We start from the raw sequence: 123,739 nt of genomic DNA, 5'->3' as shown, positions 1-123,739 counted from the left end.
GTTACATAACGCGTCATTGCCATCGACGTAATCAAAGACAGAGCAGAAACTCTGACGTCAGAGGAGCGATAGAAGAAGGATCAGACGTAGGACTGTTGTATCATCGTACCACATGTCCAGGATTGTGTCAGAGCAAACACGAGTACTTCAGGATTAATGAACGGACATTGAACTCCGATACTCTAGCAAGCGAACCCAGTGTCTAACGCGATGCACTATTTCGCTCAGTCACATTTATTATTACTCTTAAGTACGGAAGAAGCCAGAGTACAGCTCAAGGTCCCGTCGACGACTAAGTCTTAGGGCTTAACACAGACTATGGACACATCAGAATGGGGAATGAAAAAGTCAGTGTACTTTTCAAAGGAAGGGAAGAAGGAATGAATAAAAGAACAGTGGATTCATTTGATTTGATTTTCTTAACGTCGGGAGACAGAAACAACAATGGTCTTAGTCCACTGTTTCCAGCACCGAAACCGAGTGTTTGGTGCTGCTTCGCTCGCTATGATTCTAGTAAAGCCAACCGATCCCATTAAAGAGTAGTAGGAGACTCTTTACTAGGTCCTTATTAGACACGATTTCTTCAGTACTTAATGACCCACATATTCTCTGTCTTTTGCCCTCCAACGCTTCGCATTAGATTAGGTTTGCGGTTTCATCCTCTTCGCCAAATAGTCTGCACTCAGGGGCTGCTTCGTCTATACTCATTGTGTGTAGGTGCTTCTCAAAATTCCCAGTTCCAGTCATAAGATCTACCATGAGTTTAGTTTGTCTATTGTTCAAGTCCAGGGTTACAGAACTTCTATTGAAACAGGTCGTTTTTGGTTCAAATGGTTCAAATGGCTCTGAGCACTATGGGACTTAACTTCTGAGGCCATCAGTCCCCTAGAACTTAGAACTACTTAAACCTAACTAACCTAAGGACATCACACACCACATCCATGGCCGAGGCAGGATTCGAACCTGCGACCGTAGCAGTCGCGCGGTTCCAGACTGTAGCGCCTAGAACCGCTCGGCCACCCCGGCCGGCTTCGTTTTAGGATCATAGTCCAATATCCTACGTGCTACTTCAACATCCAACCACGTAATTTTGATTTTATCATCAACAGTGATCGTTAGGACAGCTTGCAGTCCAATAAATGGAGTCATCGCGCCTGCACTGGTCAATTAGCTTGTTTATTGCCTCTAATTTCTGAGTAACGATATTTTATTTCCTTACAAGGCTGACAGAGATTACAGAGCTGCTAAGCAGTATGAATAAATATAGATGCTACGATCGTTATAGCACGTACGCAAATTCTCCTCAGCACACGCTCTGATAGCGGATATCTCCGCCTGGAATACTGTGGCCAGTCCCTCTAGAGATACTTCTTTCTGTCTAGTCTAGACTGTATCTCGCACACTCCAATCCCAGAGTCTTCATCTGCCTTCGACCTGGAGGTAAAACAGAATATGTCTACTGAATGGCATGGTTCCCTCTTCCACTGCTCCATACCTCCAGTTGTTACCTTGAAAGGTAACTGAAAGCTATTCGTAAGCCGGCATTTCCCCAACCATTTCTATATTTACCACATTCACTTTATTGGTCTTGGAGTCAGGATATCCTAAACGTTTCCAATTATTTCCAGTGTTTAAGCTGGATGCCCCTGTCGCTGCGTCCATTGTAGCCCAAAGATGTAGTGGGGGCATGTCCAGCATCGTCTCCATCCCAGCATTGGGTGTGCTATTAATTCCGCCTGTTACAGCGTAGCACGCCCGTCTCTGCACCTTCCCAATTCCTTAGCAGCCACCTTCTGTTCTACTTTATTCCAGTATAAGTTGACATAGGTGTTGTTATAGTGGTGTATATCTAGTACATCTGTGGTTTAGACCACAGGCACTTCTGGTGTTCAAAGAGTACCTTTTGCCTTGCACCATATTATCCTTACGTGAGGGGTCCATGATAGTTTCGTATCCAGGGTGCCGGATGTGCTTCGTCGTAAATGGCGCTACAACAATTTTCTCCGGACTGGCCCTCAGATCTCGTCTTCTGCACCAGTTTGCACAATATTCAGTCCACACTGTGCCCCCCCCCCCCACCAGAAAAAAATGAAAATTTAAAAAAAAAAAACAATTGAAGGAGGGAGAAAACTTTCGACAATGTTGATGGGACTAAACACTTCGAAGTTCTGTCGAAACCAGAAAGTAGACCAGTTGCTGGTCTGCCTGACACAAGATGTATCAGCTGTTAAAAACTTTCCACAAAAAAACATTGCTTCGCTTTCATTGTAGCATCAATTTGAGAATTATAAATACGCCATAACTTCCTAATAGTTAGAAAATATGAAGACAGATAAAAAGGAATCACTGTTGGAGTGACAATAATGGCTTTCGCTGCACTGCTGTGAGTCGATACAAGGTAGGCACAAATTTTGATAGGTAGACTGTTCTCGCATTTGCCAGCGTCCCCTATATGACGGGCATGGTGCAAGGGGTTGGGATTGGGGGGGGGGGGGGGGGGAGCTGGACAACAATGCTGCGGATTTCAGTTCTCCCTTGCGCTAATAGGTGATCGTAATGATAGTTAAGCACTGGTACATTTTAAAACAACTACTGTTTTAATTATTGAAGATGTAAGACACTGTTTAAAGCAGCACAACGTAGCTCAGCAGGCTGTAACGTTAGTCGCAGTGGTGTATGTTTAGGCAGTTTATAACTATCGCCATATCAACGTGAACAGCATTCACAGCGCACATGCACACACACACACTTCTGTTTGTGACAAGTGGTAACAATAGCCTACAAGTAAATTAAAATATTGCCAATGCCCCAGTTCCGATCAAGGTTACTGGTAGGTTAAAGGCGAGTGCCGGCATTGGAAGTCTCTCCAAAACATTCCCTCTGTCCCCTCCCAGTCCGCTGCGTGATTTGGCGCAAAAGAAACCGACTTTTCAATGGACTGCAAGCCAAACAACTCTGCTCCTTCGAGTAGAGAATGGTAAGTGAAAAAGAAATAGCTCCATTCAATAAAAAGAACATGGTTCAAGTTATACAACAGCTCGTCCAAATCCTTTGAGAGGGGAATGAAGGATTAAACGATATTTTCGAAACTATGCTCGGATTCTGCCAACGTGCTCAGCCATTTACGTGATGAAGATGTGAACATCTGTAAAACGCAGTAATCTAATCATGATTCGTGATTTCTTTTGTAGCAGGCTGAAAATTTCTTGTTTGACCTCTCACTTTTCTTGCTTACGAAGATGACGTATCCTGCCAGGTACTTCGATATAATGAGTGCCACATCTTGATTGGGTTTAATTGACAAAAATGGCTCTGAGCACTATGGGACTTAACTTCTGAGGTCATCAGTCCCCTAGAACTTAGAACTACTTAAACCTAACTAACCTAAGGACATCACACACATCCATGCCCGAGGCAGGATTCGAACCTGCGACCGTAGCGGTCGCGCGGTTCCAGACTAGAACCGCACGGCCACTCAGGCCGGCTTAATTGACAAGAAATTCAGGTTTCGAGCTTCTGTTGGTATCTCCCAAAGCGTACAATTTTGTGAGAAGCGTCCTTTGTTCTGCTGTTAAAGACTCCAAACAGGGACAAGATAATATAATTAGAACTGGAAGAAATACGTTCAAAACTTTCGAAGAGGCATGTGTTCACACCTTCGATAAAATAACATTGACAGTCGAATAAGTTGAGTCTGCTGATGTGATGTCACAGTTGATGGTGGCCCGCAGCTTATCTGTGGCGGGACATCTGCCTTTATCTAACGAATTCGATGTCACATTGACTAATGAGCTCTTAGAAACGTTAGTAAAAAAATTTAAAAATCCTGAAGGAGCTGAACAATGCATTGTATCTGTTACTTACGACATGGTAGCCAAAAATTTCTAAATATGGAATCAGCTCGGGCTATCCACAAATGAAACGTTCTTCTCAACTATGCTGATTGTGACACTAGAGTATGGATATTCTTTAATATTTCACTTGTAGAAATTCTCAAGAAACAGTTTAAGAGGCGAAGAATTCGGTTTCCAGATGTCATGAGGTAATAAACAGTAGAGCACAGGTATCTTAATGTCTACGAAGTAAATGTTTCTGATAAAATACAATTATTTGACGTTTTCTGATAAAATAAATTTACTTGATGCTATCCTTCAAAACACACACACGCGCGCGCGCGCGCGCGCGCGCGAGCGTTATTTGCCTGACTGAATTGCCATAATGTCACCTGAAGTCCTTTAGTGATTTGTTACTAAGGGTACAAGCAATGATTATGTTGCATATAAACAATTAGCACAATTATTGGCCGTAACGATTCCAATTTACAAAAACGACATTTTGGTGGCTAGCAGTATCTCTGAAATTACCATATCTTACTACTACAGGGAATCTGTTCCTAATGTAGGTGAATAAGACAGCCAATTAGTCGCAAAAAATGATGATATTCAGTTAACCTAACCATAGTTTCAAAGGATTTAAACCGTCTTCTTCAGAAGGACAAGAAACCTGCATACAGAATGACAAAAAAAATTACAATCAATACAGCATGGACCAATAGTACGTATCACAGAAACTACTACCTACAACAAGTGTAGACATATCACAAACAATAAGATATATGCCAGCACAGGAATAGTAAGTAGTACCTACAAACTTCACATTAGCAAACAGTCACTCTGTAAAGCGATCTAACATCTCCTCATGAAATGTGTTGGCAACGACATGTACACCCATTTGTAAAAATTAAGGCCCCTAAAATCAAGGGCTTGTCACATCAGTGAAATCAATCGCATAAAATGCTAAATCATGTTAACAGGTACATGCCGACTGAGGGACAATCGAGAGCGTGGGCATCAGGGAAACAAATCCTGAGGCGCATGCGCCGATAAACATGTACGCTTGGTGGCATAAACACCCCATAAGCGTAAGCACATTTAAATTGCTAACAAAAACGAGTACAGAATAAATTGTTGAAAAAGACAAACACAAAATAAAATGTACTAGCATACATTAAGACTCTTATACGAAAATAATTATGTCTGTGTATAAGTAGGTTATTACGAGCATAATGACAGTAAACATGGTAATATGACCCCCAGTACACCACCATACCAAAAACAATAATGCCGGTGTACAAACACTCTATTAAATATAATGGCAGTAAAGAGCAAAAATTCATAGGTTAATGCGTAGTGACAAACGTAACAAAAGTGGATGACATAAATACCTTAGCACAACGTAAACATAAACTAAACTCTATGGGCAAAAATTGTATAATAGAAGTTTGAGAAAATGAACCAACTTTTTTTTGCGAACAGTATGGATTTGAAGCCATGTCCCTATTGATTACTGCCCTTCTTGCTACTGCATTCCATATATCGATGCCTGTTCACATACAGATCAGTTGATCGTCGTCTCGTCCCATGCAGACTAAATTTATAGTACGAATTCTTGTGAATTTGATCAATCATTCACATTCATCCTTTTTTATGATAATGTTATGCTAATGCACAGGGGAAAGAAAACTGTAAGTGTTTAGCTTACATCGTTGACGCCATAAACTGGCTTACGTTTCATAAATGGAGGATCCTGAAATGCAGCTACAGAACAAGTATTATTTGCACCAATAATGAAATTGTAGGCACCTGTGATGTTCTCTCGTGATCACTAACATCTGAGTGCCCAAAACATCTTAGAATCTATACTGTCAAATATTAGTTTTAATGGCTATTGTGTAGGCAGTACAGAGAGCAGTATAAGTTAAGCAATAAAGATCAACTTAAATTTATCGATGTTATATGGAAATGTTCGAGGTTTCCAACTGTGCTGTGAAGGTATGAAATAATTGCTACTGCTTCGGTCACTTTTTACTAATATTTGATTAATAAGCACGACTCGTTTCGGCAGCATGACGTCATAAAGCGCATTACTGTTGCATATGCATTACATTAAACTGAATTGCGATTTGTTGGGTGTGCCAGTGAGGTTATGTATTGAAATATAAAGTGGGAGTAGTGATGTGATTGTTACTGAGTTCTGTGTGCTGGACAACTAAAATTCCAGAAAAAAATGGTTCTATTTCAGTATATAACTTCACCGACGCATCCAGATAAATGAACCTTATCACAGTTCAGATTAACGTTAACGCATATGAACCTGTATGCAGCTAGTGAGGACATCAGTCTGGCGAAATGCGTCGTGCTAATTATATATCAGTAAGAAGCGACTGAGGCAGTAGAAATTTTTGCCTAAATAAAGTTCAAGAAGAGCTACTCTTAGTAAACCCTTTCTGGCACTATTGGAAGAGGTAATTGTGCTGCAAATTGTCTATTAATGTGGACTAGATCTTCACGTGGCATTCGCATATAACTTAGAGATACGTATGCCCTTTCCCAGTATGTTAAGCTCACGTTGGCCGCGCGGAGTGGCCACGCAGTTGGAGGCACCACGTCACGGATTGCGTGGCCCCTCCCGCCGGAGGTTCGAGTCCTCCCTCGGGCATGGGTGTGTGTGTTGTTCTTAGCATAAGTTAGTTTAAGTTCGTTTAAGTAGTGTGTAAGTCTAGAGACCGATGACCTCAGCGGTTTTGTCCCTTAGGAATTCACATACATTTGAACATTTAAGCTGAAGTTCACGCACAGTACGATGAAATAATGTCTTTCATTCACAGTATTTTCTAAAAACAAAATTGTGCACATACGCCGAGTTGATGGTACTAACGCTTTTTCTTAACGATAGAATACATAACACAAAAAATGTTTGTGACGTTTGTACTATGAGGAGTGCCAGAGACAAAAGATTAAATTGACAATAAACGCTAATTCCTCACGAATTCGATATAAATAAATTTTTTTGAAGCACACTTACGGTTCATCACACAAATCCATCACATATTAACTAACAGAAGTTTAATAACCTCTTTCCTCCTCGTTCTGTAACATTTGATGTGATAACAGTCATTAGCCTCGAAACGACTTAGCCACAATCTGCCAGATACAAACAGTATCTCAGAAATTTTGTGATAACCTGAAGCTTAGTTACAGGTATATATAGAGCTGCCCCTCACTACACGAAATAAATGAGTCCACTATGGAGCTGCAGAAAGCTGTGAGGATTATCTTAGTGGTAAGCGATCAATCTGCATCTGCATATATACTCCGCAAGTGACCGTTCTTAAAATAACGATTCTCTAAATTTTATCAGTAGTTTTTCACAAAAAGTACTTCGTCTTCCGTCCAGGGATTCCCATGTGACTTCACGAAGCACCTCCGTAACATTTGCGTGCTGGTCGAAACTACCTGTAAATCTAGTAGCTCGCTCCTGAATTGCTTCGCTGTCTTCCTTTAATCCGAACTGGCGGGGTTCCCAAATACTCGACAGGTACTCAAGAATGGTTCGCACAAGTGTTCTATACACGGCCTCCTTTATAGATGGAACTTTAATGCAGTTTGCTAAAATGTATACACTAACCCACAGATGCGTATTACAGACGTCATACAGTATGGTTACAATTAAAGTGCAGCTACTCACGGGTCCGGTGAAGATAGCAATTAACAAATGGCAGCAAAACTATGTAGGTATGTCTGTGCGTTAATGCGGAGCAGATTTACGCTGGAGAAACTTTAGCTCCAGTTTTGGACACCAGGCTCAAATCTGGCGCTGTGCATTGTATATAAAGCCCTGAATAAACAAATAAGCGACAAACTTTTATCCTTGGGTTGCCGACAATTGAACGCTGCCATTGGTCAGCTCAAGGTCATGCGGTACAAGGCAGCCATGTTGGACCCCCATAATACATGAGAGTAAGTGGGAAAATTGATCTAATTAGTGGTTGTCTTAGTATAGAAGGGTATGTGAAACATACGAACTCATTTTATATTAAGAGCATTAAAAAATGTGTCACCTATCCTGCGGTAAAGAATGCCACAGTGTTGTGCAGTAAACTGCTGTTCAAGGACAGAGGGTAGCAGCAGGTTTTTCCGAATACCAAAAGGCGAAATATTGCTGCATGGAATTGAAAGGAAAGATGTGAGTCTACTATACCGCTTGCAAAAAATAAAAATTTCTGTCGTTGTGGATTACTTAACAGTGAAGTTGTATACTCCATTACATAGCACTAGTGATAGATTAATTACTGTCTTCTTAAGGTTATTTTATTCGCAGTGCAATTATGTAAGAGCTCCAATTTCCATATCACATCATATTACATTTTAATATCTATTTTCATTTATTAGCTTCAATTCACATCTGAGCAATTTCAAATGGATCACAAGAATGGTGTTAAGAATCAGAGAAACTATTTAATAATTTCTCAACATAATTCTTCCCAAACGAGTCGCTGAAGACAAATTCCTACTTCCAGTTCTCTCTATTGAGCCCCTTATAAAGTTGCAAGATTTCGGCAGAGAGAAAAAGCTGGACAACGCTTGGAACCTACAAGAAAGTGTAATAAGGCCAGGGCATTGCAATAAAATAAAAGTTGGTCTTGCTTAATCACTTTAAAATCATAGCGTTTCAGCAGCAGTTAAGCATGTCGTATAACAACAGATACTTCAAGGCGTAGACATAATTTTCCGGTGGTTTAAATTAATGACCTGGAGGAAGAGAAGACCACCAGTGTATAATGAAACTTCCTGGCAGATTAAAACTGTGTGCCGGACCGAGACTCGAACTCGGGACCTTTGCCTTTCACGGGCAAGTGTTCTACCAACTGAGCTACCCAAGCACGACTCACGCCCCGTCCTCACACCTTTACTTCTGCCAGTAGAGCACTTGCCCGCGAAAGGCAAAGGTCCCGAGTTCGAGTCTCGGTCCGGCACACAGCTTTAATCTGCCAGGAAGTTTCATATCGGCGCACTCTGCGCTGCAGAGTGAAAATCTCATTCTGGACCAGTGTATAATGTTGTTGAAGGCAAAAACGATGAGGCTCTGCAGTTCAAAAAATGGTTCAAATGGCTCTAAGCACTAAGGGACTTAACATCGGAGGTCATCAGTTCCCTAGAACTTATAACTACTTAAACCTAACTAACCTAAAGACATCACACACATTCATGCTCGAGGCAGTATTCGAACCTTCAACCGCAGCAGCAGCGCGGTTCCGGACTGAAGCGTCTAGAACCACTCGCCCACAGCGGCCAGCCTCTGCAGTTTCCCATGAGTGTTATTCCTTTGTTTGAAAATTTGAAAACGAGGTACCTGGTAAACAATAGTAATATCAACAGTGGCAGAAAATGGTATAACGGGAGCTATGAATAGGAAGGTAGGACAGAGTGCGTGTTACTGTGAACAGTTCAGTGATAGAGTTATTCTCGTCAGAGTCGACAGGAAACCAACACCGACAACAACGGTTCAGGCATACATAACGACGTCGAAAGCAGAAGATGGAGAGACAGAGAAAGTATATGAGAATATTGAACGGGTATTCAGTACGTAAAGGGAGATGAAAATCTAATAGTTAAGGGGGATTGCAATGCGTTTGTAGTGGAGGGATCAGGAGAAAGGGTTACAGGACAATATAGGCTTCATAGTAGGAGCGAGAGAGGAGAAAGACTAAATAGCAGTTAGGAATAGCGAATACTCTGTTCAAGAATAATAGGATGAGGAGGAGGTATACCTGGAAACCGCCGGGAGATACGGTAAGATTTCAGTTAGATTACATCATCGTCAGGCAGAGGTTCCGAAATCATTTACTGGATTGTAAGGTGTACCCAGGAGCAGATACAGATTCAGATCACAATATAGTACTGATGAACAGCAGGCTGAAGTTTAGGAGATTAGTCAGGAAGAATCAACGTGGAAAGAAGTAATATGGAAGTTATGAGGAATAATAAGATACGCTTGATGTTGTCTAAAGCTGTAGATACAGCAATAAGGAATAGCTCAGCAAGCAGTAAAGTCGAAAAAGAATGGACATCTCTAAATAGTGCAATCACAGAAGTTGGAAAGAAAAGAATAAGCGCAAAGAAGGTAACTGACAAGAAATCATGGGTAACAGAAGAAATACTTCAGTTGATAGATGAAAGAAGTGCAAAAACGTTCAAGGTAACTCGGGAATACAGGTCTTTGAGGAACAAAATACATAGGAAATACAGGGAAGCTAAGGGAAAATGGTTCCATGAAAAATGTGACATTTGAAAAGAGTTGACTGTTGGAAGGACAGATTCAGCATATAACAAAGTCGAAACAACCTACCCTGAAATCAAAAGCGAGGGTGGTAAAATCAAGAGTGCAACGGGAATTACAATTTTAAACGCAGAGGAGAGAGCGGATAGGTGGAAAGACTACACTGCATGCCGCTACGAGGGGGCGGGGGGGGGGGGAAGGGGGGAGGGAGCATAATTGATTGACTTGATAGAAGAAGAAACAGGAGTCTACAGGAAGAGTTAAGGGAACCAGTATTAGAATCAAAATTTGAAAGGGGTTTGGAAGACTTAATATGAAATAAGGCAGGAGGGATGGTTAACAGTCCATCGGAATTTCTAAAATCGTTTGGGAAAGCGGCAAAAAAACTACTGTACACGTTGATGTATCGAATGTACGAGGTTGGCGACATGCCATCAGACTTTCGGAAAAACATCATCCACACAATTCCCAAGAAAGCAAGAGCCGATAAATTCGAGAATTTATGACACAGTCATTTTAACAGCTCATGCATCCAAGTTTCCAAGTTGCTGGCAAGAATAATATACAGAAGAAGGGAAAAGAAAATTGATGATCTGTTAGAAGACTGTCAATTTGGATTTAGGAAAGGTAAAGGCACGAGAGGGGCAAATCTGACGTTGCAGTTGATAATGGAAGGGAGACTGAAGAAAAATCGAGACACGTTCATTGGATTTGTCGGCCGGGACCTGGACCTGGAAAAAGCAATGGACAATGTAGAATGGTGCAAGATGTTAGAAATTCTGAAAAAAATTGGGGTAGGCTATAGCGAAATACGGATTATATATATATATATATATATATATATATATATATATATATATATATATATATATATATATATATATATATACCAAGCGGGAACAATAAGACTGGAAAATCAAGAACGAAGTGCTGGGATTAAAAAGTGTGTTAGACAGGGATGTAGCCTATCGCTCCTACTGTCCATTCTACACATTGAAGAAGGAATGAGGGAAATAAATAGAAAGGTTCAAATGTGGGACTAAAATTCCGGGTGAAAGGATATCAACGATAACTTGCGCTGATGACATTGCTATCTTGAGTGAAAGTGAAGAAGAACTACAGGAGCTGCTGAATGGAATTAACAGTCTAATCAGTACAGAGTGTGGATTGAGAGTAAATCGAAGAAAGACCAAGATAATGAGAAGTAGCACAAATGAGAGTAACGGAAACTATACAATTGGGGATCACGAAGTAGACGAATAAGGAGGTTCTCCACAGAATCGACGAGGAAAGGAACATATGGAAAACACTGACAAGAAAACGGGACAGAATGAGAAGACATCTTAAGTCATTAGGAGATAATTTTCATGGTACTAGAGGTTCTGTAGAGGGTAAAACCTGTAAACGAAGATTGGAACACATTCAGCAAATAATAGAGGACGTAGGGTGCAATTACTAGTCTGAGAGGAAAAATGTGGCACAAGAGAGGAATTCGTTTCGGGCCGCATCAAACCGGTCAAAAGACTGATGACTGAAAAATAAAGATTACATTTGCAGATCAATAGCACAAGCGTTTCTGTGATACTAGGTATCGATCCACGGTGAAACACCCATTTTAGTACATGGTGTAGCATTTGGGAAGGCGGGGGGGGGGGGGGGGGCAAAGAAGCATGCTTGCGTCTGGCATCCAGTCGATCGCACAGATTGGGAATACTGTCCGGGAGTACGTTATGCCACGCTCACTCAGTGTGCTCACGTAGTTCTGTAGAAGTTGTTACCTGACGAGTCGCACGAGTCAATATTCGTCGCATCATATCCCTCAAATGCTCGATTGGAGACAAGTCCGAAGATCGTGCTGGCCAGGGAAGCTTCTGCACGTCTTGCAGATCACGTTGAGTTTCACAGGCAGTATGTGGGCGAACATCATTCTGTCGGAACAACACATCACCTTCCTGCTGCAGGAACGGCAAAAGAACGGGTCTAACGACATTCAGCACGTAGGGAGCGCTGGTTGACGTCCCCTCCAGAAACATCATAGGTGTGGGAGAGTTGTAGCTTATCGTACCCCAGACCATAAGGCCTGGTGTGGGGGCAGTGTGTCTCGCAGGAACGCGCTCCACGACACAGCGCACACCAAGTCGATGTTGTGCGCGCAAACGACCATCACTTGCGTGCAGGCGGAATCTACTTTCATCGATGAAGACCACGGCGCGCCATTCCATCTTCCAAGTGATTGATGGCATCAGTCGAGCCGTGCATGTACATGCTGTGGCGTGAGTGAAAGATGGGCCAGAGGTATGTCTGCCCTTAGTTCCACTGCTAATATCCAGTTTGACACGTCTGGGCTCCCAAGCCCTCATATCTTAGCTGTGATACTTGCACGGTCTGCCCTTACAGTAAGACGATCCTGGCCAGCGCCTGTACTGCCTGGACGTCCAGAAACTCTTCTGAGAGTGCGAGAATGTTCACGCGACAACTGAAACCAGCATTGTTGCACAACTCACGCAGCGCGTCCAACTTGTGTGGCAGTTCTCCGGAAGTTCCATCTCGCCAGTCGGAAAACCAATATTTTACCGCTTTCCATTTATCCCAATGGCTGCAGGAAGCATGAGCGCGTCTCCATGGCATCGTTGCCTGCTTGCTTGAGACGTTTGCACCCTACTGAGTCTTCTGGTTGTGAGCATCCTCTATTAACGGGCAGACATAGAAGGCGCTCTGCGCTGTTTGTTGGCGGACAACATTGAAACCATTATCAACACATGTACTATCCCTCCAGGTGTCATATGCCGTCTTCGGATCAAAATCCACGTCGTCCTTCCAGGTGTACTACTTTTTTTTTTGCGCAAGTGTATTTATCTATATACCTACCTGCTCCCGATAACTCTAAAATAACAAACAAGTTGCATAGTTCATGTGGAACAGGCGTCCACTCGCCTCCTGGAATCCAGAGTTTTTATCCATGTATTGAGTCGTTTACTATCAATTCTCTGGGGATCTGCCGCCTGTGAAATATAGTTCTTGTGGCGTAACACTTCTCAAAACTGACTAACATAATTTTAGAGTCTTGCTTTCATAAACCTGGGGTCATCGAGGCAACGAAATGACTCCATAGTACGAGAAGTTGCTTTCCTAATTCGCTATGCCTCAGATCGTCTGCAAAACCTCATAAGAACAGAGATGGCGAAATACATCCGGTGATAGGATCAGTGATCACCGCCCACCCATACCATGGTAGCACACAGCTGAAAAATTAGTTTAAGATTCATCACAACTAAGCAACTCCGACTGAAGAGAAACTTTTGGTCATTTTGTGTATAGTTTCTGTGGAATTCTGTTCACCAGAGCATAGCATGCGCACTTACCAGTGTAAACTGTTGCTCAGAACTCTTAATAAGCCGTTTGTTGCTCAGAATTCCTAATAATCCATTTGTTTATGAAATTATATGGACAATATTTGAACTGTTAAATTTTCTCTCCTTTGTGCCAAATGGTATACTGCATTTTTTTGTCTGTCCTTCTAGCTGTCGAGCGCTTTATCTTCCACCGCCGCCGTCTCAAGACCACAGAGGTCTGTCTTCACTCAACGGGCGTACTGTTCAGCGCCTGGGCAAATTTTCTGCAGCGCAGACTGCTCACAGGTGGGATTTCCTTCTGCTACTGTAGGACCTAACTCTTCACAGAGTTGTTTTCTCATTTTTTCTGATCTTACTAGCGTCCCATATGCTCACATTGATGTCAAGCACTGAGATCAAAAACGTTCCATTGTACACGGAATATGCACTATGATACTAAATGCCCATTCACTGTGCTCGACATTTGCGTCAGAATGGAGACAGCTGCAGCAAAACATCAAGGACTAACACGACTGTACATCGAATTTCAGAGCGGGTAGAAATACTGTATGTTAGCTGAACAGCTGACACCATTTATGGTAGATACAGATATCTGGGCTCGAAAAATGTGATTTTCAAAATTTGTCCCAAAGCATTCTCTGTTCCTTCAGCTTTATACACGTGAAGACTTCAACACAGATTCTTTACTGGCTGCAGCGCTATAGAGGAGTATATATGTTGGTGCGGGTGCGACCTTTTTGAACATTCCATGCCTATTTCATTCATTAGTTCGAAACAGTTTTCTATCGGTTTTACAAGGGATGTTCAAAAAGAAACGAGCCGGAGGCATAATTACAGAAACCAGTACCTGTATGTTAGAAGCAATGATCTTGGCTGTTGAGACACTTGTCCTACTGTGACAAGGCGATGAATGGCTGTCTCATAAAATTCCCAGGGCTGCAGTGTTAACCAGTTCCGCACATACAGCTGGACGTCGTCGCCCGAGGTGAATCGTTTGCCCCTCAGAGTCTTTTTAAGGGGACCAAAAATGGCGTTATCACAGGGAGAGAGGTTCAGACTGTATGGAGCGTGGCCGAGAACTTCCCATTTGAATTTTTGCAGGAGTGCCGCGACTGTGTTGGCCATATGAGACTTTTCAATGTCGTGGAGCATAATGACCCCACAGGTGAGACTGCCAGGTCGTTTTGATTTGATCGCTTGGCGAAGGGTAGTCAAAGTTTGCGAATAATGCTGGGCATTCACTGTTGTCCCATGTTGCAGGAAGTGAATCAGAATGGGTTATCTTGGTCAAAGAAGAACGTCATAATAACCTTTCCAGCACTCGTGTGGAAGGACTTAGCTTCTTTTTGGTGGTGATGACTCTGGATGCTTCCACTAGAATACTTTGTCGTTTTGATTCTGGTTCGAAGTGATGACACCTTGACTCATCTCCAATCACCATTCATGCCAGGAATGCATTCCCTTCCCGAGCATAGCGCTGCAGATGAGCAAGACAGTGGGCCATTCAACATGCTTCCTGGTGTGGTTGAAGACTGTGGGACACCCATTGGGCACACACTTTGCGCATGTGCAGTTGTTCCTTCACGATGGTGTGAACCGCGATGATCAATCCGACCACGGCGGCTATGGCTTTCACTGTCACTCGGCGGTCCTGGGTAATGAGTGCATCCACCATCTGGACGATTTCATCGGTAATGCTCCATACCGTGCTTCATCGGCTTACGACACCTGTCCTTCCCTGAAGCACTTGTGCCAAGCCTTGCCCATTGCAAGGGACATGTAGTGTTCGCCGTACGCTTTTGACATTCTTCAATGAATGTCTGTTCCTCCTACTCCATCCACTGTCAGAAAACGAACAACACTTCTTTGCTCTTCTGTTGACGCTTCCGTATCACTGTTTGCAATGCGACTGGCAGCGTTGGACGATTGATACACGCTGCTGCTAGCTCTGTATAGTCACGTGACGTGCATGCGTGCCCTCTAGCGACGGGCTGTGAAGTTCCACGCTCTGGTCGGAACCACACCTCGTTACACACGCCACGATATTACCCTCCTGTCATCGGTTTTCGCATTCCAGACTCCGGCTCGCTTCTTTTTGAACACCCATTATACTTCGACATGTATTTCTCATACTTATACATCGCATAACGGCACTGCAAATTTCTCTTACATGTTAGGCATGGCCCAGTCCTTCAATTATTCGCTTTAGAACTGTTAAAATTGTTTTGTGTTATTGAGTAGAATACTTTCTGTGGCGATTTCTGAGGCTTTTCTTTTTATTAATTAGAAATGAAAAAGCTCAAAGTATCTTCTAAACCAAAAACGCGTGGTTTCATGGAAGCAGACATAGTATTTTGTGGCGGAATGCTAACAATCGCAACCACACACAAAGTTCCTCGATGAAAAAAATGAAAACCAATTTCAGTCCTATAAAATCTGCAGCAAACAATAAAACTGCGATTTATAGTACAGACTTAATTTTTAAGGAAATAAAAAGATGTATGCGTTGATTCACTCAAAATGCTGATGAAGTTATTACATTACAAAATTTGGAACGTATATCCAAAGACTGGCTCTTCGGAAGAGGAATCGACATCTACGTCTACACTCCTCAAGCCACTTTGTTGTGTGTGGGAGAGTGTACTTTGTGTACCAGTGAGAATTCCACCTTGTCCTTTTCCAGTCGCGAATGGTTCGCTGGAAGAATGACTGCCAGTAAGCCTCCATAAGGGAGGTCTGTTCGCGAAGGAAAGAAGCAATATATTTGTTAACTCTTCTAATAATATACGCTCTCGGGTTATCATCATTAAAACGTTGCCTGATGCAGAACGCCTCTTCTGCTACTGGAGTTGGTTGATCATATCCGTTACATTTTCCTACATACTAAAGGAACGTGTAACGAAACGCGCTGTTCTTCCTTGGACCTTGCCTACTTCTTCTATCAATCGTGTCTGGTACAGATCCTATACCGACGAGCACAACTATCGGGCAAGCGAGTGTTTCGTAAGCTAGTTCCCATGTAGACGAACTACATTTCATGAGGTTTATCCCAGTGAATCTGAGTCTGACGTATTCCTTTCCTCCAAGTAGTTTTATATGGTCTTTCCATTTTAATTCACTCCTTAATCACACCCCTAGATGTTTTATGGACGTAACTGCTTCCAGTGATTGTTCCGAAATCGTATAATCAGCCAATAATGGGACTTCCTACCTACACGCAATGCGTCGTATTTGTTTATGCTGCTCCCTGCAACTACAGAGCCTCTGCAGGTCTTCCCGTATTTCGCTACGATTTTCTAACTTTAAGATTTTCTGTATACGAAAGCTTCATACGCGCAAAGCACATGGAACTTCGGGTGATGGAGGAGGGAGGAGGACGAGATTAGTGTTTAACGTCCAGTCGACAACCAGAGACGGAGCGCAAGCTCGGAGTAGCAAAGGATGGCGAAGGAAATCGGCCGTGCCCTTTCTAAGGAACCGTCCTGACGTTTGCCTGAAGCGATTTAAGGAAATCACGGCAAACCTAAATCTTCATGGCCGGACGCGGGTTTGAACCGTCGTCCTCCCCAACGACTTCCCATGTTAGCTACTATGCTTTTATATATACACTACTGGCCAGTAAAATTGCTACACCAAGGAGAAATGCAGATGATAAACGGGTATTCATTGGACAAATATTGTTGTTGTTGTGGTCTTCAGTCCTGAGACTGGTTTGATGCAGCTCTCCATGCTACTCTATCCTGTGCAAGCTTTGTCATCTCCCAGTACCTACTGCAACCTACATCCTTCTGAATCTGCTTAATGTATTCATCTATTGGTCTCCCTCTACGATTTTTACCCTCCACGCTGCCCTCCAATACTAAATTGGTGATCCCTTGATGCCTCAGAACATGTCCTACCAACCGATCCCTTCTTCTAGTCAAGTTGTGCCACAAACTTCTCTTCTCCCCAATCCTATTCAATACCTCCTCATTAGTTACGTGATCTACCCACCTTATCTTCAGCATTCTTCTGTAGCACCACATTTCGAAAGCTTCTATTCTCTTCTTGTCCAAACTAGTTATCGTCCATGTTTCACTTCCATACATGGCTACATTCCATACAAATACTTTAAGAAACGACTTCCTGACACTTAAATCTATCATCGATGTTAACAAATTTCTCTTCTTGAGAAACGCTTTCCTTGCCATTGCCAGTCTACATTTTATATCCTCTCTACTTCGACCATCATAAGTTATTTTACTCCCTAAATAGCAAAACTCATTTACTACTTTAAGTGTCTCATTTCCTAATCTAATTCCCTCAGCATCACCCGACTTAATTTGACTACATTCCATTATCCTCGTTTTGCTTTTGTTGATGTTCATCTTATATCCTCCTTTCAAGACACTGTCCATTCCGTTCAACTGCTCTTCCAAGTCCTTTGCTGTCTCTGACAGAATTACAATGTCATCGGCGAACCTAAAAGTTTTTACTTCTTGTCCATGAATTTTAATACCTACTCCGAATTTTTCTTTTGTTTCCTTTACTGCTTGCTCAATATACAGATTGAATAACATTGGGGAGAGGCTGCAACCCTGTCTCACTCCTTTCCCAACCACTGCTTCCCTTTCATGCCCCTCGACTCTTATAACTGCCATCTGGTTTCTGTACAAATTGTAAATAGCCTTTCGCTCCCTGTATTTTACCCCTACCACCTTCAGAATTTGAAAGAGAGTATTCCAGTTAACATTGTCAAAAGCTTTCTCTGAGTCTACAAATGCTAGAAACGTAGGATTGCCTTTTCTTAATCTTTCTTCTAAGATACGTCGTAAGGTTAGTATTGCCTCACGTGTTCCAACATTTCTACGGAATCCAAACTGATCTTCCCCGAGGTCGGCTGCTACCAGTTTTTCCATTCGTCTGTAAAGAATTCGCGTTAGTATTTTGCAGCTGTGACTTATTAAACTGATAGTTCGGTAATTTTCACATCTGTCAACACCTGCTTTCTTTGGGATTGGAATTATTATATTCTTCTTGAAGTCTGTGGGTATTTCGCCTGTCTCATACATCGTGCTCACCAGATGGTAGAGTTTTGTCATGACTGGCTCTCCCGAGGCCATCAGTAGTTCTAATGGAATGTTGTCTACTCCCGGGGCCTTGTTTCGACTCAGGTCTTTCAGTGCTCTGTCAAACTCTTCACGCAGTATCTTATCTCCCATTTCGTCTTCATCTACATCCTCTTCCATTTCCATAATATTGTCCTCAAGTACATCGCCCCTGTATAGACCCTCTACATACTCCTTCCACCTTTCTGCTTTCCCTTCTTTGCTTAGAACTGGGTTGCCATCTGAGCTCTTGATATTCATACAAGTGGTTCTCATCTCTCCAAAGGTCTCTTTAATTTTCCTGTAGGCATTATCTATCTTACCCCTAGTGAGACAAGCCTCTACATCCTTACATTTGTCCTCTAGCCATCCCTGCTTAGCCATTTTGCACTTCCTGTCAATCTCATTTTTGAGACGTTTGTATTCCTTTTTGCCTGCTACATTTACTGCATTTTTATATTTTCTCCTTTCATCAATTAAATTCAATATTTCTTCTGTTACCCAAGGATTTCTATTACCCCTCGTCTTTTTACCTACTTGATCGTCTGCTGCCTTCACTACTTCATCCCTCAGAGCTGCCCATTCTTCTTCTACTGTATTTCTTTCCCCCATTCCTGTCAATTGTTCCCTTATGCTCTCCCTGAAACTGTCTACAACCTCTGGTTCTTTCAGTTTATCCAGGTCCCATCTCCTTAAATTCCCACCTTTTTGCAATTTCTTCAGTTTCAATCTGCAGTTCATAACCAATAGATTGTGGTCAGAGTCCACATCTGCCCCTGGAAATGTCTTACAATTTAAAACCTGGTTCCTAAATCTCTGTCTTACCATTATATAATCTATCTGATACCTTTTAGTATCTCCAGGATTCTTCCAGGTATACAACCTTCTTTTATGATTCTTGAACCAAGTGTTAGCTATGATTAAGTTATGCTCTGTGCAAAATTCTACAAGGCGGCTTCCTCTTTCATTTCTTCCCCCCAATCCATATTCACCTACTATGTTTCCTTCTCTCCCTTTTCCTACTGACGAATTCCAGTCACCCATGACTATTAAATTTTCGTCTCCCTTCACTACCTGAATAATTTCTTTTATCTCGTCATGCATTTCATCTATTTCTTCATCATCTGCAGAGCTAGTTGGCATATAAACTTGTACTACTGTAGTAGGCATGGGCTTTGTGTCTGTCTTGGCCACAATAATGCGTTCACTATGCTGTTTGTAGTAGCTAACCCGCACTCCTATTTTTTTATTCATTATTAAACCTACTCCTGCATTACCCCTATTTGATTTTGTATTTATAACCCTGTATTCACCTGACCAAAAGTCTTGTTCCTCCTGCCACCGAACGTCACTAATTCCCACTATATCTAACTTTAACCTATCCATTTCCCTTTTTAAATTTTCTAACCTACCTGCCCGATTAAGGGATCTGACATTCCACGCTCCGATCCGTAGAACGCCAGTTTTTTTCTCCTGATAACGACGTCCTCTTGAGTAGGCCCCGCCCGGAGATCCGAATGGGGCATTATTTTACCTCCGGAATATTTTACCCAAGAGGACGCCATCATCATTTAATCATATAGTAAAGCTGCATGTCCTCGGGAAAAATTACAGCTGTAGTTTCCCCTTGCTTTCAGCCGTTCGCAGTACCAGCACAGCAAGGCCGTTTTGGTTAATGTTACAAGGCCAGATCAGTCAATCATCCAGACTGTTGCCCATGCAACTACTGAAAAGGCTGCTGCCCCTCTTCAGGAACCACATGTTTGTCTGGCCTCTCAACAGATACCCCTCCGTTGTGGTTGCACCTACGGTACGGCCATCTGTATCGCTGAGGCACGCAAGCCTCCCCACCAACGGCAAGGTCCATGGTTCATGGAGGGGTGGACAAATTATATTCTACTAAAACTGACAGGAGATTACATTTTCATGCAATTTGGATGCATAGATCCTGAGAAATCAGTACCCAGAACAACCACCTCTGTCCGTAATAACGGCCTTGATACGCCTGGGCATTGAGTCAAACAGAGCTTGGATGGCGTGTACAGGTACAATTGCCCATGCAGCTTCAACACGATACCACAGTTCATCAAGAGTAGTAACTGGCGTTTGGTGACGAGCCAGATGCTCGGCTACCTTGACCAGACGTTTTCAATTGGTGAGAGATGTGGAGAATGTGCTGGCCAGGGCAGCAGTCGAACATTTACTGTATCCAGAAAGGCCCGTACAGGACCTGCAACATGCGGTCGAGCATTATCCCGCTGAAATGTAGGGTTTCGCAGGGATCGAATGAGGGGTAGAGCCACAGGTCGTAACATCTGAAATCTAACGTCCACTCTTCAAAGTTCCGTCAATGCGAACAAGAGGTGACCGAGACGTGTACCCAATGGCACCAAATACCATCACGCCGGGTGATACGCCAGTATGGAGATGACGAATACACGATTCCAATGTGCGTTCACCGCGATGTCGCCAAACACGGATGCGGCCATCATGATGCTGTAAACAGAACCTGGATTCATCCGAAAAAATGACGTTTTGCCATTCGTGCACCCAGGTTCGTCGTTGAGTACATCATTGCAGGCGCTTCTGTCTGTGATGCAGCGTCAAGGGTAACCGCAGCCATGGCTCCTAGCAGATAGTCGGTGCTGCTGAAAAAGTCGTCGAACTGTTCGTGCAGATGGTTGTTGCCTTGCAAACGTCCCCATCTGTTGACTCAGGGATCGAGACGTGGCTGCACGATACGTTACAGCCATGAGGATAAGATGCCTGTAATCTCAACTGCCAGTGATACGATGCCGTTGGGATCCAGCACGGCGTTCCGTATTACCCTCCCGAACCAACCGATTCCATGTTCTGCTAGCCGGCCGCGGTGGTCTAGCGGTTCTAGGCGCGCAGTCCGGAGCCACGCGACTGCTACGGTCGCAGGTTCGAATTCTGCCTCGGGCATGGATGTGTGTGATGTCCTTAGGTTAGTTAGGTTTAAGTAGTTCTACGTTCTAGGGGACTGATGACCACAGATGTTAAGTCCCATAGTGCTCAGAGCCATTTTTGAACCATATTCTGCTAACAGTCATTGGATCTCGACTAACGCTAGCAGCAATGTCGCAATACGATAAACCGCAATCGCGATAGGGTACAATACGAACTTTGTGAAAGTCGGAAACGTGATGGTACGCATTTCTCCTCCTTACACGAGGCAATCACAACAACGTTTCACCAGGCAACGCCGGTCAGCTGCTGTTTGTGTATGAGAAATCGGTTGGAAACTTTCCTCATGTCAGCACGTTGCAGGTGTCGCCACCGGCGACAACCTTGTGTGAATGCTCTGAAAAGCTAATCATTTGCATATCACAACATATTCTTCCTGTAGGTTAAATTTCGCGTCTGTAGCACGTCATCGTGGTGTAGCAATTTTAATGGCCAGTAGTGTATAAACTTCGGGAGGTTGAAAAAAATCAGCCAACTAGTAGCAAATAAAGGTTTATTGGAACTCTTGACCTACATCTCGACAATTTTAAAATTGTCTACTGAAGAAGGTGTAACGGATTTGTTACATCAAATACTGATTAAGTACAATGAATAAAGCAAAATAGCATCTGATGTGACACAGTCCATTATATTTTCCGAAGAAGACAATTTTAGGACTGCCGAAACGTTAATCAAGGGTTCTAATAAACCTTTAGTCGTAACTACTTAGCTAATTTTTTTCAAACTATCCAAGTTTACTGTTAAACAGTTGCTGAATTTGCAGCCATGTTTAAGATTTACATACACTGAAAAAGTAATGGACCTATAACATTGCATCGAGGTAACCCAGAAGTTACTTTTACGTCTGAAGACTTCGCTTAATGAAGACATGATGTATTGAGTTTGTTACAGACTGTTCAATCCAGTCCCACGGTATGATATTCCGTACACTGTACTTGGTTCATGGATGCGGAAGTGCATCGAATGCATTACATAATTCATGGAACACGGTATCTACCTGGGCGGCTGTATCTACTGTTTTCTGGGTCTCGTGGACAAACAGAGCGAGTTTCGTTTGACACGATCGTTGTTTACGGAACCCTACAGAGGAGATTTTCAATCTCCAGAGATGTGATAATATGCGAGCGTAAAACACGTTCCATAATTCTACAACTAACCAACGTCAGAGATATGGGCCTATAGCTCTATACGTATGTTCCACGACACTTCTTGAAAATTGGAAACCACCACTTTTTACCAATCACCAGGAACACTTTGTTCCTTCAGAGACCTACGATACTCTGCTGCTCGAAAAGGGGCAAGTTCTTCCGCATACTGTATGTAGAATCGTACCGGTGCCCGCCAGGTCCAGTGGCCTTCCCTCTGTCGAGCGATTTCGGTTTCTCTTCTATCCTATAGTCAATTATTTCGATGCCTGTGATGCACTGACCACGTTTAAATTTGCAGTAAAGCTCTCTCAGATTTCGTAGCAGCTTTCTGACATGGTTGTCGAACTACGGCGGTCTTATTCCTCACAACTTTGGTCGGCATATACATGTGTTAAGCGTATTGCACAATCTTGAACATTGTCTATTGATACCCAACGTTGTTAGTGCTGGAGCTCAGACTCTCATGGTGATTGCTTAGGTCTGTTCCTTGTTCCACGCTGAGTGGAGAAGTTCGGGTCTGTGTCACCAGCAAATCTACGATGTTACACTGTTCTCTGACTAACTGCTCAAGGTACTTTTCGGATAATGTATTAAAAAAAATTTGCACTGTTCTCTGTTCCTACCACCAGCGCTACTCACTCGAATCTTCCAGTCTTCAGCTGGTAAGTTTAAATCTCCATCTTATACTACAATACGGTCAGGAAATTTAGGTGAAATATTCTCTAGGTTTCCCCTCAAACATTCCGTCACTACTGCTCCTCAGCCAAGGAGACTAAAAGCTTCGGATGACCATGTTTCATCCATTTTAACACTTGTTCTAGTGCAAGTCATTTCGCATTAGGAATTTTACTAAACTGACAAGATATTATCTTATTTTTATGACTGTAAACAAGCCGTTTCACAAGCGTTCATCTGTCTCTGCAATATGTATTGCAACAAGAATTTAGAATGTCATTCTTAGTGACGTCTGGTTTCAGCCAGCTTTCTGTCCCTAGTACTTTGTGGACATCGTTACCGTTACAAGCGAGACTATTTCTTCGACCTTCCCACAGATGGTCTCGCAGTTAAACACTTTATTGAATGTTTCTTTCTCCGAACTGCTATGATAAATTATAGCCTGTCTGTAGTCAGAATACATCTTTATAGTGCCTATGCAGGGATTTCTCTATCCTAAAAATCTACTTCAGCACACTACACGTTCTCCGCCACCCTAGTAGTCGCTTCCTGCGTGTACTGCACCTCTGGCCTATTAAAGGGGGCGGGGGTCCTACAGATCTCCAACCTATAGCGAAGGTCGTGAAATCCGCGTCCAAGATCGTCGCACAATCGTCTGATTCTCTGTTTTTAAGCTTTCCACTCTGCTTCAAACCTGTGGACCACGACTGTTTCTGGGAGCGATGCTGCAAAACGACAGCTCTGATTCCACCTACCCTACGGGCGAGGCTAGCTCTCATCAAATCAACCAACCGCCTGTAGGAACCAAGAATGGTCTCTGAACTGAGGCGGCACGCATAATTCGCTCCGTGAGCCACGATTTGCAATTGGATGAGCTCAGTGCGCCCAATCACTCCCGGCAGAACCTCCTCGACACCTCTGACGAAAACTCCCCTGGGAAGTAAACCTGCCCTCTACTTCGCAGAGGGGATCCATCAGTCATCTAACATTGAAACTCCGAATGACAACCATTGGTCTGGACCTCTCTGAAAGATCAGCCACAGAGGCAACCTGCATGGCTTACTGGCTCAGATGTATTTTCAGCAGTAAACAATACCTCAGACCTTTTTTCTAAGATCTCAGCCATGTGGCCGGTATTCACTTTTGCTTTCTTCCCAGAACTTCGCGAGCCCCCCCCACTGTACGCCAATCACCATTAGAAAAGTCACAAAGTATTCTGTATTCTGGGTATACGCTGCTGTTAGGGTATGTTGTTAAGAAACTGGTAAAATTGATTAAGAAGGTGGTAAAATTGTTGTTTTATTTGTACACTACCGGTTTCGTGGCCTAAAGACGCATCATCAGATGCAACCTACTAGGTAAAGACCAAAATACAGTGCCTCAACTTTGGGATAGTAAAAATTAGTGAAATTAATATCCAAAATTCGCTCACAATATTAAAAGGCCATGTATACCCATCGCTCCTAGTCCACATACGGCGATGTGCCAAACGTCATGAGTTAGCGATATGCACATATACAGATGGCGGTATTATCGCGACACAAAGTACAAAAAGGCAGTGCGTTGGTGGAGCTGTCATTTTTACTCAGGTGATTCATGTGAATAGGTTTCCGACGTGATTATGGCCGCACGATGCGAATTAACAGAACGTGGAATGGTTATTAGAGGTAGAAGCATGGGACATTCCATTCCGGAAACCGTTAGGGAATTCAATAATCCGAGATCCACTGTGTCAGGAATTACCTTTCCTCACGGACAAAGCAGTGGCCGCCATACTTCACTTAACGGCGGAGTGCAACAGTGTTTGAGTAGAACTGTCAGTGCTAACAGACAAGCAGTTCTGCGTGAAGTAACCGTATAAATCTATGCGGAACATACGATGAACGCATCCCTTAGGATTTGACGTTAATGGGCTATGGCAACGTGCTAATATCACGACATCGTCTACAGTGTCTCTCCTGGGCTCGGGACCATATCAGATAGACTCTAGATGGCTGGAAAACTGTGGTCTGATTAGATCAGTCCCGATTTCAGATGGTAAGAGCTGATGGTAGGTATCGGGTGTGGCGCAACATGGACACCAGCTGTCAACAAGGCACTGTGCAAGATAGTGGTGGCTACTTAATGGTGTGGGCTGTCTGTACATGGAATGGACTGGAAAAGGTTACGTTCGGCTGCTTGTAGATCATTTCCAGCTATTCGTGGACTTCATGTTCCCAAACAACGACGGAATTTTTACGAATGACAATGCGCCATGTCACCCGACCACAACTGTTCGCGATTGGTTTGAAAGTATTTGGACAAATTCGAGCGAATGATTTGTCCACCCATATCACTCGACACGAATCCCACCAAGTATTTATGGGACAGAAACGAGGGGTCAGTTAGTGCAGAAAATCCGGCAAGGCTTTCGCAATTATGGACAGCTATAGAGGGAGGCAGCATGGCTCAATATTTCTGCAGGGGACGTCCAACGACTTGTTGAGTCCATGCCATGCAGAAGTGCTGCAGTAAACCCAGCTAAAGGAGGTCCGACACGCTATTAGGAGGTATCCCATATGGCGTAAAAGAGCTATGGCAGCAGATGACCGACGCTAGTGCCTCTGCCAACAGCACATCATCGCCTGCAGTGCCTATCCTGGGCTCGTGGCCACATCTGATAGACATTAGACGACTGAAAAACCGTGGTATGGCCAGACAAGTCCAGATTTCAGCTGGTAAGAGTTGGTGGTAGGACTCGAGTGTGGCACAGACCCCACGAAGCCATAGATTTAAACTGTCAACAAAGCACTGTGCCAGCTGAACCGGTTTGCAGCCATTCACGGGCTTCGTGTTCCCAAACAACGATGGAATTTTTATGGATGACTCTCCCCCCTGCCAGCCGACTACAATCGTTCGCTATTTGTTTGAAGACTATTATGGACAAATTCGTGCGAATGACTTGGCCACGCACATCACTCACCACGAATCCCATCGAACATTTATGGGACAGAATAGAAAGGTCAGATAGTGCAAGAAAGCATGCAGCCGTAGCAGTTTCACGATTATGGACTCCTGCAGGGGCACGGGACTTGCACCGACTTGTGCGTCGATGCCACTTGTGGCGTTTAAAAAAATATTTATATTTTGATTACATTATTATTCTCTTGTGAAGATTCAGAAATCTGTTGTGAGTTTTACACCGCTTCTTGGCTGGAAGAGCAAAGACTTTTCAAAAACTTAAGTACTGTATGTGATAGTTTATATGTCACCTGAAATCGTTTGCAGAAGGCGTAGCGTTCTCAAGATTAAGAACAGAGTTCGCATTGCCACTTAATTTATTTGTGTCGCGATCATGTTCGATCACGACCGGATATGAGACGTAGCAACTACGAACAGAGAAACCTAAGGGACCAGACAGAGCTGGAAATTTTCTTTGCTATACTACACCACAAGTTAAAACAAATTGGATTTAAATCACAAACAAGGTACATAGCAATGCGTCTTCTACCTTAACTACGACGTTTGCCGACATGCAGTCGGTTCCGGGTAGCTGTATGAAAACTATAAAAACACCGTTATTTCTGTTGCCATTAATAGGAGGTGGATAGCATGGAAATACTTTAAGTAATAAGCAGTCACTATAGCATTTGAGAGCACAATAACCAATTTAATTACCTTAATCAGTGTTGCTAACAATAGGCTCCATACAATTTCAATTTTTTATCTTGCTGGCTGTTTCTTTAAATAAAGTCCTTTAACATCTTCGATATTTCATCTTAGATGCACACAAATTCTTACATAGTACTTTTTTTTGTTTTTTAATCTCATTTTGTTCGCTTTTTGTTCGTTGCATCTGCTCGGGGCGGACGTCGCAAGACACCCGTTTCAGTTCGTCGTTGATCCATTAACTCAGTTTTTTTTATTACAGACGGTAGCTAACCCTCTGACCGAACACGCTGAGCTACCGTGCCGGCCATTTCTCCGTTGCATCTGTTCTGGGCGGACGTCGTAAGACATCCGTTTAAGTTCGTTGTTAATCGACTAACTCAGGTTTGTATTACAGGGGGCAGTTAAATCCTCTGACCGAACACGCTGAGCTACCCTGTCGGCGGCACTGAACAATAGTAATATTTTATAATAACTAATTAGTGATTGCGGACCGCGTCACCTTCGCGTCCGCCGTCTTTAAAAAATATACGAGGACTGTGGTAACAGGAGAGGATTACAATTCTTCAGCTGTCAAAAAAATAAGAAACTGAAAATATCGCTATCGGTACAATTTATGAAAATTTCGTATTCTGCGCCGTGGTGCGTAAGATATTCTTTGAAATATCAGGTGGTCGCTGCTCAGCGACGATCTCAGAAATTTTTACACAAATTGTGTGGCTCATATGAGCCTGCATGGTTACATTATCGAATGTAAGTTTATTTAAGTTATTGAAACAGATACTAATATTACACACTTCGAGTTGCTGCACTACGCCTCGCAAAAGAAAATTCGACACGGCGTTACCAGGTAACCCGTGACTTTTGTCACTTCAATATATTTTTTATGAAATCAAATCGGGATATGCCCTAACTCAACTATGCGTTAACAGCATCTGTTCCCTTAAAGAATAAAGATTGTCTTCAGAGCTCCATTAAAAATAATTTACTGTATATTGTTTTCTTTAACAGGTGATGGTGTGTCTTGGCAACCAAGAAATCGGATACAACAATGCAACGATCATGCAGTGTGACGTGGCGAACGGTATGTTATGCAGCGCAGACCGAGCAACGTGCCTACCGGCGAGTGAGTCAACATGTTGCGTATGTCAGGAGCCAACCTTCACATGTCACTCCGTCGCACCTTTCCCTGACCCGTATGACTGCCAGAAATATCATCTCTGTACTGCGATCGGACAGCAGCCTATAACTGGATCGTGCCGTCGTACTGATGCAGCCTACAACCCTCTCACGGCAGATTGCACGTAAGTTGCCAGTATCTGTTACTACGGTATGTGGTTCCTTCCCAGACTCTTGGATTATAAATTTATCTAGCAATTCAGAACGAGATTTTCACTGTGCAGCGGAGTGAAAATCTCATTCTGGAAACATCCCTCAGGCTGTGGCTAAGTCATCTCTCCGCAATACCCTTTCTTTCAGGAGTGCTAGTCCTGCAAGGTTCGCAGGAGAGCTTCTGTTAAGTTTGGAAGGTAGGAGACGAGGTACTGGCGGAAGTAAAGCTGTGAGGACGGACGTGAGTCGTGCTTGGGTAGCTCAGTTGGTAGATCACTTGCCCGCGAAAGGCAAAGTTGCCGAGTTCGAGTTTCGGTCCGGCACACAGTTTTAATCTGCCAGGAACATTATTATCTAGCAATGTTTAACATTCATTTCTTCTTCTTCGTTGCATCTTCAAATGATTCAAATGGCTCTGATCACTATGGGACTTGACATCTGAGGTCATCAGTCTCATAGAACTTAGAACTACTTAAACCTAACTAACCTAAGGACATCACACACATCCATGCCCGAGGCAGGATTCGAACCTGTGACCGTAGTGGTCGCGCGGTTCCAGAATTATGTGCCTAGAACTGCTCCGCCACACCGTTCTGTATCATACACCCATTGCAGTATTGCCAGACGATCATGGAAATGACACTGCCTTAAGTGAATAATATTTAGATACGTTTAACAATAACAATAACATAGAGGTGACAAAAGTCATGGCATACCTCCTAGCACCGCGTTGTGCAGCAACTTAATGTAGCATGGACTCAGTAACTCGTTGGAAGTCCCATGCAGAAATATTCGTCTATGCTGTGTCTATAGCCGTCCATTATTCCGAAAGTGTGGCCGGTGCAGGATTTTGTACACAAACTGACCTCTCGATTATATCCCTTAAATGTTCGATAGGATTCATGAAGGGCGACCTGGGCGACCAAACTATTTGCTCGAACTGTTCAGAATGTTTTTAAAACCAATCGCCATCACTTGCAGCCCGGTGACATGGCGCATTGTCATCTATAAAAATTCCATCGTTGTTTTGGAACATGAAGTCCAGGTTGTCCAAGTAGCCAAAAATGCCCAGTGAAGAGGACTCAGTCCATTCCATGTAAACACAGGCCACACACCATTATGAAGCCGCTACCAGCTTGCACAATGCCTTGTGGGCAACCTGGATCATGGCTTCGTGGGGACTGCGTCACACTCGGTCCATACCATCTGCACTTAGCAACTGACATTGGGTCTCATCAGACCAGACACGGTCTTCCAGTCGTCTAGAGTCCAACAGAAATGGTCTTGAGCCCAAGAGAGGCGCTGTAGCCGATGTCGTGCTCTTTGCACAGCCACTTGCGTCAGTCGTCTGCTGCCATAGCTCATTAACGTCACTCAGTGTCTTAACGGATACGTTTGTCGTACGTCTCACATTGCCTTCTGCGGTTACTTCATGCAGTGTTGCTTGTCTGTTAGGAACGAGAACAACGTAAACACCTCTTCTCTCGGTCATTATGTGAAGGCTGTCGGCCACTACTATATTCGTGGTGAGAGGTAATGCCTGAAATTTTGTGTTCTCGGAACACTGTTGACACTGCGGATCTCGGAATATTGAATTCCCTAACGATTTCCGGAGTGGAATGTCCCATGCGTCTAGCTCCAACTACCATTCCGAGTTCATAGTTTGTTAATTCGCGTCGTGCGGCCATAATAACGTCGGAAACCTTTTCACATGGATCACCTGAATACAAATGACAGTTTCACCAGTGCATTGTCCTTTTATACCTTGTGTATGTGATTATGTGATACTACCGCCATCTGCGTATGTGCATATGGCTATCCAATGATTTGTCACCTTAGTGTAATTCGCCTATATACAAAAATTCCAAAGTACTAATAAGAGAGAAGAGGGTGTCTTACCATTCTAACAACCGCCGGGAGTGATTCGAGAGGACCATGGGAAACGCGAGTAAGGAGAGCTGGACCAGGTAACAATCATGGGTAATACTGAAGCTACCGATGACAACCGTCAGTTCTGATCCAACCACCAATCTGGAGGACATAAATATCTCATCGGAATGTAACATTCGTAAAATAGGTGTCTTAACGTAAGTCATACTTGTTTTCATTATCAAATTCGTTGGCATCAGCAACTCCCAACTAAAATCACTTTTCAACCTAACCTAGGCCTTGGTGTACGCTACAGATGTCTACCACCACAACCTGAATTCCAAAAATAATACAGAATCAAAACAGAGAGTGCCTGTGTTCTGTTCCAGCTGTGTCTCATGCCAAATCATCATTACACTATGGGTCAGTCATGAATTCCAATTACAAGAAACGCGTTTTCTTGATTCAAATGATTTTGGTAAATTAGTCACAAAAATTACTTTTAAACTGATATCGATTTCTTCAAAGGGCGGGTGATTACAAAGAGGTAAGATTACCTCGGGCCTGACAATGTGCAGATTGGAACTGATTATTTTAGGGGCCTGACAATGTGCAGATTGGAACTGATTATTTTAGTTACTTAGAACGTCTGCTAGAACTAAAACTTGCAGACTGTGTCTAAATGCTGAAGGCTTCTGTGTTTGTACTTACTGGCAGACTTTTCTCTGTGACCGCCCTCTGCCACCTACTCGTGGTTGTGGTGGTATAAAATCATTGACCTTATGCTGTTAGTAGGGGAATTTGGTCACGGTGCGTGACAGTGGGTGAGTGTGGCAAGCAAAAAAGGTAAATTATGAAGCAATATAGACTCTTAGAAGCAACTATATACTCTGTGACTTACGAACTTTACCGCACATGTGAAAATGTGTTTACTGTTTCATTCTTCCGACGTAATACGATGGTTGAACGGTTTCGTCATTCAGACTTTAATAAGGATGTGTAAGATCAAATAGATCAGTTTTCAATCTCTCAGCACGGTTTCTTCAATCACACTTTATCGATGATCAACAGAGACACAAAGAAAGAAATCCAGATAGAATCAGAGATAAAAATGCTCTTAACTAACAACTGGATAATCTAACGGTACACTACAGTGATTTCGGATACACATTTCGCTTATTCTCCGTAAGTATAAGCCTTCTCATAATTTAGTGCGTTTTCGTCAATCACTTCGCTAATGCCAAATGAAATAAAGCAGTTTCCATTCCTATCCAGTTCCATTTAAATACTGTTATGTTAAGTCAGTATTACCATAGTCTAACATAAGTCGCGACACTGCGTCTCGTTTTTGTTACCCCCAGTGATAGCAGCGACCCAAGCGGCCAGCAAGCGACATTTCTGAATACAATATGTGGGGTCGAATATTAACGTTTACAGTGATTTGTAACATAGTTTTTACAAGAGGAAGGGTACACAGTGGCGTAAAAATCGACAGCGATTAAAAAATTACACCACATTTATGATTATTAAGTTTCCTAAGGCACCTGGGAGACAGGAAACAATGAATTACAGGAGAGTTTACGATTCTCTTGTAATGTACAGACGTTTACTGAATCACGTCTTTTTCTTTTATTAAGAAAAAAATTGCTAGTAAACACCAGAAGACCTGACAAACCTATGTGGAAAGCAATAACTACGTTATTTAACGTATTAAATAAGTCACCACAACTGTAGCTCAAGGGAAAACCACAAAGACGTGATGATAAATCGTCAAAAGCAATAATACTGTATCCAAACACAGGAGAGAGAAGTTCCACAATCGTTGCTAAATCTGATGCACAAACGCAAAGAATGTTCAACACATTCGCTTTTGAAGAAAATTAATTACATTTACAAAAATAATCGTGTATTAGAAAGTTGAGTGAAGTGTAAGAAAGGGCGAATCACGGGACACTACAATTTTTTTTAAAATGTCAAGGAACGTGCCTATGATAATAGCAACAAAAATGTATGTTTCTCATGCATGCATATTGTTTATATTCTCTTGCTTTCGCTCAAATAATCTATAATTATAGACATATTCAAAAGTATTTCTTCATGGATGAGTTGTTTTTGGAAATTTATGGTAAGCACTATGGGGCCAAACTGCTTAGGTCATCGGTCCCTAGGTTTACGCACTACTTAATCTAACCAAACTATCCCGAGAGAGGACTCGAACTTCCGATGGGGCAAGCCGCTACTTTCGCTTTGCTGCAGGCTGATCTGCGGCAGCTGGGTTGTGTAGGGTTTACTCAGGAGCATTTCCTACTTCCCTCTGGGGGGTGGGGTTGTGTGTAACATCTTTATTTGCTTGTGTGTCTTGGGGGTGGGCGGGCACGAATTATCTCCTGTCTTTGGTGCAGATGCCGTCTTATTTCGGATTATTTACATTACCGTTCCAGCATGGCAACGGGTCGCGCATAGCGTTCTCTTGGCTGATGCGGCGCTCCAAGGCTTCGTATCACGGGACTGGCGGAAGTTCCAGTCCTGGTGTAGAATCTTCGTGCTATCTGTTGATGTCGTTGTGGCACTTCCAGTTCATCTGCAGCTTCATGGATGTACCGGAGCGGGAACTGCGGGGGAACGTGGAAAACACGACGAAGTACCTTATTTTGTAGCGACTGAAGGCGCTGAAGATGTGTCTTTGCCGTGTTGCCCCATACCTCGCAGGCATAGTCAAAAATGGGGCGGATGTACATTCTGAATATCAGTAGACCGTTTGCTATCGAGAGGTCCGAACCTTCGTTTATGAAGGGGTAAAGTGCCCCTATCCTTTGAGACACTTTGGCGCGGATGTCGTCGACGTGGAGCTTCCATGTGAGCTGTTTGTCCATAGTCACTCCGAGGTATTTAACGGAGTCCTTCCACTGCAGTTCGGTTCCATAGAGCCGAAGGTTCCGAAGATGACGAAGCCGGCGAGGACCAGGTCGCCTCTTGGTGAAGATGATAGTTTGCGTTTTCTGCGGATTAAACCGGATATGCCACTTCGCCGTCCAGTCTTCTAGGGCATAGCAGGCACTCTGCAGGCGTGGGACAAGTACTTCGAGCCATTTTTCCCTGGTGTAAAGCATTGTGTCATCAGCGTAAATGGCGTTTTCTACGCGTGGTGGTGATGGGAGGTCCGAGGTGAAGACGGAGTAAAGGACCGGCCCAAGCACCGAACCCCGTGGAACTCCTGCACGGATAGGTCGTGCCGTGGAAGGCGCATCACCGACTCTGACTGCGAAGGTGCGTTGTCTGAGGTAGGCAGCAACGAGTTTGACTTATGCCCTGGAGACTCCTAATGCGTGGAGCTTCCAAACGAGGCCCTGGTGCCACACGCTATCAAATGCCTTCGTCACGTCGAGAAGAACAGCACCACAGAACTCTCCGTAGTTGAAGGCCGTTGTGATGTATTCTGTCGCCCGAAGAATTTGCTGTGTTGTGGAGTGTCCCGATCGGAAGCCAAATTGCTCCGGAAGCAGGATTCGCAGGGGTCCAGGACGGTGTGGAGCCGCTTCAGCAGGAGCCTTTCAAAGAGTTTGCTTATGTGTGACAGCAAGCTGATTGGTCTATAGCTGGTGGGTAGTTGCCAGTTCTTCCCAGGTTTCGAGACAGCCACCACGATGGAGTGCTTCCATGCCTCTGGGTACGTTGCCGTGGTAAAAATCCAATTGAAGATAGCCGCCAATCGTACTATGGCGGTCCACGGGAGTTGCCGTAACGTCCTTCCCATGATGTCATCACAGCCGGGTGCTTTGTTGGTAGGCAATGCCCGGATGCCGCCTTCAACTTCAGCAGGTGTTACGGGAGGGATGGGGTCGTCATCTGCGCCATCTTCTTCGCGGAGGACGTCTGCAACTTCGTCTTCGATTTCTGCAACCCGCTGGGGGTCTAATCCGTCATCCAGCGGTCGGAAATTCGCTTCAAAAACGTTCGCCAGCATGTTTGCTTTATCTTCCGATCTATATGCTGTGCGGTTGCCCATCGTCAAAGGCGGGACCTGATCGAGTTGAAGTTCATAGGGTCGGGCGTAAACGATCGGAGCTTCGCAGCCCACTATTGATTGCTATGTTCGATAATGGCCGCCCTTATGTCTCTCCGTAGTTGGTTGATGCGCCGTTTAAGTTCCGCAGCGCGCGTGAGACGGCACTCACGACAAAGTCTATTTCTGGTTTTTATGGAGTCCAAGATGTGCTGAGGCAGGCCCGGTGTTGGTAGATGAGGTGGCTTCGAAGGCGGTGTGGCCAGGTTCAGTGCGTCTGTGATGGATTAGGTTAGCTGTTCGACAGAGGTCTCGTTGATTTCGGCATTGTCGTGTATGACGTCGATGGAGAATGCGACACAGTCACGAAATCGATCCCAGTTGGTGTTCTTCAGGTTGAGGCGTCCTTTAGCAAGTTCCGGAGCAACCTGTAGCTGGAATAAGACCGGCAAGTGGTTGGAATTCATCCCGTGTATCACTTCCGCCGTCATATATTGTGGAATGCCCTTTGTAATTGCCACATCTATGATGTCCGGTGTGCCATTAGACGGGTAGCAAATAGGCTCTTCGGGGCCACAGACGTGTACCTGAGCTTCTTCTACGGCCTGCAGGAGAAGGCGCCCGTTCATGTTCGTATTCAGCGAGTTCCAGGCAGCGTGCTTGCTGTTCAGGTCACCTGCTATAAGGAACTTTCCTGGAATCCTTAACAGTGTTCTGGCGTCTTCAAGGTCGAGTAGGCGACGGGAGCTGCGGTACACCGCAACAAACGTCACTGGGCCAGTCCTGGTTTCCACGACGATTGCCGTTGCTTCTATGGTCCCCGTGGTGGGCGCCTGTACTTCATAATGTCGGATGGAGCGACGTATATATATTGCAGTGCCACCTCCATGAAAGTCTGTCTGTGCGGTAGCAACAGTAGTTGGCTATGTTGCTTCTGATCCCTGGCTTTAAGAACGTTTCGTTTACGAGACAGACGGCGATATTATGATCGATAAGAAATTGCTGGAGTTCGGCCACATCATGAGTAAAGTTGTCGGCATTATACTCGAGGATGCGAAGGTCTTCCAGATGAAGGTCTCTAGGCATGATGTACGATGACTTCTCTGATTGCCTGGATGGCTCTGCTAATCGACCCGTCAACAGTGGCGACGATGGTAGCTGGAAGTTGGGCCAGAGTCCTGGTGACCTCTGCCAGTGACGACGCGATGGTCGTCAATAACGTAAATAAGTCCTTCAGTTCAGTTTGCGAAGGTTGTGGTGCTGGAGGAGTCGACTGGCTTGAGGGCGGCGGTGCTGCTGGTCTGGGTGGGGCAGTCGACGTGGTCGAAGGCGGCTGAGTCTGCTGCATGGCTTCTGTAGCAGTCTGCCGTGAGCGAAGTCGAGCGGCTCTCCTCTTCATCAGCGTGGGCCACGCCTGTGCTTCAGCAGTCGTCGAGGGTGGTGGTGGTGGCAGTTGTTGCCAGCGCCGTTGGTTCCGTGTAGGCTTCGGCGGAGCCGGGGGAAGGCCTCGCTGGCGTCGGCTTTCTTCTTTGTGCGGGGCACAGGAACGGAAGTTAGCAGGATGGCTAACGCCGCAGAGGCCACAGGTGGCAGGTTGGTCACGGCCCCTGGTGCACTTTCGGCTGTCGTGGTTCCCGCCGCACTTGACGCATAGCCAAGGCATGGTGTAGAGGCGGGCAACCTGGCGGAAACCCTGGCACCGGAAACATTGAACCGGCCCCCTCGACTTCCGAAGCTTCTCAACTTTAATGTCCAAATCGTACAATCTGGTCAGCTCAAATATTCTTCTGTGAGCCGGCGTCTCGGGGAGTATGACGACTCTGTCGTCCGTCTTCTCATTAGTGCCCGGCATGCGGTGGTGGTCAACTACCGATGCTGCAAACCCGGCGTCTTCGAGGGCGAGTTTCAATTCATTTGGCAGCGACGGCGGGGTGCGTCGGATTAGCGTCTTCAAGGTCGGAGGTCGCACAGCTTGAAACGTGTACATCGGGACGCCCCTCCTCCCGAGCTCGTCGTGAACTTTCACGTAGTCGCCAGTGGAGTTGAGTTGCAATTTCAGTGTGTCGCCGTTTCCAGCTTGGCGCACGGTGAACGGCTGCGTACACGTTGCATGCAGCCAATTTCGGAAGTCAGTGTAAGATTCCTTATACATCAGTACTATCGGTGGGATTCGTGGAGTCGTAGCTGGCGGTGGTGCACGACCTTCTTCAGTCTGGCCCGGCGATGGTGGTGCGCCGTCCTGTTGCTGCTGTGATGCGTTAACAGCACGCTGTTGCGCGTCCCTCTGACTCTGTTGCTCTTCGAGTGAACGGCCAGCTGCTTCCAGTGACGCCCCCTCCCCCTGCAGGGGCTGGTAGTGGTTGCTCACGTCCACTTCTCTCGCGACAACTGTAAGGGTTTTCGCGCGGGCCTGCTTTTTCGGCGGTGGCTGCTTGAATCCCTCTTCTGTTGCGTCGCGGCGCGATGCGTGACGTATAGAAGATCTGTCTCGTCTGCTTCGTCGGTACAGCGGGGACTGTCTCCTGTCTTCTCGGGGCAAGCTGCGCGAACCGTGCAAGACGCCCCAGACCGCACGGCCACCCCTTGCGGCCGAATGAGTTGTTTGTGTCATTGAAACAGCGTGATTCGGCTGTTTTTATATATATTTCACGATAATTCATGTCTCTTGGAAACTTACTAACGCATGTAACGCAAAACTGTAACAACTATTCCGTTAATTAAGTAGACAAAAAATTTAAAGCAAACATTATTCTTACGACGCATGTGACCATCTGTTTTCTCACCGCTTGGAGCGCTAGTGTCGCTCCAGCTGTCGAACGTTAACAAGTTCACACCACCCCCGAGTGTCGTGACTGTTTATTAGACTGTTATATTACTAAACTATCATTGGCCCATGGTGTTACCAGTGGTTAAATATGTCTGTGTAACGTAATGTCAACGGCAGTCTGGATGGAACAGGATAAGCGAGTAACACTCATTTCACACAACCTCCTGCAAACATGACGTCATTTTGACGTCACGCGCAATATCGACGACCGCAAGACATGCTATCGACTTTCGTTATCGTTCGCTGTGGTACTCTCTCGGAGGATAACAACTCACATAGTCATATCGTTAGGAGCAGATATATAACAATAGGAAGGTTTGCAGGTCATGCGAGATGCTTGTTACCCGCAAAATATTTGTGACTGGGAAGAACATGAACGTTATTGCTCCCCGTTTCGCTCGCAGCAATTTAAGCTGCCCTCTTAGGTTCCCTCCTAACCACACACTCGGAAATTGCGACATATTCGGAAATAAACAGCGAAATATTTATTTCATCTTTCGTTCTCTAAACAGACAGAAATGTTAAATAACATCGAATATTGCAGAACACATATTCACAAGAAAGTCCCAGACTGTGTTAACAATACTAAGATGAAGAAAAATATATATTGGCATATAGCAAGATGAGAACCTACAACCTTCGACTCCATGAACAACGACATTATCAATTATGATTGTTTTTAACAAAACTGTAGGTTTATTTCCGATTACACAATAATAAAATAAAAATAACAAAAATGATTAGCTTATAATCAGATGACATAAATAAGATGAATTGGCTCAAATGGTTCAAATGGCTCTGAGCACTATGGGACTTAATATCTGTGGCCATCAGTCCCCTAGAACTTAGAACTACTTAAACCTAACTAACCTAAGGACATCACACACATCCATGCCCGAGGCAGGATTGGAACATGCGACCGTAGCAGTCGCGCGGTTCCGGACTGTAGCGCCTAGAACCGCTTTGCCACCGCGGCCGGCTAAATAAGATGACACCGGATTACAGTCATCAACTACAGCATCCTTAGAATGAGGAATGATATTCAGTCTTCAACAATAGCACATGGAAACAAATTTAACAACGTGCTCCATTCGAAAGGCATCTCCACTGTCATCCTCAGGCCGGCCTCTATGGCCGTGCGGTTCTAGACGCTTCAGTCTGGAACCGCGTGACCGCTACGGTCGCAGGTTCGAATCCAGCCTCGGGCGTGGATGTGTGTGATGTCCTTAAGTTAGTTAGGTTTAAGTAGTTCTAGGGGACTGATGACCACAGATGTTAAGTCCCATAGTGCTCAGAGCCATTTGAACCATTTGTCATCCTCAGCTGATGACAGATCTGCATCCACATCTTCTTCTTCTTCGTCTTTTTCTTCTTCTTCTTCTTCTTCTTCTTATTCTTCTACAGCCTGAGGTTCCTCTTCATCAATGGCCAGAACCAACTTCATCACTCAGTAAATCCTCGATGTATGCATTTTAGTCACCTCCAGAGTAAATTATGGGGACAGAAGAGCAATCTCGAAAGGCAGCATCGTAAAATCCTTCACTGCATTGTCATTCTTGTCAGTTTCAGTCTTCTAACAGCATTCTTAGGGAGTTCAAGACCTTCCTTGGTAAACATCAGGTGTGACTTGTGGGGGAGCTTAGGGTCGGGAATGCGCCTCAGAATTAGTGGGGCCTTTCCGAGGCACTGCTTCGCTTCGTGGCCCATGGCCCAATCCATCCCCCTCCATGAGTCACGTGGCCCTAGCCTACACCCATTCTGTTAAAGACAAGTCGGAGCATGTTACCATATTTCTCACTGTGGTCCAGACACTTAAGTTTTTTTTTTTATCAAATTCAATTTCCATGTACATTTTGTATTCAAGGTGTTCATCACTTCCAGTATTGATAACAATGTAGCTTAATAATAATTTGCCCATTAACGCAGGTCACTGCGTTACTTTTCGCCTGAGAGCAGAGCCTGTTCATCTGATGTTTGTCTTGAGTCTCGGTTATCAGATTATCTTTTTTTAAGGCTTAGCTCATTTACGTGTTGTTAATTTAATGATACGGGTGGCGCGTTTGCGATACTTTTTCAGTACCCTGTTGCCTTGAAACGGCATACAGTTAAACATGCCAAAATAAGTATGGCACCTGCCGCATCGATTATCGATACTGCGGTGGGCCTTGTGATACTGCGTGTGGCGTAAAATGACCTCACGATTGCAGGAAGTGTTGTGAGACGAGTGTTAGTTTGTACAAGCAAATATATTCACTAATACAGTTAAGTTCAGCAGTCACAGAATATTTTATAAGAGAAATATGTGTCCACGTCGCGCATTGTATAGAGATATCTGCAAATCAAAATCACCTACTTCCACCTGCCACAGTACGGATGAAACACATTGAGGACTATCACCATTATACTGCATCGTGGCTGGAACAGTAATAACGTTATCACATATACGGTCAAGTTTGTAAGTCATATATCACTTATCTTACTGAAGATTATTTATTGCTCCATATTTCGCAGATTTTTGCCCTCCGCACGCACCTACTGCCACGCACCGCGACCAAGCCACCTTATTAACAGGATAACTGCATTCATAACATCCTTAATGAGGTATAAGTCTGTCTGCATCCCGTATCCATAATGGTGCTCATGCCTTCTCCCACGCCATATATTCTGACCTTGACAACGCACTGTTTCTCAGCTAGTAATGTACATTTTTAAAGGAGATTATACCCTGCACTACTTATTCCTCCGAAACCCATAATCAATGAGTCGATTACGACGGTACTGGGCACTACACATTGAAATTTGAATAGTTTGGCTAGAGCCCCCACGTGCTATGGTACGAAAATATATATGTTTGAATATATATATTTGTTATACTCAACACTCAGCTCAATCGAGTGGCCCAGAGATGTGACTGGTCTCAATGTTTGGCTACGTTTTTTGTCATAGGGTGCCAGCTCACACCTGCCATAAACTCAATTTTTAAACTGAAATAAAATATAACAAAACATTGCAGGCAGGTATTGCGGAGAAATTTAAAATATTGAGTCACTCACGTTGATTTATAATTTGAACAAGCAGTTTATTTTTCTTAAATATATTCACTAAACACATAAAATACAATATGAGGGGCTTTTACGTAAGGGTGGCCGTTAATAACTGATGCTACAACACTTCACTATAAAATTCGTAAGTCGCGATCATGACACTCGACAGTCTGTTCACAGTTCACAAAATACACTTTTGCGTGCTGTCCTAATCCACTATATTTCTCATCTTGATCGTTTTTGAACGTCGCTACATACATACTTATCCCTGAACGTGGCTAACAACCCACTACTACCCCCAGATGCGTAGCACGTCCGGCTCTTACAAGGGGAGGTAGCCAATCGGGACACGCCGATTTCACCCAAATTGCGTGTGTATAAGGAGGTGGGTCTCCATATCACGTGCCTTAAATATTTCGCCTGAGTGACCCTTAGGGAAGGAGAAAATGTTCTCGAAAGTTTTTCCAATAGCACTATACACCTTATTTAGTGCTCTGTTAGTCGTTAACGGCGTAGCGTAATGGTAAAGCACACTGCTTACGATACAATCCCAGATGCTTCCAGATTTTTTTCTGTTTTTCCCATTTTTATTTTACTTCGTTTCTTCCGATTGTTCAACTATTTACCGTAGAAATTAAACACATTCAAGCGGTATATTTATATAATTAGCGAAAGTGTTAATGAAAATAAAGTTTCCAAGGATTCTTGTGATTACATGCGCTACTTTTTATTTATTTTCACAGTAGAAGGTTTGCAATTTTTATGGTGACACTTATCATAGAAAGATCTGAAACATATACCGGGTGATCAAAAAGTCAGTATAAATTTGAAAACTGAATAAATCACTGAATAATGTAGATAGAGAGGTATAAATTGACACACATGCTTGGAATGGCATGAGGTTTTATTAAACAAAAAATATACAAACGTTCAAAAAATGTCCGACAGATGGCGCTTCATCTGATCAGAATAGTAATAATTAGCATAACAAAGTAAGACAAAGCAAAGATGATGTTCTTTACAGGAAACGCTCAATATGTCCACCATCATTCCTCAACAATAGCTGTTGTCGAGTAATAATGTTGTGCACAGCACTGTAAAGCTTGTCCGGAGTTATGGTGAGGCATTGGCGTCGGATGTTGTCTTTCAGCGTCCCTAGAGATGTCGGTCGATTACGATACACTTGCGACTTCAGGTAACCCCAAAGCCAATAATCGCACGGACTGAGGTCTGGGGACCTGGGAGGCCAAGCATGACGAAAGTGGCGGCTGAGCACACGATCATCACCAAACGACACGCACAAGAGATCTTTCACGCGGCTAGCAATACTTTTTTTTGTTCTAATAAAACCCCATGTCATTCCAAGCATGTGTGTCAATTTTTACCTCTCTATCTACATTATTCCGTGGTCTATTAAGTTTTCAAATTTATACTGACTTTTTGATCACCCGGTTTGTTTTTCCCACCATGCACATTTTATGAAGGCATTGTTTGAGCAGTTACATTTTGCCGAAACATGCGTCATTGGAAAGGACACTTCATCAAGTCTTGAAACGACAGTTTGTCCACTATCAGTTTGGATGCAAACCAAGCGTACTGGGTCATAGGGGTGAACACAGGAGCAATGAATTGATGCTGCACGAACGAATCTATTTTAATTGCATCTTCTCTGGATGATATTTCTCGCTGTTGTCGAAGCAATTCAGGGGCACTTTAGAGTCTTTTAATTAGAATTTTGACTTGGCGATAGAAATATACGTCACACGGTTGAACCAGAGGTGTACATTTTGGTGGAATGACCTTCATGGTACACATTGCCTCGCCTAGCTCATTCGTAAATGTCTCATCATACAGTGTTGAATCTGTCTGGCCGCTCCAAGAATCCACCAACAGAAGAAATTTATTGTCTGCGACGTATTGCTTCAACGTTGTTTCCAAGAATGTTGCATAAAGCACTTTTGCTGGTTTCCCTGACATGGAACAATTAACGACAACATTTTCGTAATCGTCTTCTAATTTTTTGACAGTGGCGGCAACCCGAAGACCGAATTCATTCGCAGTCTCTTGCAAACATAAAAACGCAAGTTGTAAAAGTTTCCCTGAAGCGGTTAAACTGTACTGTGCTACGTAAGAGTGGGTGGTCTTAGATATATTGAGTTTCTTCACCATACAACTTTAAACATAACTGTGTGCAGCAACCGTGAAAATATTTTTTGTAGTAAAGACAGCCCACTGGTTGCAATGCATTTTATAGTCGAATTGACCATGGTTTCGACTCCTAAACTAAGGGAGTCTCCATCAGAATTTATATTACCTAAATAAGGGGGTTACAAAGTTAGTCATTAAGAAGAAAAATACAGGACAGCAATAATTAATATTCGTATATAAAAATGTACTTACATACGTAAAACGTTGAGCATTGCAGCTCTCGTCATTCAATTTTAACACCAAAAAGGCCACGTCACATAATAAAACATCCAGCGTAAAAGTTTTACTGTCATTTCTAGTTAAAAATGAAAGATTGCCGCTAAGGGCTGCTTGTGTACACTGAAACAGGTGGCATCAGACTGGGTGGCGCGTGCGCTGGCTGTACTACGATGTGGACATGAGGTGTCACGCCACCTAGTGATGAAAATTGGTAACATCTGCTTTACGTGATAGAAAGGTTACAGCAGATTGTATAGCAGATGTGTCTACAACTTTTAAACATTTTATAGTATGAAGACATATTATAATCTAAAAGCAGTCAGAAATTATGAAAAAAATTTTTAGTGATTTGTTACAGTAAAATACAGTAAGTGATTAAACTGCAATAAGAGTATGGGGAGGAAAACAACATTTCAGAAAAACACGAGGAAAAATCGAAATAGATGAGAAATATCTTTTAAGGATCCTTCAGTAAAGGTTTGAAGCCAATGAAACAAATCTTGTTACGTAACTGTAACTTTTCATTAAGAATAAGGTTATCATTGAGAGAGAAGTGTTTGAATATTTCCATTTCCTCAAGAACATCAAATCTACGACCTTTTTCCTGTGTGTGCAGAATATTAATTTCATTAACTTCCTTAGGTTTGTTGTCTGTGATCAGCAAATGATCAGCGAAAGAAGAATTATGAATGTTAGTGCCTTTTTTCCCCAATAGATGCTCTTTATATCTGACTGAAAAAGCTCGCCCTGTTTGTCCTATATAATATTTCTTTTCTTCAAGCAGAAGACTAACAACAAAGTTACTACTCTCGGTTCCTAGAATACCGAACAGCAAGAAAACAAATATTTTTCCATTCCGTTTTTAGGGCCCATCTCTTACAAAATCCAGTGCCCCCTTAAAAACAGACAAACAGGGCGAGCATAGTATGGTTATAAAAGTCGCACAAAATCAGCGGAAGAAATCTCTAGTGAATTACGTAGAGCTAGTAGCAGTTTATCTAGTACAATGACTATGCGTAGGGACTTAAAAAGAATGTGGTACATTGGTCGAGAACTCTTCATAAACTACTAATTTCTGTAATCAATGCTACGCGATGCTCGAGGCGTTATAAAGAGCGACACCACAGTGGATGACTGGAAGTGGGTGATTTGGGGTGATGGATGAAGATATACTCTGTAAAAATCCGATGGAAGGTTTTCGGTTTGACGATTAGCTGGGAAAGTTACCTGCCATCGCGTGTGGTGCCAACAGTGACGTGTGGTGTTACAGTGGTCTCCTTATTGTGCTTAAGAAACTGTTAAATACGGAAGGATATGAACACATTTTAGAACATTGCGTACTGTATACAGCAGACGAACAGTTCGGAAACAATAATTGTTTTTATCAGCATGACAATATAGCTTGTCATAAAGCAGCATCTGTGAGAAATAGTTTGTGGACAAAAAATTCGTGAAATGGTCTGTGCCCGCCCAGAGTCCCTATATGAATCCAATAGAAAGCCTCTGGGATGAATTAGAGAGTCGTCTTCGCTCCAGACCCCAGTGTCCTACATCACTGCCTTATCTGATTGCGGCTCAAAAGAAAGAATTGTGTGCCATTCCTATAGAGACAGAGACACCTCAATGAAAGTATCCCCAGCAGAATTCAAGCCTTTATAAGGGTCAAGAGCGCACGTACCTCCTATTAATGTGCACTACCAAGTGTCCGGATACTTTCGATCACATAGTGTATGAGGGTTCGGATGAGCTAACATAACATATTCATTAGAGACAGCGAATCAGCAGAATGGAAGGGAAAACAAGTAAAAACTATAGGAAAATGTAGCCCATTCTTCTTTTTGAGCCGATGTGATATAGAAAGCTGGAATCCGGAGCGAAGCTGACGTTCTGCCTCGTCCCAAAGGTGCTCTGGTGGATTCAAGTGGGGACTCTGGGCAGGCTAGATCATTTCAGGAATTTTTTTTTTTTTTACTGTAGTTCAGTCTTGATCACACAATTTATGTTTCAATGACATAGGTACCCGGTTTCGGTTAGTTTTACATAACCATCATCAGACCCATGGCTCCCTTAGGATGGTAGGCGGAGCTCCCCTCAGCTGCTACGAAGTCATCAGTTGACTTCGTAGCAGCTGAGGGGAGCTCCGCCTACCATCCTAAGGGAGCCATGGGTCTGATGACGGTTATGTAAAAATAACCGAAACCGGTTACCTATGTCATTGAAACATAAATGGTGTGATCAAGACTGAACTATAGTCAAAATATAATAATCTATTGATCACTGTATTCCAAAAATGTTTACCAAAATTGTACATTTCAGGAATGTTATAGTCCTGAAATTATTGCCTGACAGATGCTGCTTTTCAGCAGGCTCCACTGTCGTGTTGACACAATGATTGTGTCCGAACTGTTCTTCTACTGCACGCAGTACACAGTGATGTAAAATAATGAACATTTCCTCGCATTTAGCGTTTTCTTAAGCGCGGTAAGAGGACGAAACACTAACCAGGAAAAACTCCCTCAGACTGTGATACAATCTCCTCACTACTTCACGGTTGGCAGTACATATGATGCCAGGTAATGTTCTCTTTGTATTCGCCGAACCCAAACACTTCCATCCAATTGCTACAGGGTATAGAGTGATTCATCACTCAAAATCGCTCGTTTCCAGCCACCCACTGTCCACTGTCTTTACACTACCTCAAGCGTCGCTTAGAACTGACTACATAAATATGTGGCATATGAAGAGCCTTTCACCATGATCTTCATCTTTTACTTGTTCTCGGTCTGCTAAAAAATATGATATTGTGGGGTCGTGCCCACTCGTCTCTTATAGGGGGCCTAAAGTATGCTGCTTTCTCAGGTAGCTATACAACAATTCAAGCAACTCACATTAACGTTTTTATTACAATAAAGTAGATTAACAATACTTAACTTTGGTTTACAATGGTGCCATAAGCGGTGGGCGACATGCAAATAATCAATGTCCTTCACTAAACAGAATGTCAACGCGAGTCATTCACACTCGCTCATATGTCGTTAATCACTGCTCTTCGAGTCCTCTCTACTGGTGCCTCTGCTAGTGTGCGTCTTCTACTGTCCGGCCGAGGCTGTTTTTATTTTTCCTTTATTGTATTTCAATTCCCCATCGGGGCGGGCTGGCAGCAGCATAGGCGCTGCTCTTCAGCCGAAAGACATAGAACAAAACAATAGAAGACATTTAAAAACAGCAAAGGAGAGAATAAGGTGAACATAGATATAAAAAAGGGGAACATCACGGAAGGCAATAGACAAAAAAAAACGGGGTGACTGTAAAATGGAGAGAAAAACTGTTTAAAAGTAGCACACATAAAAAGCCACACACTGCGACGGTTAAAAGAACACAAGGCACAGTAAGACTGGAGCATAAAGGTAGCGATGGACGGCATAGCACATAACGTAACACTGGCGGCGAACCTCAAGGCAGGACACAATTAAAACACACCTCTTGACGCACACGAGAAACAGCACTAAACAACACTGATGTGGCACACTGATGAAGAGCAACACAGAGGATCTGCCAGGCGCTAGGAGATGAGGGAGACTGGAGAAGGGAGGGAGGGGAAGAGATGGGGGAGGTGAGCGGGGGGCGCGCGGAAGAGGGCCAGGTAGGGAGGGATGTGGGAAGGAGAGAGGCAAGTATGGGGTGCAGGGTCTCAGGGGAGGGGGGGACGGAGGAAAATCCGCTCTGGGAGAAGGAGGAAAGAGGAAAAGGGGGCCCTGGGGAGGGGGGGGGGGAACAAGGCCAGGCTATAGTTGGAAGGAAGGGTAGATGTCACGGCGAAGTTCGTCATCCGGGAGGGGGAGGCGTTGGAAATTGCCCTGATGAAGGAGATGGAGGGTGTGGAGGTGGAGAGAGGGAGGGATACAGCGATAGAGGCGCGGCAACGGGCGGGGGGTGGAGAGGAAGGAGGAAACCAGAGGGTGGGTGGGATCAAGCCTGCGAACAATGCAAAGGATGTGGAGATGTTGGAGAAACAGGAGGAGGTGGGGGAAGGGGATCAGTTCATACAGGAGCCGTGTGGGGGAAGGAAGGCGGATACGGAAGGCAAGGCGGAGCGCATGGCGTTCAAGGATTTGGAGGGCCTTGTAAAAGCGGGTGGGGGCAGAGATCCAGGCAACGCTGGCATAACAGAGGATAGGACGGATGAGAGATTTGTAGGTGTGGAGGATGGTAGAAGGATGCAAGCCCCATGTCCGGCCAGACAGGAGTTTCAGAAGGCGGAGGCGGGAATGGGCTTTCTGCTGGATGGTCAGGAGATGAGGGGTCCAGGTGAGGTGGCGGTCAAGGGTGAGGCCAAGGTATTTCAGGGTGGGGATGAGTTGGATAGGACGACCATAAAGGGTGAGGTAGAAATCATGGAGGCGGAAGGAGCGAGTGGTGCGGCCTATGATGATTGCCTGGGTTTTGGAGGGGTTGAGACGGAGGAACCACTGGTTACACCAAGTGGTGAACTGGTTAAGGTGGGCTTGGAGGGTACGTTGAGACCGTTGAAGGGTAGGATAGAGAGCCAGGAAGGCGGTGTCATCAGCATACTGGAGAAGGTGGACTGGTGGGGGTGGCTTGGGCATATCAGCTGTATACAAGAGATAAAGGAGAGGGGAGAGGACAGAACCCTGGGGGACGCCAGCTGTGGGATAAAAGATACGGGAGTTGGTGCTGTGGAGGGTGACATAGGAAGGACGGTGCGAGAGGAAGGAAGCGACCAGACGGACAAAATTGATAGGCAGGGCGTAGGTTTGGAGTTTAAAGAGGAGACCGGGATGCCATACACGGTCGTAGGCATTTTGGAGGTCAAGGGAAACAAAAATGGCGGAGCGACGGGAGTTGAGCTGGAGGGACAGAAGGTGAACAAGGTTGAGGAGTTGGTCGTCAGCAGAGAAGGAGGGTCGGAAGCCACACTGGGTAAGGGGGAGGAGGTGGTGTTGAGCAAGGTGCTGATGGATACGGCGGGAGAGGATGGATTCAAAGACCTTACTGAAGACGGAGGTGAGGCAGATGGGACGATAGGAAGAGGCGGCAGAAGGGGGTTTGTTGGGTTTGAGGAATAAGAGGACGCGGGAGGTCTTCCACAGGTCAGGGTAGAAGCCAGTAGAGAGGACGACATTATAGAGATGGGCGAGGACAGGAAGGAATAGGGGCTTTCGCGAAGGTGACGGTAGGTGACACAGTCGTGACCAGGGGCTGTGTTGCGTTTGGACCGGAGGATAAGTTTAATGTCTTGTGCTGTGATGGGAGTGTTTATGTCGGAGGGGGGCAACTGCCCCAAGTACTGGAGACTAGGAGCAAGAGGAGCGACCGAGGTATCGGCACGTTCCATGACCGTGGGGAAAAGAGAATAATCAAAGTGGGGATCATCGGGGATGGAGAAGACCTCGGAAAGGTGGGAAGCGAAGTGGTTGGCCTTACTGAGGTTGTCAGGAAGGGGGCGATCGTTATGGAGAAGGGGGTAGTGGGGAGCAGAAAGGGAACCAGTAAGGCGATGGAAGGCGGACCAGTACTTGGAGGAGTTGATAGGGAGGGTGGCGTTGAGTCGTGTGCAGGTCTGGCGCCAGTCTCGGCGTTTCGTTGCTGTAATAAGGTTCCGTACGTGTCGCTGTATTTGCCGGTGGCGTTGAAGTGTAACCCTGTCACGAGTGCCCAGGAAGGAGCGATAGAGGCGGCGGGATTCACGGAGGAGGAGGACAGCCCGCGGAGGGAGAGTGGGACGGTGTGGGTGGATGGTTTCAGTAGGAACATGGGCCTCCACGGCGTCAGTAATTACCTGCTGAAGGAAGGACGAGGCGTGGTTGATGTCGTCAGGATGGCGATAGGTAAGAGGGTGGCTTTCGACCTGGGCGGAGATGGAGTCCCGGTAGGCATCCCAGTTGGCACGGCGATAGTCATGGACGACCTTGGGAGGGGGTGCAGGGTGCGGAGTCGGAGGGGGGCGGTTTGCAGATGTGATGGTGAGAAGGACAGGGAGGTGATCGCTACCTGTGGGGTCAAGGACGGCGACAGTGATACGCCCAAGGAGGTTGGCGGAGGCAATGACAACATCGGGGGTGGTGTTACTTTCAGGTCGGGTATGCTGGGGAAGAGGAACAAGGTCACCTTGAAGTGTGGAGAGGAACTGATGCCACCGCCGAAGGGCAGCAGGAGTGCGGCTATGGATGTTGAGGTTGGCGGCAATCACATAGGTGGGGAAAGTGTGGTCAATGTGTGAGATGAAGTCATAAGGAAGAGGAGCAGTGGAGCGGACATAGATGGTGGCACAGGTAATGGTGAGGGAGGGGAAGAAGACGCTAAGGATAAGGTGTTCAGTGGGGTCATTGAGGATAGGTTGTGGCCGTACAGGGATATGCTTAAGGTGGCCAATCGCGACTCCACCCTGCACACGAGGACCAGGAGCGTCAGTGCGGTGGAGGATATAGGGGGAGGTGCGGATAGAATGGTGGGGCTGGAGAAAGGTTTCGTTCAAGAGGAAGGTGTCGACCTGGTGGTGGGAGAGGGTGTGCATGAGGAGGTATTTGTTGGAGCGAAAGGAGCGAATGTTCTGGAAGAGGATGCGAGACTCGTGCCGCGCCATGACGGGAAGGAGGGGGGGAAGAGAGGGAAGGGAAGAGACTTAAACTAGGGTGTCGAGGCGGGTGAAGGTGAAGTGGGCTTGGTTGTGGGAGTAAGTGGTGAAGGCGTTCAGGTGGAAAACAGAGCGAGCAGCAAGGGATATTTGTTGGAAGGTGTGGGGGCGCGGAAAAGGGTGAATGTTTTGGAGGACAACAGTAATGAACCGGATGATGTCCTCGGCCGTGGGGGGCGGACAGAGGGAATTGTTGGGATGGACAGGGGGATCGACGGGACGAACTGGGACCGTAAGTTCAGGGGTGGCTGGAGGGGGTTTAGCTTTACATTTGTGGGAGTATGTGGGATGGGGGCCATTGCAGGTATTACAGGAAGGAGGAGCAGCGAGGTTGGGGCAGTTCTTAAGAAATTGGGAGGCCTTGCAATGGGGACAGGTGGGGGGGTTTTTGCAGTTGGGAGTCAGGTGGTCATTGTACATCAGGCACCGCTGTCAACGGTAGGATTGGGGAGGGGATTTGGAGGATTCAACAGGGTGGCGACGGTGGTATATCAGGGCACCCTGGGTGAGGAGATGTTCTTTGGATGGGGCGGATTCAGAGAATACCCGCGTGAGGTAGGTGGGACCAGAGGCATTGTGGATACGGCGGGCAGAGCGGATTTCCAAGTCCGGGTGGGAGTTCAGTTCTACCAACACTTCATCCTCTGTGATCACCGGGCTGAGCTTGGTGATCACAGCGGTGTAGGTGGGGGGGGGGGGCGACGGGGAGGCTGGGGCTGACGAGGAGTGGAAGCGGAAAGGAAGGGGGTCAGAGAGGCGTGGGGGCCAAATATAACTCGTGGGAGTTTTCGCAGGAGGTCTGTGTGAAAGGATGGGGACGGGGACTTGATAAGGACTGAGTCCCTGCGGGGAATGAGTTGGGAAATGGGAGCACCAGGTAAGTACTTTCGTATTTCCTTGGTGAGGGTACGAGCGTCGAGGAACTTAGGATCGGGAGTTGACAGGACAAAGGTGTGGAGGGTGGGGGCCAAGGTATGGGTGGCAGGAGGAGGGGTGGTGTCCATGGTGACGGCAGGGGGAGGGGGAGGTGGTGTTGATTTTTTGTGGGAAGTGGCGGAAGCAGAGTCGGTAAGGACGCGCTTTTGGGGTTTTTTGGAGACTGGAGGCTGGGAGGAGGGGAGAGGGACGAGGAGGAGAGGGAGGTGGCGGGTGGCAGATCCCTGTGGCGTAGCGGAGGCACCGGGAGAAGCAGCTGGTTCAGTGGTGGCGATGGTGGCTCGGCGCGACGTGATGCGTGCGGGAGATGCAGAAGACGAAGCGACGGGGTCGGTGAGAGAGGGGAAGCCAACCACCTGAGGGGCGGCAGCAGAGGCGGCAACAGAGGCGTACGTGAGGGCGGGGGTAGGAGTGGGAGCTGTTGAGGGTGTGGAAGCTGGAGGAAGGGTGTAGAGGTGTGGGTATACAGCAGGGGAGGAGATAGGGGGATGTGTGAGCGGGGGAAGGGAAGGGGAGGCCAGGGGCGGCACTCCAGGAAGTGACTGTGGGAGAAGGGGAGGGGAAGGTGTAGATGACGGTGGAGGTGGGAGTACTCATTGCAGACGAACGGCGACGGACAGACGGACGTGCAGCAGGCAGCGGCTGCGTCGGCTTCGTCGATGGTCGGCGGCGAACGGACGGACGAACAGCAGGCGGCGGCAGCGGCGGCGGCAGCGGCAGCGGCAGCGGCAGCGGCAGCGGCAGCGGCAGCGGGTACGACGACGGCGATGAACAGCGAGCAGGCAGGCGGGCAGGCGGACGGACGGACGAACGAACGAACAGCGACAGCAGCAAGCGGCGGGCACACAGACAGACAGACAAACACAATCTTCGAAGACGGAGATTCCACCCTGAGAGTAGCCCAGGCTTTGCAATCTGACGCTTTCGAAGGAGGGGATCCAACCCTCTAGATGGCCGAGGCTGCCAGGAGCAGCGCTTATATTCTCTTCTTGTAGAGGCCGCGCCTGTCGTGGTGATGTCCTTGTCAGCGTGCTATTGGCTGACGTCGTCTCACGGCCTTCTCTGCTCTTGCGTTCTTCATCTTCGTGCTGGCGTTTGTTGTTACACCGGAACAGATATAACACTCATAACACTTGTTCTAGATGTAGAATGTTCTCCATAAACCTTTCGTAAATTTCAAATGCCACAGTAGCGCTTTCGCCAAATCTTACACAAAATTTGATAGCTCAGAGACGCTCACACTTTTGACACTCTGTTTTCGTAACGCACTTGGCAAACACAGTTTTACTTCGACGCACTTAACACACTTGTAGCAACTGCACGAAGTTGCGAGTGGTAGTGAGTCAAGGGCACGAATCACCATAAACGCGGTAAGTAGTTGCAGGCGATTGGGTTGTCAGTTTATGCATAGTGTTCATAGTCTCATTACTTCCATAGCACCTTAATTCACTTAGTGATATGGATTGCATGTATAGGATACATGTGACCTTAGGTAATACGGCGTCAGAAACTGAGTCTACACTACCGTTGACTGTCGATGGGGAAATGGGTGGGGGGGGGGGTCGTTACGATGCCTTTTCGCCGTATGTTGTCTCAAGACATTGTAAATAAACTATTCATTGGGGCATTTTCTGCTCTTTTGATGTCTATTAACACAGAGGCTACGGGAAAGCTGAGGGTGCCATGGCACGTGAAAAACTACAACATGAAAAATACCGTCGCTGTCATCTCTTGCTTCACCGGTACTCAGGAGACTCCTACACGTTTCATAACAGGGCTGTGGAACATTTTCGTTAATAATTATCCTGCTCTGTCACGTCTGCCTAATGTGAACCTGTGATATTCGCTATTTTTGGCTTCATTAAAACAGCAAATAGTTAATACTTTCAGCCAGAAGGCAAATACTTGTTTATAAAGAATGATTAACGTATAATAAGGCGTCGCACAGCGACGGTGGAATTTTCTAAATAATGTAATTCGTCGTCTTTGGGCGGCAGTATAAACAGAAAAACACGGATCGCATATCTATCCGTATTTTTCTGTTTATACTGCCGCCCAAAGACGACGAATTACATTATTTAGAAAATTCCACCGTCGCTATGCGACGCCTTATTATACGTTAATCATTCTTTATAAACAAGTATTTGCCTTCTGGCTGAAAGTATTAACTAATTGCTGTTTTAATGAAGCCAAAAATAGCGAATATCACATCGCCTCCCATGAGGAGAGAGGGAATCTTGCTTGTGTTTAAAGATTTAGTATCAAGACCTGTATATCCAAAAGACTGGAGTGAAATGATAATGTTACAAAACAGTGTTATTCTGAAGTCTCCGCTTCTTTTCTCACACAATTCGAGATTATTTTTCTCAACCATCTCGACATCAGGCTTTGAATAACTTTTTCCATTGTGCTATTACTTTCTTGACCCAGCCAGCCTTGCATCAGCTTTAATATTGAATTTCCCTTTTGTGTGATGTTACAGTTGTTTTTGCGCCCTTAAGAACTTTCTGGTCCCTTAGGAAATTGTTTTGTCATAACAATAACTTCACAACCGGGTATGATCGTACCTACGATCATGAAGTAATTAGAAAGACGATAATGCAATTTCTTAATCAATAGCAAGCTAGCTGTGACTGCTTCAAACCACGCGAAACTGCAAGTAAAAAACTATTCACATTTCATAATGCAATCTTTTATGACAATGGTCAATCCATGATTCTTACGCCAATTGTGATTGATAAAACAGTAAGTGAAATCTCAATTTCCAACTTTTCCATTGAATAACAACATCACTTTTATTTTGCAACATCACAAACCGTAGCTACCTAGCTTTTGTATTGCTTTCCTGATAGTACGCAGAAATCATTTATGACATTAAATTATCCTTCCTCATTCGCAGACTAACAACTTCTGACCGCGTCTGCACGGAAGGACCAATCAAGCCTTGCACTGCGTCCCTCGAGATAGGCGTCGTTCCGGAGAACCCGGCAATCTACTACATCTGCAAGCCGAGCGCATTCGGCTTCATCCCAGAGATGTACAAGTGTCCTGATGGCTACATCTTTGACGTGAATTTTGCTGCGTAAGTAACTCACGCAACGCTGGGGTAAATATATTTTAATATTGTGATCCACTGAGACGTTCTCAATTCGTGACAACAGTGTCCATGTTCCTCTACACCTTCCTGTACTCAGTACCGATCCTCAGTTTCTGCTACAGAATTACAGTATTCACCTTCATCCTTCCAAAGCATTTCCTAGTGGTTATCAACACCTAATTACGTCCTAAACATTAGATATCATCAACAATATTGTATCCTGAAATTACGATGAAATGAATGCTCCTAGCTGCATACAGGCGTTCATATGAGTCAGCGGGGACAGTTGAAAATGTGTGCCCCGACCGGGACTCGAACCCGGGATCTCCTGCTTACATGGCAGACGCCCTACCCATCTTTTTTTTTTGCGTTTTGTTCGTTGTTGATCGTTGTGTTTGGTCATTGCCGACGTCACATGACATCCGTTCAAGTTCGTTTGTTGACCCTTCCACTCAGTTTTTTTATTACAGAGGCCAAGTAGCCCTCTGACCGAACACGCTGAGCAACCGTGCCGGCAGCCATCTGAGCCACCGAGGACACAGAGGATAGTGCGACTGCAGGGATTTATCTCTGGCACGCCACCCGTGAGATCCACGTTCCCAACTTATTGTCCCGCACACCGACTCACCGGCCATTTGACCATCTTCTTCTGTGCGGATGCACAAACAGTTCCCGAACTCTTACGGGAATCGGCAAAAAGCCGCGAGTAATGTGTATAATGGGCAGGGGCACTATGAATATAGTGCGGGACAATAAGTTGGGAATGTGGGTCTCACGGGAGGCCGGGAGGCGTGTCAGAGATAAGTCCCTGCAGTCGCACTATCCTCTGTGTTCTCGGTGGTTCAGCTGAATAGAGCGTCTGCCTTGTAAGCAGGAGATCCCGGCCTCGAGTCGCGGCCAGGGCACACATTTTCAACTGTCCCCGTTGACTTATATCAACGCCTGTTTGCAGCTAGGGGTATTCATTTCATTGTTATTTCGTTCTAACGAGCTGCATGTCCCAAAGAACAAATACCATCTTCATATATAAATATTTTATCCGATAAGACATTTTTTTGTTTTATGTTCAATAATAATTACCTTATCGTCCATGGGAGTCATTGGAATCAAACTTAAAAAAAGCATCATCATTCTTATGAGTACAGTTATTTAAGTAGCCTCAGTTCGAAACTGGCTTGCCTACTGAAACGATAAAAGTTCTGCCATTATTTCAACTGTCTTTACCATAAACAAACTGTTTAGTCTCTGAAGAATTCTCCAGCCATTTCAGCATTGGTTCACATTCCTGCTGGTAACAATTCCTTTTCTTTAAAGTTCTTCTTATTGCTCATCTCTTCGAGTTTATATATTTCTTGACAGTTTATATTCAGCTCACAAGGCTGATACTCAACTACTTCGGCGACGATGGTCAGTTTTTGGCTACTGATGCTCATGGATCCCTAAACTTCATAAAAATGGTGTAGAACATTCATATTTTGTGTTTAACTCTACATATTTGCACTTGTCCTGCATAACAGCTACGAGTGCAAATGATTTCCATAGAATAACTAGGTTATTTTACAGGTGGTCCTGTTTCCTTTTAGAGGAACAGGAGTATTTTATGATAATTTGAGTGACAATGTGAAAAGAGATGTATGATACCATCTAATTTCAGAGATAATCAGAAATGAAATCGTGATACCCCGCAATCAACTATTTCCTCAATTTTGGCCTTACTCGCTGGGTGTTTTACCATAGTTTTTGACAGAACGAGGCAAACATTTACTAAACTACCACGGCTAATGAACAAAATACGGGATGTCGAATTAGGTTCATGACTACTGAAGACTTCTCAGCAAATAAAAATCAACATGTCGTTCTTAATAGGTACAAACTGTCGGATGTGGAAGTAACTGCGAATAGGTACCAATCGCAATTTATATAAATGAAATCGAATAGTTTGCAATGACGTGTACAGCGCAATTTCTCAAAGTTTCTCTCCGCCTCTGTCTGTCCAAGGCCAACTGTAGTAGAAAATTTTATTGAGAAGACGTATTTGCCGAACAGTTTATACTCCATTGTGCGCAGACAAAAGAGATCTACAACGCTGGGAAGCGGTCGCTAAACTTCAGATTGTTTGACATATTATACGTTCACACACCAAAAAACGTTTTATGCTGCAGAAGTTAAAAGTAACCCAGTGGCTGTCATACTAGCCCTACTGCAAATGTTAACTTTGTAATCCAAATTTAACCAAAAATCCTCAAAGAGGAATCCAACCGTTACACAGTAATTATGAAATCGACTAAATGTGCTGTAAGGATGCTCAAAAATATTCACTGTTTTTTTTTAATTTCTTTACTGCTTCTTGTCATGACGCGTTTCGGAATTGACCCATAATCTGATGATCTAGTGAATAAACAAAAGTTCTTTTTGCACACGGCAGATTTTTTCTTTATTGTTATTTCATCCCCCCTTCCCCACTTCCGTTCCATATGGGCAGGGGCTGGGCTGTCAGCGGATACAATTTGCTGCTCTTCAGTCAGAAGAAAGGAAAAGTTTGAAAAAACAAAATATAAAAACTGGACTAGGCGTTTGACAAAAATAAACGGTTTTTAGAATATAAAGACATATCGTCAACTGCGTAAATTAAAATATAAAAGGATGATTCGATAGGTAATTAAAATATAAACACAGATGAGTGGAAAATGGGTGTCATACATGCAGATATAAAAACAGATAGATAGTTGCATAAAGTAAAACTGAAAGACCGATGTGTGATTTATCAAGAAAAATACATGGATGAATACAGGGATGAGTGGAACTGGACAGCCAGGGAGAATGATACAGGGGAACGTAGCGTTTAAAGATAGTGCGTAGGGGAAAATTAGTAGGTGGATACTTGGAGAAGGGTTGCGGTTCAGAACCAACAGTTAGGAAGCGAGAGGAGAGGTTTCCAGGGATCGGGAACACTGGCGAGGGTTGGGTTGGGAGGATCTCGTAGATCTTGTAGGTTTAAATATAATTAAACGTTCCCTACTTAACACATTATAGCACGGAAACTAATTACTGTACAAGTACGACTTGGTAGCATTAATGCCAAGGACACGGGGAGGGGAAATAATGCAGAGTCAGTTCAACTGACACTTTTAATGTGCTGCTACGATATATCATACCACTACATACCGGTTCCATTACTGCTACAAAAAGGGCTCAATATGGCACCTATCAGTGTCCAGAACAGTTACAGCGCAGGACTGCATCCTGCACAGCAGAACAAAGAATGTTCATAGGTATGCTGGCTAGTCCTCTTGACATGTTGTGCTTCAGATCAGCACATGTGTGAATGTTCCTCTCGTATACCCTGTCCTTCAGGTAGCCCCACAACCAGAAATCACAGGGAATGAGATCAAATAATTGAGTCGGCCAAGCATTTGGAATCTAACGGCTGATAATTCAATCGTGTCCAGATGTGTTTCGAAGAAGCAGGTGATCTTCACGAGCGATATGCAGTGGGGTCCCATCTTGCATTAAGCCTGATTAGTTCAGTGCTTCTCTCTCCTTAGGGCGGGTATGACAACTTATCGCAGTAATGCTGGCCAGTCACACTGCGTGTTTTTGGTTCTTGAGTGACAACCTGTTCAAAAAAGAATGGGCCAATGATGAACGTAGCCGTGAAGCCACATCATACGGTGACACGTTCACCATGCAGAGGAACCTCTTGCACAGTGACTGGAGCCGAAGATCCCCACACTAGGCAATTCTGTGTGTTCGCCTAAAGCGCAAGAGGAAAATGAGCTTCCTCTGTCCGTAGGATGGTCCAGGGCCAGTCCTCGTCAACTTCAAACCTTGCGAGAAAATGGAGAGCGAAGTCAACACGTCGTTGTTCGTCCTGTGGAGCAAGCTGCTCTACGATATAAATCTTATACGGATACCATTTGAGAATTGTTCGAAGCACCTTCCGTACAGTGGACCATGTTCAACTGTCGTGACATTGCACGCCCACTGCCTGACAACCGGGAATTGCACGCAGCGTTGTCTGCCATAGCAACAGCGATTTTATCAACCACCTGTAGAACAACCAGTCGTCGGGGTCTTCCTGGAGCGATGTCCAGTTCTCCAGATGATTCGAACTTCTCCATCATGCTCTGCACAGGCGGTGGAGAAAGAAGATCCTTCCATAATCCTTTCAGCCGGCAATATTATCAAAATGCAACTGCAGCATTATGGTTTTTTTTATAATAGAGCTTCACCAATAATGCCCCGCTCCTTTTGTCCAAGCTCATGTTCAGACGGCAACAAGTGCACTGCGACTATGAATCACAATGTTTGATCACGGCACCTGGTGGCCATCGTTGGAACTGGACGGTGGCGTTGTGACGCATGGAAGTCATGCACCCAAGCTCTGGATATTAATGCTACTAAGTTTGGTACTCGTACGGTAATTAGTTTCCGTCTTATAATGTGTTGAATATAGAAAGCTTAATAATAATCTCGGTATATCAGGGCGGATTTGATGGTCGGGTAAGGGAAGCAGATTAAAGCTCGTTGGGAGAAGATGTAGAGGGTATAGAGTTGTAATGTTGGGAAAATGTGGTAGTAGAGATGTGGCACAGTAGGAGCAGTGGGAAACTATGCAGTGGATAGTGTCGAGTTTACTGGTAACATGGGATAATTGGAGGCGTTCAAGATGCAACAGTAGGCTTGGGATTTGATATGGTATGTGTTACAAGAGTATTATAATGTTCATTATAATAAAACAACAGTCAATAGTAATAAAACGTTAATCTCCCATACATACCATACAGTACATATGTACAACATGAGCCCGCATCTCGTGGTCGTGCGGTAGCGTTCTCGCTTCCCACGCCCGGGTTCGATTCCCGGCGGGGTAAGGGATTTTCTCTGCCTCGTGATGGCTGGGTGTTGTGTGATGTCCTTAGGTTAGTTAGGTTTAAGTAGTTCTAAGTTCTAGCAGACTTCTTGAGTGGTACTTAAGTAAATAAATTAGTGAAATCAAAGTGAACTAGAAATTAGGATATAAATGAAAAACTTGGTTTAGTTTAGAGAGTTACATACTCGCAAGCAGCGGGCCGAACAGCAGAACAGAAGAGACAATGACCGCGAAGTCAGCAACTTCCACATAAGCGGGCGCTGTCGATTCAGCCGTCAGGGCATCGCCCGACCGGCTCACGTGTTTCTCAGTTGTCGTATGTGAGCAAAGGCCCTCGCCTACATCCCAAGAGCCAATGACCGACGTAAAGAAGATTCTTCGAGAAGCCATTCAACGTGACAGAAGAGGCAATGACCGGCTCACGTGTTTCTCAGTCGTCACATGGGATCAAAAGCCCTCACCTACATTCCAAGAGCCAACGACCGACGTTAAGAAGATTCTTCGAGAAGCTTTTCAACGTGACAGACGAGGCAATGACCGTGAAGTCGTTCACCTCCAGTAAACTGAAGTGAATAAATACGCGAGACGCAGTGGGCCAGAGGGATGAAGTCAGATGAAGACGGAGACGGAGACGGAGACGGAGACGGAGACGGGGACGGAGACGAAGACGAGAGACGAAGGAAGAAAAGAAGAGTAGCAGTAGTTTTCAGTCAGTTTCGGTGCTGAAGACCGTCATGCAAGAAGAGTCTGCATCATGCACAGACGCACCAAGTCCGCCGCTGTAGTGGAATAGCAAGCAGCAGCCGCGGCGCCAGAAGACAGAAGTTAAAAGGTATCTGAAGTCTGATTTTTACGTACCCGGGTGACTCGTGAGGACGGGAAGGAGACGGCCTCACATCAGCAGTCACCTGTGAGCTGGGATGAAGACCTGACAGCCGAAGACTGGCAAGCGGGAGTCCGTGGTTCGAGTCCGGGACACTGGTCTTCCCCCGCCGCGCCGCTCCGCTGGTCGACGCACAACACACACGGCCGCATAGAGAAGAGAAACACTGGGACGCCACACCCAAGGTATCATCCGATGCACGACTTCGCTCGCAATAATTAAACCGGCCACCTCGCGCTGCGCGTCTCCCGTCAGCTGGGCGAGACAGCGACACGAGATACACACCGCTACGCGTAATCAGACGCCGCCGCCGCCGCCGCCGCCGCCGCCGCCGCTGCCGCAGCAGAAGACTTCACAAACGGCACAGCTGCCGCTCTCCGAACCAGAACATCCCGTAAGATACAGTTGTACAAATCTTCAATAAAAGTTATCTTATGTAAAAATGATGTTTCATTCGACCTCATACCCGAGCCAAGGAAGAACCCGCCCTGCCTACATGTTGTTAAGAGAGAAAAGTTAATTTATTTAATATTTTCACCCTGACAGAATGCTTTAGAATGCTAATCCTGACAATTGGCTTGCATCAAAAGAGAAAACCCAGTTACATTTAGTGACAGAAGTGTCACATTTAGTAACACAATTGTTACATTTGATGTCAGAAGCCGTTTTAGTTGTTACATTTGGTGTCAGAGAAAAAACCCTTGGCTCAATATGAGGTGTGAATGACAGTCACTAAAGGTCCACATTTAGTATTGTTTAATGTGTGAAAGGATAGAGGTTTGCATAGCAGTCGTAATATTTTCTTTATTTAGAAGTGTATTTTCTCTCATGATTTTAAGAGTTTGTCGAAAATATTTAAACATCTTTTGAATTCAGTGTGGTAATATTGTGTAACTAATAGTTTGTAAAATGATGACACGAAATCGTACAAAGTCAGAGTCAGCACCACAAGCGGTTTCTACTGAGGAAGCTATTCAGAGCTTAGTTAATCAAATAGCACAGCTTAAAAGTGATAATAATGCATTATTTAAACAGTTGAGTGAGGTTAGGCAAGCCAGTTCAATCCCTCCCACCCTAGATTCCTCAGCAGCAGCCTTAGTAACTCCTTTTTCAGGTAAACTTGGCGAAGACATAACAGCCTTTTTTGATGATTTAGTAGCAGCTGCAAAGTTAGGATCATGGTCAGATGAACAGCTCTTACAAATGACAAAGTTAAGATTGACAGGAGAGGCTAAAGCACACGTCTTATACCATGAAGAATTACGGAATGCCCCAACATTTGAGGAATTGAAGAAAGGATTGCTTAAACGTTTTCAGAAACAGAACAGCTGTAGATTTTATAGGGAAAAATTAAACACTATCACTCAGAGGCAAAACGAGTCGTTAGAAAGCTTTGTAGATAGGATTAGAAAAGTTAATATTAACACCTATCAGTTGACAAGTAGTGATGAAGCAAATAAAGTTATTTTACAAGAGGCAGAAAATAGAGCTCTGGATACATTTTTACGTGGGTTACCTCCTGAAACTTCCAGTTGTGTCAGGGCAGAGTTTCCTAAAAATTTAGCGGAAGCTGTATCTGTGGCGACAGCTTTCGAAGAAATAGACATTGCCACCAGATACAAGGAGAAGCGAAATGTATTTTCAGCAGGAGTACGATGTTTTAGGTGCGATCGCCAGGGACATATAGCAAAAAACTGCAGACAACCTCAATGCACTAATTGTCAAAGAATATGTCACACATTCAAGGAATGCAGGTCTAAGAAAGTGTTTGGAAATAGAAATCAGTTAAACTCAAACGGGAATGCCGGAGCCGCCGCCAGGCGTTCCCAATAAAATTTCATGCCATTAAGGCGAATGTGAAGGCGGAATGCTGGTTATCTGGTACCATACAGGATAAAGAGGCAAGGATACTAGTGGATACAGGCGCAAACGTATCAATAGTAAGTAATGAATGTATTGGAGAAAAGAAATATGACCCTCCAAGGTATAGATTGAGTGGAGTAGGAGGAGGTACAGTGAAGTCATTAGGATGTACATCACTGATTTTCTATATTCGCGGTGTACAATTTCAAGAAGATTTAGAAGTGGTAACAAAGGTAACTGACGGGTACGACGCGATTCTAGGGTTGGATTTCCTGAATAAACATCACGCTAAAATCGACCTCAGACAGCAAACTGTAGAACTTAGCGGAATAGTGTTTCAGCTAGGTGACACCGCTGCAAAGGGCCCGCTGCCGCAAGATTTCCCTAACCGGAAGGCGAAATCAACTATACTGCGTGCAACGTCCTTGAAGGTTGATTCGCGGGATCAGATACCATCTGGCTCAGGAAAACTTGTCTGGATGACCGTTGACCCCGAAGTACTTACAGATACAGTATGTCTAATAGAGCCTTTAGAGGAAAATGAGGAATTAGATGTATCACATTGTTTTGTACGTAGAAGTGTTGTACGGGTTCAAGACGTTGAGGGAGAAAGAAAAGTACCGGTACATATTGACAATTTCGGAGTGGAGGACAAAGAGTTGCATAAGGGAATATTAGTAGCTACAGTCAGTACTTTTGAAGAAGAAGATTTCATTTGGTCAGATATTAACGATGGTCAGAAACCAGACGCCTATAAAACCGCATTACGCCAGAAGATTGAGCATTTGAAAGGAAATGATAGAGACACGATAGAAGCAGTTTTAGTTGAGTTTCAAGATTTATTTAATGCAGAAGGTCCACTGCCAGCAACAGATATCACACAGCATAGGATCCCAACAGGAAATAGCCCCCCAGTTTATAGGAAGCCTTATAGAGTTCCGCATCACTTACAGCCAGTACTGGATGAATTTTTAGAACAGCATCTAAAAGATGGAATTATAGAATATTCTGATTCGCCTTATAATTCAAATATCGTAATTATTCCAAAGAAGTCTCCCGACGGTACGAAACGATATAGATTTTGTTGTGACTACAGACACCTTAACAAACAAACTATCTCAGATGTTTATCCTCTTCCAAACATTACAGATATCATTGACAGTTTGGGTAACAGTAAATACTTTTCAACAATCGATCTACGTAGCGGATATCATCAATTGGAAGTTGCTCCTGAAGATAGGCATAAAACAGCATTTTCTACCCCTGGAGGCCACTGGCAATTTAAAAGAATGCCTTTCGGTTTGAAAAATGCACCAGCAACTTTTCAAAGACTACTCGATGGAGTATTGCGAGGACTCAAAACTCAGCAATGTTGTGTATATCTAAACGATATTATTGTATTCTCCAAAGACATTAATGAACATGCTGTGCGTCTGCGTAATGTTTTTCAGAGACTTAGAAAAGCTAAATTAACATTAAATATGGAAAAATGTACTTTTGCATTGACAGAGGTTACATACCTAGGGCATGTCATTAGTGAAAAAGGAATTAAAACAGATCCTCGATTAATTTCGGCAGTTAAGGACTTCCCAACACCACAACGCGTTAAGGAAGTACAAAGTTTCATTGGTCTCGCATCGTACTACCGGAAATATGTTCAAAATTTCGCTGAAATTGCCCGACCCTTAACCCAATTATTGAAAAAGGGTGCAAAATTTCATTGGTCTGAAGATTGTGAATTAGCATTTCAAACCCTTAAAGATAAGTTAACACACAGTCCAGTATTAGCCTACCCAGATTATAATAAAGAATTTATTTTATCCTGTGACGCAAGTGGTCATTCAGTAGGAGTTGTTTTGAGTCAGAATATTAATGGCGCGGAACACCCCATAGCCTACGCTTCGAGACAACTAACAACGGCAGAAAGAAATTATTCCACAACGGAGAAAGAATTGTTAAGTGTTATTTATGGTATCAAATACTTTAAATGCTATTTGTATGGTAGGAAATTCAAGGTCATTACAGACCACGCAGCTTTAAAATGGTTGCTTGGATTAAAGGATCCATCTAGTCGTCTCACGCGTTGGGCCCTATGTCTTTCCGAAATGGATTTCGAAGTTATCCATAAACCAGGCAAAAAACACACGAATGCAGATTGTCTAAGTCGGAAAATAGCACTTTTGGAAGCAACAGGCCGAGATACTGAGGACTGGAGAAAGGCACAAGATGAGGATACAGAATGCAAAAAATACGCAACTCAAAAACAATTTTGCTTTGAAGATGGTGTATTATGCCGTAAAACAAAACTTGGACCGCGAATTGTTGTTCCCCAACACCTTAGACAAGAAATAATGGCAGAGGCCCACGATCATATCCTTGCAGAACACGGTGGACAGCGGACAACAGAAAGACGTGTAGCAGAGCGATTTTGGTGGCAAACCAGAAAGCAGGATGTTGCGCAGTACGTTCGTAATTGCATTGCGTGCGCACAACGAGCTGAACTTTCTCGTTCAAAAATACCCTTACAGAGGCTCCCCGAGGCTTCATGTCCATATCAAATCTGCGGAGTGGATCTCTACGGGCCATTTCATAGAACACCGGCTGATAATAAGTATGTTCTTACAATTATAGATCACTTTTCACGCTATCTAGCTATGGTGAGTCTCCCAGATCAGCAAGCAAATACAGTTGCCCAAGCTTTAGTTAACAACTGGATACTTAAATTTGGCGTACCTGAAGCTATTATCACAGATCAGGGATCTAATTTTATGTCTGAACTAATGAAACAGCTTTGCCACTTACTAAAAATACGTAAATTACGCACAACTCCGTTACACCCTCAGTGCAACGGGCGCACAGAAAGAGTTCATCGGACAATTGGCAAGATGCTTAGTTATTATATTAACGAACAACATTCTAATTGGGATACGTATTTACCAATAATCGTGTCGGTATACAACGCTAAAACGCATGAAGCAACTGGCATGTCACCTTATGAAGTGGTCTATGGGAGAAAAATGCCGTCCCCTTTCGATGTAATCAGGCAGAAAAACGGAAAATTCGGAGAAACAGTAAGAGATTTCAGTCGAATGATGAAGGATGTATGGAAAAAGGTTCAAAAATCTAATACAAAGGCTTTGGAACGACGGGAAAGATTAGGTAATGCCCAAGGTAAATATCCAAATTACAAAATCGGTCAGTGGGTTATGCTTTCAACTCCTTATATTGCGAGAGGAAAAACGAAGAAATTTGTAACAAACTACAGAGGTCCTTATCAAATTATTGAGATCACGTCACCAGTCAACGTTAAATTGCAACTGCCCACCCGAACTACCATTGTCCATGCAAGTCGTTTAAAACCTTTTAAGGGCGCTCCAGAAGTAATTCCTTCAACAATAGTGTCTGCTTTTCCGAAGGGTGGAGGAAGTTCCCGTAAAGGAAAAAGAGTGGCCACGCCAGCACAACATACAGACATGGCACCATACAATCTTCGACCAAGAGTACGAATGTCCTAGTGGAATCTTAGTAGACTGTGGATAGTATACAAATGTAGATAATTAATGAATGATAATGGTTTATTTTTTAAGAAAAAAAGTTGAACGTAGAAACATGTAGATCTTGTAGTTAACAATGTATTCGTTCTTTTCTTTGTTTTTGTTTTTACTAGGTTGGTAGGTTCATAACCATGTTGTTTGCTTTTTTCAGAAAACGCCATGCAAGCATTTCCTACACAAAACCTGTCCTACCTCAATGACTCCCTTGACAATTCCCTTCTGAAGTCATTAGATATGTTCATAAACTCACAGCAAGGCAAAATTGATGCCAATGTTATGATGCAACATGTTTTAAAATTAAAAGGTGAACACAAAACTAAAATTATAATGCTAGGAACGGGTATATCTGGAACCTTTGTGTTGGTGTTTCTGCTTTGTACAGTTTTCTTTTATTTAAGACGAAAAAATAAGCCAAATAATAATATACCACTTCATCAAATCGCTGTTAATTGGATACCACACTCTTAACTTCCGTACTTCAGTAGTTACTTTTGAGCATTAGTGTACTAATTTTGTTTATTGTACTTCATTCTTTATTAAACAGTCTCATGTTAAAATAAACAATACTGTAGAATAGATATTCTTGCATTAGTATAGGGTACATTAAACAGGTGTTGCTATGTTACTTTCTAAGTGAATAATCTATTTTTGTTCATTCATTGTCATAAAGATTTGTTACACTTATTACAACCATTTATGTGTGAACTATGAGATTTATGAGCGTACAGTGCTTTAGTAAAGTGATAAAGTATTTTCAACATACTTAATGTGAAGCATGTGTAATCTTCTAAGTCGAGAATTTTCATTGCTTATGTTAGTGCTTTTGCCGTGTGAAGAGTGGAGGAATGTTGAGTGGTAAATTCGAGGGCGAATTTCTCCGAAGGGTGGAGGAATGTTGAGTGGTACTTAAGTAAATAAATTAGTGAAATCAAAGTGAACTAGAAATTAGGATATAAATGAAAAACTTGGTTTAGTTTAGAGAGTTACATACTCGCAAGCAGCGGGCCGAACAGCAGAACAGAAGAGACAATGACCGCGAAGTCAGCAACTTCCACATAAGCGGGCGCTGTCGATTCAGCCGTCAGGGCATCGCCCGACCGGCTCACGTGTTTCTCAGTTGTCGTATGTGAGCAAAGGCCCTCGCCTACATCCCAAGAGCCAATGACCGACGAAAAGAAGATTCTTCGAGAAGCCATTCAACGTGACAGAAGAGGCAATGACCGGCTCACGTGTTTCTCAGTCGTCACATGGGATCAAAAGCCCTCACCTACATTCCAAGAGCCAACGACCGACGTTAAGAAGATTCTTCGAGAAGCTTTTCAACGTGACAGACGAGGCAATGACCGTGAAGTCGTTCACCTCCAGTAAACTGAAGTGAATAAATACGCGAGACGCAGTGGGCCAGAGGGATGAAGTCAGATGAAGACGGAGACGGGGACGGAGACGGAGACGGAGACGGGGACAGAGACGAAGACGAGAGACGAAGGAAGAAAAGAAGAGTAGCAGTAGTTTTCAGTCAGTTTCGGTGCTGAAGACCGTCATGCAAGAAGAGTCTGCATCATGCACAGACGCACCAAGTCCGCCGCTGTAGTGGAATAGCAAGCAGCAGCCGCGGCGCCAGAAGACAGAAGTTAAAAGGTATTTGAAACCTGATTTTTACGTACCCGGGTGACTCGTGAGGACGGGAAGGAGACGGCCCTACATCAGCAGTCACCTGTGAGCTGGGATGAAGACCTGACAGCCGAAGACTGGCAAGCGGGAGTCCGTGGTTCGAGTCCGGGACACTGGTCTTCCCCCGCCGCGCCGCTCCGCTGGTCGACGCACAACACACACGGCCGCATAGAGAAGAGAAACACTGGGACGCCACACCCAAGGTATCATCCGATGCACGACTTCGCTCGCAATAATTAAACCGGCCACCTCGCGCTGCGCGTCTCCCGTCAGCTGGGCGAGACAGCGACACGAGATACACACCGCTACGCGTAATCAGACGCCGCCGCCGCCGCCGCCGCCGCCGCCGCCGCTGCCGCAGCAGAAGACTTCACAAACGACACAGCTGCCGCTCTCCGAACCAGAACATCCCGTAAGATACAGTTGTACAAATCTTCAATAAAAGTTATCTTATGTAAAAATGATGTTTCATTCGACCTCATACCCGAGCCAAGGAAGAACCCGCCCTGCCTACATGTTGTTAAGAGAGAAAAGTTAATTTATTTAATATTTTCACCCTGACAGAATGCTTTAGAATGCTCATCCTGACAATTGGCTTGCATCAAAAGAGAAAACCCAGTTACATTTAGTGACAGAAGTGTCACATTTAGTAACACAATTGTTACATTTGATGTCAGAAGCCGTTTTAGTTGTTACATTTGGTGTCAGAGAAAAAACCCTTGGCTCAATATGAGGTGTGAATGACAGTCACTAAAGGTCCACATTTAGTATTGTTTAATGTGTGAAAGGATAGAGGTTTGCATAGCAGTCGTAATATTTTCTTTATTTAGAAGTGTATTTTCTCTCATGATTTTAAGAGTTTGTCGAAAATATTTAAACATCTTTTGAATTCAGTGTGGTAATATTGTGTAACTAATAGTTTGTAAAATGATGACACGAAATCGTACAAAGTCAGAGTCAGCACCACAAGCGGTTTCTACTGAGGAAGCTATTCAGAGCTTAGTTAATCAAATAGCACAGCTTAAAAGTGATAATAATGCATTATTTAAACAGTTGAGTGAGGTTAGGCAAGCCAGTTCAATCCCTCCCACCCTAGATTCCTCAGCAGCAGCCTTAGTAACTCCTTTTTCAGGTAAACTTGGCGAAGACATAACAGCCTTTTTTGATGATTTAGTAGCAGCTGCAAAGTTAGGATCATGGTCAGATGAACAGCTCTTACAAATGACAAAGTTAAGATTGACAGGAGAGGCTAAAGCACACGTCTTATACCATGAAGAATTACGGAATGCCCCAACATTTGAGGAATTGAAGAAAGGATTGCTTAAACGTTTTCAGAAACAGAACAGCTGTAGATTTTATAGGGAAAAATTAAACACTATCACTCAGAGGCAAAACGAGTCGTTAGAAAGCTTTGTAGATAGGATTAGAAAAGTTAATATTAACACCTATCAGTTGACAAGTAGTGATGAAGCAAATAAAGTTATTTTACAAGAGGCAGAAAATAGAGCTCTGGATACATTTTTACGTGGGTTACCTCCTGAAACTTCCAGTTGTGTCAGGGCAGAGTTTCCTAAAAATTTAGCGGAAGCTGTATCTGTGGCGACAGCTTTCGAAGAAATAGACATTGCCACCAGATACAAGGAGAAGCGAAATGTATTTTCAGCAGGAGTACGATGTTTTAGGTGCGATCGCCAGGGACATATAGCAAAAAACTGCAGACAACCTCAATGCACTAATTGTCAAAGAATATGTCACACATTCAAGGAATGCAGGTCTAAGAAAGTGTTTGGAAATAGAAATCAGTTAAACTCAAACGGGAATGCCGGAGCCGCCGCCAGGCGTTCCCAATAAAATTTCATGCCATTAAGGCGAATGTGAAGGCGGAATGCTGGTTATCTGGTACCATACAGGATAAAGAGGCAAGGATACTAGTGGATACAGGCGCAAACGTATCAATAGTAAGTAATGAATGTATTGGAGAAAAGAAATATGACCCTCCAAGGTATAGATTGAGTGGAGTAGGAGGAGGTACAGTGAAGTCATTAGGATGTACATCACTGATTTTCTATATTCGCGGTGTACAATTTCAAGAAGATTTAGAAGTGGTAACAAAGGTAACTGACGGGTACGACGCGATTCTAGGGTTGGATTTCCTGAATAAACATCACGCTAAAATCGACCTCAGACAGCAAACTGTAGAACTTAGCGGAATAGTGTTTCAGCTAGGTGACACCGCTGCAAAGGGCCCGCTGCCGCAAGATTTCCCTAACCGGAAGGCGAAATCAACTATACTGCGTGCAACGTCCTTGAAGGTTGATTCGCGGGATCAGATACCATCTGGCTCAGGAAAACTTGTCTGGATGACCGTTGACCCCGAAGTACTTACAGATACAGTATGTCTAATAGAGCCTTTAGAGGAAAATGAGGAATTAGATGTATCACATTGTTTTGTACGTAGAAGTGTTGTACGGGTTCAAGACGTTGAGGGAGAAAGAAAAGTACCGGTACATATTGACAATTTCGGAGTGGAGGACAAAGAGTTGCATAAGGGAATATTAGTAGCTACAGTCAGTACTTTTGAAGAAGAAGATTTCATTTGGTCAGATATTAACGATGGTCAGAAACCAGACGCCTATAAAACCGCATTACGCCAGAAGATTGAGCATTTGAAAGGAAATGATAGAGACACGATAGAAGCAGTTTTAGTTGAGTTTCAAGATTTATTTAATGCAGAAGGTCCACTGCCAGCAACAGATATCACACAGCATAGGATCCCAACAGGAAATAGCCCCCCAGTTTATAGGAAGCCTTATAGAGTTCCGCATCACTTACAGCCAGTACTGGATGAATTTTTAGAACAGCATCTAAAAGATGGAATTATAGAATATTCTGATTCGCCTTATAATTCAAATATCGTAATTATTCCAAAGAAGTCTCCCGACGGTACGAAACGATATAGATTTTGTTGTGACTACAGACACCTTAACAAACAAACTATCTCAGATGTTTATCCTCTTCCAAACATTACAGATATCATTGACAGTTTGGGTAACAGTAAATACTTTTCAACAATCGATCTACGTAGCGGATATCATCAATTGGAAGTTGCTCCTGAAGATAGGCATAAAACAGCATTTTCTACCCCTGGAGGCCACTGGCAATTTAAAAGAATGCCTTTCGGTTTGAAAAATGCACCAGCAACTTTTCAAAGACTACTCGATGGAGTATTGCGAGGACTCAAAACTCAGCAATGTTGTGTATATCTAAACGATATTATTGTATTCTCCAAAGACATTAATGAACATGCTGTGCGTCTGCGTAATGTTTTTCAGAGACTTAGAAAAGCTAAATTAACATTAAATATGGAAAAATGTACTTTTGCATTGACAGAGGTTACATACCTAGGGCATGTCATTAGTGAAAAAGGAATTAAAACAGATCCTCGATTAATTTCGGCAGTTAAGGACTTCCCAACACCACAACGCGTTAAGGAAGTACAAAGTTTCATTGGTCTCGCATCGTACTACCGGAAATATGTTCAAAATTTCGCTGAAATTGCCCGACCCTTAACCCAATTATTGAAAAAGGGTGCAAAATTTCATTGGTCTGAAGATTGTGAATTAGCATTTCAAACCCTTAAAGATAAGTTAACACACAGTCCAGTATTAGCCTACCCAGATTATAATAAAGAATTTATTTTATCCTGTGACGCAAGTGGTCATTCAGTAGGAGTTGTTTTGAGTCAGAATATTAATGGCGCGGAACACCCCATAGCCTACGCTTCGAGACAACTAACAACGGCAGAAAGAAATTATTCCACAACGGAGAAAGAATTGTTAAGTGTTATTTATGGTATCAAATACTTTAAATGCTATTTGTATGGTAGGAAATTCAAGGTCATTACAGACCACGCAGCTTTAAAATGGTTGCTTGGATTAAAGGATCCATCTAGTCGTCTCACGCGTTGGGCCCTATGTCTTTCCGAAATGGATTTCGAAGTTATCCATAAACCAGGCAAAAAACACACGAATGCAGATTGTCTAAGTCGGAAAATAGCACTTTTGGAAGCAACAGGCCGAGATACTGAGGACTGGAGAAAGGCACAAGATGAGGATACAGAATGCAAAAAATACGCAACTCAAAAACAATTTTGCTTTGAAGATGGTGTATTATGCCGTAAAACAAAACTTGGACCGCGAATTGTTGTTCCCCAACACCTTAGACAAGAAATAATGGCAGAGGCCCACGATCATATCCTTGCAGAACACGGTGGACAGCGGACAACAGAAAGACGTGTAGCAGAGCGATTTTGGTGGCAAACCAGAAAGCAGGATGTTGCGCAGTACGTTCGTAATTGCATTGCGTGCGCACAACGAGCTGAACTTTCTCGTTCAAAAATACCCTTACAGAGGCTCCCCGAGGCTTCATGTCCATATCAAATCTGCGGAGTGGATCTCTACGGGCCATTTCATAGAACACCGGCTGATAATAAGTATGTTCTTACAATTATAGATCACTTTTCACGCTATCTAGCTATGGTGAGTCTCCCAGATCAGCAAGCAAATACAGTTGCCCAAGCTTTAGTTAACAACTGGATACTTAAATTTGGCGTACCTGAAGCTATTATCACAGATCAGGGATCTAATTTTATGTCTGAACTAATGAAACAGCTTTGCCACTTACTAAAAATACGTAAATTACGCACAACTCCGTTACACCCTCAGTGCAACGGGCGCACAGAAAGAGTTCATCGGACAATTGGCAAGATGCTTAGTTATTATATTAACGAACAACATTCTAATTGGGATACGTATTTACCAATAATCGTGTCGGTATACAACGCTAAAACGCATGAAGCAACTGGCATGTCACCTTATGAAGTGGTCTATGGGAGAAAAATGCCGTCCCCTTTCGATGTAATCAGGCAGAAAAACGGAAAATTCGGAGAAACAGTAAGAGATTTCAGTCGAATGATGAAGGATGTATGGAAAAAGGTTCAAAAATCTAATACAAAGGCTTTGGAACGACAGGAAAGATTAGGTAATGCCCAAGGTAAATATCCAAATTACAAAATCGGTCAGTGGGTTATGCTTTCAACTCCTTATATTGCGAGAGGAAAAACGAAGAAATTTGTAACAAACTACAGAGGTCCTTATCAAATTATTGAGATCACGTCACCAGTCAACGTTAAATTGCAACTGCCCACCCGAACTACCATTGTCCATGCAAGTCGTTTAAAACCTTTTAAGGGCGCTCCAGAAGTAATTCCTTCAACAATAGTGTCTGCTTTTCCGAAGGGTGGAGGAAGTTCCCGTAAAGGAAAAAGAGTGGCCACGCCAGCACAACATACAGACATGGCACCATACAATCTTCGACCAAGAGTACGAATGTCCTAGTGGAATCTTAGTAGACTGTGGATAGTATACAAATGTAGATAATTAATGAATGATAATGGTTTATTTTTTAAGAAAAAAAGTTGAACGTAGAAACATGTAGATCTTGTAGTTAACAATGTATTCGTTCTTTTCTTTGTTTTTGTTTTTACTAGGTTGGTAGGTTCATAACCATGTTGTTTGCTTTTTTCAGAAAACGCCATGCAAGCATTTCCTACACAAAACCTGTCCTACCTCAATGACTCCCTTGACAATTCCCTTCTGAAGTCATTAGATATGTTCATAAACTCACAGCAAGGCAAAATTGATGCCAATGTTATGATGCAACATGTTTTAAAATTAAAAGGTGAACACAAAACTAAAATTATAATGCTAGGAACGGGTATATCTGGAACCTTTGTGTTGGTGTTTCTGCTTTGTACAGTTTTCTTTTATTTAAGACGAAAAAATAAGCCAAATAATAATATACCACTTCATCAAATCGCTGTTAATTGGATACCACACTCTTAACTTCCGTACTTCAGTAGTTACTTTTGAGCATTAGTGTACTAATTTTGTTTATTGTACTTCATTCTTTATTAAACAGTCTCATGTTAAAATAAACAATACTGTAGAATAGATATTCTTGCATTAGTATAGGGTACATTAAACAGGTGTTGCTATGTTACTTTCTAAGTGAATAATCTATTTTTGTTCATTCATTGTCATAAAGATTTGTTACACTTATTACAACCATTTATGTGTGAACTATGTGATTTATGAGCGTACAGTGCTTTAGTAAAGTGATAAAGTATTTTCAACATACTTAATGTGAAGCATGTGTAATCTTCTAAGTCGAGAATTTTCATTGCTTATGTTAGTGCTTTTGCCGTGTGAAGAGTGGAGGAATGTTGAGTGGTAAATTCGAGGGCGAATTTCTCCGAAGGGTGGAGGAATGTTGAGTGGTACTTAAGTAAATAAATTAGTGAAATCAAAGTGAACTAGAAATTAGGATATAAATGAAAAACTTGGTTTAGTTTAGAGAGTTACATACTCGCAAGCAGCGGGCCGAACAGCAGAACAGAAGAGACAATGACCGCGAAGTCAGCAACTTCCACATAAGCGGGCGCTGTCGATTCAGCCGTCAGGGCATCGCCCGACCGGCTCACGTGTTTCTCAGTTGTCGTATGTGAGCAAAGGCCCTCGCCTACATCCCAAGAGCCAATGACCGACGAAAAGAAGATTCTTCGAGAAGCCATTCAACGTGACAGAAGAGGCAATGACCGGCTCACGTGTTTCTCAGTCGTCACATGGGATCAAAAGCCCTCACCTACATTCCAAGAGCCAACGACCGACGTTAAGAAGATTCTTCGAGAAGCTTTTCAACGTGACAGACGAGGCAATGACCGTGAAGTCGTTCACCTCCAGTAAACTGAAGTGAATAAATACGCGAGACGCAGTGGGCCAGAGGGATGAAGTCAGATGAAGACGGAGACGGGGACGGAGACGGAGACGGAGACGGGGACGGAGACGAAGACGAGAGACGAAGGAAGAAAAGAAGAGTAGCAGTAGTTTTCAGTCAGTTTCGGTGCTGAAGACCGTCATGCAAGAAGAGTCTGCATCATGCACAGACGCACCAAGTCCGCCGCTGTAGTGGAATAGCAAGCAGCAGCCGCGGCGCCAGAAGACAGAAGTTAAAAGGTATTTGAAACCTGATTTTTACGTACCCGGGTGACTCGTGAGGACGGGAAGGAGACGGCCCTACATCAGCAGTCACCTGTGAGCTGGGATGAAGACCTGACAGCCGAAGACTGGCAAGCGGGAGTCCGTGGTTCGAGTCCGGGACACTGGTCTTCCCCCGCCGCGCCGCTCCGCTGGTCGACGCACAACACACACGGCCGCATAGAGAAGAGAAACACTGGGACGCCACACCCAAGGTATCATCCGATGCACGACTTCGCTCGCAATAATTAAACCGGCCACCTCGCGCTGCGCGTCTCCCGTCAGCTGGGCGAGACAGTGACACGAGATACACACCGCTACGCGTAATCAGACGCCGCCGCCGCCGCCGCCGCCGCCGCCGCCGCTGCCGCAGCAGAAGACTTCACAAACGACACAGCTGCCGCTCTCCGAACCAGAACATCCCGTAAGATACAGTTGTACAAATCTTCAATAAAAGTTATCTTATGTAAAAATGATGTTTCATTCGACCTCATACCCGAGCCAAGGAAGAACCCGCCCTGCCTACATGTTGTTAAGAGAGAAAAGTTAATTTATTTAATATTTTCACCCTGACAGAATGCTTTAGAATGCTCATCCTGACAATTGGCTTGCATCAAAAGAGAAAACCCAGTTACATTTAGTGACAGAAGTGTCACATTTAGTAACACAATTGTTACATTTGATGTCAGAAGCCGTTTTAGTTGTTACATTTGGTGTCAGAGAAAAAACCCTTGGCTCAATATGAGGTGTGAATGACAGTCACTAAAGGTCCACATTTAGTATTGTTTAATGTGTGAAAGGATAGAGGTTTGCATAGCAGTCGTAATATTTTCTTTATTTAGAAGTGTATTTTCTCTCATGATTTTAAGAGTTTGTCGAAAATATTTAAACATCTTTTGAATTCAGTGTGGTAATATTGTGTAACTAATAGTTTGTAAAATGATGACACGAAATCGTACAAAGTCAGAGTCAGCACCACAAGCGGTTTCTACTGAGGAAGCTATTCAGAGCTTAGTTAATCAAATAGCACAGCTTAAAAGTGATAATAATGCATTATTTAAACAGTTGAGTGAGGTTAGGCAAGCCAGTTCAATCCCTCCCACCCTAGATTCCTCAGCAGCAGCCTTAGTAACTCCTTTTTCAGGTAAACTTGGCGAAGACATAACAGCCTTTTTTGATGATTTAGTAGCAGCTGCAAAGTTAGGATCATGGTCAGATGAACAGCTCTTACAAATGACAAAGTTAAGATTGACAGGAGAGGCTAAAGCACACGTCTTATACCATGAAGAATTACGGAATGCCCCAACATTTGAGGAATTGAAGAAAGGATTGCTTAAACGTTTTCAGAAACAGAACAGCTGTAGATTTTATAGGGAAAAATTAAACACTATCACTCAGAGGCAAAACGAGTCGTTAGAAAGCTTTGTAGATAGGATTAGAAAAGTTAATATTAACACCTATCAGTTGACAAGTAGTGATGAAGCAAATAAAGTTATTTTACAAGAGGCAGAAAATAGAGCTCTGGATACATTTTTACGTGGGTTACCTCCTGAAACTTCCAGTTGTGTCAGGGCAGAGTTTCCTAAAAATTTAGCGGAAGCTGTATCTGTGGCGACAGCTTTCGAAGAAATAGACATTGCCACCAGATACAAGGAGAAGCGAAATGTATTTTCAGCAGGAGTACGATGTTTTAGGTGCGATCGCCAGGGACATATAGCAAAAAACTGCAGACAACCTCAATGCACTAATTGTCAAAGAATATGTCACACATTCAAGGAATGCAGGTCTAAGAAAGTGTTTGGAAATAGAAATCAGTTAAACTCAAACGGGAATGCCGGAGCCGCCGCCAGGCGTTCCCAGTAAAATTTCATGCCATTAAGGCGAATGTGAAGGCGGAATGCTGGTTATCTGGTACCATACAGGATAAAGAGGCAAGGATACTAGTGGATACAGGCGCAAACGTATCAATAGTAAGTAATGAATGTATTGGAGAAAAGAAATATGACCCTCCAAGGTATAGATTGAGTGGAGTAGGAGGAGGTACAGTGAAGTCATTAGGATGTACATCACTGATTTTCTATATTCGCGGTGTACAATTTCAAGAAGATTTAGAAGTGGTAACAAAGGTAACTGACGGGTACGACGCGATTCTAGGGTTGGATTTCCTGAATAAACATCACGCTAAAATCGACCTCAGACAGCAAACTGTAGAACTTAGCGGAATAGTGTTTCAGCTAGGTGACACCGCTGCAAAGGGCCCGCTGCCGCAAGATTTCCCTAACCGGAAGGCGAAATCAACTATACTGCGTGCAACGTCCTTGAAGGTTGATTCGCGGGATCAGATACCATCTGGCTCAGGAAAACTTGTCTGGATGACCGTTGACCCCGAAGTACTTACAGATACAGTATGTCTAATAGAGCCTTTAGAGGAAAATGAGGAATTAGATGTATCACATTGTTTTGTACGTAGAAGTGTTGTACGGGTTCAAGACGTTGAGGGAGAAAGAAAAGTACCGGTACATATTGACAATTTCGGAGTGGAGGACAAAGAGTTGCATAAGGGAATATTAGTAGCTACAGTCAGTACTTTTGAAGAAGAAGATTTCATTTGGTCAGATATTAACGATGGTCAGAAACCAGACGCCTATAAAACCGCATTACGCCAGAAGATTGAGCATTTGAAAGGAAATGATAGAGACACGATAGAAGCAGTTTTAGTTGAGTTTCAAGATTTATTTAATGCAGAAGGTCTACTGTCAGCAACAGATATCACACAGCATAGGATCCCAACAGGAAATAGCCCCCCAGTTTATAGGAAGCCTTATAGAGTTCCGCATCACTTACAGCCAGTACTGGATGAATTTTTAGAACAGCATCTAAAAGATGGAATTATAGAATATTCTGATTCGCCTTATAATTCAAATATCGTAATTATTCCAAAGAAGTCTCCCGACGGTACGAAACGATATAGATTTTGTTGTGACTACAGACACCTTAACAAACAAACTATCTCAGATGTTTATCCTCTTCCAAACATTACAGATATCATTGACAGTTTGGGTAACAGTAAATACTTTTCAACAATCGATCTACGTAGCGGATATCATCAATTGGAAGTTGCTCCTGAAGATAGGCATAAAACAGCATTTTCTACCCCTGGAGGCCACTGGCAATTTAAAAGAATGCCTTTCGGTTTGAAAAATGCACCAGCAACTTTTCAAAGACTGCTCGATGGAGTATTGCGAGGACTCAAAACTCAGCAATGTTGTGTATATCTAAACGATATTATTGTATTCTCCAAAGACATTAATGAACATGCTGTGCGTCTGCGTAATGTTTTTCAGAGACTTAGAAAAGCTAAATTAACATTAAATATGGAAAAATGTACTTTTGCATTGACAGAGGTTACATACCTAGGGCATGTCATTAGTGAAAAAGGAATTAAAACAGATCCTCGATTAATTTCGGCAGTTAAGGACTTCCCAACACCACAACGCGTTAAGGAAGTACAAAGTTTCATTGGTCTCGCATCGTACTACCGGAAATATGTTCAAAATTTCGCTGAAATTGCCCGACCCTTAACCCAATTATTGAAAAAGGGTGCAAAATTTCATTGGTCTGAAGATTGTGAATTAGCATTTCAAACTCTTAAAGATAAGTTAACACACAGTCCAGTATTAGCCTACCCAGATTATAATAAAGAATTTATTTTATCCTGTGACGCAAGTGGTCATTCAGTAGGAGTTGTTTTGAGTCAGAATATTAATGGCGCGGAACACCCCATAGCCTACGCTTCGAGACAACTAACAACGGCAGAAAGAAATTATTCCACAACGGAGAAAGAATTGTTAAGTGTTATTTATGGTATCAAATACTTTAAATGCTATTTGTATGGTAGGAAATTCAAGGTCATTACAGACCACGCAGCTTTAAAATGGTTGCTTGGATTAAAGGATCCATCTAGTCGTCTCACGCGTTGGGCCCTATGTCTTTCCGAAATGGATTTCGAAGTTATCCATAAACCAGGCAAAAAACACACGAATGCAGATTGTCTAAGTCGGAAAATAGCACTTTTGGAAGCAACAGGCCGAGATACTGAGGACTGGAGAAAGGCACAAGATGAGGATACAGAATGCAAAAAATACGCAACTCAAAAACAATTTTGCTTTGAAGATGGTGTATTATGCCGTAAAACAAAACTTGGACCGCGAATTGTTGTTCCCCAACACCTTAGACAAGAAATAATGGCAGAGGCCCACGATCATATCCTTGCAGAACACGGTGGACAGCGGACAACAGAAAGACGTGTAGCAGAGCGATTTTGGTGGCAAACCAGAAAGCAGGATGTTGCGCAGTACGTTCGTAATTGCATTGCGTGCGCACAACGAGCTGAACTTTCTCGTTCAAAAATACCCTTACAGAGGCTCCCCGAGGCTTCATGTCCATATCAAATCTGCGGAGTGGATCTCTACGGGCCATTTCATAGAACACCGGCTGATAATAAGTATGTTCTTACAATTATAGATCACTTTTCACGCTATCTAGCTATGGTGAGTCTCCCAGATCAGCAAGCAAATACAGTTGCCCAAGCTTTAGTTAACAACTGGATACTTAAATTTGGCGTACCTGAAGCTATTATCACAGATCAGGGATCTAATTTTATGTCTGAACTAATGAAACAGCTTTGCCACTTACTAAAAATACGTAAATTACGCACAACTCCGTTACACCCTCAGTGCAACGGGCGCACAGAAAGAGTTCATCGGACAATTGGCAAGATGCTTAGTTATTATATTAACGAACAACATTCTAATTGGGATACGTATTTACCAATAATCGTGTCGGTATACAACGCTAAAACGCATGAAGCAACTGGCATGTCACCTTATGAAGTGGTCTATGGGAGAAAAATGCCGTCCCCTTTCGATGTAATCAGGCAGAAAAACGGAAAATTCGGAGAAACAGTAAGAGATTTCAGTCGAATGATGAAGGATGTATGGAAAAAGGTTCAAAAATCTAATACAAAGGCTTTGGAACGACGGGAAAGATTAGGTAATGCCCAAGGTAAATATCCAAATTACAAAATCGGTCAGTGGGTTATGCTTTCAACTCCTTATATTGCGAGAGGAAAAACGAAGAAATTTGTAACAAACTACAGAGGTCCTTATCAAATTATTGAGATCACGTCACCAGTCAACGTTAAATTGCAACTGCCCACCCGAACTACCATTGTCCATGCAAGTCGTTTAAAACCTTTTAAGGGCGCTCCAGAAGTAATTCCTTCAACAATAGTGTCTGCTTTTCCGAAGGGTGGAGGAAGTTCCCGTAAAGGAAAAAGAGTGGCCACGCCAGCACAACATACAGACATGGCACCATACAATCTTCGACCAAGAGTACGAATGTCCTAGTGGAATCTTAGTAGACTGTGGATAGTATACAAATGTAGATAATTAATGAATGATAATGGTTTATTTTTTAAGAAAAAAAGTTGAACGTAGAAACATGTAGATCTTGTAGTTAACAATGTATTCGTTCTTTTCTTTGTTTTTGTTTTTACTAGGTTGGTAGGTTCATAACCATGTTGTTTGCTTTTTTCAGAAAACGCCATGCAAGCATTTCCTACACAAAACCTGTCCTACCTCAATGACTCCCTTGACAATTCCCTTCTGAAGTCATTAGATATGTTCATAAACTCACAGCAAGGCAAAATTGATGCCAATGTTATGATGCAACATGTTTTAAAATTAAAAGGTGAACACAAAACTAAAATTATAATGCTAGGAACGGGTATATCTGGAACCTTTGTGTTGGTGTTTCTGCTTTGTACAGTTTTCTTTTATTTAAGACGAAAAAATAAGCCAAATAATAATATACCACTTCATCAAATCGCTGTTAATTGGATACCACACTCTTAACTTCCGTACTTCAGTAGTTACTTTTGAGCATTAGTGTACTAATTTTGTTTATTGTACTTCATTCTTTATTAAACAGTCTCATGTTAAAATAAACAATACTGTAGAATAGATATTCTTGCATTAGTATAGGGTACATTAAACAGGTGTTGCTATGTTACTTTCTAAGTGAATAATCTATTTTTGTTCATTCATTGTCATAAAGATTTGTTACACTTATTACAACCATTTATGTGTGAACTATGTGATTTATGAGCGTACAGTGCTTTAGTAAAGTGATAAAGTATTTTCAACATACTTAATGTGAAGCATGTGTAATCTTCTAAGTCGAGAATTTTCATTGCTTATGTTAGTGCTTTTGCCGTGTGAAGAGTGGAGGAATGTTGAGTGGTAAATTCGAGGGCGAATTTCTCCGAAGGGTGGAGGAATGTTGAGTGGTACTTAAGTAAATAAATTAGTGAAATCAAAGTGAACTAGAAATTAGGATATAAATGAAAAACTTGGTTTAGTTTAGAGAGTTACATACTCGCAAGCAGCGGGCCGAACAGCAGAACAGAAGAGACAATGACCGCGAAGTCAGCAACTTCCACATAAGCGGGCGCTGTCGATTCAGCCGTCAGGGCATCGCCCGACCGGCTCACGTGTTTCTCAGTTGTCGTATGTGAGCAAAGGCCCTCGCCTACATCCCAAGAGCCAATGACCGACGTAAAGAAGATTCTTCGAGAAGCCATTCAACGTGACAGAAGAGGCAATGACCGGCTCACGTGTTTCTCAGTCGTCACATGGGATCAAAAGCCCTCACCTACATTCCAAGAGCCAACGACCGACGTTAAGAAGATTCTTCGAGAAGCTTTTCAACGTGACAGACGAGGCAATGACCGTGAAGTCGTTCACCTCCAGTAAACTGAAGTGAATAAATACGCGAGACGCAGTGGGCCAGAGGGATGAAGTCAGATGAAGACGGAGACGGGGACGGAGACGAAGACGAGAGACGAAGGAAGAAAAGAAGAGTAGCAGTAGTTTTCAGTCAGTTTCGGTGCTGAAGACCGTCATGCAAGAAGAGTCTGCATCATGCACAGACGCACCAAGTCCGCCGCTGTAGTGGAATAGCAAGCAGCAGCCGCGGCGCCAGAAGACAGAAGTTAAAAGGTATTTGAAGTCTGATTTTTACGTACCCGGGTGACTCGTGAGGACGGGAAGGAGACGGCCTCACATCAGCAGTCACCTGTGAGCTGGGATGAAGACCTGACAGCCGAAGACTGGCAAGCGGGAGTCCGTGGTTCGAGTCCGGGACACTGGCCTTCCCCCGCCGCGCCGCTCCGCTGGTCGACGCACAACACACACGGCCGCATAGAGAAGAGAAACACTGGGACGCCACACCCAAGGTATCATCCGATACACGACTTCGCTCGCAATAATTAAACCGGCCACCTCGCGCTGCGCGTCTCCCGTCAGCTGGGCGAGACAGCGACACGAGATATACACCGCTACGCGTAATCAGACGCCGCCGCCGCCGCCGCCGCCGCTGCCACAGCAGAAGACTTCACAAACGACACAGCTGCCGCTCTCCGAACCAGAACATCCCGTAAGATACAGTTGTACAAATCTTCAATAAAAGTTATCTTATGTAAAAATGATGTTTCATTCGACCTCATACCCGAGCCAAGGAAGAACCCGCCCTGCCCACATGTTGTTAAGAGAGAAAAGTTAATTTATTTAATATTTTCACCCTGACAGAATGCTTTAGAATGCTCATCCTGACAATTGACTTGCATCAAAAGAGAAAACCCAGTTACATTTAGTGACAGAAGTGTCACATTTAGTAACACAATTGTTACATTTGATGTCAGAAGCCGTTTTAGTTGTTACAGACTGATGACCATAGCTGTTAAGTCCCATAGTGCTCAGAGCCATTTTTTGTACAACATGACTTTGACATAAAAGTAGTGTATTGTCAACTGATGCAAAAGCTTCATGAATGAAAAACTTAATGCGAACAAGAAACCTAACAGGCGTGAGACGACAACTGTAGTGTCAAGCTGAACTGTGTAATCTGCAGAAGAAGACATGGCGCCCGCTAGAGGGCGCTAGAGCACAGACATGCGTGCCGAGCGTCACGACATGGCATGGCTTACGTGGATGGTACTGGTCAAAGTAAACTACTTAGTATACACATATAAATTCACCTGAAATTACTCAACGGTCCACTGGCTGGATCGTTGGCAATTTTTACAAGGAATTTTATGTATGATATTGTTGTTGTTGTTGTTGTTGTTGTTGTGTTCTTCAGTCCAGAAACTGGTTTAATGCAGCTCTCCATGTTACTCTATCCCGTGAAAGCTTCTTCATCTCCCAGTACCTACTGCAGCCTACATCCTTGTGAATCAGCTTAGTGTATTCATCTCTTGGTCTTCCTCTACGATTTTACCCTCCATGCTGCCCTCCAATACTAAATTGGTGATCCCTTGATGCCTCAGAACATGTCCTACCAACCGATCCCTTCTTCTAGTCAAGTTGTACCACAAACTCCTCTTCTCCCCAATTCTATTCAGTACCTCCTCATTAGTTATGTGATCCACCCATCTAATTTTCAGCATTCTTCTGTAGCACCACATTTCGAAAGCTTCTATTCTCTTCTTGTCTAAACTATTTATGGTCCACGTTTCACTGCCATACATGGCTACATTCCATACAAATACTTTAAGAAACGACTTCCTAACATTTAAATCTATACTCGATGTTAACAAATTTCTCTTCTTCAGAAACGTTTTCCTTGCCATTGCCAGTCTACATTTTATATCCTCTCTACTTCGACCATCATCAGTTATTTTGCTCCCCGAATAGCAAAACTCCTTTACTACTTTAAGTGTCTCATTTCCTAATCTAATTCCCTCAGCATCACCCGACTTAATTCGACTACATTCCATTATCCTCGTTTTGCTTTTGTTGATGTTCATCTTATACCCTCCTTTCAAGATACTGTCCATTCCCTCCAACTGCTCTTCCAAGTCCTTTGCTGTCTCTGACAGAATTACAATGTCATCGGCGAACCTCAAAGTTTTTATTTCTTCTCCTTGGATTTTAATAGCTACTCCGAACTTTTCTTATGTTTCCTTTACTGCTTGCTCAATATACAGATTGAATAGCATCGGGGAGAGGCTACAAACCTGTCTCACTCCCTTCCCAACCACTGCTTCCCTTTCATGCCCCTTGACTCTTATAACTGCCATCTGGTTTCTGTACAAATTGTAAATAGCTTTTCGCTCCCTGTATTTTACCCCTGCCAACTTCAGAATTTGAAAGAGTATTCCAGTCAATATTGTCAAAAGCTTTCTCTAAGTCTACAAATGCTAGAAACGTACGTTTGCCTTTCCTTAATCTTTCTTCTAAGATATGTCGTAGGGTAAGTATTGCCTCACGTGTTCCAATATTTCTACGGAATCCAAACTGATCTTCCCGGAGGTCGGCTTCTACCAGTTTTTCCTTTCGTCTGTAAAGAATTCGCGATAGTATTTTGCAGCTGTGACTTATTAAACTGATAGTTCGGTAATTTTCACATCTGTCAACATCTGCTTTCTTTGGGATTGGAATTATTATATTCTTCTTGAGGTCTGAGGGAATTTCGCCTGTCTCATACATCTTGCTCACCAGATGGTAGAGTTTTGTCAGGACTGGTTCTCCTAAGGCTGTCAGTAGTTCTAATGGAATGTTGTCTACTCCCAGGGTCTTGTTTCGACTTAGGTCTTTCAGTGCTCTGTCAAACTCTTCACGCAGTATCATACCACCCATTTCATCTTCATCTACATCATCTTCCATTTCCATAATATTGTCCTCAAGAACATCGCCCCTTTACAGACACTCTATATACTCCTTCAACCTTTCTGCTTTCCCTTCTTTGCTTAGAACTGGGTTTCCATCTGAGCTCTTGATATTCATGCAAGTGGTCCTCTTTTCTCCAAAAGTCTCTTTAATTTTCCTGTAGGCAGTATCTATCTTACCCCTCGTGAGATAAGCCTCTACATCCTTACATTTGTCCTCTAGTCATCCCTGCTTAGCCATTTTGCACTCCCTGTCGATCTCATTTTTGAGACGTTTGTATTCCTTTTTGCCTGCTTCACTTACTGTATTTTTGTATTTTCTCCTTTCATCAATTAAATTCAGTATCTCTTCTGTTACCCAAGGATTTCTACTGGCCCTCGTCTTTTTACCTACTTGATCCTCTGCTGCCTTCACTATTTCATTCCTCAAAGCTACCCATTCTTCTTCTACTGTATTTCTTTCCCCCATTCCTGTCAATTGTTCCCTTATGCTCTCCCTGAAACTCTGTACAACCTCTGGTTCTTTCAGTTTACCAGGTCCCATCTCCTTAAATTCCCACCTTTTTGCAGTTTCTTCAGTATTAATCTACAGTTAATAACCAATAGATTGTGGTCAGAGTCCACATCTGCCCCTGGAAATGTCTTACAATTAAAAAAAATGGCTCTGAGCACTATGGGACTTAACATCTGTGGTCATCAGTCCCCTAGAACTTAGAACTATTTAAACCTTACTAACCTTAGGACATCACACACATCCATGCCCAAGGCAGGATTCGAACCTGCGACTGTAGCGGTCACGCGGTTCCAGACTGAAGCGCCTAGAACCACACGGCCACACCGGCCGGCTTTACAATTTAAAACCTGGTTCCTAAATCTCTGTCTTACCATCATATAATCTATCTGAAACCTTTTAGTATCTCCAGGGTTCCTCCATGTATACAACCTTCTTTCATGATTCTTGAACCAAGTGTTAGCTATGATTAAGTTATGCTTTGTGCAAAATTCTACCAGGCGGCTTCCTCTTTCATTTCTTAGGCCCAATCCATATTCACCTACTACGTTTCCTTCTCTTCCTTTTCCTACTGTCGAATTCCAGTCACCCATGACTATTAAATTTTCGTCTCCCTTCACTACCTTCATAATTTCTTTTATCTCATCATACATCAATTTCTTCATCATCTGCAGAGCTAGTTGGCATATAAACTTGTACTACTGTAGTAGGCATGGGCTTCGTGTTTATCTTGGGCACAATAATGCGTTCACTATGCTGTTTGTAGTAGCTTACCCGCACTCCTATTTTTTTATTCATTATTAAACCTACTCCTGCATTACCCCTACTTGATTTTGTATTTATAACCCTGTATTCACCTGACCAAAAGTCTTGTTCCTCCTGCCACCGAACTTCACTAATTACTACTATATCTAACCTTAACCTATCCATTTCCCTTTTTAAATTTTCTAACCTACCTGCCCGATTAAGGGATCTGACATTCCGCACTCCGATCCGTAGAACGCCAGTTTTCTTTCTCCTGATAACGACGTCCTCCTGAGCAGTCCCCGCCTGGAGATCCGAATGGGGCATTATTTTACCTCCGGAATATTTTACCCAAGAGGACGCCATTATCATTTAATCATACAGTAAAGCTGCATGCCCTCGGGAAAAATTACGGTTGTAGTTTCCCCTTGCTTTTCAGCCGTTCGAAGTACCAGCACAGCAAGGCCATTTTGGTTAGTGTTAGAAGGCCAGTCAATCATTCAGACTGTTGCCCCTGCAACTACTGAAAAGGCTGCTGCCTCTCTTCAGGAACCACACATTTGTCTGGCCTCTCAACAGATACCCCTCTGTTGCGGTTCCACCTACGGTACGGCTATTTGTGTCGTTGAGGCACGCAAGCCTCCCCACCAACGACAAGGTCCATGATTCATGGGGGGATGTATGATATTACAGACTAAAATTGTCTGTGTTCATTACAAATAATCGTATAAGTTGTGGAAATCCTCTCTCCACGTCATGACGTGGCAGGAGTGTCACGTCCTCTTCCAGAACATGTGCTCTTTCCACACCAGCAAATACCTACTCATGAACACCCTCTCCCACCACTGGTTCCTTACCTTCCTCCTGAATGAAACCTTTCTCCTGCCTCACCTTACTATTCGCACCTCTCCCTATCTCCTCCACTGAACCGTTGCTCCTAATAGCAGGGTGGAGTCGCCATTGGCCACCTTAAGCACATCTCAGTCCAGCCACAATCCCCCCACAATGATCCCCCCCCCCCCGCTGAACACCTTATCCTCATTGTCTTCTTCTCCTAAATCACTGTCAGCTGCGCCACCATCTATGTACGCTCCACTGCTCCTATTCCCTGTGACTTCATCTCCCACACTGATCGCACCTTTTCCACCTGTGTGATTGCTCCTGACATCATAACTGCTCCCCTGCCGCCCTTCGGCGGTGGCATCAGTTCCTCCTCAAGGTCCAAGGTGACACTGCTCCCCTTCCCCAGCACACCCATCTCAAAAGAAACACGATCTCCGATGTTGTCATTACCGCTGCCAACCTCCTTGGTCATATCACTGCCGACACTCTAGACCCTACAGGTAGCGGCCTCCTGCCTGTCCTTCTCACCATAACGTCTGCTCACCACCCGCCTCTAGCTCCTCGCCCTGCACTCCCTCCTAAGATCGTTCATGACTACCGTCGCGCCAACTAGAATGCCTATCAGGTATCCATCGCCACCCAGATCGAAAGCCACCCTCTTACCTACCACCATCCTGACGATATCGTCCACGTCCTGTCCTTCCTTCAGAAGGCCATTACTGATGCTGTGGAGGCCCATGTTCCCACTAAAACCATCCACCCCCACCGGCCCACTCTCCCTGTGCACACTGTCCTCCTCCTCCGCGAATCCCGCCGCCTCTATCGCTTCTTCCTGCGCACTCAGGAAAGGGATACACTCTAACGCCACCGGCAAATACAGCAACATGTACAGAACCTCATTAAAACAAATAAACGCCGGGACTGGCGCCAGACCTGTCCATGACTCAACGACACCCTCCTTATCAACTCCTCCAAGTACTGGTCAGCCTTCTATCACCTTACTCGTTCCCATTCCGCACCCATTTATCCCCTTCTCCATAACGACCACCCCCTTCCCGAAAACCTCAGTAAGGCCAACCACTTTGCTTCCTACCTTTCTGAGGTCTTCTTCATCCCTGATGATCTTTTCCCCACCCTCATGGAATGCGCTGATACCTTGGTTGCTCCACTTGCTCCCAGTCCCCAGTACTTGGGGCAGATGCCCCCCTCCAAGATAAACACTCCAATCACAGCACAAGACATTAAACTTATCTTCTGGTCGAAACGCAGCATGGTGCCTGGTCACGACTGTGTCACCTACCACCACTTCAGAGAATGCCCCTTTCCCTCCTGACTGTCCTTGCCAATTTATACAAAATCATCCTATCCACTGGCTTCTACCCCAACCAGTGGAAGACTTCCGACGCCCTCTTATTCCTCAAACCCAACAAATCCCCTTCTGTCACCTCTTCCTATCGTCCCATCTGCCTCACCTCCATCTTCAGTAAGCGAATCCAGCCTCTCCCATCGTGCCCATCACTACTTCCATCAACACCACCTCCTCCACCCTACCCAGTGTGGCTTCCGACCCTCCTCCTCCACTGAAGACCAATTCCTTAACCTCATCCACGTTCTCTCCCTCCAACTTAACTCCTGTCGCTCCGCCATTTTTGTTTCCCTTGACCTCCAAAATGCCTACAACGGCTTATGGCTTCCCAGTCTCCTCTTTAAACTCCAAACCTAAGCCCTGCCTATCAGTTTTGTCCATCTGGTTCCTTCCTTCCTCTCACACCGTCCTTCCTATGTCACCCTCCACAACACAAATTCCCTTATCTTTCATCCCACTGCTGGCATCCCCCAGGGCTCCATTGTCTCCCCTCTCCTCTATCTCTTATATTCCACCGATATGCCCAAGCCACCCCCACCTATCCACCTTCTTCAATATACTGATGACACCACCTTCATATCTCTCTATTCTATCCTTCAACAGTCCCAACGCACCCTCCAAACCCACCTTGACCAGTTCACCACTTGGTGTAACCTGGTTCCTTCGTATCAACCGCTCCAAAACCCAGGAAATCATCATAGGCTGCCCCACCCACTCCTTCCATCTCCATGACTTCTACCTAACCATTAACCCAAAGATACATTGGCCTCACCCTTGACCATCACCTCACCTGGACCCCTCATCTCCTGACCATCCAGCAGAAAGACCATTCCCGCCTCTGCCTCCTGAAACTCCTGAAACACCCCCCCCCCCCCCACTCGCTTTTATAAGGCCTTCCAAATCCTAGAACTGCTCTGCCCTGCCTTTCATATCCGCCTTTCTTCCCCCACATGACTCCTGTATGACATCATCCCCTTCCCCCACCACCCAGAGCCATTCTACAGTATCATCAGCGATGTGGTTTTAATTGTGTGCTCAACCTGTATATAGTCCATGACTGTTCCATGCTATGCCATCCATCAAGTGGTTGTTTTAATCGTTCTGCGACTTTTTATGTTCTGGTCATACTTTGCCTGGTGCCTTTTAATACTTACTTTTTTAGATTTTTACCTGCGTTTTCCAGTCGCTGCTTTTTGTATGCTTTCTTCTCTTATGTTCCGCCTTTTTTGTTTATGTTCTGCCATGTTTTCTTCTTTATATTGTCTTAAATGTCTTCCTGTCTACTTGTAATGTCTTTTGGCTGAAGAGCAGCGCCTATGCTGCTGCCAGCTCGCCCCAGATGGGGAACTGGAAATACAATAAGGAAAGAAAATGGAAATCCTTTGTAAAAAAGTCTACACACAAGGCGATGACTGGTTTGTCTAAGTCGCTTTTATAAGGCCCTCCAAATCCTAGAACTGCTCTGCCCTGCCTTTCATATCCGCCTTCCTTCCCCCACATGACTCCTGTATGACATCATCCCCTTCCCCCACCTCCTCATTTTCCTCAAACATCTCCGCATCCTTTACACTGTCCACAGGCTTGATCCCTCCCACCCCCTGGTTTCCCCCTTCCTCTCCAACCTGCGCCTGTTGCCTCACCTCTATCGCTGTATCCCTTCCTCTCTCCAACTCCACACCTTCCACCTCCTTCATCAAGGCAATTTCCAGCACCTCCCCTCCCAGATGTTGAACTTCACCATGACATCTACCCTTCCTGCCAACTGTAGCCTGGCCTTGTCCCCACCCCCCTTCCCAGGGCCCCACCATCTCTTCCCTGCCCGATCCCCCCTTCAGCGCCCCCCATTTCATCCCCCTTTCTCTCCCCTTCTTCACACCTTTCCCTTCTCCCTCATCCCCCACCCCTGGCAGATCCTCCCAGGTTTTTATTCATCAAGTGTGCTGCATTAGTGTTGTGCCCAGAGCCATTCTACAGTATCATCAGCGATGTGGTTTTAATTGTGTGCTCAACCTGTATATAGTCCATGACTGTTCCATGCTATGCCATCCATCAAGTGGTTGTTTTAATCGTTCTGCGACTTTTTATGTTCTGGTCATACTTTGCCTGGTGCCTTTTAATACTTACTTTTTTAGATTTTTACCTGCGTTTTCCAGTCGCTGCTTTTTGTATGCTTTCTTCTCTTATGTTCCGCCTTTTTTGTTTATGTTCTGCCATGTTTTCTTCTTTATATTGTCTTAAATGTCTTCCTGTCTACTTGTAATGTCTTTTGGCTGAAGAGCAGCGCCTATGCTGCTGCCAGCTCACCCCAGATGGGGAACTGGAAATACAATAAGGAAAGAAAATGGAAATCCTTCGTAAAAAAGTCTACACACAAGGCGATGACTGGTTTGTCTAAGTTACATATTTGTTTTTTAAGATAAGACCAAAACGCATATTAAGGCGATACATAAAGTGTCGTGGACTGGTAACTTTACAAAGTGAAGTACACTGCTCATGTCGAGTCACTGAACTTAGTTTATTATTTTATTATATCATGAAGATATTTCAGGTGTAATAACAGGGGGCTTTAAGAAGACATTGAATTAAATCAAACGTTCACAAAGTAGCACAGAAAGGTAAGTGTCTTACTCATCTCGATGAAGAAACAATCCATCAAATATTCCAAAAAAAAACAGTTCCGGCTACTTGCCGTTGTTCATTAAACACTTGGGATTTGAACGATTGTTAATGTAAACTTCTAACTTAAATTATTACCGTTATTCTCAATGTTCAATACAGTAAGTGAATTTTCCACTTCTATTGGCTTGTGGTTATGGCTTTGTAGATGTGCTCCCAGGGTGCTGTTGCTGCTTTTGTAGCCCGACCGTGGTTCACTAAAATGTTTTCTAATTTCTCTATCCATCTGCCAGATACAGAAACACCTACATGACTCTCGTTAAATGTTATATACTCCCACATTACAAAATTCATTTATGAAAGGCTCTAAACTACAGCGCAGAAGTTGCCCTGACTTTCTACTTGTCCTGATACATATATGTTACGTTTTCTGAAAGTATTTGCAACTTTTTCAGGAAACGAGCCATAGTATGGCAAGGATACGTTAACTTTGCCAAAATGTTTCATTCTTTAATATGATAAAGTTATTTATGTCTAGATTTTCTTCAAAGCTTTATGAGAAAGTGTTACTGAACTCAAATCGCAAGAATACTTCCTAACAGACTCATGATAACCTGACAAAAATGTATTTTAGTCAAATAATGCGCCTCTACATAAATTTAAACCACAAACCAGCAACTCACTAAGCACATGACTGAGCGCTTCATAACCGTGAGACTATTCCACTGTCTCGATGTCTTCAGCAGCGTCCAGTATTACATAACCTCCTTACTTTTCCCATTCTTGAACTCTTCATTCTCGAGGGTGCTTTGCTGGAATGAACAACATTACAGATATGCTGCTAAGCCATCTTACCTTCGTATGTGAGCGGAACTCATAGTTATAAAGGAAAAATCTTCACAGAATTTCAAGAAAAAGTATTGACTCGTTCCAGAGGTCCAGTATAGATCTTCAAAACATTATTAACTGATAGTAAATAAGTTTTGCACCGATTCAATTGCCGAATTTCTCCACCTGTTTCAGTCTAGTTGCTATTCTACAGCTTTCATGATGCACACGTCATCACAGCTCGTGTTGTATAAGTTCTGATCAACATTTCAGGCGTCACTTTCCATCTCTGCTGCTTCAGGGTGGTGCAGCAACTGACGCCATAGGAAAGCCGGAAGGAACAGTAATAATTAGCAAACAAGTTAACACAAAACGGAATATTTATTTAACTTGCATTTCTCCATCTTACGAAGACTCATTACGAATGATGCGATAAGAAACGGAGACCAGCTGTGTCAACAAGGAAGACTCTGTACTGAAGCACGAACGTTGATGTCGAAGCTCCGACCAGGCGGCGTCTGCATAGTCTTCCGAGTGAAGTGCCTCCAAGCGTGTGTGGGCTGAGCTGCTGGTGCCGACCTTCCTACACTGCGGTGGCAGAGGGCGCTTGTGGTGCAGAGCCACTAGGGGTATGGCTCAGCGAGCGCGCGCCATTGGGTCTGACAGATCCTGTGCGACCGTTATCAGTGTCGAATGGAGACTTGCAATTCCGTTACCATCGTAATGACGCCAGGGAGTGGTACTGATACGTGTTACCACATCCACAATCTTACTGATGTGGTAAACAGTCCCTATAAACCAGATATGAGGGACACAACCTCATTACAATGCTAACTTCAGCTAGTTAATTTATCACAAACATATTAAATGTCTGTGTCTCTGAAGAGTACTCCAGCCATTACAGCATTGGTTCCCATTCCTGCTGGTAACAATTTCTTTTCTTTAAAGTTCTTCTTATTGCTCGTCAGTTCAAGTTTTTATATTTCTTGACAGTCTATTTTGAGCTCACAAGGGTGACACGCAACTACTTCGGCGACGATGGTCAGCTCTTGGCTAATGATGCTCATTGATCCCTAAACTGAATAAAAATGGTATAGAATTTTCATATTTTGTGTTTAACTCTACATATTTGCACTTGTTCTGCGCAACAGCTACGAGAATAAATGATTTCTACAGAATAATTCAGTTATTTTGCAGCTCTTCAGATTTTCACTTCACAGAATCCTATTACTAATGGAAAAACGCGCATGTGTTCATTCTTTAAGTGTACAACAGTTTCTGTAATTGCAATCTGATATGTTTACATTTTATAACTGATTTCTAACAATGAACTGGAAAGCGACGTCAGAGATAATATACCGTACTGATTTTGCCCTTTGTACGCGCTAACAGAGGCCCATGCTGAGCACCATTGTAATTTAATGTTGTACAAGTAGCTAACTTTTTAAATTTATACCTGAAATTCAACTTCACTATAATACGAACTTCCAGCATGTTGGAATAATTGTAGTCAGCAATTTCTGTTTGTCAGTACAACCAAAACCCAGCCAAAGTTACAAAGTGATATACGATTTTGACTATCTGTCACGATGATTTGAAAATGGTACCCGGCCCGAAATAGTCATCGAATAAATAAAAAAAAGGGAAACTTGCAACTTCGGTTGGTTTTTAGTTTTACTGATTAACTACAATATTTATAGATCTACTACCATGTCCTGCCTAAAGCGCATCTTAATGTCCCATCATCATCACCCACACTGTTTGTACGTGTCTTTATGCTGTGAGATGACTCGTTTATTCTAGAGATTATAATATTCACATAACTAAATTTACCAGTCTGTCGAATTGCCACTTTCAAGGAGAAGTCCCCAAGGCTGCATCTGACGTTTTTGAAACCACCAGTACGGTGATGTAGCAAACACAGGAAATAAACGTCAACGGGAGCTTCCAACCCCCGTAATGTGATTGTCTCAAAGCCATGCGTAGTATTTTTTTTCATTTGAAATCTCTTTCTATGTGTTTTAAATATTTTTATTTATCTTCAGTAATATTTAAACGTTTGGAAATAGTGATCTAACGAATAAAAACAAATGACCAAACAACCTATGCTGGCTGTGCAGTAGTGTCCAAAGATTACTTTTCTTTACAAAATGTAAATTTTTTGGATAGTAATCTCTGTATAAACGTCTTTTGAATTCTTCTCACACCATGGACAAAATAACACAGATGAATATTTAAACAAAAGAAGGTTCTATAAACAGAACTAAATTCAAACAAAATGAGTAATTTTAATAGCGATTGCAACAACATGCAGAAAAGATAAATTGGCGAAAAGGAACGAACTAATTTACTGTAAATACATACAAATGTTCAAAATCACGTGGACAAAGAGTACAAATGAAAAAAAAGAACGAAAGGAAATAAAAACTGAGAGAAATAAAAGAATTTAAACTAAGAGAAAATTACGGGGTTAAGAATTAGAAATGTGAAATTATTTTCAAACTAATTAAATAAAACGAATCATCGCAGTCGTTTCGGTAAAGATGTAAAGAAAATAGTTGTTTCCGAGCAACATTTTTCGATCCCATAATCTTCAGCACACCCACGAAATAACTTAACGCTAGGATAAGGCACCGTTTTCAAAATAGAAAAATTTTTTTGTCGGTTGCTCGCAAAAGAGAACACAACTGGGTGAATTGCTGAAAAGTATGATACCATGAGCCCTAACCTACATCACTGTCTAGGTGGTTTCATAAGAGTCTGTCTCACCGCCATGGATCTCCCCTTGTTTGATTTCGTCACAAAAAGAAGACTGCATAGTCACACGCACCATAGCGTCCACAGCATACATGCAACGTGTCTGCAGAACACCACCGACCTCTGCTGACGGCAACCGGCTGCGTTTTTCTTCCTCACCCCAAAGACATGTGTCTTCGCCCTAAGATGACGGCAAGCTTTTGGTTGCCCCATTCGTAGTCTCTTAATGGTTGTCATGGATTCCATTCTATTAATAATGTTTTCAAGATTCCTATTGTTCATCAGTACACTTAATTATTTATCAGAGGAAAAATGCTCCTTTCGGAGCACAAAAAATGCAAATATGTCCCTGTTTATTTTAAAAACTGACCGAAAAGTAGGGTGCCAGCTGCCTCATACTACGTTCCTCAGAATCTTTATAAATGTTCCCATAAAGTTTGGCATGCGAACATACTCGCGCATTTTTAAACATGCAGCTCACCTCAATCTCCCACAAGCTCCCCTAACTGTAACTCACTCACACCCACTAGCCCATCGCTGTAAGTCGGTCATGCCCATCCATTCCAAACTGCCCATTCTCACTCACTCATTCAGCCCAACTCATGTCATTATATCTTTGTGTGTCTCTGTCATTGCCTCCTGTGTCACAGCCAAAGTCCCCTCCGCTCTGTCCTACTGCCTCTGTCTTTATCTCACTGTCGCTTTATCCTCTCTCTTACTGCTAATATTTCATTACTTACTTCCTACTGCTGCTGTCTTTTCTCACTGTCACTATCTTTCTCGTCGTCATTGTCAGAAATTCTCTCTCTCAATATCAGTGGCCTCCATCCACTTCCACTTCCTTTTTCTTTTTCTTCATTACACCCCCCCCCCCCCCCCCAGCCCCGCCGTCTCTTTCTCTCTTTTGCTATCACCGTTCTTTCGCTGTCAACTATGTTCCACTTCATTGTCTCTTTTGCTCTTTCTATAACACAACCACTGTCTACTATCTTTCGGTATTTACTACTTTTCCGTTTCTTTGCCACTGACACTCTCTTCTTATATCTCAGCATAAAAAAGTGAAAATGCTCACATGCGAAAATTTTTGGAAAAGAAGTATTGAGGAAAGTAAAATAACGTACCTGGTATTCCTCTTTTCAGTCAGAGTCTTTTAAGTAAACAGGATTCACATTCTTTTTTTTTAGTCCGCAGCTCGTGGTCGTGCGGTAGCGTTCTCGCTTCCCGCGCCCGGGTTCGATTCCCAGCGGGGTCAGGGATTTTCTCTGCCTCGTGATGACTGGGTGTTGTGTGATGTCCTTAGGTTAGTTGAGTTTAAGTAGTTCTAAGTTCTATGGGACTGATGCCCATAGATGTTAAGTCCCATAGTGCTCAGAGTCATTTGAACCATTTGAACCATTCTTTTTTGAGATCCGATAGGAGAACATTGCCGCTGCTTCCCTTCTTTTCACTGCAGTAAGAGAGCATGTAACTTATATGAAAAAAGGTTAGAAAAATTTAGATGGTTTACTTACATGAAATGAAATAGTGCAAAACTAATTTCACACCCCAGCCCAGATTTGACTTGCACAAAAACTTTGCATGCGCTTCCGTACTACAATATGCGGTCGCCAGATGATAACGGAGGTTGTTTACAACATATTTCTTCGTGCTTCGTTTCTCAGAAATGGACAAAGATATCAAGAACATTTTCACAGTTGTTCGAGATCGAGATTTTAGAAACATGTCGTAAAAATTTCAGCCATCTGCTGTAGGCCCACACAGCCGAGCTTGGAATCCTAGGTTAGAATTTGGTTCACTGGTGGTGGCGAAAACGTTTTTTGGGGTTTTTCTAGGACTCGCCTACGAACTAATGATGCGTCCGCAGGATCCATCAAGCCCACCGAAGACCACATCAAATGCAAAAAGAACCTACAGTTTTGTTCGAAGAGGAAGTGTGTAATATTTATACTTTTACCTGTACTGTAGGACAGTGACACTATGATATCCTTCTGTCGGGTACACAAATGATTCCTAGCCCATGTAAGGTGTCAGGCAAATCCAACACCTTCCATGAAAACCCTGACATGATAGCAAATCCGACAGTATGTCACATAGTTCCGAATAAATCCTGACATTAAATTAACCAAAGTAATACGATCAACGAGTGAGCAAACGGAATACCACAGACTAACACAAGAACGCCTAAATGCATGTCACACATTCCCACCGTGAAACAGACTCAGTTACGAGGGGAGAAACGAGAACAGAAGGCGAGAGCAGAGTCGTGTAAGCGAGAAGGCCCTACGATAAGGGACGGACACCCACGTTGTCAGCCGACCGCCAAGATCACCCCCAGCCCATGTTAAAGGATAGAGCCCTCCAGAAGAACAGTATAGATCTTACGATAACACTAAAAGGGCCACACCACCCGCAAGTTTTAGCGTGAGACTTTTTCGTGTCTCTGTTACGTTGCAAACGTTAAAAACATTGCCCCACCACGAAAAGTATAACGTTTCTCATTGGATAGACAGAATTTTTTGTAGGCGGAGCTTAAAGTTAACATTGAGACGCTGATTGGTCAGTTGAAAACACAGCCAGATAGCTTTTTTTTAAACCAACTTCGGTAAATTGTAGTAAGGATAAGTTAGGTGAGAGTTGCTCCCGAGACGGCGAGGTGCGTGGAGCTGTGCTGCCCGCCTCCCCCTGACGTTGCCTAAACACCGACAAGGTAATGAACGCGCGCGATTTTGAGCGCATAAGGCTTCACTCAGAACTGCCGAAGTCTCATCTGTTACATCCCCTTTTTACGTAATACTAGTGTCGATCGTCAATTAAATCTCATGGTGTTCACATTTGCTACTTGAAGTAAAAATCTGAAACGCGATGATTTTTCTGTTATATAATTATTGAGAAGCAACATCAGCCACTGTAATTTACGACAAGTTAGATAAGTAATTAAAGATAATTGAGGGTCACTGTAGACCATTTTGATAGTTTTCTCTTTTATGAAACTTAACTTAAATCTAGATTATAGATGTGATATGGCATAGGTCATCCTTCGATCCATTGTAGAACTTGGAAACCCATTCAGGGAATATTCGTTCACATTTTTGTTGAACGCAGTTGGTTTTTATCATCCTGTATTAAAATATTTCCTTTTATCAATAGTGCAATTTATAAACAATGTTTTGTGAGTAGAATAAAATTTCCAACGGTAAACGTAACTGCTTTTTTGACGTTATTTTACCAGCTAACTAAAAATAGGAAAGCCTTGATCCCCTTCCACTAAATTTAGTTAGTATTAAGATTCTTTTACAGGGAGTGCAGTGGAGCTGACGCTGAAATCATTAAGTATTTGATTATATCATCGCTAGTCTCACTGAACTCTTCTGAACTCTACACGTCATGTGTGGTCTGGCGTCTCCTTACCACCAACAGGTCCCAGGATCAAACTAGTCAATTCCCTAAAAAACACGCTCAGAGCGTCGTTGCGCGAAAGTGGTAGGGAGACACGACCTAGAACGGACACCACGCAGAATGTTAGACCCAAGAGCTGTCCAAAGCACTATACCTTTTTATCACCAATAGAACCCGAAGTATGAGCACCGGAAAATCACGTTTTTATGCGTGTACTGGCTTTAATATTTACTCATTCCTTTTATACTTCAATTATTATGTGGCTTTATTTCATAAATTCTAAAACGAGTTCACACAGTCTCCGCCAATGATCAGGAGCTCTCAGACATGACAAGGAAGACGACGCAGTGCTCCTTCGCTCAGGCGTTTTAAGGTTGCATCATAGTTCCTCGCTGAATATGTATAAAAAAAGTAATTTATTTTCAGAATATAGAACAGTTTTCCGTCTTTAGTTTCACATCAAGTTCATTGTCTGACTACACGTTTGTGGCTACGCCATACCAATTACATTTGGTTCTACTGTGGTAGCGCTACTTTAGCATTTATAACTGTGAAACAGCACACATTTGTGATTGGGTTCATTCAACATCGACACTGCCTCCTCTTGCACCCACACCTTTGCTATACTGAAACTTACTCTCTTATTGCAGTTGCGTTAAATCCAATACATCGTCCGGCGGACATTTTCAACAGCAGCCTACTCGTCAGGCAACACGTGTTCCGTGTAGCCGCAAGTTTTCGCCGGCCTTGACGACAGTCTGAACTAGACCGGTGGACGAGTGGGTGCGCCTCGAGTGTCTTATTACAGGCCCGTTCAGCACAAAGACCGTAACCTCTTTTCTACCATAAAGCGTTCCTCGGCCAACGTTTATCAGCAGTACTATTGTAACATTTGGTACTAATAAAGGACTTGTTGATACTACGAAACTGTAACGTACAAAATGTTGGGAATAAATCTTTTTATTAATTGACCTATCTTTTAATAATTGCATATTTCATGAGGCTTTGAACATGTGTCGTTTTTAATTTATTTTTATATGTAATGTTAACGAATAAGACAGTCTAAATGACTTTCAAACTCTTTAGTACGGGGAATTCAGAAAGTAAGGTCTGATCGGTCACGAAATGGAAACCACATTGAAATACTAAAATGTTTGATTTGGAACAGTTTGCTACACCTTCCAGCTCCATATGGTCGCCGCTCCAACTGAGACATTTGTCATAGCATTTTACCAACTTTCCAATACCCTCGTCATAGAAGCAGCAGCCTGTGCTTTCCGCCACTTCTCTACACTGGTCTGCAGTTCGTTGTCTATGCAAAAATGTCTTCGCAGTGAGCAGCTCATGTGAGCAGAGATGAAAATCAGAGGGAGCCAAGTGCCAGCTGTACGGTGGGAAGTGAAACACTACCCACCTAAAACGCTGCAGGGTCTTCATTGCCCCTGCAGTGTGCGACCGGGAATTGTCACGAAGAAGGAACTGCATGACATGTACGTTGCATAAAGTCAGGCGGAACTTCTCAGCGGACACCCATACTTGGCGGGAGACACTATTGCTCTAGGCATCTTTACGTGCTCACTGTACGCTCAGAACTGAAAAGCGCGACGTGACACGATCGGCAAGAAGACTAGACACACTGCCCTACACATCTGTGCAAAGCTTCATAAGATTTTCGCTGTCTAGATTAAGGAAAGGCAAACCTACATTTCTAGCTCAAAATGGCTCTGAGCACGATGGGACTTAACTTCTAACGTCACCAGTCCCCTAGAACTTAGAACTACTTAAACCTAACTAACCTAAGGACATCACACACATCCATGCCCGAGGCAGGATTCGAACCTGCGACCGTAGCGGTCACGCGGTTCCAGACTGTAGCGCCTAGAACCGCACGGCCACCCCGGCCGGCACATTTCTAGCATTTGAAGACTTAGAGAAAGCTTTTGACAGTGTTGACTGGAACACTCTCTTTCAAATTATAAAGGTGGCAGGGGTAAAATACAGGGAGCGAAAGGCTATTTACAATTTGTACAGAAATCAGATGACAGTTATAAGAGTAGAGGGGCATGAAAGGGAAGCAGTGGTTGGGAAGGGAGTGAGACAGGGTTGTAGCCTCTCCCCGATACTAGTCCATCTGTATATTGAGCAAGCAGTAAAGGAAACAAAAGAGAAGTTCAGAGTAGATATTAAAGTCCATGGAGAAGAAATAAAAACGTTCAGGTTCGCCGATGACATTGTAAGTCTGTCAGAGACAGCAAAGGACCTGGAACAGCAGCTGAACGAAATGGACAGTGTCTTGAAAGGAGGATATCAGATGATCATCAACAAAAGCAAAACGAGGATAATGGAATGTAGTCGAATTAAGTCGGGTGATGCTGCGGGAATTAGATTAGGAAATGAGACGCTTCAAGTAGTAAAGGAGTTTTGCTATTTGGGGAGCAAAATTACTGATGATGGTCGAAGTAGAGAGGATATAAAATGTAGACTGGCAATGGGAAGGAAAGCGTTTCTGAAGAAGAGAAATTAGTTAACATCGAGTATAGATTTAAGTGTCAGGAAGTCGTTTCTGAAAACATTTGTATGGAGTGTAGCTATGTATGGAAGTAAAACGTGGACGATAAATAGTTCGAACAAGAAGAGAATAGAAGCTTTCGAAATGTGGTGCTACAGAAGAATGCTGAAGATTAGATGGGTAGATCACATAATTAATGAGGAGGTATTGAACAGAATTGGGGAGAAGAGAAATTTGTGGCACAACTTGACTAGAAGAAGGGGTCGCTTGGTAGGACATATTGTGAGGCATCAAGGGATCACCAATTTAGTATTGGAGGGCAGCGTGGAGGGTAAAAATCGTAGAGGGAGACCAAGAGATGAATACATTAAGCAGATTCAGAAGGATGTAGGTTGCAGTAAGTACTGGGAGATGAAGAAGCTTGCACAGGATAGACTAGCATGGAGAGCTGCATCAAACCAGTCTCAGGACTGAAGACAACAACAAAAACATTCCCATTTCTCTACCTATCAGACCTTACTTTCCGAATTCACAATCAGTTGCGAGAAGGCAACAGCACACATATATTATAGTAGCGTTGTGTCTTATGTACTCATTGAGAAGGTCTCTATGTTTACCAGCGTGTAATCTATCCTATTCGTCAAATAGCACACTGTATCCTTTTCACTAGAACCGTAACAACGCGAGATGACTACCAGGAGTCGCATTGACCCTGAACGTAAATAAATGTAATATATGGCGCCTACATACGAAAAGAAAACCACAACTATACAAATACACTACTGATGAAAAATTTCTGAAAACAGAGTCCACTGTAAAATCTCTGGAAATAGCTGTCCAGAGCAACCCTAAATGGAATGACCACATATGAACAAGTAACAGGAAAATCAGACGCCGGACAGATTCATAGGAAGAATCTTATGGAAATGTACACTGTACTTGCATTCGGGAGGAGGACGGTTCAATCTCGCGTCCGGCCATCCTGATTTAGGTTTTCCGTGATTTCCTTAAATCGATTCAGGCAAATGCCGGTATGGTTCCTTTGAAAAGGCACGGCCGACTTTCTCTCCTAGTCAGATGAGAGCGATGACCTCGCTGTTTGGTCTCTTCCACCAAGTCAACCAACCAACCAAGGAAACGTAATTCATCCACGAAGGAAGTAGCTTACAAGGAGCTTCTTCGACTGATTTTTGAATATTGTACGTCCTGTATCCTTTCCAGGCTGCACTGCTAGAAGAGATAGAGAAGATCCAACGAAGGGCGACGAGTTTCCTCACGGGATCTTCTGGTCGGAGCGAGAGCGCTATAGAGATGCTGACACAAGACAAGCGTTGTGCATCAAGCAAAGGTTTGGTTCAAATGGCTCTGAGCAATATGGGACTTAACTTCTGAGGTCATCAGTCCCCTAGAACTTAGAACTACTTAAACCTAACTAACCTAAGGACATCACACACATCCATGCCCGAGGCAGGATTCGAACCTGCGAACGTAGAGGTCGCGCGGTGCCAGACTGAAGCGCCTAGAACCGCTCGGCCACTCCGGCCGGTGTGCAAAAGTTTACTAGTGAAATTTTAGGTAAGCGCTTGCCGGGGAGAGTCGGAGGACTTGTTACTTCCTCCCACATTACACTAACGAAATGACCACGACGAGGAAAATTCAAGAAACTAGAGCTAGTACAGAGGCTCATTCTTCCCAAACGCCATCTGCAAGTGGAACAGGAAACTAGTTAGTGATAACATAAGTACCCTCTGCTACACACCATTTGGTGGCTTGTGGAGTGTGATGCAGATGAAGATACAGAAGGCCGGTACGAGAGTAACGTGTCGTCGACGTCGAGGTACAAGGGCTTGCTGAAAAGTAGTGCCTCCGAATTTCTTATGTGAAAACTCTTAAAGCCTTCAATGTAAAGAAAGCTTCAGATATGAAGTTTTTATTGCCCTGATCGCATGTAGGCACACTACAGGTTGCCAACCGAGACACTTGCCGCTCTTCTTGATGGGCCACACTTGTATGACTCCTGCCATGAGGACACAGCTCCTCTTATTTTTTTGCGGTAAGTTCCTATGAGGCCACACTGCTGAGGTCATCGGTCCCTACGCTTACACACTACTTAATCTAACTTAAGCTAACTTACGCTAAGGACAACACAATCATTCATGCCCGAGGGAGGACTCAAACCTCCGACTGGGGGGAGTCGCGCGGACTGTGGCAATGCGCCCTCACACCACTCAGCTACCCCGCGCGTCTCCTTTTAGTACGATTCGTTACGATGGTACTGAAACAAACGTGCCGTTTATCGCACAGCGTGATTTCATAACCTGTACACTGTGGATCTGAAGGTGGTAGCTTAGTCTTGTCGAAACTATTAATCCATTGTACCTGCATGCGATCAAGGCAATAAAAATTTCATTTCCGAAGCTGTGTGTGATGTCCTTAGGTTAGTTGGCTCTGAGCACTATGGGACTTAACATCTGAGGTCATCAGTCCCCTAGAACTTAGAACTACTTAAACCTAACTAACCTAAGGACATCACACACACCCATGCCCGAGGCAGGATTCGAACCTGCGACCGTAGCAGTCACGCGGTTCCGGACTGAAGCGCCTAGAGCCGCACGGCCACCGCCCTTAGGTTAGTTAGGTTTAATTAGTTCTAAGTTCTAGGCGACTGATGGCCTCAGAAGTTAAGTCGCATAGTGCTCAGAGCCATTTGAACCAATGTCAAGTACTTATCTTAAAGCTTTTTAAATGAAACAAACATTATTAACATTTTACATCTTCGTTCTCCATATCTATATATTTGCAACACTGCCGCTCGGCCGTGCACTCTGAGGCACCTTGCCACGGTTCGCGCGGCTCCCCCCGTCGGAGGTTCGAGTCCTCCCTTGGGTATTGGTGTGTGTGTGTGTGTGTGTGTGTGTGTGTGTGTGTGTGTGTGTGTGTGTGCGTGTGTGTGCGTGTGTGCGTGTGTGTGTGTGTGTGTGTGTGTGTGCGTGTGTGTGTGTTGTCCTTAGCGTAAGTTAGTTTAAGTTAGATTAAGTAGTGCTTAAGCCTATGGACCGATGACCTCAGCAGTTTGGTCCCATAGAACTTACCACAAATTTCCAAATTTTTCTGTCGCTAGAGGGCTCCGAATTATTGTTTGCAAAAACTGAACACCTTCGAGGTCATCAATTTGATACTGATGAAGCGATGCAAACAGAGCTGAGGTTGTGGCGCCGTCAACAAAGTCACTATACTGGTCCCTCGTTGGGAGAAATGTGTTCGCCGCCAAGGTGACTATGTTGAGAAATAAGTACGTAGACATGAAGAATCAAGATGTAGAATGTTAATAACGTTTGTTTATTTACACAGCTTTAACAGTTTACACACAAAAACTCGGAGGCATTATCATTCAGGAAGAGAATCTCTGCCATAAAATGGGGGGAGAAAAAGAATTGCTCATAGGACCGTTGTACCCATCGTTCCAACACACACTCGAGAATGTTTTGGGGTGACCACAGAAAAATACTTCTCGATTAATGAAAGAGGATTCGAGTTCCGATACTCCTGTACTCGAGCCCAGGGTCTGCACAATTTGGCTCAGTTACATGTAACACAACTTTCAAAAAAGGACTAACACGACGAGGTAACCAGATACTGATCATAAGCGGCGGCTGAAACTTGGAATAGTAACAATCTCATCTGTATTCCTCTGAAATCAAGGCAGATTCTCAGCGTCGCGTCTTGGACGAAGTCCTTAGTGAAGCAGAACAAGGTCCTTTTAGAGTAGACTGAAGAATGAGATAATCTGTGTCCTTTTCATAGAAATCATTTCCTCAATCACCTTACTGTAGTTAGAAGAACCAAGAATAAGCTGAGTCTGAACAGCTGGTAGGCGATTTGTACCCTGTTCCTGATTGTATGTCCTGTTCCTGAATGCAAATCCAGTGTCTCACCCACTGCGTCAAAGCACAAAGTATTAAACTTAATGAAAGTTGACTGAAATGTAAGTACACCAGTCAATAAATTAGTCAGCCACCAGTAAATATCACGCTAATGTCGTGATAATGGCCTCAGTTAGGGGGTAGGAGAAACCACAAGTTTGTAAAACTAAAAAACATACACAGTTAATTTTGTTTTTTGGTAAACGAGAAACAAAAAGTTTTTTTCATACCTTTTCATAGGTGTTCAATATGCCACCCTTGAGATGCACAGCATATGTCAATGCGGTATTCAAAATGTTCCCTCACTGTAGCGAGTATGTCTTGAGTTACAGCTTCCACAGCTGCTGTTATGCGAAGTTTCAGTTCATTCAGTCTCTTTGGTAACGGAGGCATACAAACAGAGTCTTTTATAAACCCACACAATAAACTATCGCATACAGTCAGGTCCAGTGACCTTGGAGGCCAGTAATGTAAGGCTGAATCATTTGATCCAGTGCGGCCGATCCATCGTCCAGTAATACTTCGATTTAAAAAATCCAGCACTTCCAGATGCCAGTGTGGCGGTACCCCATCGTGTTCGTAAATGAGGTCGATCAAATCAATCACCAACTGTGGAAAAAGAAAGTTCTCAAGCATATCGAGATGTGTGTTTCCTCTAACAGTGTTCTCGGCAAAGAGAAATGAACCATACACGTTTTTCCCGTGAAACTGCACAAAACACATAAAATTTGGAGAATGACTCTCATGTCGTACAACTTCATGTGGTTGTTCCTTAGCCGATATTCTCGCATTATGACGGTTCACCTTTCCATTTAAATGGAATCTTGCCTCGTCACTAAACAGAAAACTGTCATTCTCCATCTTGCGAGGAACGGAAATACAGAACTCAACACGTTATTTGTCACCATCACAAAGAGCTTGCAGTAGCTTAATTTTGTATTGGTACATGTGTAAACGTCGACGCAATACACGCCATCGGGGGCATGTTGAGCTGCCGAGATGCACGGCGAACAGATTTCTGAGGACTCTTTGTGAAGCTATGGCGGATGCGTTCGAGTCAGACACTCGGGAACAGCCAGGAGATTTGCCTTTACACGAACAACCTGTTTTCGGAATAGTTCATGCCATCGTCTGATCTTCTGTGCTGTGGGAGGATCCACACCATACCCAGTACGAAAGTCACGCTGAACAGTTATTTATGACCCGCATGGCGCAAAAACGTAGAACACAAAACGCTTTCTGTTGTCCGGACACTATTTGTACTAGAACTGAAGTGGACGCACACCGCTGCTATCTAGCGGGAACCATGTAATACTAGAGAGTTTGCTCTTTCCTATAGTACGTTGTTCACGCACATATCTCAAATAACACAATAGTTATGATTTTTTTTAATCGGATGATTCTTTTTGATACAGCCTGTGTATCTGCTCCTGGATACGCCTTAGAATTCAGCATCCGATTTCGGAATCTCTACCTGATCATGATTTAATCTAACTGAAATTTTCCCGTACCCTGGCTTTTTTCCTAGCATACCCCCTCCTCCTGTGATTCTTGAACATAGCATTCGCTATTACTAGCTATAAACCATTGCAGAACTCAGTTAGTCTTTCTTCTCTCCCATTCCTAGAACCAAGCCCTTATTCTCCCGCAACACTTTCTTCTACTCCTTCCACTACAACCGCATTCCAGTCCCCCAATGGCCAAAGCAAAACGAAACTGTTTTTATGGGAAGCACAATAATCTTAACGAACCTGTCACCACGCGTGTAAAGTGTGTTAATGTGTCTTACAGCGGCGTGCAGCGCTTGGGGCATGCGAACCTATCCATTTATAATACCTCACAATTACAAGACATCAAATAATCACTCCCACTCTACGAACTGTGTCATCTCCAACACCTACATTTTCTGCTGGAAGATAATGTATAGAAGCGCGAACTATAATATTCATATTGATTGAATCTAGCTTCGATATCAACTACAGCGGGAATTCGATGAAACTCTACCGATTGCTGAAGGCAAGTTGTACGTTTCGCATTGAATGATAATGTGCTGATTGATGAAAGCGATTCGGAATAAATTCGATTAAACAGGTAACTAACTGACAAGGAAAAATTGATTTGAAAGAAGGTTCAAATACAACTCAATATAACTGTCTCCAAGAGGACTAAATCACGATAGCACATGTAACATTATAATCAAATCTACATAACTCACAAAACATTAACAAAGGCTCATTGATAGAGAACGTGACGCAGTTAAATGTTCTACCATTCGGATGAATGATAAGCAGATTCTATACTAAGTATCGAAACCTACTCTCCTTACCAAAGCACAAAGAACAGATCCCCACATGGGAGACACGATTCCAAAAAAACGAAAATTCCAGATGAAATTCTCTACCTCAATTTCGCTAAGTGAACCACGAAAAATTTACGCATGAACTGCACGATTTCCACGAACGAATAGCAAATTCATACTACGAATGTGCACACCGGCAAAGTATGTCTTACCACGCTGCAAAGCTGCCAACAGCCAACCGCTCCATCAGACCGGAAAAGAAGACTTACAGCTTCATACACATAGTGACGCGACAATGCCGTAGCGTCCTGTTAGATCGCCGACGTATTTGAAGGTATCGTTGTAGGAACACCGCCGATGCTGTACCGTGGTCGCCGTGTTCCTTACAGCCGATATTTTCCCACTTCACGGCCGCGGCAGTGTCAGTTGTTTTATTGTCGTGAATGACGAAAAGCTTATTGAATTAGTGCGCTACTGTCCTGTGTTGTATCATCTCTCCAATACATGGACACAAAGCTGAAAATTACACTCTGGAATAAAATACGAATAGAAATAAAAACAACTGGTAAGTTCATAAGTGTGTATTTCTCATTTTACATCACTGGGCCGGCCAGTGTGGCCAAGCGATTCTAGGCGCTTCAGTCTGAAACCGCGCGGCCGCTACGACCGCAGGTTCGAATCTTGCCTCTGGCATGGATGTGTGTGATGTCCTTAGGTTAATTAGGTTTAAGTAGTTCTAATTTCTAGGGGACTGATGGCCTCAGGTGTTAAGTCCCATAGTGCTCAGAGCCATTTGAACCATTTACATCAATGAATACAACCAGATAGGTAAAAGACTAGTGTTTGGGAGTGCTGGCTATAGCTGTAACATTTTCTTTCCGTATGCCCCAACATCAACAGCAATATAGCTGCACTGAGCGTCTACAAGAGGCAAAAAAGTTATGGAGAACGTCTTTGACTAATTAATGAATAGTGATATTGTATTCGAAAGAGCCAGAATAGAAAAGGTTTCCCTATCCAGACCTCCTATCAAGTTAGAAAATACGAGAAAATGGACCACCACAGCTATGTCTTGAAAACGTCTTTATTCTGTCACACGACTAGTTTCGGCGGTACATTACTTCCATCCTCAGGCCCCACCACTGTCCTTCTACATCTACAGCTACATCTACATTTTCATCTACATGCATACTCTGCAAATCACATTTAAGTGCTTAGCAGAGACTTCATCGAACCACCTTCACAATTCTCTATTATTCCAATCTCGTATAGCGCGCGGAAAGAATGAACACCTATATCTTTCCTTACGAGCTCTGATTTTCCTTATTTTATCGTGGTGATCGTTCCGCCCTATGTAGGTCGGTGTCAACAAAATATTTTCGCATTCGGAGGAGAAAGTTGGTGATTGGAATTTCCTGAGAAGATTCCATAGCAATGGAAAGCGCCTTTCTTTTAATGATTTCCAGCCCAAATCCTGTATCATTTCTGTGACACACTCTTCCATATTTCGCAATAATACGAAATGTGGTGCCTTTCCTTGAACTTTTTCGATGTACTCCGTCAGTCCTACCTGGTAAGGATCCCACACCGCGCACCAGTATTCTAAAAGAGGACGGACAAGCGTAGTGTAGGCAGTCTCCTTAGTAGGTCTGTTACATTTTCTAAGTGTCCTGCCAATAAAACGCAGCCTTTGCTTAGCCGTCCCCACAACATTTTCTACGTGTTCTTTCCAGTTTAAGTTGTTCTTAATTGTAATACCTAGGTATTTAGTTGAATTTAAGGATTTTTAGATTAGACTGATTTATCGTGTAACCGAAGTTTAACGAGTTCCTTTTAGCACTCACGTGAATGACCTCACACTTTTCGTTACTTATGGTCAACTGCCACTTTTCGCACCATTCAGATATTTTTTCTAAATCGTTTTGCAGTTTGTTTTGATCTTATGATGACTTTATTAGTCGATAAACGACAGCGTCATCTGCAAACAACCGAAGACGGCTGCTCAGACTGTCTCCCAAATCGTTTATATAGAGAAAGAACAGCAAAGGGCCTATAACACTACCTTGGGGAACTCCTGAAATCACTTCTGTTTCAATCCGTCAATTATTACGAACTGCGACCTCTCTGACAGGAAATCACAAATCCAGTCACATAACTGAGACGATATTCCATAAGCACGCAATTTTACTACGAGCCGCTTGAGTGGTACAGGAAATCCAGGAATACGGAATCGATCTGAAATCTCTTTTCAATAGCACTCAACACTTCATGTGAATAAAGAGCTAGTTGCGTTTCATGGGAACGATGTTTTGTAAATCCATGTTGACTGTGTGTCAATACACCGTTTCCTTCGAGGTAATTCATAATGATCGAACAAAATATATGTTCTAAAATACTGCTGCATATCGACATTAACGATATGGGCCTGTAATTTAGTGGATTACTCCTACTGCCTTTCTTGAATATTGGTGTGACCTGTGGAACTTAACAGTCTTTGGGTACGCATCTTTCTTCGCGCGAACGGTTGTATATGATTGTTAAGTATGGAGCTAATGCATCAGCATACTCGGAAATGAACCTAATTGGTATACAGTCTGGACCAGAACACTTGCTTTTATTAAGTGATTTGAGTTGCTTCACTACTCCGAGGATATTTACTTCTACGTTACTTATGTTGGCAGCTGTTCTCGATTCGAATTCTGGAATATTTACTTCGTCATCTTTTGTGAAGGCATTTCGGCCGGCTGTGTTTAGTAAATCTGCTTTGGCAGCAGCGCCTTCGATAGTATCTCAATTGTTATCGTGCAGAGAAGGCATTGATTGTTTCTTGTCGCTAACATACTTCACATACGACCAGAATCTCTTTGGATTTTCTGCCAGGTTTCAAGAGAAAGTTTCGTTGTGGTAACTGTTATAGGCGTCGCATTGAACTCCGCACTAAGTTTCGAGCATCTGTAAAGGATCGCCAATCTTGGGGATTTTGCGTCTGTTTAAATTTGGCATGTTTGTTTCGTTGTTTCTGCAACAGTGTTCTAACCCGTTTTGTGTACCAAGGATGATCAGCTCCGTCGTTTGTTAGTTTATTTGGTATAAATCTCTCAATTGCTGCCAATACTATTTCTTTGAATTTAAGCCACATGTGGTCTTCACTTATATTATTAATTTGGAATGAATGGAGATTGTCTCTCAAGAAGGCGTGAATTTTTATCTGCTGATGGTAGACGATTCCTTATAGATAACAGCGACCAATCGGCCATCTTGCTCAATGTGGTCATGGGGACGTCCGACCATGTTAGCTGCTTTTAGCCACTCTGTCATGTCTCCACATCGACCCATATTTCTACACTCATTCCGTACAACCACTGGTTGCTGCCATCACTTACATCAACGGCAGATGGTCACATGGCCGCCTGATACCAGTTCTACGTCATGTACAGCGCTCTACAGTGACCAGTCTGCTCTTCAATGTGTGATGTTTTACCGATGAGCTTCTACACGTGTGATTATGGATGCGAGCGTAGACCACGAAATGTTTGATACACCTGACGTGATTACGGGTTAGGCTCACGAGAGTAATGTAAGGGGCGTTCAAAATTAAACGAGCCAGAGGCATAATTACAGAAACCAGTACCTGTATGTTAGAAGTATTGACCCTGGCTGTTGAGACACTTGTCCCACTGTTACATAGGCGGCGAATGGCTGTCTCATAAAATTCCAGGGCTGCGATGTTAACCAGCTCCACACGTACAGCTGGACGTCGTCGATCGATGTGAATCGTTTGCCCCTCAGAGCCTTTCAAGGGGACCAAAAATGGCGTATTCACAGGAAGAGAGGTGCAGACTGTATGGAGGGTGGCTGAGAATCTCCCATTTCAATTTCTGCAGGAGTGCCGTGACTGTGTTGGCCGTATATGGCTTGCATTGCAGAATGACCCCATGGGTGAGATTGCCTGGTCGTTTTGATTTGATTGCTTGGCGAAGGGTGGTCAAAATTTGCGAGTACCGCTGGGCATTCACTGTTCTGCAGTGCTGCAGGAAGTGAATGATAAGTGGGCCATCTTGGTCAAAGAAGAACGTCGGCATAATCTTTCCTGCACTCGTGTGGATGACCTTGGCTCTTTTTGGTGGTGGTGACCCTGAATGCTTCCACTGAAGACTTTGTCGTTTTGATTCTGGTTCGAAGTGATGACACCATGACTCATCTCCAGCCACCAAACATGCCAGGAACGTATTCCCTTCCCGAGCATAGCACTGCAGATGAGCAAGACAGTGGGCCATTCGACATGCTACCTGGTGTGGTTAAAGACTGTGTGGCACCTATTGGGCACACAATTTGCACATGTTCAGTCGTTCCTTCATGACAGTGTGAACACTTCCGACGCTCAATCCGACCATGGCGGCTATGGCTTTCACTGTCACTCGGCGGTCCTGGGTAATGAGTCCATCCACCAGGTGGACTATGTCATCGGTAACGCAGTGTGGTGCTCCAGACCGTGATTCATTGGCTAACGACACCTGTTCTTCCCTGAAGCGCTTGTGCCAAGCCTTCACTCTTGAAAGGGACATGCAATGTTTGCTGTACACTTGTGACATTCGTCGATGAATGTCCGTTCCTCCAACTCCTTCCGCTGTCAGAAAACGAACAACACCTCTTTGCTCTTCTGTTGACGCCTCTGTGTCACTGTTTGCAATGCGACTGGCAGCGTTGGACGATTGATGCATGCTGCTGATAGCTCTGTATAGTCACATGACTTACACGCGTGCCCTCTAGCGCCAGGCTGTGAACTTCCCCGCTCTGGTCGTAACCACACCTCGTTACGCACGCCACAATATTACCCTCCTGTCACAGGTTTCCGCATTCCGGATTCCGGCTCGTTTCTTTTTGAAAGCACCTTATATAAGCACCACTCGAAGAATGTACAATTACCGGTGTCCCAATAGGATGCATTATGCCGATATCTACCACAAGCGGAGGTCTTCTTCCTCAGTATGTAGGCGATGAAAGAAGTGATGTGAGAACACCCATCTTTGAGGATGTCTTGGTACAAAGGTTCAGTAACGCACCTTCGACTAGTACACGTGCAGTGAGTGATGAACATGTAACCGTTTAGAGGTTATTGATGAGTTCACTCTATACCTGTACCACCTTTGGACTGAAATTCTTGCTACTCGACATTTAACGCTGTGGAACATACTTCCTCCAGTCAGGATTCATAGTCTCACATCCAAACTGTCCACTGTAGCTAATAAGCCTCAAATACAGTCATATTCGAACATGACGGTACCAGCGGAAAAATGCTCCTGTCGGGCCACAAAAAATTCAAATATATTCCTGTTTATTTAAAAGACTGACTGGAAAGTGGGTACCAGCTGCCTCAGTCTACCTTCCTCAACAACCAAATTTTTGGCATGCGAACATATTCGTGAGTTTCTTAACGTGAAATTCACCTCAAATTTACACAAGCTCCTTTAACTGTACCTCACCAAAACCCAACGCCCCATCGCTATAAGTCGCTCATACCCAACCACTCCCAGATGGCCTTTCTCACTCACTGATTCAGTCCGACTCATTGTCATTATCTCTTTGTGTCTCCCTCACATTGTCCCCTGTGTGACAGCCACAGTCCCCTTCGTTCTATTCTACTACTACCATCTCCTCTCACTGTCACTGCATCCCTCTTGCTCTCTCTTGCTGCTGATATCTCATTACTTCCTTCCTATTGCTGCTGTCTTTTCACATTGTCAGTACCTCTCTCTTTCTCGCTGTCAGAAACTCTCGCTCTCACCCACTTCAACTTTTCCTTCTCTTTATTCTCTAGCACTGTCTCCTTCATTGTTTTCTTAACACTGGACTGTCACTGTCAACTATGTTCTACCGCCACTGTGTCCCTCTCGTTCTATCACACTGCCATTGTCTTCTTCGCTCTTCCTATAACACACCCACTGCCTATTATTTTCCAGTATTTATTACTCTTCCGTCTCTTAGCTACTGCGAAAGTCTTCTTCTCTCTGAGCATACAAAAAGCGAATATGTTCGCATGTCAAAATTTTTGGGAAAGTTGTCAGAGATGCTGCAGAAGACAGAACGAGACAGCTGGTACCCTGCTTTTCAGTCAGAGTCTTTTAAATACACTACTGGCCATTAAAATTGCTACACCAAGAAGAAATGCCGATGATAAACGGGTATTCATTGGACAAATATATTATACTAGAACTGACATGTGATTATATTTTCACGCAATTTGGGTGCATAGATCCTGAGAAATCAGTACCCAGAACAACCACCTCTGGCCGTAATAACGGCCTTGATACGCCTGGACATTGAGTCAAACAGAGCTTGGATGGCGTGTAAAGGTACAGCTGCCCATGCAGCTTCAACACAATATCACAGTTCATCAAGAGTAGTCACTGGCCTATTGTAACAAGCCAGTTCCTCGGCCACCATTGACCAGACGTTTTCAACTGGTGAGAGATCCGGAGAATGTGCTGGACAAGGCAGCACGCGAACATTTTCTGTACCCATAAAGGCCCGTACAGGACCTGTAACATGCGGTCGTGCATTATCCTGCTGAAATGTACGGTTTCGCAGGGATCGAATGAAGGGTAGAGACACGGGTCGTAACACATCTGAAATGTAGCATCCACTGTTCAAACTGCCGTCAGTGCGAACAAGAGGTGACCGAGACGTGTAACCAACGGCACCATCATGCCGGGTGATACGCCAGTATGGCGCTGACGAATACGCGCTTCCAATGTGCGTTCACCGTGATGTCGCCAAACACGGATGCGACCATCATGATGCTGTAAACAGAACCTCGATTCATCCGAAAAAATGACGTTTTGCCATTCGTGCACCCAGGTTCGTCATTGAGTACACCATCGCAGGCGCTCCTGTCTGTGATGCAGCGTCAAGGGTAACAGCAGCCATGGTCTCCGATCTGACAGTCCATGCTGCTGAAAACGTCGTCGAACTTTTCGTGCAGATGGTTGTTGTCTTGCAAACGTCGCCATCTGTTGACTCAGAGATCGAGACGTGGCTGCACGATCCGTTACAGCCATGTGGATAAGATGCCTGTCATCTCGACTGCTAGTGATACGAGGCCAGTGGGATCCAGCACGGCGTTCCGTGTTACCCTCCTGAGCCCACCGATTCCATATTCTGCTAACAGTCATTGGATCTCGACCAACGCGAGGAGCAATTTTGCGATACGATAAACCGTAATCGCGATAGGCTACAGTCCGACCTTTATCAAAGTCGGAAACGTGATGGTACGCATTTCTCCTCCTCACACGAAGCATCACAACAACGTTTCAGCAGGCAACGCCGGTCAACTGCTGTTTGTGTATGAGAAATCGGTTGGAAACCTTCCTCATGTCAGCACGTTGTAGGTGTCGTCACCGGCGCCAATCTTGTGTGAATGCTCTGAAAAGCTAATCATTTGCATATCACAGCATCTTCTTTCTGTCGGCTAAATTTCGCGTCTGTAGCACGTCATCTTCGTGGTGTAGCAATTTTAATGGCCAGTAGTGTAAACAGGAAGCTATTCGCATTTTTTGTGCTCCGACAGGAGCATTTTTTCCGCAGGTTCCCTTCTTTTCCCTGTTGCAGCAGGGCATGTAACTCATATGAAAAAATATTTATATTAGTCAGAAACATTTAAATAGTTTATTTGCGTGAAACTAATTTTACATCTCAGACCGGATATACCTCGAAAACAATTTTTCGTGTACTTCAGTACTACAACATTGTGTTCTCAGACGATAAAGGACACTTTATAGTATATTTCTCCGTACTACTTCACTTCATAAACTACGTTTTAGTCGCACACCGGATTTTATGTGCGTATTTTACGTGTAAAAGTGGGATAACTATGAACCTGTGTATCTCGGCAACGGAAAAGATATGAAGAAAACTTTCAAGGTTGTTCGAAATCCGGATCGTAGGAATGCTTCGTAAAAATTACAGCCATTTCCTGTGGATAGCCCTCTTGGAATCCTCGACTGGGTTTTGGTACCCTAAAAGTAAATTTTTGGGGTGTTTCTCGATGACGGATAGATTTTTCAAAACGGGGAGAAGGCTCTTCTAAATAAATGCCTGGAGAATATACTGTTAAAAAATGAGGAATTTCCGCCGGTTTTTATTAATTAGGTTTCACCTCATACCGGATTTTACGTGTAGACGTGAGGTAAATTTGAACCTCAGTATCTCGGAAGGGGTTAAAACGAGATCGCAATTTTAGAAATATATTGTGAAAATCTCAGTCATATTCTGTGCAGAGTGGTCTTGAAATCCTCGGCTGGGTTTTGGTCCGTTGGTGTCGGTGGAAACATACCAAAAAAAGCCTTTTTGTGGGGTTTTCCGAGGAACCGCCGATGAACCCGTTGGTGCCTCCGTAAGTCCCCCCAAGCCCATCTTAGACATCAAATGCAAAAATAACCAACCGATTTTCTCCATTTGCCTAAGCAGAAGGAAGTGTGTAATATTCATACTTTGACCCTGTAATGTACGATAGTAGCACTAAGACGATCCTTCTGTTGGGTATACAAATGGTCCCTAGCCCAAGGACAATCCAAAACACATGACCCTACCTTTTTATCACCAATCAAATCCGAGGTATGATCACCGGAAAACCCAGTATATATGCGTGTTTTTTTTGTTTTTTTTTTTTTTTTGTTTTTTTACCATATCAGGTACACATCCTGTCGCATGAATACCGATACCTGCCTAATCAGATATTCGCTTTCTATAAACTTCACGAGAAGTCGGTGAACCAGATACACTGACCATCCTACACCATTACACCACTCCTTTATAATTGTTGAGAATGAGCGGTATAACGATACTATAATGTAGATATTGCGCCAAGTCTCTTTGACTAGTTTCCAACCTGAAGGAATACAGGGCTGGAAAGAAAATGTGACAGAGAGTAGTCGAACCATTTTTAATTTACTAAAACCGAAAAAAACAAGCTTCTCAGACTCTAATCGGTAATCAGTAACGTAAGAGGAAACGTATTGTTGCTGGAGAGATCGGCAACGTGTGGATAATTATAACTGATTATACATTTCACAACCGCGATTTAATATAGGCGATTTCCGGTTTCGGTCATTTTCAGATCTTCTCACCTTAGTCGTAGTGTAACTTCATATCCGTGTATGGCTGCCTAAACTTCATTTTAATGTGGCTGAAATACACTCCTGCAAATTGAAATAAGAACACCGTGAATTCAATGTCCCAGGAAGGGGATACTTTATTGACATATTCCTGGGGTCAGATACATCACATGATCACACTGACAGAACCACAGGCACATAGACACAGGCAACAGAGCATGCACAATGTCGGCACTAGTACAGTGTATATCCACCTTTCGCAGCAATGCAGGCTGCTATTCTCCCATGGAGACGATCGTAGAGATGCTGGATGTAGTCCTGTAGAACGGCTTGCCATGCCATTTCCACCTGGCGCCTCAGTTGGACCAGCGTTCGTGCTGGACGTGCAGACCGCGTGAGACGACGCTTCATCCAGTCCCAAACATGCTCAATGGGGGACAGATCCGGAGATCTTGCTGGCCAGGGTAGTTGACTTACACCTTCTAGAGCACGTTGGGTGGCACGGGATACATGCGGACGTGCATTGTCCTGTTGGAACAGCAAGTTCCCTTGCCGGTCTAGGAATGGTAGAACGATGGGTTCGATGACGGTTTGGATGTACCGTGCACTATTCAGTGTCCCCTCGACGATCACCAGTGGTGTACGGCCAGTGTAGGAGATCGCTCCCCACACCATGATGCCGGGTGTTGGCCCTGTGTGCCTCGGTCGTATGCAGTCCTGATTGTGGCGCTCACCTGCACGGCGCCAAACACGCATACGACTATCATTGGCACCAAGGCAGAAGCGACTCTCATCGCTGAAGACGACACGTCTCCATTCGTCCCTCCATTCACGCCTGTCGCGACACCACTGGAGGCGGGCTGCACGATGTTGGGGCGTGAGCGGAAGACGGCCTAACGGTGTGCGGGGCCGTAGCCCAGCTTCATGGAGACGGTTGCGAATGGTCCTCGCCGATACCCCAGGAGCAACAGTGTCCCTAATTTGCTGGGAAGTGGCGGTGCGGTCCCCTACGGCACTGCGTAGGATCCTACGGTCTTGGCGTGCATCCGTGCGTCGCTGCGGTCCGGTCCCAGGTCGACGGGCACGTGCACCTTCCGCCGACCACTGGCGACAACATCGATGTACTGTGGAGACCTCACGCCCCACGTGTTGAGCAATTCGGCGGTACGTCCACCCGGCCTCCCGCATGCCCACTATACGCCCTCGCTCAAAGTCCGTCAACTGCACATACGGTTCACGTCCACGCTGTCGCGGCATGCTACCAGTGTTAAAGACTGCGATGGAGCTCCGTATGCCACGGCAAACTGGCTGACACTGACGGCGGCGGTGCACAAATGCTGCGCAGCTAGCGCCATTCGACGGCCAACACCGCGGTTCCTGGTGTGTCCGCTGTGCCGTGCGTGTGATCATTGCTTGTACAGCCCTCTCGCAGTGTCCGGAGCAAGTATGGTGGGTCTGACACACCGGTGTCAATGTGTTCTTTTTTCCATTTCCAGGAGTGTAGATAATCAGCTATAATCAGTAATGATCACTACCGTATTTTGTGAACACGTGACGTTAACACCACCATACCGTACGTCTGGGGATTTTTTTCTTTCTATTGTAATGATCCATACGTCTCCCGCGACTGACGCATTTGATTTATGTCTTCAGTGAGTGTTTAACAGTACATGACACACCAACAATACATTCGATGTTCAGTAAGACATACCCAGGCGTTATACTGGTATACACATTCAAAGTTCCTATTACTGGTCTCTACGATTGTAGAGGGGATTTAGTACATGAAGTTTTGATAAGGAACCCATGTCTGGAAATATACCTTTTGGATGTAAAATCAGTCTGAGGATCGGATCACTTTCAAATCTCCCGCTTCAACGTACGCACACAGCAGAGACAGTGAGCTCTGACCTGCGTGCTGTAGGTAGATATGGCACGGGCAGTGTTTCGAGTACTTGTCCTCCGGTTCCCTTCTACTTACGAAGGACGTGCTCTTCAAAGTCGAGAGTGCAGCGCGTCCATGGAGCACCACAGTCGACCGACCTAGTTTCGAACACACCAAGTTCTCGCAGCCATTGTTGTAGTCGGATGAAGGTGTTCCGTGAGATCACAATTACAACAGGGAGAGACGAGGGCGCCCTCTTCTCAGTTTGGGTGTGTACCGTGAAGTGGGAGATTTGAAAGTGATCCGATATTCAAACTTATTTTACAATGAGCGGCCAGAACATTATGACCACCTACCTAATAGCCAATAAGTCCATCTTTGGCACGGATAACACCGGCGACGCGTCGTGGCATGGATGGAATGGGGCTTTGGTAGGTCGCTGGAGGGCACCACATCTGCACACACAAGTACACTACTGGCCATTAAAATTGCTACACCACGAAGATGACGTGCTACAGACGCGAAATTTAACCGACAGGAACAAGATGCTGTGATATGCAAATGATTAGCTTTTCAGGGCATTAAAACAAGGTTGGCGCCGGTGGCGACACGTACAACGTGCTGACATGAGGAAAGTTTCCAACCGAGTCCTCATACACAAACAGCAGTTGACCGGCGTTGCCTGCTGAAACGTTGTTCTGATGCCTCGTGTAAGGAGGAGAAATGCGTACCATCACGTTTCCGACTTTGATAAAGGTCGGATTGTAGCCTATTGCGATTGCGGTTTATCGTATCGCGACATTGCTGCTCGCGTTGGTCGAGATCCAATGACTGCTAGCAGAATTGGAATCGGTGGGTTCAGGAGGGTAATACGGAACGCTGTGCTGGATCCCAACGGCCTCGTATCACTAACAGTCGAGACCACAGGCATGTTTTCCGCATGGCTGTAACGGATCCTGCAGCCACGTCTCGATCCCTGAGTCAACAGATGGGGACGTTCGCAAGACAACAACCATCTGCACGAACAGTTCGACAACGTTTGCAGCTGCATGAACTATCAGCTCTGAGACCAAGGCTGAGGTTACCCTTGACGCTGCATCACTCAACGACGAACCTGGGTGCACGAATGGCAAAACGTCATTTTTTCGGATGAATCCACGTTCTGTTTACAGCATCACGATGGTCGCATCCGTGTTTGGCGACATCACGGTGAACGCACATTGGAAGCGTGTATTCGTCATCGCCATACTGGCGTATCACCCGGCGTGGTGGTATGGGATGTCATTGGTTACACGTCTCGATCACCTGTTGTTCGCACTGACGGCACTTTGAACAGTGGACGTTACATTTCACATGTGTTACGAACCGTGTTTCTACACTTCATTCTATCCTTGCGAAACCCTACATTTCAGCAGGATAATGCACGACCGCATGTTGCAGGTCCTGTGGGGCCTTTCTGGATAAAGAAAATGTTTGACTGCTGCCCTGGTCAGCACATTCTCCAGATCTCTCACCAATTGAAAACATCTGGTCAATGGTGGCCGAGCAACTGGCTCGTCACAATACGCCAGTCACTACTCTTGATGAACTGTGGTATCGTATTGAAGCTGCATGGGCAGCTGTACCTATACACTCCATCGAAGCTCTGTTTGACTCAATGCCCAGGCGTACCAAGGCCGTTATTACGGCCAGAGGTGGTTGTTCTGGGTACTGATTTCTCGGGATCTATGCACCCAAACTGCGTGAAAATGTAATCACGTGTCAGTTCTAGTATAATATATTTGTCCAATGAATACCCGTTTATCATCGGCATTTCTTCTTGGTGTTGCAATTTTAATGGCCAGTAGTGTAATTCCGGGCAAGGTGGCATTAAGCTCTGACGCCTCGTTCAATCACATCCTAGATGTGTTCGATCGTGTTCAGATCTGGCGAGTTGTCGAGGTAGCACATGAATTGGAACTCGTCACTTTGTTCCTCGAACCACTCCATCACACTCCTGACATTATGAGATGGCGAATTATCTTTCTGAAAAATGCCACAGCCGTCGGGGAACCTGATTGTCGTGAAGGGGTGTACGCAGTATGCAATCAGTGTATGATACTGCTTGGCCCATGGTGCATTGTACGAGCTCCACTGGATCCATCGACACCCACTTGCATGTTTCCTGAAGTATTTTGGAGCCACCGCTATCTTGTCTCCGTCCCGCACTACAGGTCTCTAGGAGCTGTTCCGTTGCAGAGGCCGGATTTACGCCCTCCCATCGGTATGATGAAGAAGGTATCGGGATTCATCAGACCATGGAACGCTCTGCCACTGCGTCAACGTCCACTGCCGATGGCCACGTGCCCATTTCAGTCATAGTTGCCGATGTCGTGGTGTTAACATAGGCACATGCTTGGATCGTCGGCAGCGGAGGTCCAGCCTTAGGAGTGTTCGGTGCACTGTGTGTTCACACACTTGTACTCTGCCCAGCATTGAAGTCTGATGTTTGTTACAACATAGCCACCGCCTGTCCTGTTTTACCAGTCTGCCCACCTACGACGTCCAACATCTGTAATGAGGGGTGGCTGCCCAGCCTCACGACGACTGGACGTGATTTCACCTTGGATTCGCCAAGGTTTGAAGACACTCACTACAACACTCCCCGAACAGCCGACGGGTCGTTCTGTTTCCGACGAAATGCTCGCGCGAGCCTCCGAGCGATCACAATCTCCCTCGGTCAAACTCAGATCGCGCACCTTCCCCTTTATACACACGGATACTACATGCACTTTGCGTGTGTATGATTACCAGTCATTCCTCGCCAGGTGACGCTGCTATGGTCTGGACGGGTTTACATCGACAGTAGGTCGGTAGTCATAATTTTCTGGCTGATCAGTGTATATCCAAACCACACATATCGACTCATTGGTTCCCTGTCAAAACTTTCTCTACGAAGTCCCCTCAACGATCACTAGAAGCCTGTAATAGCAATTTTCAATTACCCTGTATACTGTCACCATTGGTTACCATATGAAAACATCCAACTTGTGTCATCCCGAAATCAAGTAATTCAAGTGCTAAGATTGTAATGCAGTGCTGGATTTGATATTTTTCCTACAGATACGTTAAATTTCAACAGCAACAGTAAAAATTACGGCACTGACAAGGGCATTTAGCAATAATTTCTTTTTGAGTCGAACTAGTTTCTTGGCGTCCATGACCACCAATCAAATATGGATGATTTTGGTCCCTTGAGAAAAAAGAATGAAACAGCCAATTCTCAGCACATGAAGGCGGCTACCTTTAAACCGTCACATCCCCCTCTGTACAACGTGAGTGGTTTCTGCAACACGTTCGGAAAACTCAGTAACAACTAAATAACACTGCTGTCATGAAATATCGTAAATAACGACGTATCACATTTACGAGTTTTTAATACTTCAAGACACGTGCAGTCTAAAGCAAATACTCTATTGCATTAATGTTGTTTTCAGTTCCCAAGGCCTCATACAGTTACCAATGGAACAAAATGAAACCCTGGCGCAGACGTCATCCTCGTATCACTCGAGAGCGTGTGACCCGTCTTCTAAGAAACGTAGGCTTTCCTGAAGTTTGATAAAAGCGCAGCCAATAGACGCTTATTACACTGACGAAGCCTCAAGTAGCATGTTTACACCCACTATGACTCAATTTGCGGCTAGTACAAACACTTTCGTTTACACAACAAATGTGCGGGTAATCTTATCAGAGTTGCGACCCGTTCAGCGCGCATCGGTGTCTGTGACGACCGAATATCGACAACAATATCTTGCTTATTACAGACAAGATCAGAAATGTTCACGGCCCTTCTTGGTGGGAAACATCACTTGGACTGTTGGCAGAACGGAATTAGAAAAACTGACATTTCTACACTGGAGCGCCAAAGAAACTGGTATCGGCATGCGTATTTACAGAGATATGTAAACAGGCAGAATATGTCGCTGCGGTCGGCAACGCCTGTATAACAGAACAAGTGTCTGGTGCTATTGTTAGATCGGTTACTGCTGCTGCATTGGTAGGTTATCAAGATTTAAGCGAGTTTGAACGTGGTGTTATAGTCGGCGCACGACCGGTGGAATACAGCATCTTCGAGGTAGCGATGAAGTTAGGATTTTCCCGTACAAGCATTTCACGAGTGTACCGTGAATATCAGGAATCCGGTAAAACATCAAATCACCAACATCACTGCGGCCGGAAAATAGATCGTGCAACAACGAGACCTACGACGACTGTAGAGAATCGTTCAACGTGACGGACATGCAACCTTCCGCAAATTGTTGCAGATTTCATTGCTGGGCCATCAGAAAGTATCAGTGTGCGAAGCATTCAACGAAACATCATCGATATGGGTTTTCGGAGCCAAAGGCCCACTCGTGCGCCCTTGATGACTGCATGACACAAAGCTTCACGCGCCATGTGGGCCCATGAACACTGACATTGGACTGTTCATGACTGAAAACATATTGCCTGGTCGGACGAGTCTCGCTTGAAATTGTATCTAGCGGCTGGACGTGTACAGGTATGGTGACAACCTCATGAATTCATGGACCCTCATGCCACAGGGGACTGTTCAAGCTGGTGGAGGCTCTGTAATGGTGTGGGGCGTGTGCAGTCGGCGTGATGTGGGACCCCTGATACGTCTAGATACGACTCCGACAGGTGACACGTACGTAAGCATCCTTTCTGATCACCTGCATCCATTCATGTCTACCTTGCATTCTGACGGGCTTGGGAAATTCCAGCAGGACCAATGTGACACTGCACACGTTCAGAACTGCTACAGTGGCTCCAAGGGCATTCTTCTGAGTTTAAACACTTCCTCTTGCCACCAAACTCCCCAGACATGAACATTACTGAACATAACTAGGATACCTTGCAACGCGCTATTCAGAACAGATCTAAGTCCCTTCGTACTCTTAATGATTTATAGACAGCCATGAAAGATTCATGGTGTCATTTCCTTTCAGCACTACTTCAGACATTAGTCGAGTCCATGCCACGTCGTGTTGCGGCACTTCTGCGTGCCCGCGGGGGACCTACACGATGTTAGGCACGTGTACCAGTTTCTTTGGCTCTTCAGTGTAGATGTATACACAGCATTTCACGCGCTTCTTCCTGATTAAATTAGATTTGCATCTTGACTATTTAACTGCCTTTCAAGCTTGTTGGTTTCCATAAATTATGGGAAAATAATAATAACGGTTGTAATTTGGGCAAAAAAGGACACAACAAAATAGTTGAATATGCTGTTGCCACATGCAAAAAATCAACGCAGTCTGTACAACAGGCGACAGTTTGCTCCTACAAGACAACATTCAGCCATACAGGGACGAATATTTCAAACATTCAACAAATCAGAAGCTGGAGCGATCAGTGGTACCCACGTGAAACGCATTCCTTGGCAAACCTTGACTCTATGCATTCCCCTGCAGGTTAGCATTTCTGTTCTGTGATAAATACTGCTCCTTCTCGACAACACAAAACTTTCATGCAAGAACTATAAGATCTACATTTACAACATACAGGGTGGCAAAATAAACCTAATCCGGAAAATAATTCTAGACCCGGCTTTTATATGTAACTGGCTTCAGGATTTTGTCACTTCTCCACAGGCAGTCCTTCACTTGTGCACGTCAACAGATATGTCGAATAAAACCGGAACGGCTTTTAGCTGTGCAAGTCAAACGAACAAACATTTTGCATGTCCATTTCCTTACGCCCACCCAGCAGTATAAAAATATGTTCAAATGTGTGTGAATTCCTAAGGGACCAAACTGCTGAGCTCATCGATCCCTAGACTTACACACTACTTAAACTAACTTGGACTAACTTATGCTAAGAATAAGACACACACTCATGCCCAAGGGGGGACTCTAATCTCAAACGGGTATTCATTGGACAAATATATTATACTAGAACTGACATGTGATTACATTTTCACGCAGTTTGGGTGCATAGATCCTGAGAAATCAGTACCCAGAACAACCACCTCTGGACGTAATAACGGCCTTGATACGCCTGGGCATTGAGTCAAACAGAGCTTCGATGGCGTGTACAGGTACAGCTGCCCACGCAGCTTCAACACGATACCACAAATCATCAAGAGTAGTCACTGGCGTATTGTAACGAGCCAGTTCCTCGGCCACCATTGACCAGACGTTTTCAACTGGTGAGAGATCTGGAGAATGTGCTGGACAGGGCAGCACTCGAACATTTTCTGTACCCATAAAGGCCCGTACAGGACCTGTAACATGCGGTCGTGCATTATCCTGCTGAAATGTACGGTTTCGCAGGGATGGAATGAAGGGTAGAGCCACGGGCCGTAACACATCTGAAATGTAATGTCCACTGTTCAAACTGCCGTCAATGCGAACAAGAGGTGACCGAGACGTGTAACCAAATGGTACCCCATACCATCATGGCGGGTGATACGCCAGTATGGCGATGACGAATACACGCTTCCAATGTGCGTTCACCGTGATGTCGCCAAACACAGATGCGACCATCATGATGATATAAACAGAACGTGGATTCATCCGAAAAAATGACGTTTTGCCATTCGTGCACCCAGGTTCGTCGTTGAGTACACCATCGCAGGCGCTCCTGTCTGTGATGCAGCGTCAAGGGTAACCGCAGCCATGGTCTCCGAGCTGATAGTCCATGCTGCTGGAAACGTCGCCGAACTGTTCGTGCAGATGGTTGTTGTCTTGCAAACGTCCCCATCTGTTGACTCAGAGATCGAGACGTGGCTACACGATCCGTGATAGCCATGCAGATAAGATGCCTGTCATCTCGACTGCTAGTGATACGAGGCCGTTGGGATCCAGCACGGCCTTCCGTATTACCCTCCTGAGCCCACCGATTCCATATTCGGCTAACAGTCATTGGATCTCGATCAACGCGAGTAGCAATGTCACGATACGATAAACCGCAATCGCGATAGGCTACAATCCGACCTTTATCAAAGTCGGAAACGTGATGGTACGCATTTCTCCTCCTTACACGAGGCATCACAACAACGTTTCAGCAGGCAACGCCGTTCAACTGCTGTTTGTGTATGAGAAATCGGTTGGAAACTTTCCTCGTGCCAGCACGTTGTAGGCGTCGCCACCGGCGCCAACCATGTGTGAATGCTCTGAAAAGCTAATGATTTGCATATCCCAGCATCTTGTTCCTGTCGGTTAAATTTCGCGTCTGTACCACGTCATCTTCGTGGTGTAGCAATTTTAATGGCCAGTAGTGTATATAGGGTTCGGACAAATATACGGGAACACCAAAAACACAAAGCATCACCATGCGTAATACGGTGTAGGAAACCTGCTGGTACTCGAAACAGGTTTCAATCGTCTTGGAATGTATAGAACACGTGCGTTATGGTTTTGAAGGGGATCTTATAACATTCTCCTTGCAAAATAGTGGAAAGTGCAGGAAACGATGGTGGAGATGGATAGCGATCCTCTCAGAACACAGAGGCTCAGTACATTGAGATGTGGTGGCCAGTAGAGATACGACACTTCGTTCTCGTGCTCACAAAAGCCAGTCTTCGACGATGCGAACTGTGTGAACACAGGCCCTATCATCTTGGAACACAGCATCACCACTGGGGAACAAACACTGTACCGTGAGATGGTCCTGATTACCCACAACGGTCACATAATTCTTAGCAGTAATGTGACCTACCTTGCAGACCAGTCATTGGGCCCACAGAATACCACGAAGTAGCTGCCCAAATCGTCATCGAACCCCCGCCATGTTTCGCTCTTGGGTAGTAAACTCGGTTAGAATTTAGAAACAGTTTGAAAACAAGACTCATTTGACCAAATGACTTTCTTTCATTGCTCCGTAGCTCAGGACTTATGGCTTCTTGGCTACTTTTTCCTGTTATCGGCACTTCCGTCACCGATGAGTGGTTTTGGAATTCCAGCTCCCTTCATGCTGTTTTGATGTTGACAGGATCCTGAGAGCGACATTCAGTTCTGCAGTGTCTCTCTCAGCTGTTGTTCTACTTGTTTTAGTCACAGTCCTCCCCAATGGCCTGTCTCGCAAGACACA

At 44.1% G+C, this 123,739-nt stretch overlaps 1 protein-coding gene across 1 annotated transcript; it reads left to right on the top strand.

Moving 5' to 3' along the window:
• The first annotated feature begins 7,082 nt into the window (after window positions 1–7,082).
• Window positions 7,083–96,908, top strand: LOC126259865 (uncharacterized). Its single transcript, XM_049956924.1, has 5 exons — window positions 7,083–7,122; window positions 13,641–13,757; window positions 28,030–28,322; window positions 53,011–53,193; window positions 96,588–96,908. Exons 1-5 carry the CDS (start codon window positions 7,087–7,089, stop codon window positions 96,697–96,699), a joined length of 741 nt encoding a protein of 246 aa, XP_049812881.1. The 5' UTR covers window positions 7,083–7,086; the 3' UTR covers window positions 96,700–96,908.
• The last annotated feature ends 26,831 nt before the right edge of the window (window positions 96,909–123,739 follow it).

Source organism: Schistocerca nitens, chromosome 5, assembly GCF_023898315.1.
Source record: "Schistocerca nitens isolate TAMUIC-IGC-003100 chromosome 5, iqSchNite1.1, whole genome shotgun sequence".
NCBI lineage: Eukaryota > Metazoa > Arthropoda > Insecta > Orthoptera > Acrididae > Schistocerca > Schistocerca nitens.
The sequence above is the reverse complement of the archived record's forward strand: the minus strand, read 5'-3'. Positions and strand labels throughout refer to the sequence as shown.

What these genes read in the sequence shown, in the direction of transcription:
- LOC126259865 (XM_049956924.1), top strand. Translation starts at nt 7,087, where the DNA reads ATGGAGCTGCAGAAAGCTGTGAGGATTATCTTAGTG. An exon ending in CCTCTCACGGCAGATTGCAC is followed by an intron (nt 28,323 to 53,010) that starts GTAAGTTGCCAG and finishes CCTCATTCGCAG; the next exon opens with ACTAACAACTTCTGACCGCG. An exon ending in TTTGACGTGAATTTTGCTGC is followed by an intron (nt 53,194 to 96,587) that starts GTAAGTAACTCA and finishes CTCTTATTGCAG; the next exon opens with TTGCGTTAAATCCAATACAT.